This window comes from Pelophylax lessonae, assembly GCF_965119305.1.
Source record: "Pelophylax lessonae genome assembly, chromosome: 8".
In the NCBI taxonomy this organism is placed as follows: Eukaryota; Metazoa; Chordata; class Amphibia; order Anura; family Ranidae; genus Pelophylax; species Pelophylax lessonae.
Window position 1 is genome coordinate 89,295,942 of NC_138775.1, and position 144,179 is coordinate 89,440,120.

Here is a 144,179-nt window from a genome sequence, read left to right on the forward strand (position 1 = left end):
GGGCACTCTGACCGCAATATTAAAGGGGCACTCTGACGGGAATAATAAAGGGGCACTCTGACTGCAATATTAAAGGAACTCTGACCGCAATATTAAAGGGGAACTCTGACCGCAATATTAAAGGGGCACTCTGACGGGAATAATAAAGGGGAACTCTGACCACAATATTAAAGGGGCAGTCTGACCGCAATATTAAAGGGGCAGTCTGACTGCAATATTAAAGGGGCACTCTGACGGGAATAATAAAGGGGCACTCTGACGGGAATAATAAAGGGGAACTCTGAGCAGGACACATAAAGGGGCACTCTGATGGGGACACACTGGATGTAAAGGAGCACTCTGATGGGGACATGGATGTAAAGGAGGGACTCTGACAGGGACACACTGGATGTAAAGGAGGGCTCTGATGGGGACACGGACACAAGCTGAATGACGGCGGGGGATACGGGCTGCATGACAGCCTGGATGAGGGGGGACACAGGCTGGATGAGGGGGGACACAGGCTGTGTCCCTGTCAGAGTGCCCCTTTATGTGGGCTAATTTTTGGGGCCTATACTAGCCGACACTTACTTCTTTATCCTGTGAATGCCTAGTGTACCTTCTGCCACAGAATACTACGTTCTTAGCTGTCAGGTAAACCCATGTGGGCTAATTTTTGGGGCCAATACTGGCCGACACTTACTTCTGTAACCTGTGAATACCTTATGAACCTTAAGCCACAGAATACTACGTTCTTAGCTGTCAGGTAAACCCATGTGGGCTAATTTTTGGGGCCAATACTGGCCGACACTTACTTCTGTAACCTGTGAATACCTTATGAACCTTAAGCCACAGAATACTACGTTCTTAGCTGTCAGGTAAACGCATGTGAGCTAATTTTTGGGGCCTGGAATGGCCGACACTTACTTCTTTATCCTGTAAATGCCTAATTTTTCAGACTGGAATTGAAAATCAATGGGTCTGTAAAGGTTCCGCCAAATTGTGGAATGGATGCTGACCCATTTTACAGATGTGTGAATGGACCCTATATGTATTAGGCATGTATTTACCGGCTGCTGTCAGTTCTGGCTGATTTATGAAAATAAAATACATTTTTTTGCTGTAAAAAAAAAAAAAAAAAATTTAGGGCAACTTTTCCAATTGCAATACTTCTGTTATGACATTGTCCATGTGCTGGGACTATTTGTGCACAGCTAGTACGTCTGTTGTGGCTGCAAATATGACCTAAAGTTTTTTAAAGTTCGCCTCCCATTAAAGTCAATGGGGCCCGCCGCAAACTTGCGGTTCGCGGACTTTTGAGAAAATTTGCGGCTGACGTTCGCGAACTGCCCCGGCTGATGTTCGTCCATCACTACTGCTCACTGACTACCTTGCCAATACATACAGGGAGTGCAGAATTATCAGGCAAATGAGTATTTTGACCACATCATCCTCTTCATGCATGTTGTCTTACTCCAAGCTGTATAGGCTCGAAAGCCTACTACCAATTAAGCATATTAGGTGATGTGCATCTCTGTAATGAGAAGGGGTGTGGTCTAATGACATCAACACCCTATATCAGGTGTGCATAATTATTAGGCAACTTCCTATCCTTGGGCAAAATGGGTCAAAAGAAGGACTTGACAGGCTCAGAAAAGTCAAAAATAGTGATATATCTTGCAGAGGGATGCAGCACTCTTAAAATTGCAAAGCTTCTGAAGCGTGATCATCGAACAATCAAGCATTTCATTCAAAATAGTCAACAGGGTCGCAAGAAGCGTGTGGAAAAACCAAGGCGCAAAATAACAGCCCATAAACGGAGAAAAGTCAAGCGTGCAGCTGCCAAGATGCCACTTGCCACCAGTTTGGCCATATTTCAGAGCTGCAACATCACTGGAGTGCCCAAAAGCACAAGGTGTGCAATACTCAGAGACATGGCCAAGGTAAGAAAGGCTGAAAGACGACCACCACTGAACAAGACACACAAGCTGAAACGTCAAGACTGGGCCAAGAAATATCTCAAGACTGATTTTTCAAACGTTTTATGGACTGATGAAATGAGAGTGAGTCTTGATGGGCCAGATGGATGGGCCCGTGGCTTGATTGGTAAAGGGCAGAGAGCTCCAGTCCGACTCAGACGCCAGCAAGGTGGAGGTGGAGTACTGGTTTGGGCTGGTATCATCAAAGATGAGCTTGTGGGGCCTTTTCGGGTTGAGGATGGAGTCAAGCTCAACTCCCAGTCCTACTGCCAGTTTCTGGAAGACACCTTCTTCAAGCAGTGGTACAGGAAGAAGTCTGCATCCTTCAAGAAAAACATGATTTTCATGCAGGACAATGCTCCATCACACGCGTCCAAGTACTTCACAGCGTGGCTGGCAAGAAAGGGTATAAAAGAAGAAAAGCTAATGACATGGCCTCCTTGTTCACCTGATCTGAACCCCATTGAGAACCTGTGGTCCATCATCAAATGTGAGATTTACAAGGAGGGAAAACAGTACACCTCTCTGAACAGTGTCTGGGAGGCTGTGGTTGCTGCTGCACGCAATGTTGATGGTGAACAGATCAAAACACTGACAGAATCCATGGATGGCAGGCTTTTGAGTGTCCTTGCAAAGAAAGGTGGCTATATTGGTCACTGATTTGTTTTGTTTTTGAATGTCAGAAATGTATATTTGTGAATGTTGAGATGTTATATTGGTTTCACTGGTAAAAAAAATAATTGAAATGGGTACACTGTATATTTGATTTTTGTTAAGTTGCCTAATAATTATGCACAGTAATAGTCACCTGCACACACAGATATCCCCCTAAAATAGCTAAAATTAAAAACAAACTAAAAACTACTTCCAAAAATAGTCAGCTTTGATATTAATGAGTTTTTTGGGTTCATTGAGAACATGGTTGTTGTTCAATAATAAAATTAATCCTCAAAAATACTCATTTGCCTAATAATTCTGCACTCCCTGTACTGCTCCCTGACCTGTCACTACATACTGTTCACTGCTCTCGTGCTACAAGCTGTTCACTGACTGCCCTGCCACTACATACTGCTCACTGACTTCCCTGCTACTACATGCTGCCTTAGTCTGTCACTAAATACTGCTCACTGACCACCCTGCTAATGCATACAGCTCACTGATTGCCTTGTTACTACATACTGCTCATTGGTTGCCCTGTCATTACATACTGCTCACTGACCACCCTGCCACTGCATACAGCTCACTGACCACCCTACCACTACATACTGATCACTGGCTGCTCTGTCATTACATACTTCTTACTTACTGCCCTGCTGCTACATACCATAGGCTCCATAGCTCTGCCAATTCTTACTGCCCTGCACACTATTTTTGTTTACTTTTGTATTTCTTTAGCCCCATATCTATAGTTCTCCTATATATCCCTAAAGTGACTGTAAAGTCTCATTTTTTTTTCAATAAAAATAACAAACATGTTATACTTACCTGCGCTGTGTAGTTGGTTTTGCACAGAGCAGCCCGGATTCTCCTTTTCTCAGGTCCTTCTTTAGCTTTCCTGGCCCTTCCCTCTTTTTGAGTGCCCCCACAGCAAGCAGCTTGCTATGGGGGCACCCGAGCCAAGTTCAGACACGGAGCTTTTTCGCCCCCGCCCCTCTCTCTCCTCATTGGCTAACTGACTTTGATTGAAAATCCAATCAGGAAGGAAGTCTTGGGTGGCTGAGACATCGCTGGATCGATGTGGGGCTCAGGTAAGCATTAGAGGGGGGCTGAGGGGGGCTGCTGTACACAGCAGGTTTTTTATCCTAATACATAGAATGCATTAGGATAAAATAACTTCTGACTTCTGAATTTGCAACCCCCTAATTAAAATATGCCATTAGGTTAACAATATGCTTCTTGTAAAACGACGCTTAATGAAATTACATTTTCCACCTACAACAGCTTGCTGGACAAACAGTCAAAATATGTCTCTCTAATCTTTTATAAATGTTGGCAAGTAAGAAAAAGGTGCCTTTGTTGTAATTTATACAGCAAGGGCAAAATTATTTTTTTAAGAATACCACCACCCACTTACATAAACCCCCCACATTCCTTAAGTTTCAGACATGTGCTTTCTGTAAGTTTCTAGTGAGGTGGCCATTCCCGTTGTCATACAGAAGTGAAATCTGGCCATACCCCATTACCGTTTCAACTTGCAGCCAAGACTTCCTTTGCATAAAGCCTCCACCCCTCCTTAGCTTCCCACAGTGTTGATATATTCTTCCTACACATCCCACCCATATTTACACCTTCTCTTCACAATCCCTTCCCCTCCAACTCTCCCAGTGCAAATGGAACCCTTTTGCCCATTAAAAAAAAAAAAAAAAACATGAGCACAACTAGTTGCTGGTCCAACCAGATGCTGAACTTTTCCATGTCAATATACTATTCTCAGTATGTAGATTGGCAGGTTCCTGTTCTCACATTTTTGTTTCCTTTTTTTTTTTTTTATGTGTTCCTCTTTTTTAGAAAACCCCAGTCCTTACAGTGGTCTAAAGGCTGAAGGTTTCTTACCTTAAAGTATAACTAAAGGCAAACCTTTTTTTTCATTTTGGATAGAGTGGAGAGGGATTAGAATGCATTTCATTTTTTTTGCTGTCTGTGGAGATTCACCCTCTCTATTTGTCCTGTTTACCCTTATCATTGAAAGTGAAAGTAAAATAAAATCACAAATTTTGGGTTGTCCCCAGAAAAGTAATAGAGGGGAAATTTTCTAATGGGGACATTAGTTCTGGTGACCTGGGGATCCCCAAGAATTCCCTTAATTTGCAAGGATTTCTGTTTGACTATGGCACAGGAAGTAGAGGGAAATTTCCGCAACAGGACACAGATGATGAAAAAAAATTTGACAGACGTTATATCCCTCCCTCGCTCTATCCATAATGAAAAAAAAGTTCTGCCTATAGTTCCACTTTAATGCATCCCCTATATTAAAGAGGAAGTCCAGCCCCCCTTGAAAAAATATAAAAGTCAGCAGCTACAAATACTGTAGCTGTTGACTTTTAATATTAGGAAACAAAAAGAGAGCAGGACCTCATCCTGCATCAGGAAGACTTTACTGGCATAGACATGAGACTAACCAAACATATGAAAGTATCAGAAAATATTTATTTAAACATGCTAAAAACAAAATGCATCACATGACATCCAGTTTGCATATGAATACATGACTAAAATCATATAGAAAGAGACATAGCAAAACAAAGATATGACCCAAAACTAGCACCTCCCCCATACAGAGATAGATAAGAGGTGATAATTCCCAAATGGAGGTTTCTGTATGTAGGGGTCAACTCCGTGGGTCAATGCATTTCACTGTATTGCGTAGCTTCTTCAGGACCGAAAATGGAGGAATTTACATTCTGCTGAACATAATAACCATTAAATAGGTATATGTGAAAAATCACATTGAGATATATATACATATATTTAATTTCTTATATGAAATAAGATAGGATCTGTAAAGTCATCATCATATGTCTTTGGCACAAAATGAAAGAAAGGCTGGCGCTCTGATACACTAGGGTACAGCTAATGTAGAAGCAAGATGTCAGGCCAGTACATAGCAAAAAGATAAATGAATGAAGGCATTACCTACATAACGATATGTTAGGGTAAAGTCCGTAGAATGTAAAGAAGATGAGCTGTAGGATGAAAGTATGCACGAAGGGCCGGCTCAGCTACACAGGAGTCAATCTGTAGACGGGGTAAAGCAAAAAACAAGCGGAGCGCCTCTAAGTGCACTTAGAGGCGCTCCGCTTGTTTTTTGCTCATATGTCTTTGGGGCGGACATAGGGACTACAGGATATTCCATCTAATTAAGCCTCATTGTCTAGATATTGCCAAAAACCCTACAACAGATACATAGGTAGGGAGAAAACTAAGTTATTCATTCTCATCATGTTGCAAAGAGATATAGCAGCAATATAGATTCATGTAAAGTGGCATTGGCAATCAAACATATGATATCTGTCTGGTCTCTTTCACCACTTCCCACGAATCGACGTAACCCTACATCGGCTCAGAGAAGTGGTTGTACCAGGAAGATGCCTGCAGCTAGAGGCATCAACCTAATATAATTTTTTAGAGCCGTTTTAGAGGTTTCAGGTGATAACAGCTGATGCGGCTCGGGAGCCGCTAGGCCATTATGCCAGCGAGCGGGAGGGGGCGCCCCCCTGAGGAAGCATGCATTAGCACGCGAAACGCGTTGACGTTACACGCCAACGCTCCACCCACCCCCTCTCGCCCTTCGCTGCTGTGTGGACCCAGCCAAGTACGGTAGCCGTAGTTGCTACGTCACGATGGAGAAAGATACTTCCGGGTTCTGGAACCTAGTGTGGTGAGGCCAACAGGCGGGAGAATTCAACTGTCTCTGCGGAACAGGAGCCAACTAAGAGCGTGCAGCTAGCGGTACTGCGGGGAGCACACCAATTTCAGTGATTCACCGTCGGAGCGGTACATGGATCACAGCCTACAGGTAGGACTGGACCCGTTGAGGCACCGAGGAGGAATACTGGTAAGAATGATTACTTACCACTCAGTAGGACATTTTCAGGTCACCATCTTAGGGTGAGGAACTCTCCAGTTGTCCACTACCCCGGATATGGAAAGCCTCTAACCACGGTCCATCCCGATAGCCTGGATTTATGGGCCCCCCTGTACCCCAACCATCTTCTGCTTATTCTGCACTTGCTTCATCTCCCAGTAACCCACTGAGAACACTCGAGATTAAGATACCCTCCATGGCAAGTGACTTTACTTCCCAGCTGTCCAAGTAGACTACATCTTACACTTTGACACTCTGTGTGTTCTTTCCTATGCTAAAGTGCATCTTCACTCATCTAATGTGAACTACATGTTCTATGGACGTGCCATCAAGATCACACATCCATCTGAATGATATATGCAATATCCCTATGGTCTTTGACACTGGACTTGTAGCCAAGCACCGTTCAAGGCGTCTCTGTATAGTGGCCACACAACATACATGCCATCAACCCCACAGCTTATGAATTTAGGAATGCCTTTTGATTATTCATGAAATCCTAATTTCAACCTTTATGGCATGCCTGGCACCTATTTTTCAGTATAGGTAGGAGTGACATCTAGTCTCTCTGGTGACAGTTCACTCCCCATATCTGGAAACTGGACCATTAGGACTTTTGGAGGGGGTGGAGTGGGGGTGTGTATATTGCCGTCTTTTTCCATCCTGACACCCATCAGGGTCTTCAGGGTCATCAAGTTGCATCTGACAGCAACACACATTATTGTGTATTTTTATGACCTTTTTGATTTATTTTCAAGTTATCATCACCAATAAAATTTAGATTTTTGCACCGTGATACCTTTTGAGCCCATTGTTTTGCAACCTTTCTCAGATGGCCTCCACCACCTCATTTCTTTGATTGATTTCATTATATTTGGTTGCCCGGGGTTCCCGGTCCACACTAGACTGTAAGGTACTGATTACTCACTCTTCGCTTGCTGTGCATGCAAGGAGGAGAATTGGTTTCTCATACCAGGCTTTTAACGTTCTTGATCCGCCCCCCTCCCTCCCCTTCTGCAGCTCTGCCCGGGTCTCCCATCCCACCGGGAGACCCGAGCAACCAGCCGGCACGTGATGACATAATGGCCGGGTTACTCGGCGGTTAAAGGCGACTAATTTAAAAAACTGTCAGCATTCAAAAATGCAGATTTTGGCATTTTGAATACATTGAAATGCAGTGGAGGGGTCTAGGGTCTTTTAAACCCCCAATCCTTCCGTAAAGAGTACCTGTCAATGCCTATTACTGTCACAAGGGATGTTTACATTGCAATTTTATTTTTTTTTTTAAACTGTGCTAAAATGTAAAAATTAAATAAAATAAATAGAAAAAAAAATGTTAAAGCGCCCCCGTCGCCAAGAATTCGCGCACGAAAGAAAACGCATACGGAAGTTGTGCTTGCAAATGAAAGCGGTGTTCAAACCACACATGTGAGGTATCGCTGCGATCCCCAGAGCGAGAGCAATAATTGTAGAAAAAGAGCTGCTATGGAGATTTTTATGTACCATAGTTTGTCACCATTCCGCAGGTGTGTGCAATTTTAAACCATAACATGTTAGGTATCTCTTTACTCGACGTGACATCATCTTTCACAATATACAAACAAATGGGCTAACTTTACTGTTTAGTTTTTTTAAATGCAGTAAAATGTATTTTTCCCAAAAAATGTCGTTTGAAAGACCGCTGCGCAAATACCGCGTGACAAAAAATATTGCAACGACCGCCATTTTATTTTCCAGAGTCTTTGCTAAAAAAATATATATATATAATGTTTGGGGGTTCTACGTAATTTTCTAGCTAAAAATACAGATTTTAACTTGTAAAGAACATGTGTCAGAAATGGGCTGGGTCCAGAAGTGGTTAAGATAGCCCATTTGGGTCTACACTTGTATTTAAAAGGCACTGTCGTAAAAGTTTCTTGCAATCTAGTGTAGATTCATCCACTTATACTGACAGGTAGCTACAGCAAAGGGTAGGAGGATGATTCCTGTGTGCCATTAAAGCTATACAGCAAATACAGTAGTTACACAAGGCCACCAACTACAAGAAAAGCACATTCAAAGATTGGTTAGTGGGCTAATCAAATGGCAAGTACTGTATATAAAAAAAGTCTTTACCATTGCCATAGCTCAAGGGGTACATACCTGCAACAACCATCACATAATGTGCCTGTAGCCTCCCAGGGAGAAAGGACACTTAGAAGTCAAGGGGAATTCTATTTAAGTCCCCACTAGGCCATGCATCATACCCAGAATTTCCAGGTTCTGACGTCACGGCCCTGTGTGCGTTCCAGCCGCCGTGCATGCGCGAGATGGCATTTCCATTGTGGAAGAGGAAACCTCTTCCTGCTGTCCAGAGATGGCACTACTGAAAAGGGCAAGGATGTAGCAGATAGGAGGATAATGTTATCCCCATCAGAGCAACGGTCAGGAATAGAGTGTAATATTCATGATCGTGTGAAACACATATGCCCTCCCACAAAGACATCGACAACCCAGATCCATCAGTAATTCGTAATTCCAAAAACAAACTCGGCGGAAGGCGAAAAATAAAAGAAAGCAAAAGTACCTGAGACTGCGACGAATATGCTCTAGTGATGATGACCTTTTCACCCAAGCCAATGCCCTAAGAGACAGATTGCTACAATGGGGTTATTCTTGTAGCTGTTTAAAAAAGGTCTTCAATAAAATGAAAAAGTCCACTCGGGACGAGGAATTGTTTAAAAAGCATATGAGGACACCCCCAGATACGGTCAGATTAATTAGGGTGTGTACGACACAGTATCTATGGAGGTACGTTAGAGGAGGTTAGTAGTAGGTGACTTACTTACTACTAACCCCTGAACACTGTGTCACTTACCACTTACCCCAAACTGTATCACTTACTGTACTTGACCCCTGAACTCTTCATCACTTACTAATGACCTCTAAATCATTAGTAAAACTTGACCTCTGTGTTACTCCTGACCCTTGAACTCTGCGTTACCTATTGCTGACCTCTGAACTCTGCATCACTTACTACTGACCCCTGAATTTTGAGTCACTTACAACTGAATTCTGAATTCTTCGTCACTAACTACTGACCCCTGATCCATTACTGACCTCTGAACTATGCGTCACCTACTACTGACCTCTGAACTCTAAATCACTTACTACTGACCCCTGAATCCTGAGTAACTTACTACTGACCCCGGAACACTGCATCACTTACTACCAATCCCAAACTGCATCACTTACTATTGACCCCTGAACTCTGAGGCATTAGTAAAACTTGACCTGTGTGTTACTTACTCCTGACCCCATAACTCTGCATCACTTACTACTCTCCCCTAAATTCTGAGTCACATACAACTAACTTCTGAACTCTGCATCACTTACTACTGACCCACGATCCATACTGACCTCTGAACTCTGTATCACTTACTACTGACCCCCAAACTCTGAGCCACTTATTACTGACTCCTGAATTCTCAGTCACATACTACTGATCCTTGAATTCTGAGTCACTTTCTACCGACACCTGAACATTGCATCCCTTCCTTGTGATCCCTGAACTCTGCATTACTTACTACTGACCTTGGAGTCATTAGTAAAACTTGACCTCTGTGTTACTTACTCCTGACCCTTGAACTCTGCGTTACCTATTGGTGACCTCTGAACTCTGTGTCATTTACTACAGAGGTAAAGAGTTAAAAGTAAGTGATGCAGAGTTTAGAGGTCAGTAGTGACACACAGTAAAGAGTGAAGTGACCCTCTGTCTCAAAGTACAAACAGCCCTCCTATGCACTGCTTGCTTCTGTTCTCCATCTACCTGGACTCTTCACAGCTCCAGGTCTTCTCCCCTTCTCTTATTCCCTATTCCAGTAGGCAGGGCTAAGTTACATCTAATCCAGGCCAGTATACTTATAAGTGTGAAGAGTCCAGGGTGAAGGAGAACAGAGGTAAGCCAATCACAGTCAATCATAGCACTACACCCCAACTCCCCATGCCAGCCTTTAGCACATACCCCTCCGCAGCATAAGCAGTGTTTCTGCTGCAGCTGCCTGTGACAAGCAACACAAAAGAGGGGCAGAATGGCGTTTCCTCACATTTGTTGTGCGATATGTGAGGGCACCCTTGGGGTCCGTGTGCATCACACACATTGCCACTGCCTTTTCCTACAAGTAAGCTTAAAGCTAAACTGCAAGTAAACAGCAAATTATGCAGATGAAATGTACATTAGGGAATAGCTTACCCAGCACAGGATTTAAATTTCTGTCCATTTGGTATTTAGAAAGCTCTGTCATACAGCACGGCTCTATCAGGCAGGGCAGAAGATAAATAATACTTAATAAAGTATTCTGAGATCTGACTTTTCTCTGTTGCAGTTAAAAGAGAAGTAGGGCCAAAGCTTTTTTGGCCCTACTACTCTTACAGATCACAGGAGTCCAATTCCTTCTGCACTCCTGTGACCCGTTTTCAGCTAACAACAGACTAGTCTGCTGTCTGCTGACATCACTCTGAGTCAGCTCGCTCTTACCCCCTGCACAGTCTGACGATCTGAGCACTGGAGAGGCAGATCAGAGTGACTGACAGTTATTGATCTCTGCCCAGGACAGAGAGGAGAACTGAGCAATCAGGGGTGTGTGATTGCTCAGTTATGAGTGCAGAGGCAGCGGGGGACAGATGCATGAATATTTTTTGTTTGGAAGTACTTCTCTTTTAACCCGCAAATACATGTCTCCTACTTCCTCTGTCTCTTATTAGACAGTAAAAGGAGAAGCAGCAGACTGATAAGTTCAACTTTTTGTCACTCTACTCTCTCCTATCAGCATGTTCCTTGTTAGCACTTGAACATGCAACAGTCCGGTTACTTGTGTTGCTTCTGCTTCTCCCAGTCTGAGTTCAGCTGTAAAGGATATTGCAAGAGATTGATACAGAGTCAAATTCAGGTACTCACACTGCTTGCATTTAAGAAAACACAACATACATTTAATGATATATTAACCTCTTCCCTACCGGCATACAGGGAAATGATGCCGGTCCATCCGTCCGCCCATTCTCGCTGCTAGTGTGCGATCAGGGTCGAGCCGTATCGCTCGGACACAGCCTGTCCCTGATAAGGGTAAAGAGCCAATGAAAATGGCTCTTTACCATGTGACCGGCTGTGTCCAATCACAGCCGGTCACTAATGAGGTCATTTGCAGGGAAATGTTAATGCCGCTCGTGCGCGCCTACGGGGGCGCACAGCTTGGCGATCGGGGTCAAGGCTTGTCCACTGGACAAAGCCCATCCATGATCAGGGTAAAGAGCCAATAAAATTGGCTCTTTACCACGTGACCGGCTGTGTCCAATCACAGCTGGTCACAAATGTAAGCAAACCGGGTAACTGGCTGGATCGGTGTGTGAGGAGGAGATTGCCGAACAGTGAGTTATCATTTTAGAGTGTGTACTTCTGTGCCCAGATTGCCCCCATAAATATAGAGGACCTGTCATAAGTGCTTGTTACCAGCCCATCAGAGTACCTGTCACTACCCTTTCAGAGTACCTGTCATTAGCCAATCAGAGTACCCGAGTACCTGTCACTAGCCAATCAGAGTACCTAAGTACCTGTCACCAGCTAATCAGAGTACCTGTCACCAGCCGATCTGAATACCCAAGTACCTGTCATCAGCCAATCAGAGTACCCAAGTATCTGTCACCAGCCGATCAGAGTACCTGAGTACATGTCATCAACCAATCGGAGTACCTGAGTACCTGTCATCAACCAGAGTACCTGAGTACCTGTCATCAACCAGAGTACCTGTCATCAACCAACCGGAGTACCCGAGTACCTGTCATCAGCCAACCGGAGTACCCGAGTACCCGTCATCAGCCAATCGGAGTACCCGAGTACCTGCCATCAGCCAAGCAGAGTACCCGAATACCTGTCACCAGCCAGAGTACCCGAGTACCTGTCACCAGCCAATTGGAGTACCCAAGTACTTGTCACCAGCCAGTCAGAGTACCCGAGTACCTGTCACCAGCCAATCAGAGTTTTTACCACTAAAGAGGCATATCAAATTCTGAGCCTGACGAATGAGAGCAGCAGGGAGCTCTCACTGTCTGATTCCAGCTCTGATTCCGGTTCGGAATTAGAGTCCGTCGAAAGCAGTGAATCAGCGACCGAATCGGAGGAGGAAGCAGTTCGTCCAAAAAGAAGATGCTCCGACCAGGCAGCCACCAGCAGCGCCACACACCCCAATGGCCAATCGTCAAACCCCAACAGTGCTAGACCCCAGGAGGAAAGACCCAGTACAAGCACTGGAATTTTACGCCAGACACAAAGAATTAGGGCCCAAACCCATCTTTCGGATGCCTTAGCAAACCTTTTGTGGCTTCCTTCTAGCTCAGGGTCAGCTACAATCACCACTTTCACAGCACAGCCAGGTGTGCAGGCCAACACCGAAAATTTTTCTGAGATAGATTTTTTTAATTTAGTTTTCCCTGACGAGTTACTTACAGGCATCGTGGACCAAACTACCGTATTTATCGGCATATAACACGCACTTTTTCCTCCTAAAGATAGAGAAAAAAGCAACAGTGCGTGTTATACACCGAAATAAAAAAAAAGGCCAGGAAGCAGCGTTGAGAGGTAGAAGGAGGCAGGCCGGGCCGAGAAGAAGGAAGGACGAGCTGTCATCGGAAGTCCCGTCCTCCTATACCGAGTCGTGTGACCTCTATCATAGGCGCCGGGACTTCTGATGACAGCGATAGCGCATCCTCCCTTCTCCTCGGTCCGGCCTGCCCCCTTCTACCTCTAGGCGCTGCTTTCTGGCCTTTTTTAAAGTTGATTTGGATAGTGTCACTGGCACTGGCGAGGCTGCATTTAAGGACACTGCGCTGGAGAGGCTGCATTTAAGGACATTGCACTGGCGAGGCTACATTTAAGGACTATGCGCTGGCGAGGCTGCATTTATGGGCACTACGCTGGCGAGCTGCATTTAAGGACACTTCGCTGGCGAGGCTGCATTCATGGGCATTGCGCTGGTGAGGCTACATTGATAAACACTGCGCTGGCGAGGCTGCATTTATGGGCACTGCAATGGCGAGGCTGCATTCATGGGGACTGCACTGATGAGGCTGCAATCGTGTGCACTGGTGAGACTGTATTTGATGAAAAAAAATGTTCAAAGCTGTTTACTTAAAATTTCAACTTTTTTCCTGAAATTTCTCTCCTAAAATTTCGGTGTGTGTTATAAGTAGGGATGATCGAACGGTTCGGGTCGACCATCGGTTCGGCCCGAACATTGGGTGTTCGAGGTTCGGCCGAATTTAGAACTTTTTGCCCAAAAAGTTCGGAATTCGGCAACCAGAACCGCCCAAAATGCAATGCTTCAGGAAATGGGCTTTAAAAGCCCGTGATTGGACCAGAACCATTAGCAAAAGCCAATTGAGGGGGCAGGAGAATGCTAGGAATGTGATTGGAGTGACTAGGGGGTCCCTAGACCAATCATTAGTGAATACGCCCCCCAGTATATAAGATTGCCCCCGCCATATTCCTAGTATTGTTATACTGGACATGGAAGAGTGTGGAAGCAGTTCTGTTAATTTTACTTTAAAAGTGTCATTTAGCTATTTTTAGTGTGAGGAAAGGGATATCTAGTGTAGTTAGAGTGCTCCTTTACACTTAAGTTAGCTTAAAAAATTGAGTTTCTGTAGGGAAAGTGTTAAGTGTAAAGGGACCGTAGTGTAGTGTAGGGTTAACTGGCAGTAACTGCTATGGAAGGGTGACAAAACCTTTCCATAGCAGGGTGACCGCTATAGAGAAAAGATAATTTCTCTGAATAGCTTCGGCACACCCATATGGCTTCTCACCAGCCAAGCATTTTTTATGCTGCAGGGGCTGCCACTGCCAGTGCTTTTTTGAGGACATGTTTGATGTCAGACATGACATCTGAACATGTGTATAGGGGGTATATATAGACATATATGTCTGAATATATATCCCTAGACATATATAGGTGTGAAAGTAGCAGAAATAAATGCTTGCGCTAATGAAATCATTTACAGTAATATATTTCTGCTACTATCACACCTATATATGTCTAGGGGTATATATTCAGACATATATGTGTATATATACCCCCTATACACATGTTCAGATGTTTTGCCTGCCTCAAAAGAACCCCAAAAAAATGCCAAAAAAACGCTAGCGTCAAAAAAAAATGCCCAGGTGTGTTTTTGCTGGCATTTTTTGGGGGGTTTTGGAGGCAGGCAAAACATCTGAACTTGTGTATAGTGGTGTATATACACACATCCATATATTTATATACACACCTAGACATATATAGGTGTGATAGTAGCAGAAATAACAGAAAATTCCTATCATACTTACCATAATTTTCCTTTCCTGATAGTCTCCATGGCAGCCTACGTGTGGGTTAACCCCGCCTCCACTCCAAGGGTATAGGACCCCCCTCCCATAAATTTCAGCTCTCAGGTACAGCAGGTGTTCCATATCTTAGCCGAATCCAAGACAAGAGGGTGGGTACTCCGGCTGCCATGGAGACTATCAGGAAAGGAAAATTACGGTAAGTATGATAGGAATTTTCCGTTTTCCTGTTTGTCTCCATGGCAGCCTACGTGTGGGAAATAACTAGCTCACTCCACACGGGTGGGAATGCTTTAGCAAAGAAAATTTTAATTCATGCTATTTGCAGACAAAACAGTCAAACCAAAATTAACTGAGGACAGAGAAGCAGGCTCTACACAATAGTGGGTCATAAAAGTATTGACTGATGACCACGAAGCCGCTCTGCAAATCACATCTGGAGCCACGTGCCGCGAAGCCGCCCAGGAAGTAGAGATACTCCTTGTAGAGTGTGCCGTCACCGCCTCCGGAGGAGCCAGCCCCTCAGCTCTATAGGCCTGTTGGATAGCTGCCACTATCCATGAAGCGATAGTCCTAGATGAAGCAGGTTTACCTCTGTTCTTTCCCCAGAACAGGACAAAGAGGTTGTCAGACTGCCTGAATGGTGCAGTTGCTTGAAGATAGGCTTTTAAGGATTCTCCTACATCCAGCGGATGAGGATTGGACTCATTAGATGACCGGAAAGTAGGCAGGACAATCTCCTGATTCTGGTGAAACACCGAGGTGACTTTCGGATTTGAATTCAGCCTGGGTATTAGTACTACCCGATCCGGGAAAAAAGTCAAGAATGGTTCTTTACATCCGAGAGAACTTAATTCAGAGACCCTTTTAGCCGAAGTAATGGCTACCAGGAAGACAGTTCGGATGGTCAGGTCCTTGATAGAAGAAGAGGAATCTATGACCGATTTGGAGAGGGCATTTAGGACAAGAGGTAGATCCCATTTTGGGAACCTAGGTCTTCTCTGAGGATTGAGCCTGACTGCTCCTTTGAAGAATTGTTGAATTAGTGGGTGTTGGGCCCACATGACCCCGGAGAAGGCAGACAAGGCCGAAACTTGAACTCTAAGAGTTGCCACTGAAAGGGGCATATCCAGACCAGCCTGAAGAAAACTTAGTATTTCTTGAATCCCAGGGACTGAGGAAGACATACCTTCAGGATATGCAGATTCCATGAATCTTGCCCAGATTCTACGGTATACTTTATTAGTACTTGGTCGTCTAGCATTCATCAAGGTGGAAATGGCTGTAGATGGGCAGCCGAGCGATTCCAACCTTTCCCTCTCAAGAACCAGACCGTCAACCGGAGAATTGCAGGACAGGGGTGCACTGATGTTCCCTGAAGAAGCAAGTCTGGTCTGAGGGGAAGAGGGACCGGGTCCCTGTAACTCAGTTGTAGGAGTAGCGGAAACCATGGCCTGTTCGGCCAGAAAGGCGCCACCATCACTATCTCCACATCTTCCGCTTGAAGTCTTTGCAGGAATTTGAGAATGATGGGTACTGGAGGAAAGGCGTAAGCCCTGCTGAACTCCCACCTGTCGGTTAGTGCATCTGTCCCGTAAGCTTGAGGACACTTGCCTCTCGTGACATACTTCTCCAACTTGTGGTTGCAAGGGGAGGCGAACAGATCGACTTCGGGAGATACTCCCAACGACAGAATCCATTTGAACGACTCCACATGGAGAGACCATTCGTTGTGGTTCAACTGGACCCTGGACAGAAAATCCGCTTGAACATTCTGTGAACCTGGAATGTAAACTGCCGAGATGTTTACTAGGTGAGTCTGGGCCCAGGACATGATCGGGTCTAATTCTCGTAGCAGAGAGAGACTCCGTGTGCCACCTTGTCTCTTCACATAAGACACTGCCGTGGTGTTGTCCATCCGAATCATTACAGATTTCCCCTCTAGCAGGTGTTGGAAAGATCGAAGACCCTGGTAGGCTGCTCGGAGTTCCAGTATATTGGAGACTGGAGGGTGTCTCTGAAAAGACCATCTCCCCTGTGTCATCTCTGTCAGACAATGAGCCCCCCAACCTGAGTTGCTGGCGTCTGTTGTGATTATAGTCCATGAGACTGGAACCAGAGAATGACAGTTGAGCAGATTCCTGCGTTGCAGCCACCAAAGAAGACTGTATCTCATGCTGGAGGAGATATGAATGTACTGATCTTTCTCTTCTGTGTTCCATTGTTGTAGGAACCCTTTTTGGAAGGGCCTCATACGCCAGAGAGCCCATTTGACCATTGGAGCCGTGGACACCATGGTGCCAATGATTTTGAGGCACTGAGAGGCTTTCAGCCGAGGAGAGGAAAGAGCCGGAAGCATTCTCTCCCTCACTACCGGTATCTTCTCTAATGGGAGAGAGATTAAATTCTCGACGGTGTCGAATTGCGCCCCAAGATAGACTAGGCGCTGAGTGGGCTCCAGCTGACTCTTTTGTAGGTTTAGCAGCCAGCCAAACTCTTTGAGGGTCGATATGACCTGATGTCTGTGTGCCAATAACTGATCCTTTTCTTGAGACAGAAGCAGAAGATCGTCTAAGTAATGATGTAGACGTATACCTTTCAGTCTTATGAAGGCTACCACTGCTAGAAGAACTTTGGTGAATACTCTGGGTGAGGTAGACAGGCCGAAGGGTAGGCAAATGAATTGCAGATGCTGATTCTGAACACAGAAGCGAAGATATTTGTGGAAGTCGGTTGCCACAGGTACATGAAAGTACGCATCTTTCAAATCTATTGAGGCGAGCCAATCTCCCGGCAGTACTGCCCTTTGAATAGTTGAGAGTGTTTCCATCTTGAATTTTTCGTTCTTTATGAACTTGTTCAGGTATGTGAGATCTATAACAGGCCTCCAGGCCCCGTTCTTCTTCTGGACTAAGAAGAGGGGTGAGTAAACCCCTTGAAATTTTTCTTGTTCCGGAACCGGAGCTACCGCTCCTTGAGCCACCAAAGCGTCTACATAGGCGAGCAAGACTTCTCTTCTCTCTTCTAGACAGGGTAAATGAGTTGAGATGAATCTTGGAACTGGATCTGCCAGAAATGACCATCTGTGGCCTGTAGAGACCGTCCTGACGGTCCAAAAGTCCGTGATTGAGGCCGCCCAGACATGCTGAAAATGGAGAAGACGTGCCCCCACCTGACATGCCTGGACGGGCCCAATCTCAAAAAGATTTAGTGGAATCTTGTCCAGCAGGCGCTGGATTTTTTGATGACCTCCGAGTAGAGGATTGACCACCTCTCCAGTTTCTTCAGAAATCTCTATTAGGCTTGTAAGAGCGTGCATCTCTTGATCTCTCCGTGTATTGCCTCCTAGGTTGAGGCTTCTTCTGACCAAATAGTCATCTGTCTTGCGGGAGGAAACCTGACTTTCCGCCAGTAGCCTTGGCAATGGCGCTGTCTAGTTTGTTTCCAAAAAGGGAAGTACCCTCAAAAGGGATCTTACACCATGCCTGTTTAGAAGCTGGATCTGCAATCCACGGGCGAAGCCACAAGGCTCTCTTTGCTGTTACTGAGGATAGCATTGATCTGGACAGAAGACGCAGAACATCGATAGATGCTTCTCCTAAAAACACTGAAGCCAGCTTGAGTTCGTGAATAGGGGAACTTTCTACGGCTTCTTCCGAGAGACTTCCAAGTTTGGATTCTATATCGGAAACCCAGACTTCCATGGCTTTAGACATTGTTGCTAACATTGTTGCTGCATCACAGGTTTGCAGGCCGCGCCGGCCGTCACAAAGATCCTCTTTAGGTCCAGATCTATCTTCCTATCCAAAGGGTCTTTGAAAGAGACCGGTTCATCTAGTGGCAAAGTGACATGCTTTGCTAATCTTGTAACTGCCGCATCCACAAGAGGAGCAGATTCCAGACGGGCGACATCTTCAGGTTTAAAGGGATATAATTTCCCAAGTTTGGAGGATAAGGAAGACTTACTATCCCCTTTACTCCATTCTTCAGTAATCACCTCTTGTAATTCAGAGAGGGAAGGGAAGTTGATACGTTCCTTACCAAGGTGCTTGAAGAACTTCCGCTGCTTTTTCTGAGGAGACACAGGATCCTCCCATCTGAGAGCTTCTTTAATGGCTCTGATCAGGGGTGAAACTAGGGCGAACTCAAAGCCGCCTACAGCCCCTTCTTCTTCCGAATCACTGTCAGATGATTTTGCAGAAGTAATGCTCGGTTGAGAGGGGCCTTGATCTTCCTGCACTTCCGCTGGAGAACTAGATGTGGTGGGACCAGGTGGTGGGACTGTACCCCATTCTTTCAGGGACTGTTGTATTATTCTCTTCACTAGAGATTCCAATCCTTGATCCTTTTGCCCCCTCTCACCGGCTGCATGAGCAAAACATGGCTCACATAGGGACTTGTCCTCCGGGACATGCGCCCCACAACCCCAACAGGCTCTCTGGTATGTGCGGTGACTCTGGTATTGTGTATGGTGTCTGGGGGAGGAATTAGAGCGTTTCCCTTGCTGCCTACTCCCTGATGGAGATTCACAGCGTTTAGATCTGGAGGATGAACTCCCACGAGGTCTGACAGGGTCTCTTTCTTGTGATAAATCAGGCCTGGAAGAGCTGATGGAAAAAGAGAAAATCGGGGAGACACTGGATTTAGCCATGACCTAGGGACCAGCAAGCCCTCCCCGCCCCCCCCCTCTGAAAAATGCCAGCACCCACCTGTTGTGAGAGGGCTGGCCACAGGAGGGCGGTGACGCAGGATCCATACTTCAGGCCAAACAACCAGACTGATAAAGAAAGGTAATACATATCAGACACCATGTCAGTGATACATTGTGAGGTGACAACCCTCCGCCCCCCCCCCCCTCTGCAGTCAAGTCTCCATTGCACATACCTGTAGCAAGGAATCCAGAGACACTGGGAAGCTGCCGCAACGCCCACAGTACATTCCCAAAGTACAGGGGAATCGTCAGCTGTTTAAATCTTCCGCCGGAATGACGTCAGCGGTGATGCGGCCGCGATCGCTAATGCGCATGTGCGAACCAAGCCTCGACTTCGCTCGCGGCGCACTGCGCATGTGCAGGACCACGAAGCGTCTACCGATTGGACGCTAGAAGCAGAGGAGGAAGAGGAAGGGTTTGTTGGAAGGCAGGAAGGGTTTGCTGGAACGCAGGAAGCGTTCCAGCGCCATTGGGCCAAACAAACAAAATGTACAGTGATAGGAAAAGAGACAGACAAAGTGCACATAAATAACAAATACCGCTGCCATGAAGGGAAGCAATGCGAATCTTCAGACCCATGTCAGAGAATGCCGATCAAGCTTCAGTCAACCGCAGAGAGCAGGGGATTTTAAATGTCACTCACCCGCCCGTGGCTGGGCTCTGGACATGCAGACACCATCCAAAGTATCCTAAGGTAAGCTGGACGTAGTAAGACATCAGAAGTGTAGGTCCTTGGAGGAGGACAAAAAATGAACACCTGCTGTACCTGAGAGCTGAAATTTATGGGAGGGGGGTCCTATACCCTTGGAGTGGAGGCGGGGTTAACCCACACGTAGGCTGCCATGGAGACAAACAGGAAATATGCTTGCGCTAATGAAATCATTTACAGTAATATATTTCTGCTATTATCACACCTATATATGTCTAGATGTGTATATAAATATATGTATGTGTGTATATATACCACTATACACAAGTTCAGATGTTTTGCCTGCCTCAAAAGAACCCAAAAAAATGCCAAAAAAATGCTAGCGTCAAAAAAAAAATGCAATATATGCTTGCGCTAATGAAATAATTTACAGTAATATATTTCTGCTACTATCACACCTATATATGTCTAGGTGTGTGTATATAAATATATGTATGTGTGTATATATACCACTATACACAAGTTCAGATGTTTTGCCTGCCTCAAAAGAACCCCAAAAAATGCCAAAAAAAAACGCTAGCGCCAAAAAAAAATGCCCAGGTGTGTTTTTGCTGGCATTTTTGGGGGGTTTTTGGAGGCAGGCAAAACATCAGAACTTGTGCACAGTACCACTATACACAAGTTCAGATGTTTTTCCTGACTGCAAAGAACTCAAAAAAATGCCTTCTATTAAACCGTTTAAAACAAGGTGTTACAGCAGCGAAGCCAACCCCCTGTCAGAAAGTTTTCTAATACAAACTATCTTTTTTTTATGGTTCTGGACATGCTACAGAGCTGAAACTTCACATGTACACTTTTTAGACCCCCCCAGATCTGAAATCCAAAGTAAAAATCAAAAAATCTCTCTTTTTTTTTTTTTTTAATTTTTTCAATAATTGGCTTTTTTATCAAAAATGACAATTTTTAAGAACTTTTTTGTGTGATTTTGTGTCTGGGGGGTCTAAAAGGTGTACCTGTGAAGTTTCAGCTCTGTAGCATGTCCAGAACCAGAAAAAAAAAGGATTGTATGTATTAGAAAACTTTCAGCTCAGGGGGTTAGCTTCTCTCCACACCTTGCCGGTTTCAAAGCAGGCATTTTTATGGGTTCTTTGCAGTCAGGAAAAACATCTGAACTTGTGTATAGTGGTACTGTGCACAAGTTCAGATGTTTTGCCTGCCTCCAAAACCCCCCAAAAAATGCCAGCAAAAACACACCTGGGCATTTTGTTTTTTTGATGCTAGCGTTTTTTTGGCATTTTTTTAGGTTCTTTTGAGGCAGGCAAAACATCTGAACTTGTGTATAGTGGTATATATACACACATACATATATTTATATACACACCTAGACAAATATAGGTGTGATAGTAGCATGTCATTACATCATTAGCAGATAGTAGGCAGTCAGTACATCAGTAGAGATCAATCTTCAGTGATTGGTACCATAGCTTGTAGACTCCATAACTTTCACACAGGCTAAATAATGTACACTAATTTGAGTTATTTTTACCAAAGATATGTAGCAGTATAAATTTTGGCCCAATTTGTTTTCAAAATGTTTGCTTTTTTTCGCTTATATCACAAAAAATAAAAACCACAGTTGTGATCAAATACCACCAAAAGAAATATATATTTGTGTGGAAAAAATGGTAAAATTTTTCTTTGGGTACAGTGCAGTATGACTGGGCAATTGTCATTCAAAGTATGAGAGTGCTGAAAGCTGAAAATTGGTGTGGTCAGGAAGGGGGTGAAAGTGTCCTGTATTGAAGTGGTTAATGATTATAGAGCTGCATCTAGTTGATCTTTTTATATCTGCCTGACATTTAGCTGTAAAGGTAACATATGGTGGTTCTGTATATATTTACTTTCCTGTTATGTTCAGTAGAAATAGTCTATAGTCTAGGTTTGATTTGAACATCGCAAAAGTTTGGAGCCAAACAATGAATCCCATTAAAGTCTATGGGACTCAAACTATGGGCCCATTTTGAAGTCTTATATGCAAGTTATTGGGCATACAAAGGGTATGGGGGTCCTGGTTCTGCCCTGGGGGACATGTATCAATGCAAAAAAAATATTGAAAAATAAATAAATAATAATAATAAATGCATTATTAAAAATATAATTTTAACCACTTCCATACAGAGCAGTTACACCCCCTTCCTGCCTAGACCAATTTTCAGCTTTCAGCGCTCTCACACTTTGAATGATAATTACTCATACAACACTGTACCCAAACAAATTTATTTATCATTTTTTTCACACAAATAGAGCTTTATTTTGGTAGTATTTCATCACTGCTGGGGTTTTTTTTGCGATATAAGTGAAAAAAGAGCAAAAATTTTGAAAAAAAAAACATTTTGTTTTAGTTTCTATTATAAAATTTTGCAAATAAGTAATTTTTTTTCATAAATTTGGGCCAAAATTTATACTACTACATACCTTTGGTAAAAATAACCCAAATTAGTGGATATTATTTAGTCTATGTGAAGGTTATAAAGTCTACAAGCTATGGTGCCAATCATTGAAAATTGATCACACCTGATGTACCGATGGCCTATCTCATTTCTTGAGGCCCTGAAATGTCAGGACAGTACAAATACGCCCCAAATTACCCCTTTTTGGAAAGTAAACATTCCAGGGTATTTAGTAAGAGGCATGGTGAGTTTTTTGAAGTTGTAATTTTTTTCACACAATTCTTGTGAAAATAAAGAAATATTTTTTTTTTTTACACATAATTGTCATAATAACAAGTTATTTCTCACACACAGTATGTGCATACTTGCAATTACACCCCAAAATACATTCTGCTACTCCTTCTGAGTATGGCAATACCACATGTGTGAGACTTTTACACAGCCTGGCCACATACAGAGGCCCAACATCCAAGTAGCACCGTCAGGTGTTCTATGAGCATAAATTACACATATAATTTTCTGATGACCTATCACACTTTTGAAGGCCCTGGAGCACCAGGACAATGGAATTACCCGCAAAATGACCCCAGTTTGGAAAGCAAACACCCCAACGTATATTCTATGAGGCATAATGAGTCTTTTGAACATGTAATTTTTTTTCCACATGTTTTTGGAAAATGTGGAAAGAAAATGAAAACACAAAGTTGTAAATTTATGAGATATTTCTAACACATAGCATGTACATAGCAAAAATGGCACCCCAAAATACATTCTGCCATTCCTCCTGAGTATGGCGATACCACATATGTGAGACTTTTCCACAGCCTGACCACATACAGAGGCCTAACATGCAAGGAGCACCATCAGGTGTTCTAGGAGCATAAATTACACATATAATTTCATTACAACCTATCACACTTTTGAAGGCTCTGGAACACCAGGACAATGGAAACTCCCACAAAATGACCCCATTTTGGAAAGCAAACACCCCAAAACATAATCTAGGAGGCATGGGCTGCAGATAGGTACTCAGGTACTCTGATAGGCTGCAGACAGGTACTCAGGTACACTGATCGGCTTCAGAAAGGTACTCGGGTACTCTGATGAGCTTCAGAGAGGTACTTGGGTATTCTGATGGGCTAGAGACAGGTACTCAGGTAATCTGATGGGCTGCAGATAGGTACTCGGGCACTCTGGGTTGGAGATAGGTACTCGGGTACTCTAGACTGGAGACAGGTACTCGGGTACTCTGGGCTGGAGACAGGTACTCGGGGCTGGAGACAGGTACTTGGGTACTCTAATGGGCTACAGAGAGGTACTCGGGTACTCTAATGGGCTACAGAGAGGTACTGGGGTACTATGATGGGCTGCAGAGAGGTATTCGGGTACTCTAATGGGCTGGAGACAGGTACCTGGATACTTTGATGGGCAGAAGGCAGATAGTCAGGTACTCTATTGGGCTGCAGATAGGTACTCAGATACCCTGATGGGCTAGAGACAGGTACTCAGGTATTCTGATGGGCTGCAGATAGGTACTCTGAAGGGCTGGAGACAGGTACTCGGGTACTCTCATGACAGGTACTCGGGTATTCTGTTGGGCTGGTGACAGGTACTCGGGTACTCTGATAACAGGTACTTGGGTACTCTGATAGGCTGGTGACAGGTACTCGGATACTCTGATGACAGGTACTCTGATGGGTTAGTGACATGTACTTGGGTACGCTGATGACATGTTCTCGGGTACTCTGATGGGCTGCAGAGAGGTACTCGGGTACCCTGATGGGATACAGAGAGGTACTCAGGTACTCTGATGGGCTGGTGACAGGTACTAGGGTACCCTGATGGGCTGGTGACAGGTACTCGGGTACTCCAATGGCAGGTACTCGGGTACTCCGATGACAGGTACTCGGGTACTCTGATGACAGGTACTCGGGTACTCCAATGACGGGTACTCGGGTACTCGGATGACAGGTACTCGGGTACTCCGATGACAGGTACTCATTGTACCCGAGTACCTGTCACCAGAGTATCCGAGTATCTGTCACCGAAGTACCCAAGTACCTGTCACCAGAGTACCCGAATACCTGTCATCAGAGTACCTGAGTACCTGTAATCAGCCCATCGGAGTACCCGAGTACCTGTCACCAGCCCATCAGAGTACTCGAGTACCTGTCATCAGAGTACCTGATGGGCTGGTGACAGGTACTTTGATGGGTTATTGACATGTACTCTTTATTGGGGGGGAGCAATCAGTGTGCTTGGGGTGCACTATAATCGGTAACTAGCTGTTACCTCAATCTCCTGCTCACACAGGATCACTGTGTGAGGAGGAGAACACGGTGACAGCTAGTTACCGATTTCTCTGACATGTTGTGACCGGATGTGATTGAACACAGCCGGTCACGTGGTAAAAAGCCAATTTCATTGGCTCTTTACCTAGATCGGGGATGAGCTCTGTCCAAGCTACGAGCCTCGTCCCGATCACCGCGCTGTAGAGAGAACGAGTGGCTCGTGCTGGAGCCGCTCATGTGATCGGCTGTGATTGACACAGCCGATCACTTGATAAACAGCCAATTTCTATTGGCTTTTTACCTTAAACAAGGATGGGCTCTGTCCGAGGGACGATCCTCATCCCTGATCGCGGCGCTGCGCGCCCCCGGGGGTGCGCAGTAGCAGCTAGAACGGGCGGACGTCATATGACGGCCGCCCAGATGGAGAAAGCCTTCCTGTCGGCGTCATTTGACTATACGCCGGTATGGAAGTGGTTAAAATTGATCAGTGATTTATTGATGCTTAAAGTGAAACAATAAAAATGAAAAATGATTTTAAATATAGCGCCTGGGGGCTTCCTTAGTCTGCCTGTAAAGTGGCGCATCTGTACAGTGTATAGAACCTGCTGCAGCTAAAATTACATTTATCAAGAAAAATGCAAGCATTCTTTATTTTGTAAACAACGACTTGGGGAGCCAGTCTGTATGATGAGGCCACAATTTAATGCACTCGGAACAAGATTATGGATTTTTTGGATAAATTCTGGTGTCTGTTTTGCAGACTTTGAAGTTACAGGTGTGTAAAAATTGGGCTTTGGGTGTTGGTGGTGCCTTCACAATGTACCCCTCAATAGGTACTGTTTATGAAAGCAAGAATTGGACTTTCTGTAAAAAATTTAGTTTATATGCCCCAGTCAAACAGCGGTGGCAAAATTTGGCTTTAGGTGTTAGTGGTGCCTTTATACCGTGAACCTATAGAGGTACTCTTGATGAAAGCAAGAATTGGCTTTTTTGTAAAAATATGAATTATTTGCACCTGTCAAACAGGTGTGGAAACATTGGTCCTTTGGTGTTAATTGTGCTAGAGATCAACCAATTATCGGCAACACCGATATATCGGGGGCCGATATGCACTTTCCCTGATATATCAGAATCGGCCCCTGAGGTTACTGATATTGCCGATATTTAGGGAAAGTGCATATCCTGGGGTGATGCCTGCAGCTAGAGTCCATAGCCGACTGTCGGCTGACTTGTAATGACATTACAAGGTGCGGGAGGGGACGTCCCCCCTCCCACCACCTTCCACGGCTCACCCGGGTCCAATGACCAAAATATCGGTATCGGCACTAAAAAAACGATATCGGTCGATCACTAAATTGTGCCTATGAAATTATACCAAAAAATGTATTCCAGATAAAATCAGCACCTACAAAGCTAGACAGCCTAGACAGTCTTTCAGAGATTGCACATCCCAAAAACACGTAATCAGGGACATCAGCATCAGGGGCTTGATAGCTGCTGCTAATCCAGAAATTATTAATTTTGATAAATATCAGCCGGTCAATGGAGTCTGTGAACAGACATGCTATTTTATCTGTCAGAAAACCTCCAGGAGCACTGAATGCCATTTTGGAAAGCACGCTGGATGCAGAGCAGACCAGCAGCTCATACTGGGCAAGTTCTGGCCAGTGGTCTACAACCCAATTCCAAAAAAGTTAGGACACTGTACAAATTGTGAGTAAAAAAGGAATGGACTAATTTACAAATCTCATAAACCTATATTTTATTCACAATATAATATAGATAACATATCAAATGTTGAAAGTGAGATATTTTGAAATGTCCTGCCAAATATTGGCTCATTTGGGATTTCATGAGAGCTACACATTCCAAAAAAGTTGGGACAGGTAGCAATAAGAGAAAAAGTTAAATGTACATATAAGAAACAGCTGGAAGAGCAATTTTCAACTTATTAGGTCAATTGGCAACATAATTGGGTATTAAAAGAGCCTCGCAGAGTTGGCAGTGTCTCTTAGAAGTCAAGATGGGCAGAGGATCACCAATTCCCCCAATGCTGTGGCGAAAAATAGTTGAACAATTTCAGAAAGGAGTTTCTCAGAGAAAAATTTCAAAGAGTTTGAAGTTATCATCATCTACAGTGCATAATATCATCCAAAGATTCAGAGAATCTGGAACAATCTCTGTGTGTAATGGTCAAGGCCCGGAAAACCATACTGGATGCCCATGATCTTCGGGCCCTTAGACGGCACTGCATCACATACAGGAATGCTACTGTAATGGAAATCACAACATGGGCTCAGGAATACTTCCAGAAATCATTGTCGGTGAACACAATCCACCGTGTCATTCGCCGTTGCCAGTTAAAACTCTATAGGCCAAAAAAGAAGCCATATCTAAACATGTTCCAGAAGCGCAGGCATTTTCCTTGGGCCAAGGCTCATTTAAAATGGATTGTGGTAAAGTGGAAAACTGTTCTGTGGTCAGACAAATCAAAATTTGAAGTTCTTTTTGGAAAACTGGGACGCCATGTCATTCGGACTAAAGAGGACAAGGACAACCCAAGTTGTTATCAGCGCTCAGTTCAGAAGCCTGCATCTCTGATGGTATGGGGTTGCATGAGTGCGTGTGGCATGGGCAGCTTACATATCTGGAAAGGCACCATCAATGCTGAAAGGTATATCCAAGTTCTTGAACAACATATGCTCCCATCCAGACGTCGTCTCTTTCAGGGAAGACCTTGCATTTTCCAACATGACAATGCCAGACCACATACTGCATCAATTACAACATCATGGCTGCGTAGAAGAAGGATCCAGGTACTGAAATGGCCAACCTGCAGCCCAGATCTTTCACCCATAGAAAACATTTGGCGCATCATAAAGAGGAAGATGTGACAAAGAAGACCTAAGACAGTTGAGCAACTAGAAGCCTGTATTAGACAAGAATGGGACAACATTCCTATTCCTAAACTTGAGCAACTTGTCTCCTCAGTCCCCAGACTTTTGCAGACTGTTATAAAAAGAAGAGGGGATGCCACACAGTGGTAAACATGGCCTTGTCCCAACTTTTTTGAGATGTGTTGATGCCATGAAATTTAAATACAACTTATTTTTCCCTTAAATTTATAGATTTTCTCAGTTTAAACATTTGATATGTCATCTATGTTGTATTCTGAATAAAATGTTGAAATTTGAAACTTCTACATCAGTGTATTCTGTTTTTTCTTACAATTTGTACAGTGTCCCAACTTTTTTGGAATCGGGTTTGTATTCTCATGATACAGTAACCCAGTGGATTGTCGACTGGAAAGCTTGCTATGTCTGTTTTCGCCCATAGATAATCTCCCACCATATGATGCAGACGCTGCCGATGTGCAGGTGGGATGTGGAAGCTGACAGCCCTGGGTGCCGAGAACTAACAAATAATTTTGAAATGTAGCACTGAGGCGGCCCCTTTCTCCACCACTCCTCCTTTGACCAACAGAAGCCTCTAAACTAGCTTTTACATTAGACTGTAACCCACAAGAGTCTGGAAAGGCGTTACATAAACTCCTCTTTAAGGTGTCCTTAAGATATTTCATCCTCTGCTCCCTCTGTGGGGATGGAATGAGTTCTGAGACTTTCCCATTGTAATGGTGGTCAAGGAGGGTTGCCAACCAATAATAATCCTTCTCCTTGATGCCACAAATTCTCAGGTCTTTTTGCAAACTTTAAAGAAAAATGCTGCACCACCAATTGAGGACATGTGCCAGGCATGGCATATATGTCAACTTTCTGTGTCGAAGGGCGGAGAGGAGTTTAGTGCCATTATTGCACATCATCCTGGCTCAGGCTGGCATGGCATGAAACACCTCTGGACCTGCCCCTGCCGAGCTGAAAGAATCTCTGCTCCAGGGTGGCTCCTGTCCCCTAGATAGACCAGCTGAAGCACTGCATAGCATCTTTTAGCTTGACTCGTTGAACAGCCCCTTGAACGCTTTGGGGGTACTGGTGGTTCATAGGACAATTCAGCAGAGTAGGGCACGGAGGATGAGGGGGTGGAGTTGACAAATCTTGCATCATCACCACCAACTGTATGGAGACGTGGAGGCAAAACAATCTGCAGCACTGAGCCCTGTCCTGCATCCCTCCGACTTGCAAGCAGAGTTAACCAGTGTGCTGTGAACAAAATATATCTTCCCTGGCCATGCTTGCTGGACCACAAGTCAGCAGTAAGGTGGACCTTGGGGCTGACTGCCCAGCAATGCCACAACATTGCCTTCCATGTGATTGTACAGAGCAAGAATGTGGGTGGCAGTGACTTTAATTTTTTTTTTCCACTGCAGCAGCTGGGGCCGAGACATTTGCCTGCTATATACTACAGCTGGTTGTTTTCTGCAAGGACCTGTGACACCCTTCGCTATACCATTATCCCTGTCAGTGGAGGCTGCTGAGAGGTCATCATGAGATATAATGGGGCTAGACCTGAAAGGTAAGTGAGGAGCAAAATAATTGCGTTCCTTTTGTGTAGCTTTCAGGTGCCCTTGCCAATGGGCTGAGTGAGTGATTAGAGGTTAAATGTCTTGTCTAGCATGTGGTACCCAAATGGCTGGTGTTTTTGCCACGCTTGATCTGCTTGAGGCAAAGTTTTCAAATTACAACAGTGGGATCAGCTGCACATGTGCTAAAAAAGGTCACACTGCTGAGCTGTGGGAAGTGGGCCAGGAGATAACAGCTCCACAATATAATAGAATAGGGTGACTGCTCTCTACTCTTCCATGATGGCTGCCTCCGGAGGACATCCTGCCTCATAGGGGTTGTAAATACAACAAAAAAACCCTGCGCTTATGGATAAATAGATCAAAGTGCATAAATTGGTAAGCTGCTGCTAACATAAAGGTGACTGTGCCTTTAAATAATAAAATCAAAAGATGTCAGCACTGCTAAATATAAATGTGCATGCTGAGAAATGTGATAAAGTGCTACTGTGCAGTAAATATGCAATAAGGGGATTCAGTGCAATCCTGTAAACAATATAATCAAAATGCCAGTATGTTACAAATGTAATAGCACAAATAATACAAAGCACAAATTATTAAAGTCCATATAAAGTGCTCTTAGTGGTTAAAAAATCACTCCTTAAGGTGCTGTAATCAAGCTTGAAATGTGCTCCCCTGTAGTGTCCCCACTCACCGGAAAGACTTATTAATAAGCCTGTGCAATATTATGCTGCTCCTAGTCACATCTGGGTTGGTTGTTACAGATGGTGTTATATCTTGGTATTGGCTGTTATATGTTCTCCGTGACCCAAATGAAAAAAGGAATCTCCATGGTGAAAGTATGTAGCAATAGTTTATTGAAAATAAATATCCACTTACATTTAAAATCAAACTTTTCCTCCTAACTGTGCATGGTATGGTTGTTCCGGTGGCATTCCGGCGTGCGTTCCACCAACCAGAAGTGATGTTGTATGCTCTGGTATCATTAAACGCGTTTCACCCTCCCACAAAGCATCATCAATAGTTTAATTCAACCGGCCCCTCCCCCTTTGTACGCGTGTACCCTTTGTACTGAAAGGTTCCCGCTCACCAGAGAAAATCCATGCATCCATATAAAAGCGAACGCTGAGGAAGTCCCACCCAAAGGGGAGGGGCCAGTGATGTCATCAGCCATCCATCGCGGCCAGTGTTATTGTTGTATCGCTCTTCATTGTGCACTGCAATACAGTGCCTGTTAAGGTAATTTTATAGTATGTGAAGCATTAAAGTCGTTTTAAAAAGGTATAAGCACTATGTTTGGACCTTTCATTTTATTATGGATGCATGGATTTTCTCTGGTGAGCGGGAGCCTTTCAGTTTATATGAAGAGGTCTAGCTGCATTAAAGATTCATGGTCATCATTTCTGGGATTTCTTTGAGTGAGAGTCTTATGCCATGTTAGCCCATCTGGTAACACAGGGGCTAACCTTAAGGTGAGAAGATAGTGTGGCTGGGTGTCGGACGCACAGAGTGGAGCACAGATTTGAATACATGTGCATAATCACCTCATCTTCACATTGGGACATTTCTCTTGCTTTCCATTTACTTATTGTTAGCACTGCACTATTTGTTTGATATATGCTTGTATTGGGATTTGGTTTGTTGGCCCTCAGTGTACAGCAGCTTTCTTGCAATTTTATCCAGGTGCACTGACTTCATTCATTTAGTAAAACTGCACTGATGCATGTCAATATACTGCAATAAAACTGCACTGACACACTACAATATATTGCAGTAAAACTGTAATGATGCACTTCAATATACTACAGTAAAATTGCACCGATGCACCACAATATACTGCAGAAAAACTGCAGTGATGCACTACAATTTCTTGCAGTAAAACTGCACTGATGCACTTTAATATACTGCAGTAAAACTGCACTGATGCATTACAATATACTACAGTAAAATTGTGTGGACACACTACAATATATTGCAGTAAAACTGCACTGATGCACTACAATATACTGCAAAAAACTGCACTGATGCACCACAATATACTGCAGTAAAACTGCACTGAAGAACTATAATATACTGCAGTAAAACTGCACTGACACACTAAAATTTACTGCAGTAAAACTGCACTGACGCACATTAATATACTGCAGTAAAACTGCACTGACGCACTACAACATACTGCAAAAAACTGCACTGATGCACTACAATATACTGCAATAAAACTGCAATGACACACATCGATATACTACAGTAAAACTGAACTGACGCACTGTAATTTACTGCAGTAAAACTGCACTGACATACTTCAATATACTGCAGTAAAACTGCACTGACACACTATAATATACTGCAGTAAAACTGCACTGACCAACATCAATATACTAAAGTAAAACTGCACTGACACACTACAATATATTGCAGTAAAACTGCACTGACGTACTTCAGTATACTGCAGGAAAACTGTACTGACACACTACAATATACTGCAGTAAAACTGCCCTGAAACACTACACTGACACACTTCGATATACTGCAGTAAGACTGCCCTGACACACTACACTGACACACTTCAGTATACTGCAGTAAAACTGTACTGAAACACTACAATATACTGCAGTAAAACTGCCCTGACACACTTCAAAATACTGCAGTAAGACTGCCCTGACACACTACACTGACACACTTCACTATACTGCAGTTAAACTGCATAGATGCACTACACTGAAACTGACACTACAGTGAAACTGCACGGACACACTACACTGATGCTGCACTATCACTATATTCATACTACACTGACATTCCACACTCAAAATAAAATCACAATAGCACATTATAGCACACTAATTCACTAGTAGCAATGAACAAAGCCCTGTTCTATATATCTCCACTCCAATATCACACTGCAAATGGCTCCTCTGGGAAGGAATCTTTTTTAGTGTGGGGTGGGTCTATGAGCAATGAACCATGACTGACCTAATTGTCATCATGACTTTCTCCAATCATGGCTGTGGCAGTGTCCTGTGCCTTGATTGGGCAAAGCCTTCATTGCTTCAGCCAATCAGGGCTTAGAATGCACTGTGCGGCACGCAGTGCATTGTGAGGCATTTGGCGGGCCAAACAAATGGTCAAACGCCCTGCCAATTCGGGTGGTCACCAAACAGGTGACCAGCCAATGTTTGAGCTGAACTTATGCTCGAGTTGAACCGTTCGCCCAACACTAATGGTCAGGACTAAAATAAATACACTTCTGATTTTTTTGTTTACTGAAATACATATGAAATATTGCTTATGAATATGGCCATTTCTTACCAAAAGGTGGCGCTCTGGGTTTTCTTTTCAAGTGTTCACCTGTCTATTCATAGCTGCTTTGGTGTTTACTGAGCTCAATAGCCCAGGTTAATATTTACATACAAACCTGATAAACACTTTATATAGATCGCATATATACTGTAGATAGTAGGATACAGATATAAAAGTTTAAAAAAAATAAATGAAAGAAATGTAAAAATGTCCCAAATCACTTTAGTTTAATTTTAAAGGTTTATACACGTGGTCACTTAAATTATTTCATGACTTTAAAAAAAAAAAAAATCTGAGAGGGGTGATAACGGGCAGAAGCTTTTTTTACACAAATGTTTGTCCTGAATGCAAAGTACCAGGGCCACCATCAGGGGGATCAGCCCCCGGAATCATTTGGCCCAGCCCCCATGCTGCTGAGTCTGTGGCTGACTCAGCTGAGCTGTCAGAATGGAGCCGATGTTTCCAGTATAGTTCCGGCTCCTTTCTAATTGTCTGAATGAGTCACAGGCGGAGTGATATCAAATGTGAGGAGACTGGCTGGGATACAGGAAGCATCTTCCTCCAGGCGCCACTCAGGATTTCCCGCCAGCAGTACCCACAGCATTACCAGTCAGCAGTACCAGCCTGAGCCAGCAGTACCAGTCAGCAGTACCAGCCAACAGTACCTACAACAGTACCAGCCTGAGCCAGCAGTACCCACAGCAGTACCAGCCAGCAGTACCCACAGCAGTACCAGCCAGCAGTACCCATAGCAGTACCAGCCAGCAGTACCAGCTTGAGCCAGCAGTACCAGCCAGCAGTACCAGCTAGCAGTACCCACAGCAGTACCATTCAGCAGTACCAACCTGAGCCAACAGTACCAGCCAGCAGTACCAGCCATGAGTACCCACATCAGTACCAGCCATGAGTACCCACAGCAGTACCAACCTGAGCCAGCAGTACTCATAGCAGTACCAGCCAGCAGTACCCACAACAGTACCAGCCAGCAGTACCAGTCAGCAGTACCATCCTGAGCCAGCAGTACCAGCCAGCAGTTCCAGCCAGAGCCAGCAGTACCAGCCAGCAGTACCCACAGCACAATACAGTACAGTACCAGCCAGCAGCACCCACAGCAGTACCAGCCAACATTTCCCACCAGCAGTACCAGTCAGCTGTACCCACAAGCAGTATCAGCCAGCTGTGCCCACCAGCAGTACCAGCCAGCAGTAACCACCAGCAGTACCAGTCAGCTCTAACCACCAGTAGTACCAGCCAGCAGTAACCACCAGTAGTACCAGCCAGCTGTACCCACTAGCTGTACCAGCCAGCAGTACCAGCCAGCTGTATCCACCAGCAGTATCTCCCAGCAGTACCCACCAGCAGTGCCAGCCAGCAGTACCCACCAGCAGTACCAGCCAGCAGTTCTTTTTAAAACTTACCACCACAAAGAGTCGACTGCGCTACAGACTGACCGACGCAAACCTGGAAAACCAGTTGCGAATATCCAAACGGCCCTTGGCAGAAAAAAGGTTCCCCACCCCTGCCCGTGATTAATTTTACTGGAACCACCTCAACCCCCCCCCCCCCTGCTCGTTTGGCAACAGCAAAAGAGATGAGCCCGCAGGTGAACCTGACCAGCTCACTCCGCTTTGTTTCCTGCTGAAGCTGAGCCTGCTGCTGCAAGGATAGTTAATATTCATCTGATTGGGCAGCACTCGGGCAGAGGATGTGGTCAGCTGGCCAATGGGGGAAGTGGCCCCAGCCCTTGCAGGTGCATGGAGTAGATACAAGATAGCAGGGTAAGTCACTGATCAAATTTTGTGTGTGCAGCGATGTGCTGCTGCTGTGCCATTTGTGCTGTTGATTGGACTCAAGATGGGACAAGCTGGCATGATGGAGTTGCATTGTGAAAATGGAAGTGGATGATTCTGGGTGGGGATGAGAGTTACATTGTGGAGAGCCTCTTCACTCTGTAACTCACATCCCCACCCAGGATCATCCTCATCCATTTTCACAATGCAACTCCATCATCCTCATCCCCACCCTGGCCGGATTCATCCATCCCTCTCCACAATATATCGCATCCCCGCTCCGAATTATCCAAGCCTTTCCACAATGTATCCCCAGCCACGCGCAGAATTATCCATCCTTCTCTACAATGTTTCCCCATCCCCGCCCAGAATTATCCATCCCTTTCCACAACAATCCTCATTCCCGCCCAGAATTATCCACCACTCTCCAGGATTCTGAGCAGGGTTGGGGATACATTGTAGAGAGGGATAGATAAATCTGGACGGGGATGGGGATACTTTGTGGAAAGGGATGAATAATTCTGGGGCGGGGATGGGGATACATTGTAAAGAGGGATGGATGATTCTGGAGTGGGATGGGGATACATTGTGAAAAGGGATGGATATTTCTATGCAGGGATGGGGAATAATACACTTTTCATTTTCATATATTAAGTTTTAAGAGTGTAAAAATAAAAGTGGGTGTACCGATAGACTCTGTGGGATGGCCAAAAGGGAGATTTGGTGGGAGGGCCAGTGGGTGGGCCATGGGAATGTTGGTGGTCAGGCCCCGTAGGGCCCAGGCCTAAAGCTTTGTAAGAGGCCCCAAAATATCTTATGGCTACCCTGCAAAGTACAATTTATATGTAATATATAATTATCTTTGTTGCCCTATTTAAAAAACCTCCAGCAAATTTTGAATCTTGCTGTGCATTTTTCTGTTGCCCCTCTCAGTGTTTAAATATTAACTCTTAAAAGTAAACTGCAGAGCAGTGGGGGAGTCACAGGGGCTTCATGGTACTCTGTCTTTACATCAAAGGTGAAAGTAGTTTTTATACACATACGGATTCTAATATGTTTTTATACCAATATATATGTTTATAGACTATAGATTTTTGTATTACCTAATCATTATTTATCTCTGTAATATGTATGTATGTATGTATGTATATGTGCTGTTTAGATGAAGAAATATATATATATATATATATATATATATATATATATATATATAAAAGTAGATATGTATGTATATATATAGACATACTGTATATAGATATCTCTCTCTCTCTCTCTCTCTCTATATATATATATATATATAGAGAGAGAGAGAGAAAGAGAGAAAGAGAGAGAGAGAGACATATATGTAGCCTGAGGTGGGTCTGCCATCGTTACCGGTTACCTCTCCAGCCCATGTGAGCTGCGGCCCTGGGTGTGAGAACTGACAAAGTGACAACTCCGCAATCTTTGTTTGGTTGTTTTATTGTAGTTTTAGGGGATTGGGAGAAGGGAATGACTGGTATACTCCTTTGGCTCGACTATGTACAATTCCAGGACTTTATAGCAAAAATGCCTGTTAGCGCTGTCTTGACGCCAGCCGACGCTAGCCAATGCTTACTGGCGCTTTGAACACACTGTATCTCTGAAAGCTGTGCCGGAACTCCAACTTAAAGAGGTTGTAAACCCATGAAACCTTTTTTTTTTTGCAACCTGAAAGACAAAACACATAATGAGCTAGCTCATACTAGCTCATTATGAAATACTTACCTTAGAACGAGCCCCCGCCGTGCCACTCGCTTACCTGTATGACGGGCGACATATCCAGTCGCCCGTCTTCCGGGATCGCGGCACCTGGCCAACTGATTGGCCGGAGCCGCAGTGACGTCACTGCGGCTGCGCGCATGCGTGCGGGAGCCGACGGTTACGGCACGGGACTCTGAAGGAATGGCACCAGCGGCCGTTTCTTCAGAGCGCATGCACCAGTGACGTCACTGGCTGCATGTAAGGTAAATATCTCCTAAACTGTGCATGTTTAGGAGATATTTACAGTACCTATAGGGAAGCCTTAATATAGGCTTACCTATAGATACAAGTTGCAGAGGATGGTTTACTTCCTCTTTAAGTCCAAAAGATCCAGGACTGTAGAACATTGAACATCTGACACTGCTTGCACTGCAAAGTCACTGACTACTCCTTCCAGCCTTGCACTGGCTTGAGGTAGCTTGCTGTGGATTCCTGTATGGCTGCAACTCCCAACTGATGCACTACACACTGTGCTCTAACTCTTCAGGGCCCAAACTACAGGTACCCCCTTTATCACTTCAGGGTCCTCTGACCAGGCACCCCCTTTACAGCTAGCTGATACTTGGATCCTAGAACCTTCTCCGGAGTGGTCCCCTCTAACACTAGGCAGACCCCCAGGGGCAATCCTCAGTACTCATGACCTGTGTAGGCTTTCCTGGGACTGAACCCCTCTCGCTCTCCGCTGGTCCTCAGCACGCCGGATGCCCTTCAGCTCAACTCAGCACTCTCTGGATTCTCGGGCAACACCCAAGACATCGGTTTCCTCTGACAGGAGGAGAGACCGCCATACTCTCCCTCCTGGGACATTGCTTCCCACCAAAGACCACGAGTCACGCACGCCCCTCAGGCTTATACCCACTCCCAGAATCTGTTGCAGCAGAATCTGCCTTCTGGGGTAGTTACAAGCCTGAATGTGTCCCTGATTGGGATTCCTCCACTGCCCTATGAGAAGCCTCTCACAGAGCCAGTGACACTCTAACCAAAAAGCAATCATGGCCCTGCTGTTAGGAAGACAAAGCCCACTATGCATTTACCTAGCACCTACCTGTAGGGTGCTACATGTGTGTGTATATATATATATATATATATATATATATATATATATATATATGTATATATATATATATATGTACGGTATCTCACAAAAGTGAGTACACCCCTCACATTTTTGTAAATATTTTATTATATCTTTTCATGTGACAACACTGAAGAGATTATGCTTTGCTACAATGTAAAGTAGTGAGTGTACAGATTGTATAACAGTGTAAATTTGCTGTCCCATCAAAATAACTCAAAACACAGCCATTAATGTCTAAACCACTGGCAACAAAAGTGAGTATACCCCTAAGTGGAAATGTCCAAATTGGGCCCAATCAGCCATTTTCCCTCCCCGGTGTCATGTGACTCGTTAGTGTTACAAGGTCTCAGGTGTGAATAGGGAGCAGGTATGCTAAATTTGGTGTTATCACTCTCACTCTCTCATACTGGTCACTGGAAGTTCAACATGGCACCTCATGGCAAACAACTCTCTGAAGATCTGAAAAAAAGAATTGTTGCTCTACATAAATATGGCCTAGGCTATAAGAAGATTGCCAGGACCCTGAAACTGAGCTGCAGTACGGTGGCCAAGACAATACAGCGGTTTAACAGGACAGGTTCCACTCAGAACACGCCTCGCCATGGTCAACCAAAGAAGTTGAGTGCACATGCTCAGCATCATATCCAGATGTTGTCTTTGGTAAATAGAAGTATGAGTGCTGCCAGCATTGCTGTAGAGATTGAAGGGGTTGGGGGTTAGCCTGTTAGTGTTCAGACCATACACCGCACACTGCATCAAATTGGTCTGCATGGCTGTCTTCTCAGAAGGAAGCCTCTTCTAAAGATGATGCACAAAAAGCCCACAAATAGTTTGCTGAAGACAAGCAGACTAAGGACATGGATTACTGGAACTATGTCCTGTGGTCTGATGGGACCAAGATAAACTTATTTGGTTCAGATGGTGTCAACCAGGTGAGGAATACAAAGACAAGTGTGTCTTGCCTACAGTCAAGCATGGTGGTGGGATGGTGGGAGTGTCATGGTCTTGGGCTACATAAGTGCTGCCAGCACTGGGGAGCTACAGTTCATTGAGGGAACGATGAATGCCAACATGTACTGTGACATACTGAAGCAGAGCACGAACCCCTCCATTTGGAGAGCAGTATTCCAACATGATAACGACCCCAAACACACCTCGAAGATGACCACTGCCCTGCTAAAGAAGGTAAAAGTGATGGACTGGCCAAGCATGTCTCCAGACCTAAACCCTATTGAGCATCTGTGGGGCATCCTTAAATGGAAGGTGGAGGAGCACAAGGTCTCTAACATCCACCAGCTCCATGATGTAATCATGAAGGAGTGAAAGAGGACTCCAGTGGCAACCCTTTGAAGCTCTAGTGAACTCCATGCCCAAGGGGGTTAAGGCAGTGCTGGAAAATAATAGTGGCCACACAAAATATTGACACTGCAGCTCAGTTTCAGGATCTTGGCAATCTTCTTATAGCCTACGCCATATTTATGCCCAATTGGACATGTTCACTTAGGGGTGTACTCGCACCCGAGGCTCGCCATCGCTTGGTACCAGCGGCGAACTGCTACTACCGGGACCGGCCTCTGCACGCAGGTTATGCCTCATCTTTTATGACAAGCTTGCTTTGTTCTGTTAATTTGTAAGTGCATCAGCTACTGGGGGTATTCTTTTGGATAATAAAGCGGTGTTTTAGCCATGCAATATTGCCCTATGTGAGTTATTATCTCCACATGTACCACCCCTGTTTGATTGGAACCTTCTGTGGGTATACCACAAGAATTGATCTGATTGAGACGGTTCAAGTGCCGGCGCTCCTGGTTAATTCCTGAGGAGATCGTTTCTAAGCCTGTGATAGGCAGATGTTACAGGCGCTTGTTGACCAGATTTCTGGTGAGTGTTTCTGATTTGGGGGAGCACATTGGTGAGGTGGAGGGTCCGGTGTATTCACCAACATACTCACGACCTTGGATTGTCAGGAGAGAATATTCTGGGCACACTGCATGATCATATGAGCACATGGACTTTATCCCAGTGGACTGCATTTATATATATATTTTTTATGCTCTTAGCGCTGCTAGTGTGTTGTAGTATATCTTGTTTGTGATATTATTATATATGCACCTTTATTGTATGTCATTTCATTTATAGCAGCAGCTTTGTTAGATATACTGTTTGTATCAAACATTCATATATCTTTTATACAATAGATTTTAAGGTACTTGTATTTTAGCGCCGGTTGAGCAGGTGTTTATAGTCCCTCGTAGTGCCCCGCCTACTTGCTCCTTTTTTTGGATATTTGTTACTTTAAAACCTGGCTGCTATGGATGTAATATCCTTTTTAAAAAATAGGAACCTCAAAGAGGAAACTATTTTTTCTACCGAGTTCGTTGATGAACCATCACATGATCTAACCTCCAATCTCACCCTGTTAGGTAACTTACTTGAAAAACAAGTGAGAACATGGTGGGATATCTGTACCTTTAATCAATACATCAAAGAGGGCATCATAATGAGGAGTTTGAGGTGGGATGTTAGTCCCCAGGATGCCCTCAATGATGAGGTGTCAACAAAGGAATGGTTGGATTTCTTCAACAAAGCAGGCACTGAGTTGCAACAATTAGTATTAAAAAGGAAAAAACGTAAAATGGCTTTGCTCGAAAAGAGGATTGCCGAATTACAGGTAATCCTAGAGCCAGATAAAGATCTAGCTCAGGTTACTAAGTTCAATGTGGATGTAAAGAAGAAATTAGATAAAATAGACAGGGACACACATAAAAAGAAAATTAAGAAATATAAGAGGGACACACAGGACTTCAGGACTGGCAATGTATATGTTTGGCAAAATCCGCCTGGACAGTTCATTGCACAGTCCAGTGATTCTGTTCCCAGTACCCCGCTCCCATCCACTTCTAGTGGTGGGGGTGCGAGTTACTATGCCAATTCGGCACCACAGATCTCTAAAAAGGGAAAGAAAAAGGGAAAGACTAAATCCAATGGTAATAATTATCCACCTAACCATGATCAATGGCAACACGTTCCTTTTAGGAACGGTGGACAAGATGGATCTATTTATAGAGGAGGTCCTAATTCCCCCAAACCCCTCCCAACTTTTAACAGGTATGACGCATTGGGTGACACTAATGTGCCATTCACACCTGTACCCCCACCTCGCCCTTTTTTATGGAGTGGCGGTCGGGGCAGGGGAGGGAGACGGGGGGGCAGACCCTGGAGGGGGAGACCCATGGAATGGGGTCCCCCGAGTTATCCACCGAGGGCCGGTCCATCCTCCCAATATCCTCCTCGAGCGGAACACGCAAGCGAGGATGTCGAGCAGGGAGGAAGTACCAACAAAAAAAGAAGGCTGGTGGATTAACGGGTGTGTATAACTTGGCAGGCATTACTCTTACACAAAAAGAGACTAACATTCTTAATGCTGGTTTAAAGTGTGCCAAGCACAGACCCCTCAACAAATTTGATGTGTACGTCGATGTGCACAAGTATGTTAGGAAGATTAATCTAAAGAGACATTTTCTTAACCCTAACCGGGTCACCAATAACAATCGGTCTAATGATGTGATTACAACTGTGGGGGTGGATAGTGGTCTCAAAAACCGCTCCCTGTTTAATCCTCCACAGTCCTCTAACCATTGTGTTGATGTGTTCAAAAATCTGTTTCTGCAGGATGTGAGAGCCCTGCAGCCCAGAAAAGGGGTGAACCCTAGACACATCCAACAGGGTTTGGAGGCTCTGGAGGAAAGGAAAAATATCATTATCAGACCGGCTGATAAAGGGGGAGGGGTAGTGATCCTAAAGAAAGATTTCTATCTGAATCAACTTAGTAATATGCTTTCAGACACAGAAACCTACGAGGAGTTGAGAGGTGATCCAACCCTTGAGTATAGAAGGATTTTGAAAGATCTTATACAGTTTGGTTACTACTATCGGGTTTTGTCCGATAAAGAGCAGAGATACCTTATGCCAAGTTTTAATAGAGTTCCAACGATATATACTCTACCTAAAATACATAAGGATGCACAAAATCCCCCAGCAAGACCCATCGTCAATGGCATCAATTCAGTGACCGCGAGACTGGGTGAATACCTGGACTTCTTTCTACAGACTAGTGTGGTTAGTCTGAGGTCATACCTCAAAGACACCAAAGACTTCCTCCTTGCCTTGAAGGACGTCCAGATATCCCCAGACAAAGAAGTCTTTCTAGTAACAGCGGATGTGTCCTCGCTGTATACTATAATTCAGCATGAGGACGCATTATTGGCTCTGAATTGGGCCTTCTGTAATCGCACCGACCTCCCAGACCCCCAAAAGAGATTTTTAAAATGCTCACTTGAGTTTTGCTTAGCGCATAACTATTTCTGGTTCAATGGAACATTCTATAGCCAGAAAAGGGGCGTGGCGATGGGAGCCAAATTTGCTCCCAGCCTCGCCAATCTCTTTATGGGGGAATGGGAGGACAGGTTTATCTACGCTCTAGCTAAGAATGAGCTGAAGGTTTACAGAAGGTACATTGATGACCTATTTTTTATATGGGAAGGTTCGGAAAATACGTTACGAGACTTTGCTGACTCGCTTAACTCCAATGCTAATGGTGTTAAACTGGAGTTTAATTGGAGTCGTGAGTCCATCCATTTTTTGGATGTAGAGGTAATGATAAGAAATCAAACACTGGAGACTCGTGCGTACTTTAAACCTACTGACCGAAATGGGTATTTACCCATTTACAGTGGTCACCACTCCCGGTGGTTACAGAATATCCCTAAGGGGCAGTTCCTACGTGTGAGGAGGAACTGCTCCTTAGATACGGACTTTCTGACACAGGCACAAGTTCTCCGGCATCGTTTCCTGGAGAAGGGTTATGATGGGCGGAAGCTTGATAGTACCATCACTGAAGTTTTGGGTATTTCTCGGCAGGAATGCCTTGCAGATACAGTGAGACCAACCGAGAATAAGCAGGAGTGGAGTTTCCTTACGCAATACAATTCCCAATATAAAGAAGTGGAAGATATCATTAAGAAGCATTGGGGAGTTTTGAGTGTGGATAGGATCTTGGGTAATGTCATCCCGCCTACACCCACTTTTGTATACAAAAAAGCACGCACTTTTGGGGACCAACTGGTGTGTAAGGTCCTTGACCCCCCTACCAAGCCTTGCATGTTTTGGGATGACAGGACAGGTTTTTATGCCTGTCGTCGCTGCAAGACATGCAGACAGGTGCGGACCCACCTGCGGGGGTTTTCTTCTTTTAGTTCTTCCGCGAATGGTGAGACCTTTGACATCAAGGATCTCATCACTTGCCATACCACACATGTTGTTTATGGCCTGGAATGCCCTTGTGGCTTAATTTATATCGGTAGAACTAAAAGAACTATTGCAATACGTATTTCAGAACATATTGCAAACATTCAAAATGGTTATAAGGACCACAATGTCTCTCTACATTTTAAAAATCATCACAATCAAGATCCTAGTGAGTTGAAATTTTGGGGTATTGAAAATGTCAAACCTGTTTGGAGGGGCTCAAACAGAGTAAGAGAGTTATCCAAGCGCGAGACTCATTGGATATTTTTGACCAACTCTCTGCACCCCAAAGGGTTAAACGTTGACTTAGATATCAACTGTTTCATAAGCGACTATTGACATCATGTTCCCCTTTTCTAATATGCAATTCTCTTTTGAAGCCTAGGATTTGGTCTTTTACCTTATATCTTTCCCTGTTTTTGTAGTTCATTATGATTTCAATTTTAATTTGGATTTGTAATCATTTTTTCTTTTATGAATGGTTTTAGGATATTTTATCTATTTAAACATTGTATGTGTTTTATTAGCGATTATATATATCTAATGGTAATCGCAATTTTTATTATGATTATATTTGCAACATGTCGCTATTGAACTGTGTATTGTATATACCTACAAACGTATATACAGGCTATATGATCTGCTAATGACCTGACGAGTGCTTGTTCCGCTCGTCCCTAGGAGCGCTGTGTGGATCGGACAGCCTCGATCAGAGATGGCAGTGACGCTCTGTAAGGGCGGAAGCCAATGTTGTATGACATGACTTCCTGTGTGGGCGGAAGTGACGACAGGCTGGAAGAGCCAGCGTCATTGGGCTGAATTGTGCCTCCGCCCCTCTGGTACAGTCAAATAGCGGAGACCGTACACGCGTGACCACGCCCTCTGTCGAAGTTACTTGCTAACGAAACGCGTCAGGGCGTGGTCACGCGGTCACGAGGCAGACCGGCGTCCGATGCTGCACCCGAGGCTCGCCATCGCTTGGTACCAGCGGCGAACTGCTACTACCGGGACCGGCCTCTGCACGCAGGTTATGCCTCATCTTTTATGACAAGCTTGCTTTGTTCTGTTAATTTGTAAGTGCATTAGCTACTGGGGGTATTCTTTTGGATAATAAAGCGGTGTTTTAGCCATGCAATATTGTCCTATGTGAGTTATTATCTCCACATGTACCACCCCTGTTTGATTGGAACCTTCTGTGGGTATACCACAAGAATTGATCTGATTGAGACGGTTCAAGTGCCGGCGCTCCTGGTTAATTCCTGAGGAGATCGTTTCTAAGCCTGTGATAGGCAGATGTTACAGGCGCTTGTTGACCAGATTTCTGGTGAGTGTTTCTGATTTGGGGGAGCACATTGGTGAGGTGGAGGGTCCGGTGTATTCACCAACATACTCACGACCTTGGATTGTCAGGAGAGAATATTCTGGGCACACTGCATGATCATATGAGCACATGGACTGCATTTATATATATATTTTTTATGCTCTTAGCGCTGCTAGTGTGTTGTAGTATATCTTGTTTGTGATATTATTATATATGCACCTTTATTGTATATTAATGGCTGTGTGTTGAGTTATTTTAAGAGGACAACAAATTTACACTGTTATACAAGCTGTACACTCACTACTTTACATTGTAGCAAAGTGTAATTTCTTCAGTGTTGTCACATGAAAAGATATAATAAAATATTTACACAAATGTGAGGGGTGTACTCACTTTTGTGAGATATTGTGTGTGTGTGTATATATATATATATATATACCGATTTTTTTTTTTTTTTAAGCAAAGCTGCAAGTGACAGTGTTAGTATTTATGGTCACAGCTCCCCAAAATATACACATGTGGTGCTCCTCCTCCCCACAGTTTCCTGTGATAGTGAGCTAGGTTTAACTCTGACATTTATGACTGAGGTCCCTTAGTGAGGGGACAGACACATATAGAGAACACTGGACAATAAAAGACAACGTCACCAGCTGTGCGGGAACTGGTAAGGAAACTAAACGTGACTTCTGAGAACTTACAGAATTACAGGCACGGAAAGTCTATGCTGAATAGCAAGGGGAACGCTGAAATAAAATGATTTGTGACACGTACCGTAATAGACACCACAAAGCAGCCAGGCATATCACAGTGAGGAGGACTCAGATGTGAAATGGTTGTGAAATAGGTATTGTATATAACATAGAAAATTAGATCAAGAGATATAGAAGCTATTTAGTTTGAAGTGCAGTGTTAAATTTGTATATCATTAAACATTTTTTAAAAATTATGTTAAGAAATGCCTCTTGTTCAAAAATTTAAAAAATAAAAAAAAAATTAAAAAAGACACTATCACAATGGATATTTACCATTTATTCATCGTACTGATTTTTTGGCCAATTTTTAAAATATCCATTCAGCCCCAGAATGAATTTCTGTCCAAGCTTGGCTAGAAACTGCGGAAAAAATTAAAGAGGTTAGACTAGTGGGGGCTCAAAATCAAAGCTCAACTTTTGGTTTCCCAGCCTTGTGCTCTCTGGAGGAGTGGGGAACAACGGCAGCTGAACCCGGCATCATCCAGCTGGCAACATCAGTGGAATGCAGTGGTAAGTCCTTAATTCTGCTGCACTTTTCCTATTTTTGTATTATTTGATTTAAAAAGTGAACTTTTGAAAATTATTTTTAGAAGTACTTTAAATGAAAAAAAGCAAAAACATCTCTTGGTTTACAGACTGAGCCTTGATCAACCACTGACATGGATAATTCATGTGCGCCTGCTGGAATGTGTTAGCCCCTAGGCAGCTCACTATAATCTTTTGCACATGAAAAAAAATGGAGAAATAAAATTCATTAGCATCCACTATGGTAGGTTTGATGCTTCATTGTATGTACATCTGTGGCAGTACTGTTAGAGCCCAACCTTAGTCAAAAGTGTTTTCTTAATTTTGGATGGAGTGGGTAAGTGAAAATGTTTGTCATATATTTATTACTGACTGTATCCTTGTTAAAGTGATTTTGCCTCTTTTTCAGTCTTGATACAGCAAGTCAATGAGACAGGAATTGATGGAAATATGTGCAGTGGGAATATAGACAGTAAAGATAAACTTTTTTTAGAGTAGTAGTGAAGAGTTTGTCTTTTTATCGCAGTCTATGCCTTCCTGTCTCGGTGACTTTGGTTCCCCTATTTCTTGTGCTGGAGTCATAAGAATAAGAAAATTGATGGATAATCATCCCAACAGAATCAGAGACAACAATGCAAACTTGACAAAAGTTTTAACATTTCCAAAATGTGGGGCTTTAATCCTGGGATTCAGCATAGGAAAATGCATACATTTCAAGATTATTAGAGTTTGTCTCTAATATTAGCATTGCAGGTTCAATTAGTTCATCATATCATTCCAGATCCATCACATATGGCGATTACGAACCATGGATTTCAAATGGCGTGCTCTTCACAATCAATGGGCAGCTATTCCACTCACAGCCTCTTGAAATCCTTGGATGCCCAGATGCCAGGATTGACCACTACATGTTAGCATCCACAAGGAATCAACAAAAATAATATATAAGGGCAAAAAAGTGTGTAAACCCAAACGATGAACTTCTTTAATTTGTAACCTTTCTGTCTGATAAATATACCATTGAAAGTGTATTGTTATATCTGCTCAATAGGGGCAAAATAGTACCTATTGATCATCAACAGAATACAAAACAGCAAGGTTCCCCTTGGGTGGGACTTTTTAGGCACAAATTTTAAAAGGACACACAAAATATAAATGTATAAGTTTTATTGAAAAATGTTATACAAAATGGATAAAATTGTAGAGGCAAGCTAGATCATACATCACATTATACAGTAGAAGATGAACCACATGACCCCCGGGTATTCACCCGACGCGTTTCGGAGTAATAATGCAAACTCCTTCTTCAGGGGTGCCCTTGGAGGGTGGTAAAGTTCACTGTAATGTTTGAGAAAAGTCGCCTGCCTGTATACATTAAAAACAAGGAGTCAGTGTGCCGGTGTGAGCCACCTGGGATGCCGTGTAGTTGTCCTGGGTGTTGTATTAAGAATAGGATATGATTCTTGGATGTAGATTTGTCGAGATTGCTTGCTAGCCAGTCTCACAAGAGGCTGGGTGGGAACAGCTGAAACCCCAAATCAGCAATCCTTAGGGATCCGATCCATCCAAACAAAGATCCTTCAGTGGCATATGCAGGTGTTTTCAATAAAACTTATACATTTATATTTTGTGTGTCCTTTTAAAATTTGTGCCTAAAAAGTCCCACCCAAGGGGAACCTTGCTGTTTTGTATTCTACAATTTTGGGATGTGGCACACATGGGATCACTCCACATGAACAATTAAGTTTGTTGATCATCAACAGGTTTTTTTTTTATCCTTGCAGGATCTTCGTAGGGAAAAAACATGGGAAATATGCATGAAATGTACCACACATGCTTTTTTTGCCACATGCTTTTTATGTTAGATGTCACTAATAGATCTCATGCTTGGTAATGAACTAGGAGCCCTGCTAAAACCCAGTCATAGAATTATTACAGAGGTTTAGTAAATGTTTGGTGGTGAATGTTCTACCTTGTTTCCTGATCCATCCTTAAAAATGGAGAGAAAAGAGATGAATATGTTAAAGGAACTAAAATAAAAACCTCCAAGGGAATGCTAGAGGGACTAAATATCACCCACAGATCACAAGCTTAAAATTAATGATACAGATAAATGAAGTGTGCAGCCTGAATTATGGGTAGCAGAAACATTTTGTGATACATGTGGGAAGGGAAAAAAGTGAGGGGTGTAATATGATAAAAGATTATGAAAATAGATGAATAAGATAAGAGGTTAACCAAAAGACTCAACAGGAACATGATTTGTCTGATCACTGAAGTCACTCTTATGGGAAGGAGAAAGGTTGGTTTGGATGTAAAGCACTTAACAGCCATTGATCTGAGTCAGACCGAGAAATGTGAGATAGAAAGGTAGAGAGATGACTTGCAAGGAAGTATTTGTCTGCTTTATTCGAACAGCTAAATGATACACTGTGTTAATCTCTTTCCTATGTAATATTTTAAACTACATTTTTAAATAATAACCTTTTTTTTTACAGGATCCCCACATTGCAGGATGTCAGTTCCATCTCACGCTTGGGTACATTTCCTCATTCTCTTCCCACAGACTCTTATACTCGGTAAATATCCTATTTTCTACAGACACACATACATTTGTAACTCTAAACTAAACGAAAGAGATAGCTTTGATGGAATGTAAAATTAGACATAGACATAACATGGCAGTTAAAAAAAAAAACATACGATTATTATTTTAAACAGTTACTGTATATTGTTAAATATGGAAAATAATTTTGCCTTACTGGTATGTTTATACTCTAAGCCAAGGGTCTCTAAACTATGGCCATGGACCACATCAGGCACATTCAAAGATTTTATCCAACCCACAGCTAGGGTCAGAGTCGGCATACTCAGAGTCAGTGCACAGACTGACCATTCAGGTTAGTTGATCTCCACTTGTAATGGGGTCCCTAATGTGAGGGGGAACTCTGGTGGGGACCCTAACATATGGGAAAATTCTAAGAGGGACCTTGATGTAAGGGGGAGTTTGATATGTAAGAGTGTACTGTAAGAGGGGCTCCAAAGTGATGGGGAGGCTTCTGATGTGAAGGGGGGACTTCTGATGTGATGGGGGCTTCTGATAAGAAGCTAATTCTTGGAGCATATTTAAATTGTATTTCTTCTGCATTTTTCAGTCTTCAAAAATGTGTAAAATATAGAATGTGGCTCTCATTCCGAAAAGTTTGGGGACCCCTACTCTAAACAAACCCCTGGAACCAGTCATCCCAGAGTCACCCCAGTGGAGAGATGGATATTGGTCAGCCAATGCCAATGTGTCTGTCTGATGTCCTTTGTCTGATCAGAAGGTGCCTGATTAGGTGATATTTACCTAAAGTCTTTTTGTAGCATCTACTGGTCCCTTTAGTAAACTTGACATCATTTACCTATCTTGTAAATTAATTCTGCTAGATCCTTTGTTTATTCACTTGAATGTTACTTTCCTTTAACTACGGCAATTCCACAAAATTATTGGATATATACTGCGGTATAAGGAAAAACTCGTTATATCCCATTTGAGAGCGGGACTTTGAAAGTGACAGGATCACCATCATTCATTGGTTAAAAAACATCTTTTTATTAGTACATATTAGAAAAATACACATAAAAACTAGTGTCTATACATAGACATATAAAAGCATACATCATTCACTGTACAACCATATTGTTGTTGAGAATACATATGTTGTGTTGTCTCTGGTTCTCCCTACGCATTTCTGGTTTGAACACCTTTCTTCAGGTCCATTGACAAGGAGATAAATATTCGTTCAACACTCAAACAAAATATTGTAAAGTACAGAGGTTCAGGACCATCCTTTAAATTAAGTGCGGAGTGGGCAGGAAGGGACACCTCCACCGTCGGGTTCCCCGAGCCTCCACAGAGGACCCCAAGAAATAGCTGATGTGGGGTACCTAGGATATAAAGATCAAAGGATACTTCATAGGCATAAATATGTATTTTTCTTTAAGTGCATCCCATAGTCCATTAACCTTAATTAATTCATATCAAAAAGATCAATGTGCCCAAGTGTAAATAGATAAGTACCTTTATATTCCCAGAAATAGGTGCTACAGTCCACAAATATAATGAGATAGAGTGGTCCTATCGATCGAGTATGTCCCTAGATGGAATAAAAGAAAAATAAATATGTGCCTCGACTTAATTATCCCACATGTAGATGAATAAACAATGAGGAAAGAGATTTTGCAGGTATCTGGGTAAAATAAAGACGATGACCGTCTGTGTGGTGTCCTCCCGGCTGCAGCACTGCAAATGCCGGCTGTGGCCAGGTCTAAATATGGCTCCACACGTCTGCGCCGTGACCTCAGTGGCCCCACGCATGCGCTTGTGCGATTTAGAAACCAACTATTTCTGGAAATGGGGCAGCATAATGCGCTCCAAAAACATTGACGCACAGCATCCAACTTCTGGCTGGACACTCCCAACCAATCAGGAAGATGCCCGCCATGAACCTATGCCGCCCAAGTAAAGGGACCCTATGTCGGAAACTATATACCGCAGTATTGGGTAAAGACCATATTCTCAATGGAGTTTTTTCAACTTCAATAACCACTGTTTATGTACTGGAATGACTGTTACGGTTACATCAACATAAGACAGTGGTCATTCTTTAGAATTTAAAATGAGCATAATCACACCATTCAAGTGTTAATGTACTTGCCTTGAGTATTCACTGCCTCAAGAAAAAATCTTATATCAGAAGAGCAATAGAGAACAGCCAGAAAAATTCATGCTGGCTAATTGATTTTTCCTCTGAGAATGATCAGCCTAGAGGTATTTGAAAAGGTCTGGGGTAGACCAGAATAGTCTATAGAACATTTTGTTGGTTTCTTGTCTTCTGCTACTGGACTAATAAAGAATCCATTTTTATACAAGATACAGGTCATAGAAAGGGTTTGGAGGGTTGTCTGATGATCACAAAAATATACCCTATGTCAGTGATGGCGAACCTTGGCACCCCAGATGTTTTGGAACTACATTTCCCATGATGCTCATGCACTCTGCACCGTAGTTGAGTATTATGGGAAATGTAGTTCCAAAACATCGTGGGTGCCATGGTTAACCATCACTGCCCTATGTGGTTCTAATCAAAACAATGAACTAGTTCCCGTGTCAGGGACTTGCTCCTCAAGACAGTTTTTTTTTATGGCTTTTTTTCTTTCAACTTTACCAAAAGATACTGTTAATTATTAGGTTTAATTCACAAAGCCTCCACATCAGAAAAATAATTCATATTTTCAACATTCCAATGAGATCCAATGACCATTAAAGCGATTGTAAAGGTTTTTTTTTTTTAATAACATACATGTTATACTTACCTGCTCTGCGCAAGGGTTTTGCAAAGAGCAGCCCCGATCCTCCTCTTCTGGGGTACCCCAGCGTAGTTTCTGGCCCCTCCTCTTCATCGGGTGCCCCCACGGAGAGCCACTTTCCAGGGGGGCACCCGTGAGGGCGCGCTCCCGGGTCCTGCTGCTGCGTCCATTGACACAGACAGCATGACTCAGCCCTGCCCCTCGATCTCGCGTCACTGGATTTGATTGGCAGCAGAGGGAGCCAATGGCTCCTGCTGCTATAAATCTATTCAATGAAACAGGGGCTGGACCGGCTTGGCTCGTTGCCATCGCTGGAACGTTCGGGTTCAGGTAAGAATACCAGGGGGTCTGGGGGGCAGCTGCAAACAAGAAGGTTTTTCACCTTAATGCATAGAATGCATTTAGGGTAAAAACCTTGAGACTTTACAACTCCTTTAGGTCCAATGGGATTTTTAAAATCGCCATGTTACAATTTTGCGATTCATGTCTGTTAGTAGGTTTGAGATTTGACTTTTTCAAAAGACATACAGGTTATAAAACACATCACCTCTACAAACATTCAAGCATATTTATTGCAGCATTTAATACAAAAAAAAAAAAAAACCCTCAACAGGCACCCTCTGCTGACACATGATTATAGCATTACCTACTTACTTCTCCTTGTATGTGCAACTACAGCCCCCAAATATCAAATGCAAATGCCGATTCTCAGAAGGTGTGTGGCCAGTTTAATTCCTGAGTTGAAGATAAGAGTCATGAGTCATCAACTGGTCTTTCAGAGCTAGATTTTATTTTACATCTGTTAATAATCTATATATATTATATAATTAATATAATCTAAATATTCTATACCCTGCTAGTATATTAGGACTATGAAAGACAGGCAAAGGTGCATAAGGATTGGTCAATGGAAGGCAAGCTATGCATATAAGCATAGCAGTGCACACGGGACACTAATAAACAATCCAGAAGTTACATTTTGATATTTCTGTGTAACAAAACGGATAAGTACACATGACAAAATCAGGGTGATGGATCCGCATTTGACCTGGATTGCTCTGGTATTCTGTCTGGCAGAAAACAGTTCACTCATCTCCGCTGAGAAATTATAATGAGAGGAGACAATAAGTCTGATCTCGGCTAATTAGGATTTTTATTTGAGTTGCCTGGTTAGCTTGTTTGGGAATCAGCAGCACAGCCAGTTTTCAAAGTTCAGTCATAGCTGCATGTAGGTTACCTCCATGTTATTTCCATGTTGGAAAAGCACTAATGGTATATTTTCTTAATGAAGGACAGATACACCATATTACAAAAAGTATTGGGACGCCTGCCTTTACACGTACATGACTAGCAATGACATCCCAGTCTTAGTCTGTAGGGTTCAATACTTAGTTGGCCCACCCTTTCCAAGTATAACTTCAACTCTTCTGGGAAGGCTGTCCACAAGGTTTAGGAGCGTGTCTATTGGAATGTTTGACCATTCTTCCAGAAGTGCATTTCTGAGGTCAGGCACTGATGTTGGAGAGAAGGCCTGGCTTGAAGTCTCCGCTCTAATTCATCCCAAGGGTGTTCTATCAGGTTGAGGTCAGGACTCTGTGCAGGCCAGACAAATTCCTCCACCCCAAACTCACTCATCCATGTCTCAATAGACCTTGCTTAGTGCACTGGTCCCAATCTTTTGGTGGAGGGGGATTATGGTGTGGGTTTGTTTTTCAGGGGTTAGGCTTAGCCTCTTAGTTCCAGTGAAGGGAACTCCTATGGCGTCAGCATACTAAGAAATTTTGGACAATTTCATGCTCCCAACTTTGTGGGAACAGATTGGGATGGCCCTTCCTTTTCCAACATGACTACGCACCAGTGCACAAAGCAAGGTCCATAAAGACATGGATGAGCGAGTTTGGGGTGGAGGAACTTGACTGGCCTGCACCTCAACCTGATAGAAAACCTTTGGGATGAATTAGAGCGCAAGCTGCGATCCAGGCCTTCTTGTCCACATCAGTGCCTAGCCTCACAAATGCGCTTCTGGAAGAATGATCAAACATTCCCACAGACACACTCCTAAACCTTGTGGACAGCATTCCCAGAAGCTGTTATAGCTGCAAATGGTGGGCTCACTCAATATTGAGCCCTATGGACTAAGACTGGAATGCCATTAAAGTTTATGTGCGTAAAGGCAGGCGTCCCAATACTTTTGGTAATATAAAACAGGCGGTCCGTTCTCATCCGATTCCCCCATAGAGGACAGGGGGGATCTAAAAGCTCAGTTTCCGCACACAGAGCAGAGATGGAGCTGCCATCCGCCTGCTCAGCGAGGGATCGTTGGATCAATCCCCCACTGAGAAAAACGGAAACTGCTGATGGAGCGGACAGTGTGAAAGGGGCCTTATTCTCATTTTTTAAATTTTGGTCACCTTACCATATATGCTTGAAATCTCTTTTTTTTTGTCAGCTATAAATACAGATGCTGAAGGTTACATTTTGACCCTTCTTAGGGCAATACAGACCGGCAGTAATATTACTGTTTGTCTGTGGTAGTTATGCCAAACTGCATTACCTACAAAATTTGCAGTGGCAAGGTTGAATAGAACAAACTGCAAGAGGTTAACTGGGGGGCAAAAAAACAGCTTTACTCATCCAAACCTTTGCTCCCATGGATGTGCTCTCCTGTCCTCCCGCAGTGGACTTTCCCTTTGAGCCCTCAAGTCCACTGAAGAGAGAATTTAAATGCCATTTCCTAGGGAAAGAGTCTGTGGGAACTAATCAGGCAGCATGGAAGAGTCGGTGGGAGCAGAGAACAAGTAAAAGTGCATTTCCTGTCCCCTAGAGATAAAAAGAGACTGGTTTAGGTGCTCAGAGGTCAAAGGTCAAAGAGTTCATATAGATATAAGCTGAAACAATGGCAGATAAAAGTGTTGATGTACACAGGTGGGGCAAAAACAGTTCGCACAGGGGGGGGGGATTAATAGTCCATGTGCAAATTTCTGACAGTTCTTAGAAGCAATCCAAGGGTGGTCCGCAGCTAAGGGTCAGCTCATTCAAACAGAGTGAGGTCAACTCTAAACGGATAAAGGAGGAGGGAAGAGCGCCACTTGAGTGCAAGATTATGATTTATTATGACATAAATACGTAGTAACTTACATTAAAGTAAGGATAAAAGCGTCTGTCAGGTCCAAAACGGTTCCACAATGGTGAGAGGGGTCTGCAAAATCCAGGGTGCCTCAGGTACAGAGCGCCAGACCAGCTGGCTGTGTGCGTCCGGGCGATCGGGCAGATCAGAAAGATGCGGCTATGGAGGGAACCGGAAGGCGTCTGAAGTCAGCGGCAGGAAACTGGCAAGATGGCTGAGGGAGCTTCAAGACGCGTTTCGGAGTCTGAGCGAGGGCTCGGGCAGGGTATGCGTACTCCTTCTTCAGTTGAAGTGAAGATTCTTTAAGCTCCCTCAGCCATCTTGCCAGTTTCCTGCCGCTGACGTCAGACGCCTTCCGCTTCCCTCCATGGCCGCATCTTTCTGATCTGCCCGATCGCCCGGACGCACACAGCCAGCTGGTCTGGTGCTCTGTACCTGAGGCACCCTGGATTGTGCGGACCCCTCTCACCATCGTGGAACCGTTTTGGACCTGACAGACGCTTTTATCCATAGTTTAATGTAAGTTACTACGTATTTATGTCATAATAAATCATAATCTTGCACTCAAGTGGCGCTCTTCCCTCCTCCTAGAGATAAAAAGAGCAGTTAAAACTTGCAAGCCTGGGGCAGCATCGCTGCAAGGGAAAATGTTTACTTTTCTTGGGGTTCAGATTTGGGTCTTTTTTGTAACTTTTTTATTTTCCAAAGTTGCATTACATAATACAAAGAGGGCATAGAACAAAATAAAAGAATACAATGACTTGGGACCATCTGATAAAGACAATCAGTATGCAACATAGGAACCGTATAGATAGATCCAAAGAGCTTTAGGTCTTTACATAAGGAATAGGAAAGCTTTTTTTTTGTGTTGATTTTCTGCTGAAAATAGTGTCACCATAAACACTTTATTCGCCTCAGGAAGACCCATGGCAATAAAAATTGCTTAGTGATTGGGTCAAGGGCAAATATTATATCAGTAGATTCCTACTCACCACCCAGCACCCCAGGCTGACCATTTCTGACGGTCAAACCCATTATCTAGGATGGCTTCTAATATTTGCATTGTGTACTGTATTTTATACAACAATCATTGTGCTCAATGACCGTCCAGCACTCATATCTTCTAACAACAGCTATCATCATAGGCACCTTAACAGCAGCAAATGTAATCTGACAAACATGAAGCTTGCAGCTTTGCTCCTGTACAATGACTTGAATTTATAAATGTATTGCCTGAAAAATACTTTGGAGATTACCCTGGAACAGAAGAGGATTGAGCTATGGAAGAAGTTTACAGAATCATAAAGATGCATGCTGCCACCCAGTGGGGTCATGAATCTATCTACAGACGATTCATAAAACTGTACCTAGTGAGACAAATAGTACTAAAGGCATTATATCTACTTTAAAATGTATTTCCTATAAATATTCTATAAATACTAAACAACATAAAATATCCAAAGATCACAAAAAGCTCTTAGCTAAAGAAGGCTATTTTAAAGCCCAACTCTATAAATGTATTTTCCCATCTCTCCCTCCCACTCCACCCTACCAGCTGATAACCTTTCCCTACCTGATGAAGTCAGTTATACTCCTCTGATTTTCCCCATCCAGGTACCTCCCTGACAGCGTTTCCACCTGCGGGGACCCCTAGTCCATCGTCACATGTTAACCCTTCACTCTCCCCAGTCCACATCAACTTTCTTCTGGATCTTAAGAGAACCTCACTGATGTGGACACCCAGAGAAAGGAACCACCAGGAAATAAACTGTGGGGAGAAGGATTCAGAGCTGGGTGATCAAGTGATCGAGGATTCAGGTAAGTGAAAACAGAGATTTTGAGAGGTTTTTGTTTTTTGTTAACCCAGCGTTCAGTTAGAGAGGGGTGGGATGGGAGGTTATACCTAACAACTGAATAGCCAAACTTTAACTATGTTTCCTGCAGACAGATGCAGACCCATGTGAAGCAATCAAAGATTTTTTTGCAAATTAGAGCTTGCTGTTAAAAACAATACTCACAGCAATACCTCTTTAAGTTATTATATCCAGCTTATATCAATTCATGTGTTATCACAATACTACTTTAAATGCTACATCCAATACTATTACTCCTTCAAACATGCAGATATCATCATATACTGTAGATGTCGACTGATATTGATCGACTGATATAGTTTTTTTATTGGCGATACCGATATTTTGGTCATCGCATATTGGCCGATATTTTCGTACATTAAAAAAAATTTATATATTTTTTTTTTGACAGGTACTCTTGTGGAGGGTTCTGGGGGTGTAAAAGACCCCAAACCACTCCTCTGCACTTATAAGCATTCAAAACGCCAAGTTTGGCTGTTTTGAATGCTGTCAATTTTTTGGATTTGGTGTCGAGTACCCAGAAGTGATGTCATGACATCACTTCCGGGTTTTTAAATGGAGACCCAATCAGAGCTGAATGTGGCTTTGATCGGGTTTTCTCTTCGGTGGCCGTGCAGGCTAGTTGCCTCCCCTCTCACCGGGCGAGCCGTGGAAGGTGGCGGGGGGGGGGGGGGGGGAGGTAAGACATCCCCTCCAGCTCCTTGTAATGACAGCTGAGCGACTTCTCGGTTGTCATTACAAGACAGCCGCTCTAGCTGCAGGCATTACTCCGGTACAGAGATGTATAGTAACTAAGTAGAACTACTTCACTACTGTACTTAAGTACCAAAAGACTGTATCTGTACTTTCCTGGAGTATAATTTTTTTCTCCTACTTCCACTTTTACTTTTACGAAATTTTTTCAATGATTTCAATACTTCTACTCTGATATTTTTTTTTTTGTGCTGCATAGTTACTCGTTACAATTATAAAAATTACCACTGCCAGAACAGTAGATGGCAGGTTTCAGGAAGCTCAAAACATGTGTATTATCAGCGCATACGAAAATAAAAGCTACTGTATGTATAAATAAAAGCTGCATTTGAAATAATAAAAAACAATATGATGTTCAAACTTTTGACTTCTTTCTTTAATAACTACATAACACAGTACTTGTACTTTTACTTTCAGTACTTGAGTAGCATTTTTTTTTCAAAACTACTGGTACTTTTACTTTCTGTACTTGAGTAGCAAAATTAAAAAAAAAAACTACTTGCAATACTTAAGTACAAAAAATGTTGAATACTTTAGTACTTCTACTCAAGTCACTTTTTGATCGAGCACTTCCACTTCTACTCAAGTCACTTTTTGATCGAGCACTTCCACTTCTACTCAAGTCACTTTTTGATCGAGCACTTGTACTTTTACTCAAGTATGGGCTTCGAGTACTTTATACAACTCTGCTCCGGTACATGCACTTTCCCAAAATATCGGCAATATCGGTAACCTCAGGGGCCGATTCCGATATATCAGGGAAAGTGCATATCGGCCCCTAATATATCGGCTTTGCCGATAATCTGTCAATCCCTACTGTAGATGTACTGACAAATATAGTCAACCGTATTAATATGCAGTTCTCATAGTCCTTCCAATACTCAAAAAACCTGATGGATATTAGAGAATCATTCACACTAACTAAAGGCATAATCCTCAAACTACTGAAAAAAAGGACTCACAGTGCTACCCCTTTAAATTATTATGTCTAGCTTAAATCAATTCATGTTTTATCACTATAGTACTTTAAATGCTACATCCAATGCTATTACTCCTTCAAACATGCATATATCATATAGATGTAGTAACATACAGCATATAGTCCATAGTATTTTTAGGCAGTTCTCATAGTCCTTCCAATGCTGAAAAACCCCAATGGATATCAGTTATTCATTCTCACTAATTTTATCCATGTTAGTGTGCTAACACCCCTGCAGTCTCTTGTGCCAAAAAAAATAGACACAATTCTGTGCTCCCCTCTTGTGCCCACACTCACCAGAAGGTATAGACCCCATGCATATGCATGCAAGTCCGATGCACCTTATATGCTGATATATCCAGTCGTATTTCTTTTTCAGTGTACTTTCTTCCCCTCCCAGTCTCCTTCCTTTGTTGGTTCAGGTTGTTGGGAAGCCCCTGTGTCTCTCATACTGTATATACAGTATAAGGACAAGCAAGGGAATACTCCCATAGTGTAAATTCAATTTATTTAAAATAATTCCTAAAAACAGATTGCACTTACTTGTAAAAGGTCTTTTAAACACACAAAGTATAAACAACCTGTAAGTGCTGGCGTGCACCCGATGTGTGTGGTATGTTGTCACTGGTATAGACCCTGCCGTACACGTGTTGCCCCTCTCACAGGGCATCTTCAGAGGATGTGGATATTAGACATGTGCATGACCCAAAAATTTGTTTCATTTTGTTTTGTTTAGTTTTGTTAATCTAGTTCTTTAGGTTCGTTACATTTGTTTGATTAGTTCAATTCCTATTCAGGATTCATATTCAGAATTTGTTCTATGTATTTTTCACATTTTTCTCAAAATTACAGATTTTTTTTTCTCAAATCGAAACATTCAAATGGATAAATATCGAATTGGTGAAATCTAAAATTTTAGGTTTTTTTTTTTTTTATTCAAATGCGGCAGCCGAGTAACCAAATATCTGATTGCTATTTATACACATTGATCTTGTTTTTATTAATAATACATTTATTCAAACTGTGCAAAGTGTTCTATTTAACCACTTCTGGACCGGAAGGTTTTACCCCCTTAATGACAAGGCCATTTTTTGCGATTCAGCACTGCGTTAATTTAATGGACAATTGCGCAGTCGTGCGACGCTGTACCTAAATAACATCAATGTCCTTTTTTTCCCCACAAATAGAGCTTTCTTTTGGTGGTATTTGATCACCTGTGCAACTTTTTTTTTTTGCACTATAAATAAAAAAAGAGCGACAATTCTGAAAAAAAAAAAAAAAAAAACATTATTTTTCACATCCTGCTATATAACATTCCCAATAAAAAAATGTAAAAATCTAAATTCTTTTCATTATTTTAGGCCAATTTGTATTCTGCTACATATTTTTTGTAAAAAAAAAAAATCCCAATAAGCATATTTTGAATGGTTTGAGCAAAAGTTATTGCGTCTACAAACCAAAGGAAAGATTTATGCCATTTTTCTATATTTCATTTTTTTTTTTTTGTAGTAATGGCGGCAATCAGCGATTGTGATCGTGATCAGCGATCGATCTGTCCGCTGCAACATTGCAGTGAACAGATCGACCCCTGAAATTTTTGACATTTTTGGGGGGACCAGTGACATTACTACAGTAATCAGTGCTAAAAATGTGCACTGTTAATGTAATAATGACACTGGCAGGGAAGTGGTTAAGTCAGGGGCTATCAAAGGGTTAGGTGTATGCCTAGGGGGTGTTTTCTAACTGTGGGGGGGGGGCGGGCTTGTGGGATCAACACAGAGATCTGTGATCCCAAATAGAATAAATATGTGCTGATTCCTGAGAGAACAACAGTTTGCTGTGTTTTCAACAGCAGACCGCTGTTCTCTCTCCACGAGGGGTGCTGGCGCCCCCAGGATCGATCCCACGGATCAAGCCAGCCTGCCGCAGCATATCTGCGGCGGGCGGTCGGCAAGTGGTTAATACAATTAGTATTTCACTTTTAACATTTTACTATGTACAATATGTGCAGAAGCTTTAGTCAGCTGAGAAAAAATGTCAAGTACAAATGCTTTTAAATAATTATATTTTAATAGTTTCTTTTTAGCAATTTTACACTTGCAAAGTGAATGATCAAAAGAAAAATCTTCATCAAATGATTACAAGGACTCTTTAACCACTTCTGGACCGGGAGATTTTCGCCCTTAATGACCAGGCCATATTTTGCGATTCAGCACTGCGTTATTTCAACGGACAATTGCGCAGTCGTGCCACGCTGTACCCAAATAAAATTGACGTCCTTTTTCCCCACAAATAGAGCTTTCTTTTGGTGATATTTGATCACCTCTGCGACTTTTATTTTTTGCGCTATAAACAAAAAGAAATTCTGAAAAAGAAACAATATTTTTCACATTCTGCTATATAACATTCCCAAAAAAATGTAAAAATCAATTTTTTTTTAACATTTTAGGCCAATTTGTTTTCAGCTACATATTTTTGGTAAAAAAAAATTGCAATAAGCGTATTTTGATTGGTTTGCGCAAAAGTTATCCCGTCTACTAACTACGGGAAAGATTTATGTCATTTTTTTTGTTGGTTTTTTTTTTTTTTTACTAGTAGTGGCGGCCATCTGCCATTTTTTGCGGGACTGTGACATTGCGGCGGACAGATCGGACCCCTAACTGACATTTTTGACACATTTGGGGGGACCAGTGACATTACTACAGTAATCAGTGCTAAAAATATGCTCTGTTACTGTAATAATGACACTGGCAGGGAAGGGGGTTAACACTGTGGGTGATCAATGGGTTAAATATGAGCCTAGGGGAGTGACCTAACTGAATGGGGGCGTGGCTTATGGCATGACCATAGATTCCTGTATTCCTATATAGAAGGATCACAGTAGCTCTGTGATCATTCCAGAGAGAAGAACGGTCGGCTGTGTTTACAACAGCTGATCGTTCTCTCTCAGCAGGGAGTGATTTCGGGTGTCAGGCGGCAATCAGAGCTGTGCATCAGAGTCCCCGTTGCCGAGTGGGGACGGGAGCGTGCTGCCGGTGCGCGACCGACGTAGCCCTATGTGGGTTCGCACAGGAGGGCCAGCCTGCCACAGTGCCGGTGGTCGGTCCAGAACCAGTTTAATCACCTTTGGCTTAACAAGAACTGCATTTTTTGAAGTGGTACACTATTAAGACACTCACTCTTTGATTACAACAATATGTTTACAGTTCAAATTCGAATGGAATTCAATGTAAAAATTGAGTCGAATTTCAATTTGAATTTCAGAAATTCTGATGAATTTTGTTTCATTATTGATGTGTAATTCGGGGATTTGAATATATATCCGAATGATGAAAAATTCATCTGAATATTTATTTGGAATAAGCGAACCTCACATGTCTAGTGGATATAAGAGTGTGCTGTTGCTTTGTTAGGTTGGTGCTGAATGACCTATATTTGTATATGTGAACACGTTATTTGTACAGATTTTTTTACTAAGCATGCCCTGCAATAGCACACTATAGCAAACCTCATAGTTAAAGCTGAACTCCATGCACATAGCTAAACACATACCGTATATATGGAAACTCTTTTAGGGACAGATAGAAGAAGGACTGTATATCATATAGGTGAGCCACAAGATACCTCATGCCTCCTGATTGCTACAATAATCCATGATCCAAACCACTATTTGGACTTTAACATTACCATTTTGTGGACTGTAATTCTTTACTTCTAAACTAGGCAAGTAAAGAAAGTTTATGGCAAGATGATAGATCTGGCATCCATGTGAATATATAAGAGAGAGAAATGTCTATCATTACAGTCACTGCCTGGTTGGGGAAACAAGAGAAGTGAGTGTCAGTGCAGACATGGCTTCTGAGTCGTGGAAGCTGATGCTTAGATTTTATGTGTGATAACCAGGACTTTTTTTCTTAGAGAATAGGTGCAGGTACTCCCCCCTTCTGAGTCACCCCTTGTCTCCACCCACTACCCACCTCCGAGTGCTGCCCTTTGGATCCACCCTCTACCACCCACCAGTACCCCCCTTTTAGAGAATACAGAACCAAGTATCATGTTGTGGTTCTAGGTAATTTGTATGGAATTTGTAATGATAACTAGAAAAACAGTAAAATAGATACCCTGGAATCAGCAACAATAGACCCCTCCCCCTCAACAATAGATCCCCTCAGCAACAATAAATTTTCCCCTGCAACAATCGCCCCCCCAATAAATCCTCCCCTGCAACGATAGACCCTCCCCAACAACAATAGCCCCCCAGCAACAATAGTTCCCCAAGCAACAATAAATCCTCCACTGCAACAAGAGCCCCACCCACAACTAAATGCCCTCCAGCAACAATAGATCCACCCCAGCAACAATAGATCCCCCAGCAGCCAGCATCAATAGGCATTTCACCTCACCCCACTGGCCCAAGCACCCCTTTTTCATTGCATACATTCAGACTGGAGGTGCCGGAACTGCGTTCCCCCGCGTTCCCGCTGAAAAAAAGCCCTGGTGATAACTCCTGGAAATCAGGGACTTTATCTGGCCTCTGGCCACCATTCACGAACAGGATAGTACAGATTGGGTGAAGAATCTTAGGGGCTCTAGAACCTGTTAATTTTGGGGTAACCCAGCAGCTCGCGGCTGCCACATGTAAGTCAGTCTGAGTCCCGCCTACAAACCGCCTACAAACCCCATCTTTATTCGTTTTTTAGTAAAGAGGAAAAACCTTTATTCTCTGTGTGGACTTGAGTTAATCCACTCTACTGGGGGACATCTCCTGGAACATGGATCCTTGCAGGACAAGCAAACAGAGCATAGAGAGGAGCAGATGTGGGAAAAGAAAGTTTCTGCGCCCTGGCTATGTCGGGCTGGATTACCCTAAGTGTTTTTCAAACAGTATAATCTCCCTTTGTGCTGCTCTGTCTATGGGGGGACCCTGGGAGGGCCCCACTCTATGAAGGACTACAGGTTAACAAGTGTTGGCCTACAGTAGAGACTGATGGGTTATTGCTACTGCCCATGTGCCTTGTTACAATACAAGACATCAAATGCCATAAAAAGAAAATTGTGTTCTTGTTAGAGAGGAAGCGATGATACTTCATGCACTACAGAGCACTTTTCTAGTCCCACAGCACCTGTGGTTTGTGTGAAGGGATTTTATATATTGTACCAGATATTGATCACAGTACCACCGTGGTTATGGGGAAGCCACCAGCCCCCCTCCTGTTTGACCAGCAGGTGCCCAGGCAAGGCCTCCTTTAGAGGCTCTGGTCCCAGCTGCCAGTCCTTTTTATTAACCACCTACTTACCACCCGCCACCTATTTACTGCGGCAAGGTGGCTCTCCTGCGCAAACCGACGTAGGTCTACGGCAGCACAGGTCAGGCAGCTCTGATTGCTGCCTGCAACCCGTGATCATTCCCCGCTGAGAGAGAAGGACTGTCGGCTGTTGTAAACACAGCCAACCGTTCTTCTCCCTGAAATGATCACAGAGCTCATGTGATCCTTCTATATAGGATCACATGTCTCTATGGTCATTTCACAAGCCACGCCCCCCACAGTTAGAATCACTCCCCTAGGCTCACATTCAACCCATTGATCAACTATAGGGTTAACCCCTTCCCTGCCAGTGTCATTATTACAGTAACAGTGCATATTTTTAGCACCGATTTCTGTAGTAATGTCACTGGTACCCCCAAAAGTGTCAAAAATGTCTGTTAGGGGTCCGATCTGTCCGCCGCAATGTCGCAGTCCTGCAAAAAAATCGCAGATCGCCGCCATTACTAGTAAAAAAAAAAAAAAATTACATAAATCTTTCCTGTAGTTAGTAGATGCGATAACTTTTGCGCAAACCAATCAAACTACGCTTATTGCCATTTTTTTTTACAAAAATGTATCAGAAAACAAATTGGCCTAAAATGTTAAAAAATTTTGATTTTTACATTTTTTTTTTTTGGGAATGTTATATAGCAGAATGTGAAAAATATTTTTTTTTTTCAAAATTGTCTCTCTTTTTTTGTTTATAGCGCAAAAAATAAAAATTGCACAGGTGATCAAATATCACCAAGAGAAAGCTCTATTTGTGGGAAAAAAAGGACATCAATTTTATTTGGGTACAGCACCGCATGACTGCGCAATTGTCCGTTAAAGTAATGCAGTGCCGAATCGCATAGGGCCTGGTCATTAAGGGGGCAAATCCTTCCGGTCTTAAAGTGGTTAAACCTTGTAAAAAATGTTATTGTGTGACATCAAAATGGCCCAAGAACACCGTAATGTCCCCAAAGTTCACATTTTATAGAGGTTGGCAGTTTGATTATTGAATTAAGGACACAATTTACATCACTGTTTTCTGCTGGCCTGCAGTTGACTTCCTGGCTCCTGTCTGCTCACATTATTGCATAAAAGCCATATTGATGTTTTAAACCTAAACCTTACAGTATATAAAACATCTTTATGGAAAGCATTAATTCCACTGTATTTATTCATGGATAAGGAATATGTACATACTGAATCTTACTATTGATTTTCTGTTAAATCAGTATGGAAAAAAAATACAGCTTACTCCAAGAGCACCTTGCTATCCACAACAAAAAGCATAATAATAACATAATGCTATCCATTTGGAAAATATTTTTGAATGCTGAATTTGTCAGTAGAAACCTCTGGTTTGATTGATCCTAATATAAATGTATTACATAGCAGGTGTCTCCAATGGCACTAACAATGCTGGGTCATAGCTCAGACACCAGCCTCTTATCTGGAAATGATGAAGGTGAGGTTGTTACCAGTTTCGTTTTGAACTGGACACAACTGTTTTTGACCTCTCTGTAGGTTTTCACATCTTGGTCTTTATCTATTATATTCACAATCCTGGCTGATTGCAAAACTTGGGTATGTGCTCCCAGAACCCTCAAATTATGTGCAGAAATTTTCGAAGCCTACAGCATATATTAACCTATTAAACAGAGGGCACTGAAATATGTAATTAATATGCTTTTATGCACATATATTATGATTTAGGTTTTTAGCTTTCTTTTTTCTATTTTGATTTACTGCAAGAATACAATTATTGGAAAACCAGTGCAGCGTGTAGTGCAATTTGTAAATGGACAAGTACCGAAAGAAAACTTGACAGATGCTCAAGGGAAAAGAAAACATAACCAAATGTGAATTTATAAACATGTGTATATAGCACCCTCCTAGGTAGGTGCTAGGAAAACCATAAGGGAGGCCCTGTCTGTTCAGCTAGGCTGTCATGTGTTTCCAGGTGTGACTGTTGAGCTTGGGGAGTCTCCCCACTGTGTCCAATGAGGGCTCTAACTGGACAGTGGAGGAAACCTGGCCAAAATCACACCAGGGCCTGTATCTACCCCAGAGGGCAGAATCTGCCGCAGTGCATCCTGGGAGGAGATATAAATCTGAGGGGGGCACATGACAGGGTGTCTTTGGCGGGACGCAGGGTTGCAGGAGGAGGATGATGGCTGTCTCTCCTCCTGTCAGCATCAGGAAAGGTGTCCTTGGCAGTCGGCCTAGAGGACAGAAGGTTGAGCTGAGCTGTAGAGAGGGATCCAGTGTGCTGTGGACCGAGTGGAGCTGCTGGGGCGGAAGTTTCCAGGAAAGCAGTGTCGTGAGTACTATAAACTGCCCAGGGGTCTGCCTAGGATAAGGGACCACTCCAGAAGGTCAGAGGGATCCAGGAGCCAGCTAAACAGGAGGAAGCTTAGAAAGGGAGTGCCTGAGTCTAAGCCCTGAAGAGAAGTGTGTGTGTAAAGAGGGCACCGGTGCGGGCCCTGAAGTGTTAAGCGTTGCAGCAGATGTACAAGTAGCTACCTCAAAGGAAAGTGTTAAGGGAGCTTCTACAAGGACTTTGTGCCACAGGAAAGTGACAAGAGTCAGTTTAGTGCTAACAGACCGCAAGTCATCGTTCATTAGCGCCAACCGGCGTTGACCGGCATTCAGCCAGCGTCAAGTCAGCGTCAGCAGGCATTTTTTTTTCACTTTTCCCCCTAATATTGTGTATAGTTCAGCCAGAAGAGTATCCCACTCATCCCTTCTCCCTTCCAAGTTCTCAATAAACCAAAAAACCCAAAGATACTGGACTGATTCTTGTCTCAGTGCTCACACTTGGAGAATATGCCTAATTGAGCTGCTGTTGCTAGCAGTAACCCTGGCGGACCCATATCCAACAAAATGGCTGGGAATCCTGCTACATGTACATTCTCTGATGTGGTGGAGGGAGTAATAGGGTGGAGTATGTTTTCCGTTTGGCCCATTATGGTTATTGTAAACCACTGTAATTTGTGGGATCCAAGTGTCTCTTATTTGAAAAAATATATATAAAAAATATATAAATAAATAAATAAATATATATATATATATATATATATATATATATATATATATATATATAATATAAAAGAAAACCTTATAGGCAGATTTTATCTTAACTTAGATCATTACTCGAAAGTTAACTAAAAACCATAGGGAATATTTAATGTCATCAGGTTCATCTAAGCACGTTTGCCTGTCTAGATTAACCAACTATTCCCCAGCAAAAGTGGGTAATGAAAATGTGAATTTCGAAATATTTCTCTTACAAACTTGGGAAACAGAAATTGAGCAGATAATGAAGGAAGGAATAGAATTCAGCGAAAATGTGGACCAGAGATAGACGACGTTTGACAGATATCGCAGATATCGGTTTTGTAAATCAGTGAACTCATCATTTGCAGCTTAACAGTATGCTGCTACATAAATCTTGGTATGCATAAAAGGCTTAGTGGCTGAAATGATCTAATTTTCTTTACCAAGTAGTGGTCATGTGGCATTTACTGTTTACTGTAAAAGGCATCTGTCATATATGCAAAAGGTTTTAGAACGTATTGAAATAACATATACATTGTTTTTATTTTTAAAGTTTAAAGGACAACTGTACATCTGGTATAAGTTGTCCTTTAGGATATTGCCCTTTCCCCCTAAAGTCCACCTGGTCTGATACCCCTGCACTCATTATGTTGATCTTCTTTTTGGGGAAATCATCAGTCCATTTTTGCCTTGTGCATTTGCAGTGACTCTATTTTTTTTTTTTTATGGGCAGAGCTGTACTCTGCAGGACAGCAGGAGGTATGGCTTCCTATAGAAATGAATACAGCCATGCGTACACAAGATAAAGTGGACCCAGGGTGGACACAGGGAGACTTTATGGCCTCAAGCAGGAAAGCACCTTGAAGACCACTAGAATTGAAGCAGTTTCAGACCAAGTCAGCTGCACTCATGGAGTAGGACCATAGCTTAGAGGAAAACTTCTGGTTGACATCAAAGAAACTCTTTTTTAAAAAATCAGTATTGCAAAACTGCCAGTATGGTACCTTTTTTTTTTAGTCTCTCACTCAACCGAAGAAAACTGCACAGACTCAGGAAACAAAGATATTCAGGATTGCTATCCAGTCAATGATCAAGGAAACAGCTGTCTCTTTGACACTCCTCTTTAAACCTCTACCTACCATGCGTAGTAGTCAACACATGCTCAAAAATTGTGTGGCTTAGTGTTAAGGAGCCCTTACCTTAGACTTTTTCTGAAACAACATATACTGGTAATAATACTTATAAAATCCCATAAAAGCCATTACCTCTTTATACATGACATACACAACAAAACAATGTTTTATATGCTTTCAAAAGGTATCAGTGATTAAAAAAAAAAAAACTCTGTTATCTTGAATTGCAGACGCAGATCTGGACTGTTCATACAATACCAGAGGAGTTTTGTTCTGTTCATGGAATGCAGACAGCCAGTACAACACAGCCCCATGCAATGTGTCGGCCAAAGCTGAGGACAAAAGAAGGTAAATCAGCGCACAGTTTGCAAAAGGTTGCAGGGATGGTATACTCTCAACAGATGCCCATGCTTATCTTAGTGAACTAGAAGAAGGGCATCTCATGTTTTACATGTTATTAAAGAACTCCACAAAGGTCAGGTGGTTGAGTAAGGTAGGTTCTTAGGGTTAAATGTATGCCATGCTCCTGACTGATGTATTAAAACCGCGGATCTGTTGACCAAAGACACAGATGTATATGTTCACACACAGCTCTCATCTCCCTGAATCCATGTCTTCTATTATGCTATACGAATCTATGTTTTTTGTTAATATATCCATAAAGAATATTCTGCTTTATTCTCTCATGTATAAATATTTATCTTTACTTCCTCTTTTCCCTTGTTTTGGATTAGCTAGCGTTTCTTCCTTGGTGAAGGAGAGGTGAATATGCAAACAAAGGGTTAAACTTACTTCAACAGGGTACTGCCCAGAAAAAGAGCTCCCAAGGATAAAAGGCAAAATGGCCATTGTAATGAGCTAGTGCGGTGATGTCAGGCATTCCCATTTGTGCTAACTGCAGCTCATAGCATTCTAAAGAGAGAAATATTTGTTTCAGGCAATATACAAGTCATGCTGAGAACCATGAAAGCCCTTGTACATTGCCAACTGGCTACTCAACAGTAATAAATGTGATTGCAGTTGTAAGCTGGCCTATCTGTTTTCATACAAATTATTTTCTTATGGCCTACAACATGTTCCTCTTATTTGTCACCTGCCAAAGCTTTTGACATTATATGCTAGTGTAGCCAGATGCAGGGCTATAGCAACATGGAGAAGGAAATAAGGCCCCCTGTTGCTCCACTTTTTAATGTAGTGCTGATATTATGTTGTGTTATCCCATCCAACCAGCAGGGGGAGAGCAACGCAGAGACAGCCCATAGACTTCTATGCAGGGATCAGTGGTTAGAATGCCCAGGCGGAAAGAGAAAGAGATTGCCCTGTTGTACAAAACAGAGCTGTGCCATTGCCTCAGAGGGACTGGAGAGACTGGAGAGACTTCTTCCCCTCAGCTTCCCACAACAAGTTGTTGGAGGCACCAACTGCAATCATCCAGCAGGGACTGGTGTGAGGTCTCCTCCTCCTCCAATATTTGTCCTGTTAGCAGGACTGGAGTTTTTTGATGCAGGACAATAAGCAAATCACATCACATCTGTGCCTTACCTATTCTGCAGTTACTGAATATGGCCCCCCTTCCCTTTTAGATACTTCTTTTGTACCTTATCTGTTGCATCCTTACCATCTTACACCGCATGTTGGTTCATTGGGACTGCCAACAAGTGCGCACATGCTTCTTAAAGGGCCCCAAAGATAGACAGAAAAAGAACCACTTAAAGGACAGCTCCTCCCGTTGAATCACCCTATACATCCTTTATTTCCCTTTCCATTACTAATATTTTCACATGCACAGTGCTTATCAGTTAGTCTAGCAGAACCACAATTAATGCACTGTGGCACTATAGTGTGCAGTTTAAGCTCCATTAATGCCCACCTTACTCTTATACTTAGTCTTTTCCAGTCAACATTACGTATGCTAAGGGTGTTACCACCATTGCTGATCTAACTCTCTGTTTCCTGTTATCACCTTTGCTTAGTGACAGTAAATTAAGTTGCTTTACTGACTTGCCTAATGCCTGGTCCTTTGACAAAGTGAGTTTCTGTGTCATTTCATGTTCATACAGTGAACCCAGTGTGGCTTTTGAAGAGTTTGAGGCAACAAACAAGGGACCCATTCTTCAAGCTGCTTCTACGGGAGTAGTGCTATGCTAGGAATAGGAATGCAAGAAGGTGACCTTGAAATCTTTGCAGAGTAGAGTTTTTTTTTTGAGTAAGAGTCTTACAGTGGCCATGGACAAAGGAGTACACCACTGAGAATGAAATGGTGATAAGATATTTGCAAGCCCTATGAACGATGCGTGCAGTTTTATTGGTATGACCAAAGGCAAGATGAGGTGCTCAGGGTACCTCCATAAAATGCATGCATCAGGAGTTTCTTTGCAGGAGCTAATGATTTGGGATCCTCAGGTCTTTTAAAACCTCTCTAGAAGGACCATAACATTGCCCTCACATAGGCACCACAGTCAAAAGCAGGATGTAAGTTAAGTATGTTGTCTAATTTTCCTCAACAGGTGTCTATTTTACAGGTATAGTTAAGTGTTTTTAGATGGGGTAGGCAAGTATGTAAGGACTCTTGCACATGGGTGGCTGAGCCTATTCAACGTCAGCATATTTCCTCCACCCAAGCAGCCCAGGTGCAGCATGCAGCCTCTCACTGACATGAATGGCTGACATGAAAAGCATGCTGTACTTGTGTATACGGCGACTGTATTCTAATCATGAGTACAGCGTACATGTGTAGGTAAAAAATAGATTTTTTTATATTTTTGCCTATGCCCGTATACCCAATGAGGACCTTACATTTTGATCTGTTTTCTAACAAATTACAATTTCTTCCCACTGTCCTTTCAAAAAAGATTTCCTGGAACTCTCCTTTAAATATAAAGTTAATAATATAGCAATAGAACAACATTACATGAAAATCATTACCAGGCAAACTGTTCCATTTTTTCATATTTCTTCATATTCAAGCATGTAGCACAATCAATCTGCAAATGTGTTGAACATTCATAGAACACAACGTCATTCTGGATGATCCCTTGAGGAACCATTTCTGAGAAGTTAATTGTGAAGGCTTGTGTTACAACATGTCTTTTGTCGCTTTTGTTTAATTAAATGATTGAGCAGGTGCATTGCTTGGAGTTTAGATTATTTCCTATCTTCAGACAAGATCATTTCATTGCAAGCAAACTCACATATTCATGCAAGGCATGTGAGAATTTATGCAGTTGGTTTTCATTGGGTTTTATATATTTAATGTAAATGCAAATGTATTATAAATCTAAAGTACAAACAGAAAGTTTCTTTGCAGTAATCACTGTACAACAGATAATCTGGGCCCGTTCACACCAGAATGTGCAGCTAGAAAGATGCAATTGGTGCGCATTTCCAATATTGCATGTGACCGTGCTGCCCCTGCGAGACAGGCATGGGTACCAATAGTTGTTAATTGTACCTCAAATGCATCTAGCCAATGTAACATATTTGCCGCCACCAAACTGCATGGACCCGCAGTACCACGTGGTTTGACATGACATAATTTGCAAAAGAAGTGCTTGCACTACTTTTTGCATGGTTCCGTTCATTTAGGCAGTCCATTCAAATAAAGGACCTGTCAAAACTGGAACACTTGCCTGTGCCTAATTCAGAAAATCATCTACGACAGTTTGGATAACAGTACCGACAAGTGAAACAAAATAGGGTTCCACCACTTTAGGAACCTGTCACTATGACTGCAACAGATTCAAAAAGTTACCGCAAATATGCACGTTAGGAAACTTATGATAGTTAAGATCAACTCTCAGCTGGAGGCTTTCATGAATGTGGTTGCTAGGATGTCTGCAGCCACCGGCTGCCCAGCACCCAATGACTCATCTCCACCCTCATAAGGCTGCTGGCTGGGAGATTTCCTGGCCCACAGCTGAATGTAAACATTGGAGGTAGGAATACTAGCTGACACCGTTACCAAAATATGGCTATATGCATATGTCCATATTTGGACAATGATGAGTCACTCCAGAGTGGACCTGTCTCTGACTTTCCCATTAGCTTTAACCTACCCACTGCCATGCACTGTCAATCAAAAAGCAAGGTGGATCTGATGGGGAACTAGTATCTCAGGTCCCCAGCAGGTTTCACCTATCACACTACTAAACTTCCTGGCTATACATCTGTCTGTGTGATTGGCCCTGTAACGCTGAACTTGACTAATTGAAGTACAGGAATGTCCAGTATGGCCATCACCTAAGTTGTTTCATTTACCTGAAAGGTACATAAATCTGTTGCAAACATGGATAATTTTGGTGTGCAAGGGAATTCTAAAGAGTATCTATGACACTATGAATTTACTCCAATCTGTTTTTGGCGGCTCGGATGTTTTGGAGTATCCATTCTGAAGGTATGTGCTCAGTGCACAACTTCTCTGACTTAGTATAACAGTCATGCTGTATAATCTTTCTAAGGTAATTATTCTGATAATCAGCAATAATAAAAAAAATACTTTTCCATGACTACTATCACTTTTTTTTAAAGGGTGGTTGAGCAAGGGCCCATTTAGATCGATCTTGCCTAATGGAGTGCGTTGATTCACATTATGATGCAATACCACGTGCGCATTCTAGAGATGTATGAAATGTGGGAATGACTCCGCAACCAGAGATAAATTCCAGTATTGACAGGTCTATTCTGGCAAGCTCCAATCTATGCAAACCAAGACTTTGATGATTGGATTACTAGATTGCGAAATCAGTCTCCTTCTTTAGGTCAGCACATGTAAATTTCAAGTTTGCACAAAATTGTAATCAAGGAAATAACCACAAGCAATTAAACACTGAACTGGCAGCTGGGACGGGAACTTGAAATACCTATAATATGACCCTATAAAGAAATCTTCTATCTGTCTTATAGGGATATATCAGGATCCTGCACTCTTTCACTCAACGAAAACCCAAGACATTGTGCACTTCGTTTAACCTATAATGGCAAAAATGTAAGTATAAATGCTATTTCTTAAATCTTGGAATTCTTAAATAATTATCTTAAAGTATTTTTATAAATATGTAAAAAGTAACACGAGGCATGGTATAGTATTCTTTCAATGCATAGTTAAATATGGTGCCTTTGGATTTTGACCTGTACAGAAACTTCTGAGAACTTTAGTTCACCATACAGTAGTGTCATGCTTCTGTTAAATATATAACTCCCCCCTTCCCTACTGTGCAAGCAACATTTCAACTCCCCCCATGGATTCTGTTCCGCTGCTTGCAGTGGAAGCATGCAGTACAGGCGCAGTTCCCCAGGCCAGTTACTACACCTTAAGTGGTGGAAAGGTTTTTTACCAACCGTAATGCAGATAAAATCCTATCCTCAATATATCTCTGCATTTCCTAAGGCAAAACAGATAGAGATTCTCTCCCATTCCACTCCTTGAAGGAAAATATCCCTGTCTTTACAGAGGAGGACTGGGATGCGGGAATACAGCAGTATAATATAATGCATTTATAGAGCATTTTACACCCTCAATGTCTCTTCCGGATATATCCTGCATACCCAAAGACATGTCCTAAATGTCAGCAGGCAGTGGGGACATAATTTCATGTCATCTGGGAATGTCGGCTCATTCAGGATTTCTGAAAGGCAGTGGTACTGGATATTATGGCAGTCACCGATCTTTCTGTGACGCTAGATCCCAAAGTGCTCCTTTTAATTATCAGTTACTCAGTGGCTCAGTCTACTCATAAAAAGTTACTGCTATTTTATATTTCTATGCTAGAAAGGTACTTTTTCAAAACTTAAAGTTGTCTGTCCCCCCTACGCCCAGTTGCTCCTGTTAATTTACTTCATACTACCTCTATACAAACTACCTTACATGGGTCGTAAGTGTCCCCAAAAGTATGGGGAAATCTGGAATGCATGGGTTACGGCCAAATAACTTATTCTTTAATTTTATGTTCTTGACAGGAGGGCCAGGTGTTTCTCCCAGCTATTGGTGTATGCCTCCTGGAAATAGGGATGGGCATACTCTGGCTAGAACTCCCCTGGGTTGTAGGTCCTGAAGCTTTGGTTATACATCTATTGCTGTATTTTTCAGGAGTGGACCCCCCAGCTCCTGTTCCCCCCTATTTTGCCCCTTTTATATGCCCTTTTCCTCATCCACCCCCTCCCCCCTCTTCCCTATTTTTATTTTTTCCTCCCTCTTCCCCCCCCCCCCCATTATTCCCCCCTACCCCCTGGGATTGGTGATTAATCTGACTAGCAGTGGTTATTGTAGGTATGTTCACAAACTCTTTCAGTGCTTCGCTCAATGCATTCTAGACGATGATTAAGTGTATCCTCACATTTAACTCCGACAAGGTGTTCTGTGTGTGTTTTTTTTTTGGTCAATTCAATAATGGCGTCCAGAAATTTCTACTTTGTTTTCCTAAGATATGCTATCTTGGTGTATTGTATACCTCACTGTTTTGTGAATAGATTTTGTTCCTGCTTCATTCATAAATAAAACTTTTCTGTTAAAAGGGCCAGGAAGTGAACTGGTATGTGGTCCCTTTGACTATTTTACTAGTCCTAAGAGAAAATTATTTGGCTGATTTGCATATCTCTAGTCATATCTGAGCAAATTTGGAGCTGACTCCACTGTGATCTTCTAATATTGGTTCAACATATTGAAGTCAAAAGGATTCAGGCAACTAGCAGTTTTAAAAAGGGAAAGTATCAGCACAGATTTTCTTTAATAAAGTGAGAAAGAATAATAGTTCGCTATGGGGTTTTGGCATTGCACCTGACCTAAAAAACAAGAGAAGGGCGCATCCACCTAGTGCAATACCATAAAACGTTTATTGGAAATGGTAAAAACCACAACATGCATTATACTCACAAAAGTATGCTGTGTATAAGCATAGAACCAAAGGATTCCTTTGGCTATCTAGAGATTTCAGGACCATATTCCTTAATAGTAACAAGCAAACTTGAAAGTGTCCATATAGATAGGTCTAACGCGTTTCGAGGGAGGACCCTCTTCCTCAGAGCCATGAGGTTTTTAACCATTTCCAATAAACGTTTTATGATATTGCACTAGGTCGGTGCACCCTTCTCTTGTTTTTTATGCTTTAATTTATGTGGATACCCATCATCCTGAGAGGGCAGCAAGACTTTAGATGCCAATAATTTAGCCAGCGCCTTTTTGGTTTTCACGCAACATTTGAGCACAGGAGACATCTACTTGTCTTTATTGCACCTGACCTATTTGTTTATGTGCTGTCTTGTTTATTGGTTTTAGCATGACAAACCTTTGACAGTTGGACATTATGTAAACATGAATGTGGACTGTAGCGGTGCACATGCCAAGAAAAAGGTGACAAGTAAACGTTTTGCACCATATGATTATGGTAAGCAGTCACTCTTCCTCTTTATTGCACTGTATTCATGCTTTCTGTATTTCTTTCTTTTTTCAAATTTTTGTTTCATTGTCAAAACAATGAATTGTTTGTATTGCCCAGCTACAGCTAATCAGGTTTAAACCTTCATTCTACACATATTGTTTTCAAGGAAAGGTTTGAATGTGGTTGACACTTTTGATTTCAGAAACTATGATAAATGAATGGCCCTGATGTATGCAAGTGTCAGCACTAAGAAGTATGGTTATTACTCCACAACCGCCAAGCAGAAAGAAACGTTCAGATTCCAACTGTCATCTTCCGTATTGAATCTAACTGGTGGAGCATTAACATTTTTATAGGGAGTGTATAGTGTTTGAATTTTACAGGGAGTGTATAGTGTTTGAACATACTTTTTTTTGTTGTCTTTATTTAAAATTAATAGTTTTATAATTATGATTTAATTTTTGATCAAATAATTCTGACATATGGCAAATAAATGGTTCATTGAAAAACTATTTGTAGCCAGCAGGTGCCCATCTAGGCTCCATTTCACAAGTTTACTAAGCTAATCTTAACCACTTGCCGACTGCTCACAGTATATTTACTGCGGCAGTCAGCCCCTCACAGGCAGAGCGACGTAGGTCTACGTCGCTAGCCTGTGAGGGTCTCAGGAGCGAGCGCGCGCCACCGGAGGCGCGCTCCTGCGCGGTCAAGGACCCCCCGCGCGTGTGACCGGCGGACCCGATCGTCCGCCAGTCACTCGCCATCATCGGTAGAGAGGGAGAAAGTCAGACGGCTAGTGTAAACAAGCCGCCTGTCATTCTCCCCAGTGTATGAATGATGATCATACGGTTCTACTATGTAGAACCGTTGATCACTGTTCATACATCTCAAGCCACAGCCAATCACAGTTAGAATCACGCCCCTAGCCACACACATAGCCCCTCCCTCTCAAAAAAAGTTAACCCCTTCACTGCCAGTGTAATTTTACAGTAACAGTGCATATTTATAGCACTGGTTACTGTAGTAATGTCACTGGTAACCCAAAAAGTGTCAAAAATGTCAGTCAAGGGTCCGATCTGTCCGCCGCAATGTCGCAGTACCGCAAAAAAAATCGCAGATCGCCGCCATTACGCGTTAAAAAAAAAACAACAAAAATGACAAAAATCTTTCCCTTAGTTAGTAAACGCGATAACTTTTGCGCAAACCAATCAAAATACGCTTTTTGCGATTTTTTTTACCAAACATATGTAGCATAAAAAAAATTGGCCGAAAATGTTAAAAAATTTTGATTTTTACATTTTTTTGGGGAATTTCATATAAAAAATTAGAAAAATATTGTTATTTTTGCAAAATTGACGCTCTTTTTTTGTTTATAGCGCATGATCAAAAAATCGCACAGGTGATCAAATACCACCAAAAGAAAGCTCTGTTTGTGGGAAAAAAAGGACGCCAAATTCGTTTAGGTACAGCGTCGCACGACCGCCCAATTGTCCGTTAAAGTCACGCAGTGCCGAATCGCAAAATAGGCCCTGGTCAGGAAGGGGGTAAAATCTTCCGGGGCTTAAGTGGTTAACTGGTTTGCTGAAAAAAGCCAGTTTTTACAGAGTTTAATAGCTCAAGGTCTGGTTTTAACTACATTCTAGCTCCCAAGAATCACAAAAAGAATGACAAGTAATCATCAGAAACCAAGATATCTGTCATCCATGTGTTTGATTGACCACCAAATTTCGGTTTACTGTAAAGCAGAAACTAGGTAATAAACTTGACAGTTTCAATACAGTTTATTGAAAGATCAAATCAAAATCAGAAAAAGACCTAAGACAATTTCATTGAAATCAATCAGATTTTTTCTGCCAGGTTTAATTGGAGCAGTTTCTATTTATTTTCCTTGCAGTCAATCAAAACCATCATTTTATGTTTTAATTGCTTTGCAGTTTTGACAAATCAAACAACTCACCTTTCTGCCATCTCTCTCTTTCTCTTTTCAAAACAGATCCATACATAGTTTCATTTAGAGACAGACAGTGGGCAAGCAAACAACTAACTGCTGTTTGGGAAACATTTGATTTGTAAAATAACTATTTTAATTTAATCATAAAAACATATAAAACATCAGTTTAGAAATTAATGAACTTCAGCAAAAATAAAAAAGACCAGGAACCATTATAAAATCACTTTATTAATGTTGCTTTAAGATTTGAGGTACATTTATAAGTTATTGAATGCACATCAGTTTAGAAATTAATGAACTTCAGCAAAATAAAATAGACCAAAAACCATTCTAGAATCACTTTATTAATGTTGCTTTAATATTTGAGGTACATTTTTAAGTTATTGAATGCACATCAGTTTTGCAGCTTTACCAGGTTATGAAGTGCTTTATCGGACACTAAAGCTATACAAAATAGAATAATAATATAAAAAAAGGGAAAATAAGAAAATTAAGAATGCATTAATAAATAAATAAATAAATAAATATATTATCTCTGATATTAAAGTGAGAAAAAAATTATATCCTTATTCTAAAAAAAAAGTATCCATCCACATCCACTTCTTAATGGCCCTGTATCTTTTAAATTAAATTGTTCCTTACTGTATCTTTCTGCACCCCTGTAGCATCCTCTGTGAGTTCTTCAACCTCATCTGCACTGCTGCTCTATGCACACAACAAACCCCATAGTTCACAGTCCCCTAGTTCATCTCATGAACAAGTAAGAGAGGATGGCTACATTCCTACATAGAGTATGACCATGGAGATCAAATGTAGCCAGACCCCAATTTCAGGATGTCCGATCACAGCAACAATAAAAAATAATAATAATAATTTGGAGAAGGCTGAGGGCAATTGAATGTTTTTTTTTTTTTTTTTTTTTCTTTAAAGCGGAGCTCCAGCCCCCCCCCCCCCCCCCCACTGAAAAATTGAAAGTCAACAGCTACACATACTGTAGCTGCTGACATTTAATATTTGAAAACTTACCTAACCTGGAATCCAGTGATGTCGGCACCCCAGCCAATGTTTTCATTGGCTCTCAGGTGCTGCCTAGCCTGTAAGGTGAAATGGCAGTGAACCCTTGCGGCTTCACAGCGGATTTCCTACTGCGCATGCACGAAGGAGGAGGAGGCAGAACTTCTAACTTAACTCACTGTGGTGAGGTCCAATGGTTGTGGAAATGGGTACCTGTCAAAAACAGGTGCCCGCTCCCCCCAAAAGGTGACAAATGTGGCACCGGAGGAGGGAGGAGAAACAGATAAGTGGATCTTCCACTTTTGTGTGGCTCTCTGCTTTAAGACTACATGCTTGAATAAATTTCTTTCTTTTGTAGTGCCATTAAAAAAAAGACTCCTTATCTCAGTATGTATGTATGCATGAGGCAGGGATGACAGAGGTGCAGTTTAAGCTTTCTTTTCACATTGGGTCTTAAAAGGATGTTTGCAACTTTGTTTTCATATGACAAACAGTATAAACCTTATTATTTTTTACAGTGCGCCTGGATCCACCAGAGTCTCTAAATATTGAGATGATAAAAGATAGTTTATGGAATCTAACCTGGAACATTAGTTCAAATCATATATATCATACAAAGACTGAAGTCCTCTATAAACCTGTGGAGGCATCCTGGCAGGTAACCAAATTATGCATCTGTCTTAATCAAAACATCAATGGAAAATCTACACTGGCATCAAACTCCGAAGTGATTCAAAAGTGGTGTGCTTTTGAGTTGCTTTTAATTGTTTTTGTGTAGCTTTGAGCTGCACATGAGCTACTATTAGGTTGCATTGAGTTGTTTCTACATTCACTATGAGTTGTATGAGGAAAAACAGTAGATCAGATGCAAACAAACATCAATGTCCAGAAGCCCTAAAGGTAGCCAGTACTAAGGTAACATGTAGCTTTCCTATGCTAACCTCTCCTTCTAAAAATGGAGCTCTATTGCCTTCAAAACGTTTTGTGTCACTAACCTGGATGCATACCAGGAGCTGCTTGAAGTGTCTGTTTAGTACAAAAACATGCATTTTCAGTCAAAAAATTCTTGCATGTCTATGGAAAGCTCTTAAGTTGGCCATATTGCTGTTCAGTTTTTTTTTAATTTAGCCATTGGGCTGAACAACAACAACTGAACTTAATTCCCCATCTACACTTTTGAGGTGGATGGGGGAATCCTTCCCACTATGTTATTGTATTCTGACAGGGGGGAGACTCCACCGCTGTCACAATACACAGATCAGCATTGCAGCCACTGATCGAGTGACTTTTATCTAACAGGGTGGTTGAATAGAAGTTGATTGGTATATTGGCGTTTTTTTTAACTGAACTGGCAACATATGGTTTGAAGTTTGGCAAGTCCAAATTTTGATTCATGTATGGCCACCTTAATGTTATAATGATATTTTGGTAGTTGGATCTTCTGCCTGCTATCTTAATGGTAAATTGTACTACAAAATTAGAAGCCGAGAGCAAAATGTAATGGTCTTTGGAGGATCAGAGAACAGAAAGGACCACCATCAGGTTAAACTTGAAAAAACGCTGATCAGAGGAGTGTGAGATTTTTGTAGGTTTATTTGGACAGGAAAGTGGATGAACCAGACAAAGTTCTTGCTCCTGTATAATTACATCTTCCTAAAAGCATATGGAAATGGTATGTGGCAGTTTGTTACTAAATTCGTAATAACAAAAATGGCTTTATGCTAAGACAAAGCTTCAGCCATAGTTAAAATCTCCAGAACGTTTACAGTGTCATAAATAATTACAATGAGTCTTAAAATCAACCACACATCTTAAATTAATAATGATAGACAATGATACAATGACTGACTGAATCAATAATTGGTAGTGAAAGGAAGAGTGGTGTTGGCACGGATTGGGATGTAAAGAGTAGATGAGACAATAGACTGCACAACATATTTTTATTTTGTATTCTTCCTAATCAACTTCTAAAACATAGAGGAGAATGCCACATTAAAAAACACCACCTCCCTTCCTCCTCACATCTACCTAAATTCATACAGAAAATGTGGAGTCCCCACTTGGTATATTTGGGCACCACATCTCATCTTAGTTATAAATGGATATGTATTCTTGGAATATTCTTTTTTTATATAATGATTTAATATCACAAATTGTAAATACATTTCATGATTTCAGATATGTGTTGTTGATTATTTAGATTAACATTATATTGACAGTTCAAAAATGTTACATGCTATCAGTTCAACTTCAGAGGGACAACTCATATAATGTACAGTTAAACCTCTTAAATATCTAAAAGGTGCCTATCACTATTCCCTGACACCTTATACAGCCAGAGTTTCCATAAACATGAATACTCAGCTTAACGTAGCATTCAAATTCATAAGAACAGAGTTAACAAGAGTGGACTGATGCAAGCAAACATTATTGATGCCACCTTATAAGGAAACAAGATTTTCTAACCTGTTCAATAAGTGTTTTTAATGAGAACTGTTGTTTGTCTGAATACTTAGATAATGCCAATGAATAAATTCCAAAATGACCAAATGACCGACTTACCACTCTGGATAGCCTTACTAAGACACTTGTATTATAAAAAAATAATTGTTAATAGATGTGTTACAAATGCCTTCTGTGCAAAACCAGGAGTCATAACTTTCATTTTGCACTATTTTACAACAACTGTCCTGATTTTCAATCAAAAAGGTAGTGGGATTTGTCACATCCAAGTATTTTAAGATCTGTGGCAGACCGGCAGTATGATTTTAGGAATTATGTGGAATCAAGTACACTTTGTACTAATGGACCTGCATGTTGATAAATTGAGCATATCGACTTTTACAGAATACAGTTAAAATATTTACTTTTCTCAGGAAACAAACAATATCACACTTTGTGAAAAAGAGCTTTCCGTTTTACTGCGTGGTCTCAAACTTGACACTTTGTATGAAGCCAAGGTACGAGTAAAAGCAAGGAGAGATCTGCCAAAAGCCAAATGGAGTTACTGGAGCCAGTCTGTAAAATGGAGAACTCCTAGTGAAGGTACTGTGTGTTGTATGCATTGTTGTAATGGACGGTCATGGAGTACATACAGTAGCTGTGCTTTGTCTTTAAGAAACTTTACAATCTGTGTACCTATTTTCTGATCTTATTTCACATTTTTGGATACAAAAACACTCTAAATAGTACTTCACAGCCTGGGTGTAAATCATGCAGAGACCCTTCAAGTTCCAGAAAGATATATTGGTTAAAAAAAACATGTCAATCAAGTTTAACCAACAGAAGAAAATAACCTACATCCACAAAACCCTAAACCCACTGTTGACCCAGAGAAATACAAAAACACCCATATAAAGTGTTGTGTAATTTTCCCCATCCCGAAAAAGGTACTCCCTGAATCAACAATCTGCAGTTTTATTACTTAAATATTTATATAAAGAACAAAACTCATGCTCTGCCATAAAAATATAATGAAACTAAAGTGTTAATCTGACAGCTGCTGAGATCTTTGAATGTGTGTTCCTCACATATAATAACAATTAAATAAATAAAGAGTGCTGCGCTTCTGTGATGTACCAATGTGTGCAATAAAACATACTTTATATACATCACAAAAAGTGAATAGAAATTAACAATTTAAATACTTAGGTACTAATACTCATAAAAAAAAAAACTCCAATATTTTCCAGGGATTCTAAATAAGCACAATATCATCAGGGATCAACTGGATAAGGAGAGAGGAGATACCGAACGGTGTCTGAGCGGCAACTATCCTTAAAGGACACATCTGATTACCCCTGACATTGGGGAACAGTTTTTTCTAGACCTTGTCAGGACTATTGGGGCTAAAAAGGAGTCATATAAGGCCCATACATATTATTTTATACATATTGTTCTATTGGGCAGCCTAGCAGCCATTTTTGTCATGGGGTGAATGAAAGTTCATTGTCTTTGAGTTTCTTTACAGACAATTTTAAAGTCTCAGCAAAGACTGGTATAACATAGGTTTAGGCAACAGGTACAGGCCACTCTTATATTTTCACTAACTGGTGCAGCACGGGAGAAGATACAGCAAGCACTTACAGCCAGAGCTGGCCTAAGACATTGTGCTGCCCGGGTCCAAGAATGAAATGCTGCCCCGCCCCAAAAAAATAAAATAAAAAAATCAAGCCCACCAAAAGGCCCCCCACATCCCACATCCAACAATATTGTATATCATGGTAATTAAAACTAAAATAAAATGTATCAGAAAGTCAGATTTACATGCAACAGCACCTTGTCTATATGCAGAATTTTTAGGGGCTGCATTGTGTGTGTGTGTGTGGGGGGGGGGGGTTAAGGGGTTGCTTTGTGGGGTATAGAGATAATCATTTTATTAAATATAAAATTTAGAAAATATTAAATATCCTGTTATCTTCTTTCATACCTCACCACCGGACCGGTCCACCAAACACCCACTGTCTGTCCTTTATCACTCCTGTGTCCGCTGCCCTTGAAGATCCAGCCTGGCCTGCGTGAGATGCAGTGCGTTGATGTCTGACATCATTGCGCACATCACAATAACATGAGGGACATTCCCCGGTGGAGACGCTCCACCTCCTCATACTTATCAGTTTGCGCTACGGACGGCTTTATGAGATGGGGAAATGCTGCCCGTAATGCGCCACAAACTGATGACACACAAAACTGCTGGAAAAAACTTCTGGGCGTCAATTTGTTGCCCCTCTCAAAGTTCTGCTTTGGACCCAGCGGGACCCATGGTGGGGCCGGCCCTGCTTACAGCACTGGGATTTGGGTTTTAAAAAACAGTAGAATATCACAGGTGAAGGCTATACCTAATGGTGGAATTTACACCCATAAAAGAGACACAGCGAGTGGAATAATTAACTGGTTGAACCATTTTAAAACACTTTTACCTAATAGTGTTGTTTGGACTTTTCAGCACTGGACATTTATTGTGCTTATTTAGGATCACTGGAAAATATTGGAGTTTTTTTTAAATTTTTATGCGTATTAGTACTTTTTTTTAAACACATAATTTCTATTCACTTTTTTGGACATATAGTATTTTTTATTGCACACTTTGGTATATCACAGCAGTGCTGCACCCTTTATTTATATATTACTTAAAGGGGTTGAAAAGTCAGAAGGTTTTTTTTTTTTTTATCCTAATGCATTCTATGTATTATGATACAAAGCCTTCTGTGTGTAGCAGCCCCCCTTCAGCCCCCTAATACTCACCTGAGCTCACTCTCTATCCAGCGATATCCAAGAGTGCCTCAGCTGTCCGGGACTCTCTCTTCTCATTGGCTGAGACACAGCAGCGATGCCATTGGCTGTCAATCAAACTCAGTCAGCCAATCAGGAGAGAGAGGGGGTGGGGTCAAATGACAGCTTAATTTCTGAATTGATACACAGAGCTGCAGCTTGGCTAGGATGCCCTCATTGCAAGTTTCTTCTTGGGGGGGGCACTGAACAGGAGGGAGGGGCCAGGAGTGCCAAAGAGTGACCCAAGAAGATGGTGATCAGGGCTGCCCTGTGCAAAACCACTGCACAGAGCAGGTAAGTGTAATATTTTTTTTATTTTAATAGAAAAAAAAAACAAGACTTTACAATCACTTTAAATATTAACAGCCACTTATTTTATATACATTTAGAAATACAACTACTCTTTTTTAAAATAAACTACAGCGATGCCTAGAACTAGCTCGTGTGGAAGTCTATTCCATATTTTCCCAGCTTTTTAGTATAAAAGCCTTTCCATATGCAAATGAAAAACCTCTTTTTTCCTCAGATGTAAAAAGTTCCCTTGTCATTTGCAATGATCTTAAAGTGAACAATTTTGTTGTAGGTTTACTATATAAACTCTTTACTGTATGTATATATATACAAGATGATCATATCCCCCTTAAAGTGGTTCTTAAAGCTAAAGGTTTTTTACCTTAATGCATTATCTGCAAATAAGGTTAAAACTTTTTAGGTGCAGCTTCCCACCAGCCCCCTCTAAATACTTACCCAAACCCGATTTTGATCCAGAGCTGTACCCGAGAGCAGTGGCACTGCTCTCTTTCTCTCTCCCTCCTCACTGGACTCAGTGACCAGCTAAAGGGTGGCGAGGCCAAGCCACACTGTACGTGTCAGTAGATGCACAGTGCAGCTTGGGTTTGATCGGAAAGATTTCCTTCCTCCCAGCAAGTGGCTTGCTAAGGTGGGTACTCAAAAGGCAGGAGAAGCCAGGAGTACTGGGTGGGGGGGGGAAGAGAATCTGGGCTGCTGTGTGCAAAACAATTGCAGAGAGCAGGTAAGTAAGTTTGTTATTTAAGAAAACAAAAAAGATCCTTTTACAGTCACTTCTTTAAGTGTCTCCTCACAAAGGTAAATACATTTAGTCCCCATAGCCCAGATCCTCCATACCGCTTATTAGTGATGTCATCGACTAATATAGTTTTTTAATGCCGATACCGATATTTTGATCATCGGATATCGGTATCGGCCGATATTTTCGGACATGTAAAAAAAATATTTTTTTTTCTAAAGGTACTCCTTGTGGAGGGATCTGGGGGTCTAAAAGACCCCAAACCCCTCCTCAACACTGAAAAGAATTCAAAAGTTTGGCTGTTTTGAATGTTGTTTTGAATGCTGTTTTGAATGCTGTTTGAATTTGGCGCTGAGTACCCGGAGTACCCGGAAGTGATGGCGCTGAGTACCCGGAAGTGAAGTGGGACGGGAGACCCGGGTGAGCCGTGGAAGGCGGCGGGAGGGGGGGGACTTTCCATCCCACTCCTTGTAATGACAGCCGAGCGGCTTCTCAGCCGCATCGGTTGTCATTAAAAGTCAGCCGACCATCGGCTATGGACACCGGTACCGGGGTGATGCCTCTATCTGCAGGCATCACCCAGGACATGCACTTTCCCGGAATATCGGCAATATCGGTAACCTCCGGGGCCGATTCGGATATATCGGGGAAAGTGCATATCGGCCCCCGATATATCGGTGTTTGGCGATAATCGGTCGATCTCTAGTGCTGAGTCCTTTTTTCTCAATATGATTAAACTGCTTGCCCTGATGCTGCAATGGGTATTTTATTTTATCAGCATAAAAGGATATATTCTCTGGGTGTAAGCCTTTAGTGCTCAGACCTGCATTAATGAAACTGTTGCATTTCACATCTCAGCTCCCTGGTGAGAGAAAAGCTAAAAGAGAGTCCTTATTTTAGAAAACAGAATCTCCCCTTTTAGGTTCAGCTGCTTTAACACTAGCTGGCTGCGGCTGTGGATTTTCATGTGGGTTGCCCACAGTTTTTCATAGGCTTTCTATTATTTCCTGCATTTTTGGCGCACTTTCAGAAAACGCGCCAAAAACACAAGACGTAATAGAAAATCTATAGGAAACTGGGGGTAACCCTCACAAAAAACGCCTTTACATTGCGATTGCGGTGCACCCGGCCTTAGATCAATTATCTGGTTTATTCAAATGTAATAAACCATGTAATGACCATGTAGTGTCAAATCACGTATTAAGAATGCTTCACATAAAATAAAGTACTGTATATGTACATTTTGGAGGTTTAAAACCCCTGTCAGTTTTTTTTTTATTGCCATCTGTGTCCCGTTGGGGAGAGCTACCTACACTTTCTGTGCCATAACCAAAACAGAAAGTGAGAGAAATTCCCTGCAGATTAGAGGGATCCCTTGGGCCCCCCAGGCCACCAGAACTAGTTTTCCCTTCTTTTACTTTTCCCATCATTTTGAATTTTTTTTCTACTTTCAACGATAAGGGTAAACAGGGCAAATGGGGAGGGTAAATCTCCCTAACGGGGGCACATACAGCAATAAAAAAACACTCTATCCAAAACTAAAAAAAAGTTTTGCCTTTAGTTATACTTTAAGTATAAGTGGGAAAAGGACAAAAGGAGACTTGGTTAAAGTTAAAGGGATTTTAAACAATTGTCGATCACCTTGTAAAACAACCCATTCAATTAAAAAAATGTAAATGATAGGCAAAATATTTGTGATCACTTTTCCTCTGTTCTCAGCTGCATAAGAACTGGAGGGAAAAGAAGCAACAGCACACTGAACTTTCCAGTGAATGGCTATGTGGGAAAGGGGGGGGGGGGAGTTTGAAGGACAAGTCTGATTATTGGAGGAGAGCAAGCTAAATTCCCAGCATAACTAGAGAATTGACCATGGTGTGTTCTCCTGCTTAGTGTGGTCAGTGCCTAATAGGAAATCAGAGGGACTGGCAGAAACACCAGGGATTTCACACAAATGAAGCAATACAAAGAGAACAGGATAATTGTATATACAAGTACACGGTACAGCAGGCACATATCAGGAATATGAAATACTGGGGTAACAAACACGTTAATATACAGTAATGGCCAAAAATATTGCCACACCTGCATTTCTGTGGATAATGCACCACTTCGTCAAGAAAATTGTTGCAATTACAAATGTTTAGGCTTTCTCATGTTTATTTATTTTGTATGTATTGGTATGACACAAAAAAGCGGAGAAACAAAAAGCCAAATCTGACACTTTCCACACAAAACTCCAAAAATGGACTGGAAAAAATTATTGGCACCCTGAATTTAATATTTAGTAGCACACCTTTTGTAAAATATAACTGAAATCAATCGCTTCCCATAACCATTATTGAGTTTCTTACACACCTCTACTGGCATTTTGGACCACTCTTCTTTCCCCAACTGCTCCAGGTCTCTCAGATTGGAAGGGTTCCTTTTCCCAACTGCTGTTTTGAGATCCCTCCACAGTTGCTTTATGGGATTTAGATCTGGACTCATTGCTGGCCAGTTCAGTACTCTCCAGCGCTTTATCTTAAACCATTTCTGGGTGCTTTTTGACTTGTGCTTTGGGTCGTTGTCCTGCTGTAAGACCCATGACCTTTGAGGGAGACCCAACTTTCTGACACTGGGCCCTACATGGCACCCCAGAATTATTTGGTAGCCTTCTGATTTCATAATGCTATGCACACGGTAACGACATCCAGTGCCTGAAGCAGCAAAGCAACCCCAAAACATCAGTGGACCTCCACCATATTTGACTGTAGGGACTGTATTGTTTTTTTTAATTGCCTCATATCATTTTTCTGAAAACAGTATGGTGGAATGCAGAAGGATGGGCTTTACTAAAAAGCTGTAATTTTGTTTTGTCTGTCCACAGCACATTCTTCCAAAATGATTCTGGCTTCCTCAGGTAAGTTTTGGCAAACTCCTTATTCAAATTTTCTCTTTCGTCTGTGTCCAGGGAGATTAGCTACAGTGCCATGTAGACTTGTGCCATGTAAACTTCTTGACAACGTTGCGCACAACAGACACACAACAGAAAGGTTGAGTCAATTATTACCATATTAACTGGTTTCTGGAGTGATTTCTATATTGTCAGCCCCTGTTCATTGATACAGATGAGTTTATTTAGAAATTACAGGAGCATCACAAACTTGAAATGCAATTATTCTTTTACAATTTTGAGAAGGTGCCAATAATTTTGTCTAGTCCATTTTTGGAGGCTTGTGTGGAATGTGTCAGATTTGGCTTTTTGTTTCTCCATGTTTTGTGTCATACCAATACAAACAAAAGAAATAAACATGAGAATGCCTAAACATTTGAATTGCAACAATTTTCTGGGCGAAGTGGTGCATTATCTGACAGAAATGCAGGGGTGCCAATATTTTTGGCCATGACTGTATAGTACAAAGTTAATATACTTTACATATTACATAATGTTAGTTCATTTAAAACATTAAAATAAAACATGTGTCATCATCCTAAAGAACTAATTTTCATACTAACAATTGTATCCCGTGTATCACATTGCATTCGTGCATTAGTAACGAGTGCAAAATCAGTTCATTATTTTTTTAATTATTATAATATATTTAATATATTCATTACTATATTATATTTATTTTACGTTTCATATTTCTTTATATGTATTATATATTTATGTTATATATTACATATTTTTTTATAAATGTATAATTTTTCCTGAATAATATATAAGTATATTGTATATATGCATGATAACTTTTCTAAATTTTTATATCTTACAGACTCAAACATGACATCATTGATAGTGGCTATGGTCGTTGTGGCCTTGTTTATAGTAATGCTGATCATCGTCAATCACAATAGGTACATACCAAGACTTTGGCTTTTTCCTTTGTTTTTTCTTGAAAACGTAAATTACATCTTTGACTGCACAAAGATTGATATCTGTCAACTAACTTCAGTGTTCTCTAATCTCTAGAATAGCTAACTGATTCTCTTAAAAGCTAATACATATAAATGTCATAGTATTACACAAAGCTGCACTGTGAATTTGCATATATTAGAGAATGAGGATATTTAAAGGGTAACTCCACTTTCGTGATGAAAAAAAATAGCAAATAAAGAAAAATAATATAGTATATACAATTGCGACACAAGTCATATTTTAATTGAATGTTATTAAAAATTACCTTTCCTCTTCAATCTGCAGCTCTGTAATTTTCTGAAAATGCAAAGTAATATGGCTACCAGGAGGTGTTCTGTACATAGAATGTGTACAGAGCGCCCCCCAGAAAATCATTTCCTGCTTATGTGATTGGCTCACCAATTTTCCCAGAAATCTGCCCTAAGATACAAGTCATATTTCAGGCATCCCCTGCAACAAAAATGTCATTTGGTATACTATTAGTAGGAAATCACATCTAACCACTTAAGCCCCGGAAGATTTTACCCCCATTCCGACCAGGGGGTTTTTTGCGATTCGGCACTGCGTGACTTTAACGGACAATTGCGCGGTTGTGCGACGCTGTACCTAAACGAATTTGACGTCCTTTTTTTCCCACAAACAGAGCTTTCTTTTGGTGGTATTTGATCATGTGTGCGATTTTTACTTTTTGCGCTATAAACAAAAAAATTTTGCAAAAATAACAATATTTTTCACATTTTTTTATATGAAATTACCCCCAAAAAAATGTAAAAATCTAAATTTTTTAACATTTTCGGCCAATTTGTTTTATTCTACATATGTTTGGTAAAAAAAATTGCAAAAAGCGTATTTTGATTGGTTTGCGCAAATGTTATCGCATTTACTAACAAAGGGAAAGATTTTTGAGATTTTTGGTGTTTTTTTTTTAACGCGTAATGGCGGCGATCTGCGATTTTTTTTGCGGTACTGCGACATTGCGGACCCTTGACTGACATTTTTGACACTTTTGGGGTCACCAGTGACATTTCTACAGTAATCAGTGCTATATATATGCACTGTTACTGTAAAATTACACTGGCAGTGAAGGGGTTAACTTTTTTCAGAGGGAGGGGCTATGTGTGTCCCTAGGGGCGTGATTCTAACTGTGATTGGCTGTGGCTTGATGTGTAGGAACAATGATCAACGGTCCTACATAGTAGAACCGTATGATCACTGTTTCTACACAGGGGAGAATGACAGGCGGCTTGTTTACATTAGCCGCCTGCCTTTCTCCCGCTGTACCGACAATCGCCAAGTGATCGGTGGACATCGGGTCCACCGGTCACACGCGCGGGGGGTCCATGACCGCGCGGGAGCGGGAGCGCGCCTCCGGGGGCGCGCGCTCGCTCCCTAGACCCTCACAGGCTAGCGACGTAGACCTACGTCGCTCTGCCTGTGAGGGGCTGACCGCCGCAGTAAATAGTCGTGCGGCGGTCGGCAAGCGGCTAAAGGGATGCAGGCCCTGCAGATTTCCTCATTAGAGCCCTGCAGGTGCACAGCTGGTTGATAATTAAGAATCCACTCCCATTAGACTCACTTTCCCACATGGAAACAGACAAACACACAATGATTTCTTCAAAATAACAAATGGTAGGATATTGCAACAAAGTTTGTTAAAATCTCTGTAATGTACATATATCACCCAGAGGGGAATGTTTTTCTTCAACAAAAGTGGAGTTACGCTTAAAATGAAACTTCAGTTTTGCATAATGCCAATCTCCAGAAAAGCAGCAATATACAAAGTTCAATGTATATCTTTGGTCAAAATGTAAAATCATGTATTCATTTATATATTGTAATTCAATTATTTCTAGCCTACGCCTACTAATCTAATTGATCCTGAAGTTTGTAAACTTACCTTGTGAAGATCCCCACACATTTACTTCCTTGAATTCTGTGTCATGTATTCACTATGCTCTGTGAGTAGGCACTGCTGTGTTACACATATCACAGAGCCAGAGGTGTAACTAGAACCTTCAGGGCCCCGGTGCAAGAAACCATGAAGGACCCCCGGACCCCTGGCCTGGGCCCTTCCCTTCAAGCCTGGGGCTCTTCCCTCTAATCCTGGTGCCCTTTACTCTCATTGTGGGGCCTTTTATTACAGTCCCACAGTGGGACCCTTTCACAAGTTCTGCAATGGGCCCCCTTCCTGCCATCTTGGGGCCCCCCATGGTGGTGGAATGCCAGGGCTTGGTTGCAAGTGTGACCTTTGCGAAGTTCACCCACTGGTGTCAGTAGTTTTTATTTTTTGGTATTTTAATTGTATTATTTTTTATCATTTTATTTTATTTTTTTATGACTCTGTCCATTCAGAAAAGGAAGGAGCTGGTAAATTACATATTTACCGACCCCTTCCTGGTTCTCTATGGTGCAGCACCCGGCAGGAGAGGGGAGGGATCATAGTGGAGGGGGCAGCATAGTGGGGGGAGGGCCAGGGGAGCACACAGGGGCCCAGAGACAGCTGAACTCAAGTGAACTGGATAGGAAGTTTGGCGGGGGCAGCATACAGAGGAACCAATCTCTTCCATTTTCCTCCTGCAGCTACAGGAGGAAAAAGGGAAAAAGAAGGACAGTGATTTCTCTACATGCTGTCCCCCACCCCGCCCTTCCTATCCAGGTGTACAGGTGAGCCGCACAGGCCCCCTGGAGCATGTGGCCCAGTTGCAATTGCAACCCCTGTAGTTACACCCCTGCACAGAGCCTACCTTCTGAAATACAGAGGTACTGAGCGGAGGAGTTTCAGGAGGCGAAGTCAGTATGGAAATCATTGCTCATAGTCAACAAGGTACCATGGGATATGTAGTTCTTAGAAAGTGAAAGTAAACAGCAGAGGAGAAGCTGCAAATCATGCAGGGAATCCAGGAATTTGAGGAAAAAGAAGGCCAGCAGATAAGCAGGACTCAAAACATGAAAGAAGATTTTACAAGCAAGCATACATTGGATTGAATCTTTGCAGCTACTGAGGTGTAGTCACTCTTGACAGAAAACACAACCAGATCATCATAGCTTAGTCAAGAAAATTTGGTCAAAGCACAACTGATTGCTGATTTGACAGTAAAGAAGCAGGAGATTGATGAGGTCATAGCTCTGTTCACTTTGCTCTCTTCTCCTTCCGGCATAATCCCCTTTAGCACATGTGTATGTTGTCGAGCCTTATTGGCTGTAGAGTCTGGTGGGTCTTTATCAAGCCTTAAAAAAGGTCAGCGTTCCTGGATTTATAGAACACAAGCAATCTGATTGAAAAGCTAGTTTTTATATTGTTAAAAATTAGGGTAAAAATGGCCTTGTTATATGTACTTTTGCTGACAAGTCATAAAGGCCTGGAGTTTTTACATGTGGCTAAAAGTCAGTTATATCATCAACTTGAATCTATGACCAAAATTAAAAGGGCTTGTTCACACTAGTCTGCTCAGTAAAACACAGTGGCTGCTGGTGCTCCATGGGCCAGGGGGGGCGGCAGACGGACTGCACCATGCACGCCCCCAGCCCCCACCAGACCGCACACCGGGACCACACCAGGACCCCGCCCCCCCCAGACCCCCCCCATGGCTCACTCACCCCCAGCGTCGGTGGCGGCAGCTTCAGCTTCGGCTTCTTCCCCCTTAGTAGAAGCATCTCCTTCCCCATGCCCAATGGCATGGCTTCTACTTTCGGCCAATCAGGAAACAGGTCTCAGGACCTGCTTCCTGATTGGCCAGGAGGCGGATTCGGGAGACAATAGCGAATATTCATTCGCTATTGTCACACAACTGGGTGGGCACTGCGCCCAGAGCCCACCCTTTTTTATAGCCTGTGAGAGCCTCTGGCTCTAGTCACATGGTTAAAAAAAAAAGCCCCATTGAACTCCATGCGTCCGGCGCCCCGCATGTAGATTAGGGGGCCGGGCGCATGGATAGGGGGGGGCGGCGCCCCTGCACCCCCAATACACCAGCCGCGACTAGTAAAACATAGCATTTTACCGTTAGGACAGCTGTCAGGGTCATGTTGACAGGATGGAATGGTAGAGACATGACCTCAGTTGGAGAAGGCCTCATCTCTGTCCAATTACAGGCTGGGGATAGGGAGGTGGCTTAGTTGTTTTGTTCTAATTGCAGCCGGGAAAAGTCACATCACCAGCCTGACTTTGTCCCCTCTGGTATTCGCTGGACAGGAATCAAATATATTGGCAGGTTAAACAGCTACTACAGGATATACCTATATTCTATTGGAGTATTTATCAACTTATCCTGGACTTCAACTTTAAAAAAAATTTGCAAATAATAAAAAAGAAAATAATATATCATATACAATGGCGACACAATCCATATTGTAATTGAATGTTATTAAAAATTACCTTTCCTTTTCAATCTGCAGGGCTGTAATTTTCTGTAAAATACAATGCAGTATGGCTACCTGGAGGTGTTCTGTACACAAACGGTGTACAGAATGCCCTCCTGATATGACATTTCCTGCTTGTGTGATTGGCTCACTGATTTTCCCAGAAGTTTTTACTAAGATACAAATTTAATTTTGAGCATCCTCTGCAACAAAAATGGCATTTTTGGTGAAATGCCCCCTAAGGGTAATCACATCTAAAGTGATGCAGATTTTCCTCATTAGAGCCCTGCAGCAGCTGATTGATAATTATAAAACCACTCCCATACAGACTCACTCTGCATATAGACACAGACAAACAGCTATTTCTACAGGATAACAAAAGGTAGGAATCTGAAACAAAGTTTGTTAAAATCCTTGTATTGTACATACAGTATCTCACAAAAGTGAGTACACCCCTCACATTTTTGTAAATATTTTATTATATCTTTTCATGTGACAAGAAATTACACTTTGCTACAATGTACAAAGTAGTGAGTGTACAGCTTGTATAACAGTGTAAATTTGCTTTCCCCTCAAAATAACTCAACACACAGCAATCAATGTCAAAACCACTGGCAACAAAAGTGAGTACACCCCTAAGGGAAAATGTCCAAATTGGGCCCAATTAGCAATTTTCCCTTCCCTGTGTCATGTGACTCGTTAGTGTTACAAGGTCTCAGATGTGAATGGGGAGCAGGTGTGGTAAATTTGGTGTTATCGCTCTCACTCTCTCATACTGGTCACTGGAAGTTAAACATGGTACCTCATGGCAAAGAACTCTCTGAGGATCTGAAAAAAAAGAATTGTTGCTCTACATAAAGATGGACTAGGCTATAAGAAGATTTTCAAGACCCTGAATCTGAGCTGCTGCATGGTGGCCAAGACCATACAGCGGTTTAACAGGACAGGTTCCACTCAGAACAGGCCTAGCCATGGTCAACCTAAGAAGCTGGGTGCACGTGCTCAGCGTCATATCCAGAGGTTGTCTTTGAGAAATAGATGTATGAGTGCTGCCAGCAATGCTGCAGAGGTTGAAGGGGTGGGGGGTCAGTCTGTCAGTGTTCAGACCATAGGCTGCAAACTGCATCAAATCGGTCTGCATGTCTGTCGTCCCAGAAGGAAGCCTCTTTTAAAGATGATGCACACAAAAGCCCGCAAACAGTTGGCTGAAGACAAGCAGACTAAGGACATAGATTACTGGAACAATGTCCTGTGGTCTGACGAGACCAAAATAAACGTATTTTGTTCAGATGTGTCAAGCGTGTGTGGCGGCAACCAGGTGAGGAGATCAAAGACAAGAATGTCTTGCCTGCAGTCAAGCATGGTGTCATGGTCTGGGGCTGCATGAGTGCTGCTGGCACTAGGGAGCTACAGTTCATTGAGGGAACCATAAATGCCAACATGTACTGTGACATACTGAAGCAGAGCATGATCCCCTCCCTTTGGAGACTGAGCCGCAGGGCAGTATTCCAATATGATAACTTCCCCAAACACACCTCCAAGACGACCACTGCCTTGCTAAAAAAGCTGAGGGTAAAGGTGATGGACTGGCCAAGCATTTCTCCAGACCTAAACCCTATTGAGCATCTGTGGGGCATCTTCAAATGGAAGGTGGAAGATCGCAAGGTCTCTAACCTTCACCAGCTTTGTGATGTCATCATGGAGGAGTGGAAGAGGACTCCTGTGGCAACATGGTGAACTCCATGCCCAAGAGCGTTAAGGCAGTGCTCGAAAATAATAGTGGCCTCACAAAATATTGACACTTTGGACCCAATTTTGACATTTCCACTTAGAGGTTTACTCACTTTTGTTGCCAGCGGTTTAGACATTATTGGCTCTGTGTGTTGAGTTATTTTGAGGGGACCAAAAATTTATACTGCTATACAAGCTGTACACTCACTACTTTACATTGTAGCAAAGTGTCATTTCTTCAGTGATGTCACATGAAAAGATATAATAAAATATTTACAAAAATGTGAGGGGTGTACTCACTTTTGTGAGATATTGTATATCTAAAGCCAACTGGAAGTGAGAAATAATCTCTGCAAAAGGAGTAGATATCCCCTCTTGGAAAGCTATCACCATGACTCATCCCAATTGGAAAATATACTCTGTATTCCTGTACTAGTAACACTGAAAAGTTATGGATCCCATCATTTTTGTTCCAGTGTCAATAATCACCAGGACAAATAGAGAAGGTGAATTTCCCCAGTAGGTACACAGATTGCAACAACAGCCTTACAATAAAAATTTAGCTTTAGATACAGTTCATTTTGTACAGAATGCTGCTGAGTCTTTCTTTTTGAAAATATGTTTTATGTCTAACGTTCATTTCAGTTCGTAGCGTATGTTACATAGCAATCTTAACTCACATATATCATTATTCTTATCTTGCAGGGTTAAGAAAATCATTTGGATTGGTGTACCAAGTCCTTCTTCTTTTTTTGACCCTTTAATGTCTGAATACAAAGGAAACTTTCAGGTATTAAGTCAGTGTGGTACATTGCTTTCAGAACTGTACTGAGATGCTGGTAGCTTCAGTGTGGGGCTTCTGGTGCACAAGAAAAAAATATCCCTCCTGAAAGCCCTTTTCAACATAACCCGTTAACCATATACCATAACAATAATATAATTCTAGGGATGAGAATCACATTCAAGTCTACCATGGGTTCAAGGTGAAACCCTGCCTTTTTGCAGTTGGAAGACCCACCAAACCAATGCAGCAGTTCACTTGCCCAAATTCATATATTAAACGCACTGCAGGTCAGCTGGCTTAGAAGGACCAATAATGCATGGCAGGCTCTTGGTGCGCTTTCAGAAAGCACACCGAAATAGCAGGAAAAAGTGCAGTTAACCCACCTGAAATCTGCAGGTATACTACGCTGTACCCATGCTGCAGCCACACAGCAGCAGAGGCAGTGGGAAAGTGCCTTGAAAGAGGGGAGGAGTGCAAAGCAGCCATAGTGTTAGTTTTCGGAAGCTGTTGCAGGAAAAGGATATGGAAAGCTGACAAAATGAATAGGAGCATATAAAGATCAGTTAAGAAACAGTAATTTAACTTTGATTGCTAGCTCCTTGGGCTCCCAAACTACATGCCTGGATAAGGATCTGGTTAGAACATTAGGCCTACAGAAGTGGATATTAAGGGGAACCTTGCACTGTTTCTTGTTATGTTTTTCTTTTATTATTTGAATTAGTACATTCAAACTGAAATTAATCACATTTGTGGTGCCACTGCTATATGTAGATCAAGCTATTTATAAAACAAGAAACAATTCAAATGCAAATATATAAAGCTAGTGCATACTGTTCTATAAAACGATGTGCAGATATAAGGTATCCTACAAGTGTGGTATGTAAAGGATTTGCATATTTTCAATGTTGACCTTCCAGTGGCATGAAAAGACCCTCCCACCACTGTACCTTATTTTTACATTATTTTCCCCACGGCAGTTCCCAGCTACCCATACCCTTTTTTTGACAATAGCTTGCCTGGTACCTGCTTCCGGCCCACGAAGTACGGCTACAGCGCGGGCTCTAATTTCTGGGAGGCCGTCTTTATACGGCCTCCCAGAAACAGGCTCCCTGCGCGCTCCCGCGAGCGCGCATCGGGGAAAATCTGTGTCGGCCGTGTCCCTTGGACACAGCCAATCACAGATCGTGGTAAATTGCCAATCACAGCGGCCATTTACCACGTGATCGGCCCATGCAATGAGAGATGATCTCATATGTAAACATATGAGATCATCTCTCATCGCCAGCTCTCCTTCCTCACACAGAGACTGCAGTGTGAGGAAGGAGCAGAGCCGATCAGCCGTTCAGGGACACAGTAAAATGTAATCAGGGCACTGATCACCAGTGCCCTGATTACCACAGAGGTAAATAAAATACAATGTGCCCACCATCAGTGCCCACAGTGCCCTCCATCAGTGCCCCCCATCAGTGCCCACAATCAGTGCCCATAGTGCTGCCAGTCAGTGCACATCAGTGCCTGCTCATCTAGGCACTGATGAGCACTGACTGGCAGCACTATGGGCACTGAGTTTGGCACTGATGGTGCTGCCCATCAGTGCTCATCAGTGCCGCCCGTCAGTGCTCATCAGTGCCACCCGTCAGTGTCCATCAGTGCCACCCATCAGTGTCCAGCAGTGCCGCCTCTCAGTGCCCAGCAGTGCCACCTCTCAGTGCCCAGCAGTGCCACCTATCTGTGCCCATCAGTGCCGCCTATCAGTGCTCATCAGTGCCGCCTATCAGTGCTCATTAGTGTGGCATATTAGTACCTCCTCATCGGTGCCACCTCATCAGTGCCCATATGCCACCTCATCAGTGCCCATAAGTGCCACCTCATCAGTGCCCATCAGTGCAGCCTATCAGTGCCGCCTCATCAGCGCACATCAGTGAAGGAGAAAAATGAATTTATTTTCAAAATTTACTCGCAGAAAATAAGAAAAACTTTATTTTTTTTCAAAATTTTCAGTCTCTTTTCTTTTTTTTTGTAAGAAATAAAAAAACCAGAGGTGATTAAATACCACCAAAAGAAAGCTCTATTCGTGTGAAAAAAATGATACAAATTTCACATGGGTACAGTGTATTGTCATTCAAAGCGTGAGAGCGTTGAAAGCTGAAAATTGGCCTGGGCAGGAAGGGGGTGAAAGTGCCCGGTAGGCAAGTGGTTAAAAATGGGCAGAACAAAATAAGGTTCACCTCACACAAACTTCAGTGGGGTTCAACGCTATGTTTAGGGTTTTCAAACATCAGTCTGGGTTCTACCAACCTCCAGCAAAGTGACGCCAGATCCCTATCTAAGTCTTATCTTCACTCAGCACATTTTGCAGATACCTTGTGCTTCAACATCCAACAGTTACACTCTGAAAAACATAAAAAAAAAAAATAGTTTTGAGTTCTGGACGCTATGGTCGAAGCCAGAAAACTGTAATCTAACAAACTGCTGTGGGCAGTACAATAATTTTTCTTTCATTAGGAATTTGAATGATGAGCTAAATTTTTACCAAAACCAGAATAACATGGTGCAAACAGAGATAGCATGCAGTAATTACCAGCAACCAATCACAGAGCAGTGTCCAGTTTAACTATACTAAACTGTTAAAGTGTGCTGATTTCCCCTATGAGTTCACAAAGTATCATAATAAAGTGAACCTGTCAGCCATTTCTAACTTTTCAATGTTCTGTGAAAAAAGGATGCCACAATATTTCTCCTATCACCTATTCTAGTTATATGAGTCTTCCTCACTCATGTTTGCTAAAAGAACAAAGGTCTATGGGCTCCAGCAGAAACAGCCTCTAGTCAATGTCAGGAGAAATAACAATTGGCTCTGGTGCATATTTTCATTTGACTACTTTTATTTCTATGCTGTGGTGCATATTTTCATTTGACTACCTGTTTTCATTTAAACATCTATGCGTGGACAATTTAACTATTGTTTTACATGGAACCACATTTCAGCAAAATATCTTCAAGTACGCGCACTAAGCTTGCACACTTGACTCCTATTTTAAACCCATGAATAGTATTACAGACCCCTTCACCAACAGCTATGGTAGAGTGCACAGGTTGAATCAGGCAGTTATACTTGAAGAACTTTGTAAGGTTATTTTATGAAGTGCTAACATACTCATTTATCTTTTATGGTGCATCATGGCTTGCTTTGGTAAGCTCCATAATTGTGAAATTCTAATATATAAATGCATAATCTAGTTAGGGGTCTCCAAATTTTTCAGTATTAGGCCACATCACTTATTTTACATACATTCGCAGGCCAAAAAAAAAAACAGTGTTATAAATATTAAGCTCCCCTTTGCATTCAGGAGTGCTTAGCAGATTCCCTCCTTACCTCCAGGAATGCCCAACAGAGTCCCCCCTTACATCCAGGAGTGCCCAGCAGAGTCTCCTCTTACATCCTTGAGTGCCCATGAAATTCCCCCCTTACATCCACGAGTGCCCAGCAAAGTACCAATCATACCTTTCAGGTTGGAATTCCTAGCAAGCAACCAGAGAGAGGGGAGAATACATCCTGAGGGAGGGGCAGGTTTGGCAATGACAATGGATGTGTATTATAATTTTGAGACAGGCACATCCACTGCTAAGCAACTGGGGGTGCTGTGGGCCAGTTATATTACTGTAGCGGGTCAGATGTGGCCAGTGGGCTATAGTTTGGTGACCCCTGATCTAGCAAGCAGCAAAGATTGCAAATGAACATATATTATTTCATTCAGCTATTATAAAAATCTGTTCTTATCCTGTCTCTACAGAAATGGTTGTCCTCTCCTTTCCCATTCTCCTCATTTTCTCCGGACCCATGCCCTCCTGATATTTCTCCTGTGGCTGTTAACTGGAATAAGGAGGAACATCATCCAAAATCTTTATTTGATCTCACACATGAAACTGCAAAGAGCATACATTGTGGATCAAGTTTCTCCAACAGGGGGTACTTCGGCCCTAACTGTCTTACACATGACCATGTTGACCCCCCATGTTTTCAAACAGGTACACCTCATGTGCCTTTGTCGTCGCCAACTGAAGACATGCCACTTTTTCATGCTGACTACCTATGTGCCCCGTTATCTATGGCAGGTTTTGGCTTCCACAATAAGTCATTTGAGCTGGATTCACCACAAAGAAACTTGCAGTGGCCAATACTTGTTGAGGAAATGATGGACAATGAAGAAAATCATGATGAATGCTCATTAGACTTACCAGTAACTGAGGAACTGATTGAAGAAAATGAAGATTTGCTTGAGTCACCAGGTGCTTCCTCCACAGCTGCTTTGGTGTTTCATGATGTTCAACCGGCATCACAATTATCTGATAATTCAGCAGGGTACTTCTCCTTGAATGAGCTTCACCAGAAGCACGCTGTCCACTGGAAGTGATTGTCTCACCCAAGGATGGATTTCCATCACTGAAGCCTGTAGACACACCACCTTTTGCCATCCAAAATAGAATTCCCTATCATACCCTAATGATAAATCTAGCTAAGCAGCAAAAGAGGAATACTCATTACAGTAGGCTCGAATGGTTGGCACAGATGTTGATTGTCTCTGTGATTTGATACAGTGAGCCAAGGGAGAGCCACATTAAGGCATCCAGGGGAGATCTATTACTCTAGGAGTATGTTTCTATACAGTAAAGACAGAGAAGTTTTCTATACAGTAAAGACAAGAGGATAGACTTATGAATCACCAAATCTGGGCTATGGTATTTTCCTTCCAAGATGAAAGATGCAGCCAATACCAGTTTGTGAACAGCAATAGCAAATAAGCAGTGCACTCAAGAAAAAGAATGCAGTCACTCCTGTGCGAACACATTACAAGCAGGAATGGAATAACATTGAGGAGAAATACTGTTATGCACTAAACCTTGCCTTCTGAAAAATGTCTATTCTGTGCATTAACTCTGTAAAAAAATATTTTTCTATTACATAACTGTATTAGTGCTGCTAAATGGGAACTGCAAATATGATTTCCTTATTCATGTTTTATATCCCTCCTGCATACATCACATGAAAGTATATATCATGGTAAGTGCAGGAGATCATTACATTTTATGGAAAAAATGGGATCAACGTTTTATGTTAAGCCATGAATTTATTAATATACAGTATTTGCTATAACATTGTATTTTCAGGCAGTACAGCATTTTTCATGTACTCTAGAAAATAGAGTTTCTTCCTGTCTTTTGCCATTTTTTTTTTCATGCAAGTTGCTTTAGGCTGGAGCAAATAGGGAGCCTGGACAGGAATCCAATTAGCTTTGGTTATGAAAAAATGAATCAAGCTGAAGAATTTTCTATGACTAAATTTCAGAGGTTTCCATTTGTCTGTTAATCTTTAGCACCAAAATGTTCAACTTGAAAATTCACATTCAGGAGCATTTCAAATTGATCACTAAAGACTTAAAGACTTATTTTATTGGTTTAAAAAATGTATTTGCACCAAAACTGCATACAACATTATTGGTCAAGGTTTACTGTTGGATCCACACTTCTTGCACCTTTTTTTCTTGTTTCTATGATGACCAAATATTGTAAATTAGTGTTAATAGAAATCAGAAAGGATTAGAACCTCTGGGAGGTTTTCTTTTATCATCTATGCATTTTCTGACACCTTAATTTTTTTTTTCTGGTGTTACACGGATACAAACATGGGGTTAATTCTCCCCACTGGGAAATACAATAGTCTACTTTACACTATACACCTTAATCTAAAAAAGTCACTAATATGTGCTCTGTGCACCAAACAAATGGTACCATTGTATGTATCTAGGTAATGAGAACCAGCACCTCAGGAGAGTCTTTATTTTAACAAAGTTTTATTGCAAATGTAAAAACCAACACAACTGTTATAGGGAGTTGCTTTATCAATATTATTTATAAGTATGCCTACGCCTTGATGTGCGTACTCAAAGCTTTGTTTTATGTGCATGCAATAAAACTTCTGGACTATTTATTTGTATTCATATACTGCAAAAGCTTTGGAATTACTATATAGAACAGCTTTTCTCAACATTTTTATTATGCAGGAACCCTTTAAATAACTTTCTGGTCTCAGGGAACCCCTGCTAATAATGACTATGTTTACAGGTCAATGCACATTCGCGTGATGGACACTGGGAACAATGTTTCTTTCACTTGTAGTGGTAGGACACAATACCTCCTTACAGATAAATAAAATTGGTGGCAGCAGTTACTTATCTGAGAGGATAAAATTGCTCATTGCTCAAGGAATCTCTAGCAACCTCTGGAAGAACCCTAAGGTTCCATTGAACCCTTGTTGAGAAAGGCTGATATGGCTGTACACTGTGGTTCCTTGCTGTAGGAGTTAAATATATATATATATGCATGGGACATAATAAAAAAAAAAAAAAAAAAATATATATATATATATATATATATATATATATATATATATTTTTTTTTTTTTTATTATGTCCCATGTATATAACATATTCTTCTGTATACTATATTGGACTGTTGTATTCTATTTATCACATGCCATTATTTCAGAAGAGATCAGATTAAACACACACCGCTGATTTAACCAGGGGAGTGACTTAAGCTGGATACACACTATACAACTTTTGTTGTTAGATTTCCTTTAGATTTACCTTTACTAAGTAGTGCAAGGGCCTGCCATATTTCATACAAATTTAAAGTGTTTAGGTCTGACCTCCTATTATATGTATTTGGTAAATCTAAAGGAAAAAATCTAAAGACAATTGTATAGTGCGTATGACCCATTACTCACCTCCCTCTTTCCTAGTGGAATGGAATGGAACCATCTAAATTAATTACAAAGGCTACCAACACACTTCTTATGCTTTGCCAAACTATAATTTATGCACACACATTCTTTTTTACTTAAGGTTTTATTGATATAGTAAGAAAAAAAAATGCATTTGAGACAGTAGAAACAATAGGGCTCACAGATTTAGTAATCCTAATTGGGCAGAACCCCATGCTGTGCATTATGTACTAGTACCCAGTAAAATTCCTACAAATCAGATAACATATAATGTAGCAGTAGTGGCCACTAATGCACCGATAGCAATGCCCAGCAATAAAGCAAAGATGTAGCAATATCAAGTACTAAAACTGCTGATGCAAGCATCACATTTTAAAGTCAATCCCATTCATTCACATACTGAAGCAGCTTACTATGTTTCAGTTATGAATAGACAGGGTCAGTGATTGGTATAGATCACTGACTCTCCGTTCAGAAAAGGCTTCATCCTGACAGATCCCCTGCAGCAGCCAGTGGGAGAGGGGAGGGGGGAACCTTGCTGTGGGGACAAGGGGGGGGGGGCAGGAAAAAACACAGAGCACACTGGGGGGGGGGGCAGCAGAAAGAAGTTGCATAGGAGGAGCTCTGGGGGTATCTGCATATAAATGGAACCGATCACTTCATGCTCCCCCCCGCTTCTCCTCCTCTTCCACCCACAGGCATTCAGCGGCTTCAGGAGGAAAATGGAGAGATGGGTTCCTCTATGCTAATGTTTCTCCATCTTTTTCCAGTCAGGGCGCCCTTGAAAGTATTTTTAGGCTGGCGCCCCCCAGTCTGTCTAAGGCTTGGTTTACATTACTCTGTGTCAGGGAATACACAAAAAATTGCATGTGTTCCTGACAAGCAGACAAACATGCAGGCGTGTCATTCATTGTTGTTGGTACCCCTACACATTGGCAAACATGGTGCATTTTTGGTGAAGCACAATTAAAGAAACAAAAAGATAAGGGTTTTTTTTTTTATATTTTGTCGCTGTGGGGCAGCATTTCGGATACCGTCCTGCAGTTTCATCAGTTCTGTAGAGTACAAAGAAGAGGGCACACTGTTGGTAGATTGACAACAATAAGGGAGTCAAAGCGTACTCACCTTGTAAGTTGGCTGCATAGCACCCAATAGTGTATAGCAGCAAACAAAGCATATTTTCATTAGATGGGGGTACCAGGAGATTGTTTATAGTCCTGGTGCCCAACCTGCGGCCCGAAGGCCACATCAAGTCCTTTGGTATATGATGTGTTGCCCTCAGACGTAAGCAGTCTGTAGTGGGAACATTGATTAGGTGTAATAGCATTGATCTCTACTAGCCTCATGTACCATGCTCCCAGTTTCGTATTGTCTTCTGCAGCATATTCCAAGCCAAACATTTGGCATGTCACACTCAGTGACTCTCATTTACTTTAATAAGTCTGAAGTTTCTGACAGTCCCCTCAAGCATTATTTACTGTATTTTAAACATTACAGTGGGTATAGAAAAGAATTACTCCCCTTTAAAATAATCACATTTTGTTGCTTTGATGCCTGAAATAAAGACAGACACCCTTTTTGTTTTATCCAGCTGTATTTACTCAAGTGAAAGATATAACACCAACAAAAATAAAAAAAATAAAAAAACAGAATTGCTGAGTTGTAAAAAGGTTCACTCCCCCTCTCCTAAAAATGATTTGTAAACTCAATCAGGCGTAGCTAATCACCTTCTCAATGGCACACAGCCCCATTTGACTTTCAACTGTGATCAGCCATGGTCATTTTGATTAGCTCAGCATGAAAAGAGCTTTTCTGGAGAATTTCAGTCCCTGGTAGTGCAACTGACGCAAACAATCTGGATGGCAAGTCACTGTCAGAAGATCTCCGGGATAAAGTTGTGGACAGGCACAAGTCAGGAGATAGATACAAAAAAATGTCAAAGGCTTTATCATGCCTTAGAAGCACAGTGAAGTAAATTATTAAGAAGTAGAAGGTATTTGGTATAACGCAGACCCTCCCTGGATCAGGACGTCGCTCCAAACTGGATGAAAGAGCCAGGAGGAAACAGTTTAGAGAGGCTGCCAAGAGGCCTACATTAACTCTGAGTCAGTTTCAGTAATTTATGAGAAAGAGTAGTCATTGTGTGCATGTGACAACAATATCACAAATTCTTCACAAATGTTGCTTGGATGGGAGGGTTTCCAGAAAAAACACCACTCCTCAAGAATAAGGCCACATGCAGTCACAACTGAGTTTTCAAACTCCACCTTAAAGATTCTGAGACCACATGGAAAAAGTGTTACTGTCAGATGAGACCAAATTATTAATTATTTGCCCTCAACACCAAACAATATGTCTGGCAGAAATCCAATACAGCTCACTATCAAAATAACACCATTCCTACAGTAAAACATGGAGGTGGTACTATCATGTTATGTGGATGTTTCTCTGCAGCAGGGAATGGAGCACTTGTCAAGATGGAAGAAAAAATGGATGGGGCAAAATCCTATCAAATTCTTGAGAAAAATCTGCTGCCCTCTGCCAGAAAGTTGTCAATAGGAAGAAGGTTTACCTTCCCACATGACAATGACCCAAAGCAAAAATAACTTCACAGTGGTTGAAGGAGAAAAGGTGAATGTCCTTGCATGGCATAGTAAGAACCTAGACATAAACCCTGTTGAAAATCTGTGGAATTACTTGAGAACTGCAGTCCACAAACGGTCACCACAAACTTAAACTGAACTTGAGCAGTTCTGCAAAGAAGAGTGGGTAAATATTGCAAAGTCTAGATGTGCAAAGTTAGAGACATATCCCAACAGACTAAAGGCTTTAATTAAAGCAAAAGGTGGTTCAACAAAATACTGACACAAGGGGGTGATCCTTTTTACAACTCAGTGGGTCTGTTTTTGAATTTGTTTTATTTATTTTTTTTGTGACACGTTGGTGTATTATCTTTCACTTGAATGTTATGAGTTGCACTGAGTAAATACAGCTGGATAAAACAATAAATGTGCCTGTCTTTATTTCAGGCTGCAAAGCAACAACATGATTATTTTAAAGAGGAATGATTCTTTGCTATACCCATTGTACATGCAGCTTTTTGGTGATGTCAGGGGCCACATTTGAGGCTCCCTTTAGCTCATAAGTTGACAACCACTGGCTTAAGAGCATAAAAGTGTCTATATTTTTCTGCCAGAGGATATGCTGGTATAGCTTAGAGCAGTGATGGCGAATCTTGGCACCCCTGATGTTTTCAAACTACATTTCCCATGAGGCTCATGCACTGTAGTGTAGATGCGCATCATGGGAAATGTAGTTCCAAAACATCTGGGGTGCCAAGGTTTGCCATCACTGGCTTAGAGTTTAGAGCAGTTGGCAAGGTCACAAAAACCCCTCTGATCACCACACTCTGGAACATCAGTATACCAAAACTCTTTTACTAAAACTCTTTTATTGAAACTCAATGACCCATTATCCTTTTTCCTTACTGTAGCGTTGACCTACTGGCCTCAAAATTTTGAGTACCTAACCCAGAACAAGAAGAGTAAGAGCTAATATTCTGAATTAATGGATTGGTTTACTTGTTCTAGGCGAGAAGATAAAAAACAACCAAGGCCAGAGGGTCAACCAGGTAGCCAGGCAACTAGGATTTTCAAACTAAGGTCATGGACATATAGACATCTGCTTATCATTATTATAGGACTAATACAATTATATGGCAGTCGGAAAGGATTGTCTACAGGATACATTATTGGAGACAATTCAGACACAATACCATAGCATAACCATGCTCTGTCTGAGCAGTCTCCAATAAAGTTTATTGTGGATGATACCAGCGCTGGTGTTCGACCCTCCTTTTCAGACTTACATCATCTGCTACAGGAGCGGGAGTGGGCTCTGTGCTGGTTTGCGCCTGCCCTTCACAGCTTTAGTCTTAAGGTATTACTAAAACCAGCAATAATCAAATGCAGAGGCAATTATTTAATATGATAAAAACCATAATGTTGATGCAGCCCATGATCGGATCGGATAAGATTGGGTGCAAACGGACAGGCGGTCCATTTTCACCCAATTTCCCCAATGGAGAGAGCAGGACTCTGTCTGTCTCCGCTCTGCACAGTGAGTGGAGACAGACCTATGTTATCCACCTACTCAGCGGGGATCAGTAAGCGATCCCCCGCTGAGCAAAGAGGCATCCGCCAAGTGGACCGCCCATGTGAAAGGACCCAAATATTCCTGGACACAGACAGCAACATAAACACAAAAACCGACAGAGGTTCTAACTCTTCCTTACTTACTGTTGAAACAAGGCCTCCTAAACCCAGACATTTACAGGCATGCCAATGTTTTTGTGCATCAGTGTTTACCCACCCATGTGCATACCACATATTTCCTGAATATGGAAGTTTTGTGTTTGGGAAATACATTATATGAGTATGCTCTGGTAATCAGCAATGCACAGAGGCCTTTACATGAATACAGGGGCATACAGCCAATCACTTCTATGGCCTGTTCTACCCCTAACCTGCACTACCACAGGCACAGAAAAAATGTCAGTAATTTTATGCTATGCATATTTTATGCATGCAAATGTCCATGTGCATTAGGCCAGATAAAATAAAGTAAAGAAAGCCGGAAAAAAAAAAACAATTCAAATGCAGCCATCACATATAAGAATTGGTAAGCTGCAATAAAATAAATGCTTGCTTTTTGGTTTAATACTGCTTTAATTAGTTCATTACCCTATAAGCAACTCATGCATTAGAAAAAAACAAAAAAAAAAAAACATGGCTTTACATGAAATTACGTTTGCAAACTTTCTGCTTTGTATACGTTTCCATTATACTACAGTTCCGCATTGCTGGAAATGTTTCGGAACATGATTCCAAAGTTGATTTATAATGTACTCTGGAGGACACAAATTAGACATGACTGTGTTTCCCAAAATTGATATTAACAAAGAAATAATGATTTAAATCTCAAGCACTAAATCAATTATAAATAATTTAAAAAATCATGGTCCAAGGACAGAACCCTCGGGAATTCCACTTTAAGCTTATTAGAGCATTTAGAGTATGAAGAATTGATCATAGCTTCTTAGATGATGTAGATTAATAAATAGAAATAACTGCACTCGGCTCTGTAAGTACTCAAGGATGAAAACTTGGTCAGTTTGTTTTCTAATCAGATATCAGCCATATTAAAGGTAATGTGGAATGAAGTTAAAAAAAAAAAAAATGCTAGGAAATTGAGGATATATGACAGACGACACTTTGTATGTCTCTGCCAAAAAAACTTCACGCCTTTCCCAGCAAATATTTTGCTGAGCATGTGCAGTGCCAGTGCACGTGTCAGTCAAGCTGGGTGCCTGGGATAATAAAAGTTCAGCAAACATATGCAGGTGTTTTATGATCAGTTGCTGCCCAATGGCCAAAGTAAGAAGATGCTGGTCCAGTTGAAGTGTCAGAAAAAATGGTGTCAACTGGACAATGACAGTGAGCATATACAGTATCTGTCATCAGTGGATAAGAACAGGCTGATGGGTATGTCTGCCATAATATGCATAATTGAAAATGATAGAAAAGGTTTCCCTCCCAGCTGGCAAATTTATGTCTGTTTTAAGACACTGTGGTGGATTTTCCATTATGTCAGTATCAATACAACACTGTACTGTCTCCGTGTATGAGTTTTGTCATGCTCAGACTTTGTCTCTTCATTTTTTTTTTTTTTTATTTAGTCTAACTCTTTTTAGCAACCCACATTTCATTTTGATTTTTTGCCAACATGATTTCCTTTTTGCAGCACTTGCTGCTATCTTTTTTTTTTGCACTCTTGAAAGATAAAATGTTATTTTAACCTTATGTTCATATACGCCTTTCCAATTACATCTTGCTTTTATGGCAATAAATGTAGCTCACAAAGGCTTTGTTTTTAGCCTTTTAAACGTGTTGCCCATGTTAATAAACTCATGTAATGCTTTTAATACAATTCATTTTAACACTCCCATTTATGTTCTCTGTCTTTCGTTAAAACATTTGCACAGGGAACTGGCTCTTCTAAAAATTAAAACAAACTTTCCTATCAAGTGGTAAAAAATAGCTTGAAGGGGGAAAATAATAACTTAAAGTCTCTCCTGATATGTTTTACCCACCAGATATTTCACCATTTTTGTTGCCCATCTCTGGACGCACCCCCAAATCTTTTTTCCCTGTAGTTCTGGCCAAAATTGTACCACCAAAATTGTACTCTATCAAGGAATTCATTTTCCCTAGGTGCATTATTTTACATTTAGAAACATTGATCTGCAGTTTCCATGGCTTTGATCAATCCTCAAGCCATGGCAAATCATGTTCCATGTTACATACACCTCCAGGAATATCAATTATATTGCAGACCTTTGTATCATCAGCAAACATACATAATCTGCCCACCAAACCTTTAGTTATATAAATTACAAACAGATAAAATAGAGCAGGAACTAGTACAGAGCCTTGTGTTAAATCACTGGCACCTGGTCTCCATTCCAAATAAACTCCACTTACAACCACACTCAGATATATATACAGTATCTCTAAGCCAACGGCATATCGTTGAACCAACCAAGGGTTACAGCCTAGTTTGTACAACTTCTTATAAGATCATTATGTGGAACTGTACCAAATGTATTGATGAAATCAAGGCTGTGGCTACAGCCCCACCCTGGATCAAAACCTTTGCAATAAAGTCAAATAATTCAGTGAGATTAGTCTGACAGGATCTGCCCTCAGTAAAACCATGCTGCTTTGGGTCCAGCAAGATGTGTGTCTTTTAATCGGTCATTGATCCTTCTTTTTAGTGGTGATGATCTCAAAGTAAAATCCAAACACAAGTTCAGACTGAACTTTGGCGGATCGGGCATTCATCCAAACATCTAACTTTTTCTCATTAGGCAGGAGTCAAATGTAATGTACAGTATATTAGTAAAAAAAAATGCCACCACTATACATGACAGCTTTCTCATTGTCAATGGTTGCTAAGGAAGCAGTGGGTACTTTCACTCGGCACATCCATAGGTAACAGTGATGTCACCCGTTCTCATTAATTTGCTGGCTAGAAATCCCCAGCCATGTAAACAAAGTAGCAGGGTTGGCGTGATGCCACTTGGCCATTTTTTGGCAGTGACATTGCAATGACCTCACCCCTTTGTTTACTTCTACAACGGGGTTATGGGAGTTGCCAAAAGACAGAAGACATTGGCAGGATCTGATGTGTCCATTGGTCAGTAGGATTTTTTTTCTTGTTGGGCACCTTTCATTGTGTTTGATGTGGATCTGCTTTGTTGAATGATGTGATAAGCAATGGATTTACAAAATGGGGCTTTTTCTATGAATAGAGGACTTTATGAATATTGTGTGTGTTCATATATTTTTCTATTTTTTGTTGTGGGTAAGTAGGGGTTCTATGTACCCCTTCTTCATTCACATAAGATGGGATTATTTCTTGGGTCCACCTTACTGCTAAAAAAAGGCTTCCAGATTTCAGTAAACCCCCCCCAACCCCCCGAACGCAGATCCCCACAACCACTGAGCCAGAGTTGTGGGGAAGAGACCCTTTTCATAATCAACATAAGAACAAGGTGCTTTGCCAGGAAAGTTCCAACTTGCAAGGTACCACCCCCATCTTGAGGGCATGTGGTCTGGTATTCTTTGAGTGGGCACAAGCTTGTTTGCCCCTTTCATGGTCTGCCAGGCTGCATGCTTGGAACAAAGTCTGGTATGGATTTTTGAGGGGAACCCTGGCTTTTTTTGCATGGGATTACCCCTAAAACCCCCTTCGGTCTGGTATGGAATTTAAAGTTGACCCCATGCTGGTTTTTTTGGCTTTTTAGCATTGGGTTCCCCTTTACACCCATTTATAAGTGTAGCACTACTTCCAAGGGAGCTGCTGATGAAGAGTTCCCCTGGGTTACCATTAGCAACAGTAGAACTTTCTGACATGTTTCCAAGTGTTTTTACCTCAGACAAGGACCAGTCCAGTTTCTTTGGTTTTTAGGTTTTATTAGGAACTTGGATAGGAGTAGGGATGAGTGGGATACTCCAATCAAACTGAACTATGCACAATAGGCTGGGACGATATAGAAAATGCAGATTGACGCTGGTTAACGCTGACTGATGCTGGCTAACGCTGTTTGAGCTAGTCAAGGCTAGGCCGCTTAATTTACTTTGCCTTTAACTGTGAAAGAGTCCCTTTAGCTTCTTAAGGCGCTCCTTTCCAGAGGTAGTTGTCCTTTATAGTAGACTGCACTGCTGAGCAACTTCAGGGCCCTTCCTGGCACCCCCTTTACTCCCTTATCTTCAGAGCTAAACAACTTGGCACCCCCTTTACTGTATCACTCTGGGTTAGCTGACTTCTGGATCCCCTTGACCCCTCTGGAGTGGTCCCCTCTCTTAGGCAGACCCCTGAGCAGATTCTTGAGTACCCACGATACTGTTTTTCCAGAAGTATTCTGTCCAGCAGCTCCACTTGGTCAGCACACTGGATCATTCTGCAGCACAGCTCAACCCCTGGTCCCTAGGCCGACTGCCTGGACCACCTTTCTCACATCAGCAGGAGGAGAGACAGCCATCCACCTCCTCCTGGGACTTTGCTCCTGCCAAAAGACACCCTATCACATGCCCCCCTCCGGATTTATTCCCAATCCCAGGATGCATTGCAGCAATGCCCACCCACTGGGACAGTCATAAACCCTGATGTGCTATTGGCTAGGTTTCCTCCACTGTCCAACAAGGTCACTCATAGGATACAGTGGGGAGACTCCCCAGACTCAACAGGTCACACCTGGAAGCATGTGACATGCTAACTAACAGATCAGACCCTCCTGATAGGGTCACACATATGCTTTGCCTAGCACCTACCTGGGAGGGTGCTACATAAGGCTCTGGTATTTTTCCCAGGGCAGTTCCCAGCCCCCTGTGCCATTTGTTTGACAACCCCTTGCTTATTAGATTAGATTGGTTTTTACCATTCAGATCAAGTAGTTCGGATTCAGCACCTGAATATACTGTATAGATTATTTATTGTTTGTGAATAATGATATCTACATTCAGTATTTGTGTGTAAACACATCTAAATATGTGTGATCTATTATCATGGCCCCACATTTGTAGATGTAGCTACATTTTGACATCCACAACTATGTACCAATTTATGGTCTTGGTTGCACATTTTTATTTAGAGTACTTACATATTTCTATGCAGGAATTTTCTGTAGTTCGAGATTTCTCCTTGCTAGTTCGAGGTGACAGGTTGCAGACAGGCTGTCAGCATCACAGAACCAGGTGTTGATACAACGTTGTAAGTTTCCACAGAGGAAATGGAAACAAGCACATTGGCATTATTTCCGACATGTTACAGACCTGATTTCTGTCTGATATTCTGAGCAATAGTTGTGTTATATAAGATGAATATAACATTTATACTGACCACAATGACATGTTATGCAGGGTGATGAAAGGACTTCACAGTGAGCAGTGACATGATATACAGGCCAGGGGGGTCCGACTGTCAGACACTGAAGGCAGCAGTAATATAAGATGACAATAAGAAAGAAGAGGAAGGAGCATGGAGAGATACAGGAATTCAGATGATATTAGTGAAGAAATACAAGTTAAAAAATAAATAACATACGTGGCATTGACCAAGAAATAGGAAATCTAAAGGCAGCATAAAAAAAAAACATTTATATATATGCAACATTAAAGTGATTTTGTACTCTCAAGTAGAGACATTCAGCTTAGTTTGAAGCCAAATAGAAAAGGTTCCCTGACAGAAGCAGAATCATTTTTTCTGTGATATATAGAGGCAGCTCCAAGGCATCTAGAGCGCTGATGAGCATTTGTCAACTTAAAAGGATAGTCCACCTTTACAAAAACCATCTATGTAGGTAAGGGATGTTTGTAGATTAAACAAACTGTGCAGCTCTGACTAAAGATGAATAATCCCCTTAATATAGATGTAGGCCATTTACATACCTCCCAAAGCCTGCCTGGAATACTTCCAGGATGTTGCTAAGTACTCCCAGGACATAAGTGAGACCTAGTCCCCACTGCTCACCTCCACCATCACAGCAGTGAGCTCCTTCTCTGATTCAATAGCTCTGAGCTCAGCATTTGAGATCAGCACCATGATGGTGGAGGTCAGCAGGGATGTCTAGGCCTCACTTACCAATGTACTGGGAGTATTCCAGTCAGGCTTCATAATGTATGTACAGTGGGTACGGAAAGTATTCAGACCCCCTTAAATTTTTCACTCTTTGTTATATTGCAGCCATTTGCTAAAATCATTTAGGTTCATTCTTCTTCCTCATGAATGTACACATAGCACCCCATACTGACAGAAAAACACAGAATTGTTGACATTGTTGCAGATTTATTAAAAAAGAAAAACTGAAATATCACATGGTCGTAAGTATTCAGACCCTTTGCTGTGACACTCATATATTTAACTCAGGTGCTTTCCATTTCTTCTGATCATCCTTGAGATGGTTCTACACCTTCATTTGAGTCCAGCTGTGTTTGATTATACTGATTGGACTTGATTAGGAAAGCCACACACCTGTCTATATAAGACCTTCCAGATCACAATGCATGTCAGAGCAAATGAGAATCATGAGGTCAAAGGAACTGCCTGAAGAGCTCAGAGACAGAATTGTGGCAAGGCACAGATCTGGCCAAGGTTACAAAAAGATTTCTGCTGCACTTAAGGTTCCTAAGAGCACAGTGGCCTCCATAATCCTCAAATGGAAGACGTTTGGGACGACCAGAACCCTTCCTAGTGCTGGCCGTCCGGCCAAACTGAGCTATCGGGGGAGAAGAGCCTTGGTGAGAGAGGTAAAGAAGAACCCAAAGATCACTGTGGCTGAGCTCCAGAGATGCAGTCAGGAGATGGGAGAAAGTTGTAGAAAGTCAACCATCACTGCAGCCCTCCACCAGTCGGGGCGTTATCGCAGAGTGGCCCGACGGAAGCCTCTCCTCAGTGTAAGACACATGAAAGCCCGCATGGAGTTTGCTAAAAAAACACCTGAAGGACTCCAAGATGGTGAGAAATAAGATTCTCTGGTCTGATAAGACCAAAATAGAACTTTTTGGCCTTAATTCTAAGCGGTATGTGTGGAGAAAACCAGGCACTGCTCATCACCTGTCCAATACAGTCCCAACAGTGAAGCATGGTGGTGGCAGCATCATGCTGTGGGGGTGTTTTTCAGCTGCAGGGACAGGACGACTGGTTGCAATTGAGGGAAAGATGAATGCGGCCAAGTACAGGGATATCCTGGACAAAAACCTTCTCCAGAGTGCTCTGGACCTCAGACTGGGCTGAAGGTTTACCTTCCAACAAGACAATGACCCTAAGCACACAGCTAAAATAACGAAGGAGTGGCTTCACAACAACTCCGTGACTGTTCTTGAATGGCCCAGCCAGAGCCTTGACTTAAACCCAATTGAGCATCTCTGGAGAGACCTAAAAATGGCTGTCCACCAACGTTTACCATCCAACCTGACAGAACTGGAGAGGATCTGCAAGGAGGAATGGCAGAGGATCCCCAAATCCAGGTGTGAAAGACTTGTTGCATCTTTCCCAAAAAGACTCCTGGCTGTATTAGATCAAAAGGGGGCTTCTACTAAATACTGAGCAAAGGGTCTGAATACTTAGGACCATGTGATATTTCAGTTTTTCTTTTTTAATAAATCTGCAACAATGTCAACAATTCTGTGTTTTTCTGTCAGTATGGGGTGCTATGTGTACATTCATGAGGAAGAAGAATGAACTTAAATGATTTTAGCAAATGGCTGCAATATAACAAAGAGTGAAAAATTTAAGGGGGTCTGAATACTTTCCGTACCCACTGTAAATAGCCTACTCCTATAGCAAGGGCTTTATTGAACTTTAGTCAGAGCTGCACACTTTGCCTTTATCTACAGACTCCCCTTATCTGCATAGGCAGTTTTGTTGTAAAGGTGAACTATCCCTTTAAAGAGACCCTGAGACCAACTTAAATAATGCCGGTAAAAACTCAGACAAACCAAGTATTGTAAATGCTAACTTGTAGTAGCATTATATCTTTACATACACAATGTTATTATTGACTTGAAATTAGGCTCTGAATTTGACTACTGCAGAAAGAGTAAATTCCAAGCACAGCCCCCTTCTACTTTGAACATCCTAGCCCTAGCCTTTTGTGGGAGTACCTATTAACTCTCAGTGCTGACACAGCTCCTCCTCCCCTCCCATCACCTCTCTACATAACCTTTTATTTATCAGCCAGAGGAGGAGCAAAGCTAACTACTATGAAGTATCCCGCCCAGTGGCGGCTGGTGCTCCATGAGCTGGGGGGGCGGGAGATGGACCACACCATACCCCCCCCCCAAACCACACCAGTTCGCACACCATACAACCAACAACCCCCCCCCCCCCCCCATCGCCGACTCACTCACATTAAAGAGCGCTGACATGAGAATTAGAACAGGTCTCACAATAAGTTACTTGCATTGACTTCTGGATATCTGCCCTGGAACACTCTCAGGAATTGGTGGAATCCTGCCTGGCCCCATTAGAAGCCTCCCATCAGCTTCATCTCCGGCGGCGAATTCCCCTGCGTCTCTTCCCTCCTCCTTGGTCAAAAGCATGGCCTCTCCTTTCGGCCAATCGGGAAACGGGTCTCAAGATCCGCTTTCTAAATGGCTGGGAGGAGAAACAGTGTGGCAATAGTGAATATTCATTTGCTATTGTCACACAACTGGGTGGGCTCAGGGCGCAGTGCCTCTGGCTCTAATCACGTGCTTCAAAAAAAAAAAACCCATCGGAATGAATGCGTCCAGCGCACTGCATGTAGATTAAGGGGCCAGACGCATGGATGGGGGGGAGGCGCCCCTGCGCCCACAATGCACCAGCCGTCACTGATCACATCACTGACGGCTTGAGTCTTCAGTGGCTGCTGATATTACATTAAAAATGGTGGCATCCAGTGCCATCTTAAGAGCATTATAGACCTCCGGGCAATGCAGGTCTATAATGCAGGTCTATAATGCTGGGGTCCTGCCTACACAATCACCCATGGGAATAAAATGCAAATTATCGATAAGGCGATATTTATTGGTACCTGCAACAAAATCAGTGTTTAAACATGTGACAGAACCCACTGTCACTGTGTGTTTTGGAAGGGACTGTGCATGTGCCTCCTACTGACAGACTATGGGCCCGAAGAGACTGGAGACCTGGGTACATGCTGGTATTGAGTTAAGGGCTACAGCCCTTCTTCCCCCATCCCCCCCCCTCTTGTTGCTGTGTCTAATTGTGTTGATTCATGACACATAGACGACGGTCTGGACTGGAGACATCTCTCCGCAGGGGGTGTGTATTGAGAGACTGCCTGTTTACCATAATCTCATTAGGTTATCTGTAGCCTGTTTCAATGTACAAACGTTCAGTTCCCATTGGTTGTTCCTTGTCCCCTTCCCCTCTTTGGCAAGGCTAAGGGGATTGTCCCTAAGGCCCCTTTCACACAGGCGGACTGTTCAGATCCGCCTGTCTGTTTTTTTGGCGGATCTGAACGGTCCCCCCATGCATTCCTATGGGGCATCGGATGTCAGCGGAGACATGTCCGCTGACATCCGACCCGATCCGATCCGTCAAATCTGGACGGATGGAAACCCTATTTTCCATCCGTCCAGCGGATCGGATCAGATGGGATCGGGTGAGAACGGACTGACGGTCCGTTGACATCCGATTTCCCCCATAGAGATGCATGGGGAACTGTCAGCTGTGTCTCCGCACACAGCGCGGAGACACAGCTGTCCTCCTGCTGCTCAGCGGGGGATCGGCAGCTCGATCCCCCGCTGAGAAAAACGGACTCCGTCCAACGGACGAAGTGTGTGAAAGGAGCCTAACTGTGTGTAAAACTGTATGTCTTGGAATTTAATAAACAGTTTAAGCTCTGCATGTTTAACCCTCAACACCTGTGTGGATTGTCTCGTGATTAAGGGGTTACGGGCTGGGTATGGCTAATCGGCAGGCTGTGGGTGCGTTTGGAGGACAGGAGACACAGGTCTGGCGGATGTGCCCACCGGGGGTATCTAAGATCTGTCACAAAACATTAACACAACATTTGGACAATATAACACGAGCTTGAAAAACAAGAAATTACAGAGAGAAATGGCACAGTACGAAAGCACTATGAATTATTTATTACATTTGCCATATTTCTTTGTAGAGAATCCTTTTATAATTGGCTTGAAGTCATTGGTCTTCAGGATGTCATTTCCTATACACATGAGTGGAAGCCAGTTCACATGCTGCTGCCCCATTGTGCTGCAAAGCTAATTTTTTATTACACAGCCCCCCTCCCCACTGTGGACCCCTTTACATTACACAGCTCCCAACCCCAGACCTCTGAACCCCTTTACATTACACAGCCTCTCCCATGGACCCCTTTACATTACACAGCCCCCCATGGACCACTTTACATTACACAGCCCCCCATGGACCCCTTTACATTACACAGCTCCCCACCCCACACCTCTGGATCCCTTTACATTACACAGCCTCTCCCGTGGACCCCTTTACATTACACAGCTCCCCACTCCACACCTCTGGACCCCTTTACATTACACAGACTCTCCCATGGACCTCTTTACATTACACAGCCCCCATGGACCCTTTTAAATTACACAGCCCTCCATGGACCCCTTTACATTACACAGCCCCCCATGGACCCCTCTACATTACACAGCCCCCCATGGACCCTTTAATTACACAGTCCCCCATTAACCCCTTTACATTACGCAGACCCCCACAGACCCCTTTACATTACACAGCCCCCCATGAACCCCTGTACATTGCACAGCCCCCCTGTGAACCCCTTTATATTACACAGCCCCCCATGGACCCCTTTACATTACACAGCCCCCCATGGACCCCTTTACTTTACAAAGCCCCCCATGGACCCCTTTACATTACACAGCCCCCCCGTGGACCCCTTTACATTACACAACCCCCCTATGGACCCCTTTACATTACACAGCTCCTCCCAGCTCTACCCCTTCCTACCTTATTTGGGCATGCTGCATGAAGGGCGGGAGACACAGAAGAGTGGAGCAGGGAGCAGGAGGCACTAAGGCAGAACTAAACTGCAGCCCTGAACAGACAGCGCAAGCTGCCGGAGTTAACTTTCCAAGTTAACCGCAAGTTAACCGTAGGTGATTGGTTGCTAGGGGGTCCTAGAAACCAATCACCTGATTGTTAACTTAGAAAGTTAACTCTGGCAGCTCCCTCTGTCTGTTCAGTGCTGCTGTTTCTCTCTCTCCAATTCTGCCTCAGTGCCTCCTGCTCCGCTCTCCTGTGTTAGTAAGTAATGGAGGCATTCCGGTGACCAGCCCTGGGCCGTCCGGACTAATGCTTGGCTGGGGCTGGGTTGCTGGACAGGTGGGGCCCCCCGGGCAAGTGGGGCCCTTGGGCAACTTCCCAGCGTGCCCATGCAGTAAAAAGGCCCTGGTGGCAACTAGGGCTTTTGGGTGTCTACACAATGGAGACTTTTACAGTAAAATAACATGACAAAAATATATAGAAAATGCATATTTTCCTGATGGGAAATTGTTGTTAAATGCTCTGCTGACAAAGTCTTTTATTTCAGCCTTTTGCTCTGCATCTAAAAAGGGTTTGGCTAGATTTGGACCTAAAACAAATGCTTTATCTGACAAGCAACTAGTACAGTGAGAGTAACTTCAGATTAATACTGTAGTGGCATTAATTGATTGTAACCTGATTTCTGCTATTTATATTATCTACAGGCAGTGCAATCCTTTAGTCTAAAAGCCACAGGATAGAACAGCCTTTTTCAACCAGGGTGCCTTGAGGTTTCGTTGGGGGGGCCTGGCAAAATGCCTAAAAATTGCCCCAAAATTGTATACATATATACTGCTGAGTCCTGAAGTTACATTGGGGTCAGAGGAAGGAAGGATGCTGCAGTAGGGGGCTCAAGCATCCAACACTCCCAGAAATTTGAAGATAATGACAGAGACAGCAATGCTGTAATGCTGGGTGACCCCACTCCTTTCCTATATAAGAACTGTTAAAGCGTGGATCGGGCAGACGTCGGGATGCCTCCTAAGAGGTGGAAGCGTTTTTTCTATTTTTCGGGTCCAGCGGGTGGCGTGATTGATGATGGATTTACTTTGAGGGACACTATTTTTTATTTTTTAATAAAGTACTTGTCAAAAACTGTTTCCTGTGTTTCTTACTTTTTGACACTGTTTTGGGTTGAATGGGTAGGGGTACGATGTGCCCGATACCCATTCCCATGGGGGGCGAGATCTTCCAGATTTCGATAAGCCCTCCCCCTGCAGCCCTCGACATCCACAGCCCAGGGTTGTTGGTAAGAGGTCCTTGTCCCCATCAACATGGGGATAAAGTGCTTTGGGGGGGCACCTCGAAGCACCCTCCCCATATTGAGGGCAAGTGGCCTGCTATGGTTTAGGAGGGAGGGGGGCACGCACGTCCCCCCCCCCTTTCCTGGCCTGGCTACTCGGATAAGGGTCTGGTATGGATTTTGGTGGAGACCCCACACTGTTTTTTTTTTTTTGGCGTGGAGTTCCCCTTCAAATCTATACCAGACCCAAATGGCCTGCTATAGATTTAGAGGGGGGGACCCCATGCTGCTTTTTTTCTTAATTCTGTCATGGGGTTCCCCTTTAAAGCCATACCAGACTCAAAGGATCCCCCCAAGCTGTTTTTACCCACATTTTTTTAGTTTACATTTTTTTTTCACAATTATTTTTTTTTAAATTAAGCTCTCAGCAGGGAAGCCTTAACAACCTATGGACTGTGCGCTCGGTGGGGGAACATCCCGCTAAGTCCTGAGAAAGTTCAGGTGTTAGGCGAGTACCTGAATGGACGATGTTGAGGCCAACTTATGCTTGACTCAAAGCGTTCACCCATCCCCAGTGGTGCCTGAACACTGTAACCCCTCATGGTTACTCTTACTGGGTGCAGGAATGAAGCCTGCTGTTAAAAATTTGAAAAAAAATTGAAATTACATATACCTGTCAAACAGGTGCAGAAAAATTGGGTCTTGGGTGTTGGTGGTGCCTGAACACTGTAACCCCCCACAGTTACACTTGCTGGGTGCTGGAACATGCCCTGCTGTTAAAAATTCAAAAAAAAAATTGAAATTACATGCACCTGTCAAACAGGTGCAGAAAAATTGGGCCTTAGGTGTTGGTGGCTCCTAAACACTGCAACCCCTCACACTTACTCTTGCTGGGTGCTGGAACATGCCCTGCTGTTAAAAATTTGAAAAAAATATGAAATTACATGCACCTGTCAAACAGGTGCAGAAAAATTGGGCCTTAGGTGTTGGTGGCTCCTAAACACTATAACCCCTCACACTTACTCTTGCTGGGTGCATGAACGGGCCCTGTTGTAAAAAAATAGAAAAAAAATTGAAATTACATGCACCTGTCAAACAGGTGCAGAAAAATTGGGCCTTAGGTGTTGGTGGCTCCTAAACTCTGTAACCCCTCACAGTTACTCTTGCTGTAAAAAATTAGAAAAAAAAATTGAAATTACATGCACCAGTCAAACAGATGAAGATAAATTAAACATTTGGTGTTGGTGGTGCCTGAACACTGTAACCCCTCACAGTTACTCTTGCTGGGTGCAGAAATGGGCCCTGGTGTACAAAATAGGAAATAAAATTGAAATTACATGCACCTGTCTAACAGGTGCAGAAAAATTGGGCCCTGGGTGTTGGTGGTGCTCTAAACAAAAAAAAATGTGGGAAGCTAGCATAATTAAGATTCAGGAATAGGATAGGCAGCACAGGCAGTCTTTAAGGGATCCCAGATCCAGAGCAAATTTAGCCAGTTACATCAGCATCAGGGGTTTGATAGCTGCTTTTGATCCAGGACTGATTCATTTTGATAAATGTCAGCTGGCCAACGGAGTCTGTGGACAGACGCACTCTTTTATCCATCATAAAACTTCCAGCAGCATTGAATGTTTGTTAGGAAAGCACACTGGACTCCTACAGGCCAGTAACTCGAATTGCATATTGAGCAAGTTGTGACCAGTGGTCCATCCTCATGACCCAGTAACCCAGTGGATGCTCAGCTGGAAAGGTCTCCATGTCTGCTTCTGCCCCTAGATAAACCTGCACCATATGAGGCAGACACTGCCGATGGTTGCTTTAATCAACAGCCCTGGGCGCTGAGGACTAAAGAATTGTTTAAAGGCACCGGTCAGCCGGCTGCTTTTTCCACCCTTCTTCCTTTGACTGAAACAAAGCTTCAGAAACACGTTGTCTAGGAAATGGTAACTTCCCAGTGTCTGGAAAGATGTTACACAAAATTTTCTTCAAGGTGTCCTCAAGATGTTTCAGCCTCTGCTCCCTCTGCGAAGGTAGGATGAGCTCTGCAGCTTTACACTTGTAACGTGGATCAAGAAGGGTTGCCAACCATTAATGATCCCTCTACTTGATACCACGAATCCTTGGGTCCTTTGCTGGCTTTGCAGAATAAGAAAGCCCATGCAGCGTACGTTTGAGGAGGCATGGGATTCTGAGTCCTCTGGGTCACTAAGGATGACATTGTCATGAACTATCTCTCCCCAGTCACATACAACTCCTGGGCTTTCTGGGGAATGAAAACCATCCCTTGAAGACTGCTGTATGTTATCCTCTTCATCTTTGCTGCCACAATCCTCCTCCTCTTCCTCCTGTGTGTTCTGCGGCCCAGCAGGGATGGCATCTGCATAAAGGGGGCCTTGTGAGGAAAGGAAGTCCTCCTCTTCCTCCCGCTGTTCTGCCTCAAGTGCCCTGTCCATGATTCCACAAAGTATGTGCTCCAGCAGGAAGATTAGAGGAATAGTGTTACTGGTGCATGCATTGTCGCAGCTCATCATCCTTGTGGCCTCCTAAAATGGTGACAGGACAGTGCATGCATCCTTTGTCAGCAGACACTTGCGTGGCAAAAAGAAACCAAGCTCCCTGAGCCTGTCCTTGTGCCATACTCACACTGGTACTCATTGATGGCCCTCTGCTGCATGTGCAGCCCCTGCTGCATTGCCAATGTTGAGTTCCACCTGGTGGGAATGTCAGAAATTGGACTTTTCCATCCTGTCTCAGAAGATCTTGTAAGCTTGGATACCTGTTCAAGAAATGCTACACCACCAAATTCAGAACATGTGCCAGGCATTGGAACATGTGTCAAGTGTCCCTGTCAGAGGGCGGAGAGAAGGTTAGTGTCATGGTCACACACAACCACTCCTGGCTCAAGCTGCCATGGCGTCAACTACCTCTGAGCCTGCCCCTGCAGGAGGTGACAAAATATCTGCCCCAGTGTGGCTCCCGTCCCCTAGACAGACCAACTAAAGCACTGCATGGCATCTTTTAGCCTGACTGCTGGCGTAGCCCCATGAACACTTAAGGAGCACTGCTGGTTCAGAGGACAATTCAGCAGAAGAGGCCATAGAGACAGAAGAAGAGGAGGGGTGGAGCAGACAGATGTGGCAGAATCACCACCAGCTTTTTAGAGGCATGGTGTCGAACAAGCTCCAGCACTGAACCCTGTCCGGCATCCTTCTCAGCTGCCAGCAGTTACCCAGTGCACTGGAAAACAAATGTAATGTCCCTGACCATGCCTGCTGGACCACAAGCCAGCAGTATTGTACACCTTGCTGCTAACCGCTCCGTTCAACGAGGCTGAAACATTGCCTTCCAAATGATGGAATGGCCTTACATGAAAATAAATTTATTTTTGGAACCTGCCACTGTGGTACAGCACATTCCAAAAATTCACAAAAGGGGGCAGAGTCTACCAGAAGAAAAGGAATCAGTTGCAGTGCTAGCAATTTGGCCAAGCTAGCATTTAGATACCGAGCATGTGGATGGCCTGGACATTATTTTTTTACAGTTCAGCAACTGGAATAGCGAAATTTGCCTGGTGAAATCAACAGTTTGTGTACTCCTAGCAGATTGGGTGCAAGTACCTGTTGCACCCATTGCTATCCCATCATCCCTCTCAGTGCAGGTGTTTTAGAAGACTTGAGGTAGGGGTAGAGATCCCAGATGACGAGCAAGGAGAAGTCTGCATTTTTTTATGATGTGGGTCTTTCAGGGGCTGTTGCCAACAGACTGCATGGCAGGTCGTCATATGTCTTGTCAAGCATGTGGTGCCCAAGTGGCTGGTGTTCTGGCCACACTTGATCCGCTTCAGGCAGAGATTGCAAACAGCTATGCTGTGGTCTGCTGCACATGTGTTGAAAAAAGCCCACACCAATGAACTTTTGGAAGTCAGCAGGGAGTTAGCAGTACCCTGCACCTGTGGAGCTCTGTGGTGTGATGCAATAGGGTGGCTGCCCTTAAGCCAGCCCCTGGAGGATATCCTGCCTTTTAGGAGTTGTGCCTCCTCCTCACTTTCCTCCTCTGTTCTCTCACGCACCCAAGTACAGTCAGTGACATCATCATCCCCTCCCCCCTCGTCACTGGAGTAAACTGGGCAGTATGCTGCAGCTGGGGGAACATGACTGCTAGTTTCTTGTCTGTCATTGGCACCCCCTCTCTCTAGGCTCACATTACTCAACCTGGGAACCAACATCAGAGCATTCAAAGTGCTGCGCATCCTCCAGCAGCATGTAACCGACACTATGATCGAATAATTCAGGTGACTCCTCTGTGCATGATGGTGGGGCTATGGCAGGAGTAGCTGTGGACATGAAGCCTGTGCATTAGGACACTTTGGCAGCTGTGGTGGAAGGCAAATAGAGATGTCGCGAACATAAAATTTTATGTTCGCGAACGCGAACTTCCGCAAATGTTCGCGGACGGCGAACCGGGCGAACCGCCATAGACTTCAATAAGCAGGCGAATTTTAAAACCCACAGGGACTCTTTCTGGCCACAATAGTGATGGAAAAGTTGTTTCAAGGGGACTAACACCTGGACTGTGGCATGCCGGAGGGGGATCCATGGCAAAACTCCCATGGAAAATGACGTAGTTGACGCAGAGTTGGGTTTTAATCCATAAAGGGCATAAATCACCTAACATTCCTAAATTGTTTGGAATAACGTGCTTTAAAACATCCAGTGTGTGAATACGATCAGGTATGATGTTGTATTGATCAGGTAGTGTAAGGGTTACGCCCGCTTCACAGTGACAGACCAAACTCTGACAGACCAAACTCCCCGTTTAACGCACCGCAAACAACCGCAAACAGTCCATTTGCAGTGGGCACAGTACAGTCTGCTGGCCTGACACTCACTGGCAGGCAACTGCAATTATATTACAGCGAAAAAATTAAATGAATTTTTTATCTGCAAGGTGCTGTGCCACCCTAAATGAGTGGTGGGCATTGGCAGTGGGCACAGTTCAGTCAGTGGGCCTGACACACACTGGCAGGCAACTGCAATTATATTAAAGGGTAAAAATGAAATGACTTTTTTATCTGCAAGGTACTGTGCCACCCTATATGAGTGGTGTGCACACAGTACAGTCTGTATATATATAGAAAAAAATAAAATAAAAGCAGACTGATATACCAGCCCTAAAAAGGGCTTTTTGGGGTGCTGTCAGGACGCTGTCCTTACAGCAGGAGTGGACACAGAACACTGGCCTAGCTAATGATTTCCCTATAAATTCAGCAGCAGCAGCACTCTCCCTGCTCTCACTAACACTGCAGCTTTAGAATGAATCTAAGATGGATGCTGTCCTTGCTTTTTATAGGAGGTGGGAGGGTCTTGGAGGGAGGGTATGCTGATTGGCTGGAATGTGTCTGCTGACTGTGAGGTACAGGGTCAAAGTTTGCTCAATGATGATGTATAGGGGGCGGACCGAACATCGCATATGTTCGCCCGCCGAGGAGAACGCAAACAAGCGTTGTTCGCCGGGAACTGTTCGCCGGCGAATAGTTTGGGACATCTCTAAAGGCAAACTAGTATTAGCCTGGGTGACAGAGGATGGGGAGGATGAGGACGGCTTGGTTATCCACTCCACCAACTCTTCTGCATATTGTGGCTCAATAACACGGCCAGCACTGGAAAAAAAGGACAAGCCAGCCCTGCCTACAGAGTAAGAACCATGTCCGCGACCACCACTTTTTACTGTAGACACAGAGGCTGCTTGCCCTCTTTAAGTGGCCTGTGAGGGTCTGCCTCTCCTTGTTGGCCTTTCAGATATGAGAGGGATTTTTGGGGGGGATTTCTATAACTTTTTATTACAGAGTGTGGGATGAAAATATGGTGCTCAGGTGCAATACGTTTGTGCACTATAAACCGTTTTTTTAATGTTTTTTTTTTTCTGGGGATTTGTATAACTCTTTATTATAGAGTATGGGAAGGGAATATGGTGCTTGGGTGCAATAATCTTGTGCTTGATGCACTATAAACCGTTTTATTATAGTTTTTTTTTTTTTTCCTTTTATTAAGAAAAAAAATAATAAAGCCAGAAAAAAAAGGGAACCGCTGCTGACGCAGAGTAGGAATAACTACAATACAGAATGGAGGAACAGCAATTAAGCCCTAAATATATTTAGTGCAGCTGCGGAAAAAAAAAAGGAAACCACTGCTGACACAGAAAGAGGAACACCTGCGACACAGAAGAGGGACAGCAATTATGCCCTGAACATTATTGCTGCTACTGTGCCACAAAAAAAAGAAAACCACTGCTGGCGCAGAAGGAATAGTACCTGCGATGCAGAAGGGGGACAGCAATTATGCCCTAAATATCATTAGTGCTGCTTTGCCACAAAAAAACCCACTGCTGACACAGAAGGAATAGCACCTGAGATGCAGAAGGCGGGACAGCATTATGCCTTCAATATTATTAGTGCTGCTCGCCACAAAAAAACCCCACTGCTAAAGCGGAAGGAATAGCACCTGCGACGCAAAAGGGGGGACAGTAATGATGCAGAAGGAATGGCAACAGTGACGCAGAAGGGGGGGGACAACAATTATGCCCTAAATATTATTAGTGCTGCTGCGCCACAAAAAAGGAAAATTACTGCTGACGCAGAAGGAATAGCACCTGCAACACAGATGGGGGAGTACTAATAATGCAGCAACAGAACCAGATGCTGCTGCAAATAAAAATGGGATCAGTGGGGTGACACAGACGTGTTGTATATACCAACACTTCAGTAAAGCCACTACACATTTGTTACACAAGAATGACAGCACAGCACAGCACCACACTACACTGACTGCACTAAACTGGGCTGCTATGTAAGTAGCCCTATATAGTGTGAGGTGTGGACTTAGCCCCTGAGTCATGATTCGCCAAAGGCACCCTGCCTTTGGCCAATCATGGCTCTGACAGGACATTGTGCTGTGATTGGCCAAAGCCTACAGGTCAGGTGCATGCTTTGGCTAATCACCAGCAATTAATGCACTGCGAGAACACAGTGCTTTATAGGGCGAGCGGTTGTTGCCAGTGGTTTAGACATTAATGGTTGTGTGTTGAGTTATTTTGAGGGGACAGCAAATTTACACTGTTATACAAGCTGTACAATCACTACTTTACATTGTAGCAAAGTGTCTGTTCTTCAGTGTTGTCACATGAAAAGATATAATACATTTTTTATAAAAATGTGAGGGGGTGTACTCACTTTTGTGAGATACTGTACCTCTGGCACTTTCTCTGGACAAAGTAGGAAAGGTTGTATTGCTAACTTTTTGTCAAACAGACTGCCATAGACTTCAGAATCACTAAACTAGAGCAAGGATTGAGACTTAAAGCAGAACTATAGGCAAAACTTTTTTTTTTTTTCATTTTGGATAGGGTAAGGGAGGACTATAGCCCCTGCCAGATGTGTCCCATTGTAGAGATTTCTCTTCACTTCCAATTCCATAGCCAAACAGGAAGTGATAGGAAATCCTTACAATTTGTGGAAATCCCTTGGGGACCCCAGGTCACCAGAACTAGTGTCCCCATTGGAAGATTTCCCCTATATTTCTTTTCTGGGAACAACCCAAAATTTTGGGATTTCTTTTACTTTCACTTTCAATTATAATGGTAAACAGGGCAAATAGAGAGGGTAAATCTCCCTAACAGGGGGCACGGACTGCAATAAAAACTGACAGGGGGTCAAATTTTTCTCAACTCTGTCCAAAACTAAAAAAAAAAAAAAGATACGTTTTCCTTTAGTTATACTTTAAGCCTAGTACACACGATCAGAATATCGTACCAAGAAGTGATCGTACAATACAATCTGACCGTTAGTACACAGCTTTCATCCGAAATTATCCGAAACACAAAATATTTGTATGATTTTCGTTTAATAAGTATGGTTTTCGTCTGAAAATACAATACATTATCACTTCTGAATTTTATTCTGTCGTACATGAATCTTTGTAACCTATTAGTTTTTTGATATGGAGAATAGCATGCAAAAAAAAAAAAACAGACGATTGTTTGTTTGATAATTTCATCGTGTGCACTAGGCTTAAGAGCAGCATAACACCTATACATTATGGTATCATGTAAGATGCATGTCACATTTCTGATAGGCCTTATGAGCATACTTAAGCGTAGACCCATGTGAGGCCTGTGTTTTACCTGCACGGGATGCACAGGTGTTACATGCAGTGGTGTATTTAGGTTTTGTGCTGCCCTAGGCCGGACTAAACTTGTGCACCCCCTAATTTAACTACGACCCACCCCTTCCTGTCAAGACCACACCCCTTCCTGTTTCAGACCCGCCCTGTCATCTGTAAACCACACCCCTTCCTCTTTAGGTTCCACCTTTACCTCTTAGAGCTCCACCTCTTCCTCTCTGTACATTAAAAGTGGGTACAAAGTGCTTACTTGTATATTTTGTTGTTTTGTATGGGTACAACAGTTCACGGGAACGCTCCTGGGGGCGAGCGCGCGCTCCTGGGGGCCCCCACTAGGCAGCAGGGATGCCAATCCACGGGGCCGGTGGCCGCAATTGTCGCCAGGCATCCGCAATTTTTCCCCACTGAGAGAGAACGACGGTCTGCTGTTGTAAGCACAGCAGACCGTTGTTCTCTCTGAAAAGATCACAGAGCGCTTGTCAACCTTCTATATAGGATCACAGGTATCTATGTTCATTTCACAAGTCCCTCCCCCATACAGTTAGAAAATACTCCCCTAGGCTCACACTTAACCCTTTGATCACCCCTAGGTTAACCCCTTCCCTGCCAGCGTCATAAGTACAGTAACAGTGCATACTTTTAGCACTGATTTCTGTAGTGATGTCACTGGTCCCCACAAAAGTATTAAAAAATGTCAGTTAATGTCTGATCTGTCTGCCGCAATGTCCCGCTAAAAATCGCAAATCGCCATTACTAGTAAAATATAAAAAAAAAAAAAAAAAATGACATAAATCTTTCTCCTAGATTGTAGACGCGATAACTTTTGCGCAAACCAATCAAAATACGCTTATTGTGATTTTTTTTACCAAAAATATATAGCAAAATACAAATTGGCATAAAAGGACTAAAAATTTTAATTTTTTAATTTTTATTTGGGAATGTGATATACAGTGCCTTGCGAAAGTATTCGGCCCCCTTGAACTTTTCGACCTTTTGCCACATTTCAGGCTTCAAACATAAAGATATAAAACTGTATTTTTTTGTGAAGAATCAACAACAAGTGGGACACAATCATGAAGTGGAACGAAATTTATTGGATATTTCAAACTTTGTTAACAAATAAAAAACTGAAAAATTGGGCGTGCAAAATTATTCAGCCCCTTTACTTTCAGTGCAGCAAACTCTCTCCAGAAGTTCAGTGAGGATCTCTGAATGATCCAATGTTGACCTAAATGACTAATGATGATAAATAGAATCCACCTGTGTGTAATCAAGTCTCCGTATAAATGCACCTGCACTGTGATAGTCTCAGAGGTCCGTTTAAAGCGCAGAGAGCATCATGAAGAACAAGGAACACACCAGGCAGGTCCGAGATACTGTTGTGGAGAAGTTTAAAGCCGGATTTGGATACAAAAAGATTTCCCAAGCTTTAAACATCCCAAGGAGCACTATGCAAGCGATAATATTGAAATGGAAGGAGTATCAGACCACTGCAAATCTACAAAGACCTGGCCGTCCCTCTAAACTTTCAGCTCATACAAGGAGAAGACTGATCAGAGATGCAGCCAAGAGGCCCATGATCACTCTGGATGAACTGCAGAGATCTACAGCTGAGGTGGGAGACTCTGTCCATAGGACAACAATCAGTCGTATACTGTACAAATCTGGCCTTTATGGAAGAGTGGCAAGAAGAAAGCCATTTCTTAAAGATATCCATAAAAAGTGTCGTTTAAAGTTTGCCACAAGCCACCTGGGAGACACACCAAACATGTGCTCTGGTCAGATGAAACCAAAATCAAACTTTTTGGCAACAATGCAAAACGTTATGTTTGGCGTAAAAGCAACACAGCTCAATCACCCTGAACACACCATCCCCACTGTCAATACTTTCGCAAAGCACTGTAGCAGAATGTGAAAAAAAATTGTTGCTCTTTTTTTGTTTATAGCACAATAAATAAAAATCGCACGGGTGATAAAATACCACCAAAAGAAATCTCTATTTGTGGGAAAAAAAGGACATCAATTTTTTAGGGTACGGTGTCGCACGACCGCGCAATTTTCCGTTAAAATAATGCAGTCCTGAATTGCAAAAAATGGCCTGGTCATTAAGGGGGAAAATCTTCCAGTCCAGAAGTGGTTAAAGCATGGAGCAGTTTGCAGTACATGAACTTTCACTGCATGTGAACTGTTAAACATGTTTGCATTGGTTTCAGCATGCATGGAGCACTTTGCACATGCTGAAACCAATGCAAACTCATTTAACAGCTCACATGCAGTGAAAGTTCTACCAAAAAGTGTTTCTTAGTAGTGGTTAACAAAAAAAAAAAAAAAAAAACACTTGAGGGTTTAAATAATCATTTTTTTTTATAATACACATTTACAATTTTAACATACTTTTACTATTAGGTGTTCCTCGTTAGCATCTCAAAAAATTGGGAGGTATGACAGAACTACCCAAAAATATCCATACCTGAATTTCAGCTTTAGGCCTCATGCACACTGGACATTTTTAATAGTTCTCCAATGGGCTTCTAGCGTTTTTATTTCTGCCTCTTAATGCCCCAGTTTGTTTGTCTATTTGTCCATGCACACATAGGGGCTTAGGGGAGTTACAGGAAAAATATAAAAAAAAAAAACACTGCCTGTGCGTCCAGGAGCAGCAGCGTTTAGGCAGAAAAAAGGTTTGAAGCACCTAAACACACATTAAGGATTTAAGCATTCATTTCAATGGCCAGAATAAATTATTGTTCTGCCCAATCAAATTAATTGACACCCAAGTGCTTGAAGCGCCTAAACGTGTTACATGTATTTACACGTATTTTATTTTGTCAAAACGCCACTGCCAGAAAAAAAAGGCGTCCAGGAGAGTTGGGTAAAAACGCCCTGTGTGCGCGAGGCATTAAATGCAGCTGTAGGTTTCTTAGCGATATCTTCTGGCAATGTATCCCCTTTATTTATTGCAATCACCTTATTAATCTTTGCAGCCATTGATTACAGATCAGGATTTCCATAGCTTTATGTTCTAATTTGTTCCTGTGATTTTTCAATGCATGTCCTGGTATCTTGGTGACCTCTGTTCCCTGTCCAGCTGTACCTGTTTTGCACACTGATTATGGTGATCCGAGTGTGTGTGTTTTGTACATTGATCACAGCCTGTTGCACAGTGTGACTTCATGCCCCTTGGGAACCCTGCTCTTTTCCAAAACAGCCAGAGGGGCGAAGAATGACGAATCTGTGGGGAGTTCGGGGATGTGTCAACAGCAGCCTGCTGTGTGTGAGCTGAGTATGACTGGCACAGCATGTCCCTGCATCTGAGAGGTGAGCCGTATGTCCAGGTGAATTGGAGGAGTGTTAAATATGTCTGGATTTCAGCCCCCTCCTGATCCCCCACCATTCCCAGAGGAGAAACCCCCCAAAGAGCTGAGTCCGGTAAGTCACACTGTTTATGTAGGTTGTAAGTAAAAGATTTTGAACAAAGATTGTAACAGTGATAGTCTCTATAGATTAATTCTGGCCATGTACTACATGATATTTGCTTGTTAGGCAACTTGATTTTGCTATAGAAATTGGTGGATCGATTACCAATTCAGCGATTTGTTGGTGGATGTAATACACAACAAATATCCATCATAAAGTACTTTTAAAACGAAGACCTTTTTTATGTTATGGATAGGGCATGGAAGTATTAATCTGGCCATACACTAATAGAAATCAAACAGTTATCTCCATCTGCTCTAAACAGGATGGACGAATCCCTCTGCTGGGATATTATAATCCGAATTCCCAAGCAGCGGTTGCATCTGCTCAAATGCAGCCGGTGTTTGGCTGAACATTTTCCAGTGGGTTCCTTCAATAAAAGTTGATTGAGCAATCGATTTTTGGCACATGGTGACCCACTGTGAAAATTTGAGCCAATTCATCAGGAATTGGCCGAAATTTGCTCAGTGCATAGCCAGCTTAAGACCGCATTCACACTGAAGCGGCACGACTTCGGGGGCGACCTGTGAAGTCGCGTGCACCGCGACTTCGCCGCAACTTGAACACGACTTGCACGGACTTCATATAATGAATGTCTATGCAAGTCGCTCCAAGTCGCCCCGGAGTAGTACAGGACCCTTTTTCAAGACTTGTGTCGCTCCTATTAGAATGGGTCCTGTAGCACTGCATGGACGGCGATGGACCGCGACTTGTCAGGCTGACAAGTCGCCTGACAAGTCGCGGTAGTGTGAATGGAGACTTAGGCCCCCAATTAGGGGTGAAAATGACAGTGGCAGGAATCTTCTGTAAATAGCAGCAGCATGAAATTGCTTGTGTGAATGAAGCCTTTTAGGTCACATTCAATGGGCGATACTGCTCTCTGGACGTGACAGCAGGGATAAATTTTGCTTCCCCACATATAGTCCCCCCTCTCTGTTGCATTTGCAGCCACCCCTTAAAATGTTCCAAAACAATACGGTGATACCACCTCTCTCCTGCGCTTAGAATCCAAGCTCCCCGACCACACTTCCCATATGGCGTCTCGGATGGCTAGAGTCTTGCTGCCCAAAAAGGACTGGGGTAGCCCAACAGTACTACAGGTAAAAAGAAACAAAAAAGGGCGCACCGACCTAGCGCATTATCCTCAATAGTAGGCTTTATTAATACAACATGTAAAATGGCTACTCACAAACAAAGGTAGAAAATAGTCATATCTAGCTCAATCCCTCCAATGTTAGGAATAGTCCATGCATTAGTCCATAATCCTGTTGAGATGACGGCTGACGCGTTTCGAGGCTCATCCTCTTCCTCAGAGCCACCTATTGCCTATTGCTTGAAAAAGTACAATACTTCTTTTCAGGCAGGTTTGGGTGTTTTTGGCCCCAAAGGCATCAATGGGAGTGCCTAAAAATAACATTTAAAGGACTATGGAGTTAAAAACATGCAATCCTGTCCCAAAGAAGCTCCTGTATGACACACTGCTCCTAAACTCACAAGAAAAGGCATAAAAACCTTGAAAATGCCATAAAATACTAACATTTTGGTGTGAATGGAGCCCTAGATCTATTAAGATCTATATAGTATGAGGATCTCATTGACTGAATAAAAAATGATTGCATAGTTTATGTAAATCTAAAGTTGATTGCACGGTTAGATTGTAAGGTGTATGGTGAACTTAAGAAGGGATTCACATTTACTTTGCAAAAATTTCAACTCCTGTTCTTCTAAAATCGTTTGGCTCTAGATACTGTATATTTTACGCCTGCGCCAAATGGTTAAATTCATGGATTATGCAAATTTAGGTTTCTGAGAATTACGATTTTTTTTTTTCAGTAAATCTGATTTGTGTATTTTGAAGCAGACTGACAGACTGTGAATTTCATTTGCACCTGTCCCAGGGAAATCTAAGCAGCTTGTGTTTTCCATTTTAAATTGCACTGCAGGACTGAGATATGAACAAGCGTGATTGATTTATAAGACACGGTTATGTTCGCTATCGTTGTTCTCTGGTAGCTGACGTTATTGTACCTCTGGGAACAGCTTATCTGCGAATATTGCCTTAAGGGAAGAATCTTTTCAGCTACAAGTCCCGGCAGATCCTTTAAACCTTTTCTACTGCAGCTAGTGTGCAAGTGGTATTTTACCATTCCCAGTAGGCTGATATGACACCACTTTGAACACTGATGTGCTTTATGTTGCTTATGTGGTTATACCTGGGGTTACAAATGATTTTCTTTTAAGATCTGATCATATTAAACTTTACAGAAAAAGTCAATTGATTCACATGTTCAATATTGAACCTTCCATTCCTAGGGGTTGTCTACATTTTGCTGCTTTTTATCTCCCATTATTATCACCACCTTGGGTAACGTCAGTTTTGTAACATGACTTTGTGCTTCATGTGCAAGGCTTTAGTCATATGGTCCCATTCACACTTGCAAGTGGGTCCATTTGCGATTAGCTGTGGGAGACCCAGCTGGGGGTTCTCTGGGATTAGCAGCGGGCAGGAAGCCCTGTTGATAGCAAAGGGATGCCTAATGCCCCATACACACGTGCAGATTATCTGCAGACTTTTGTCTGCAGACTTACCAAAACCATATAATATGAGGTCAAACCTAAACACTTTCAATTTGTATGCAATCCGGCAGGCCCTTGCACTACATAGAAAAGGTAAGTCTGCAGACAAAAGTCTGCAGATAATCTGCACGTGTGTATGGGGCATAACAACTCTTGCAGCTTTTCAATCGCATATACTCACTCATGCAGGGATAACCTGTGAATGATCATCCCAGGATGATCAACCACAGGCAATCCCTGCATGAGTGATTACATGCAATTGGGCATGAGGAGCTCAGGGAGCCAACAACCTCCTATTGCTTTCAACAGTCTTCCTGCCTGCAGCTAATCCCAAGGAACCCCCTCTGGGTCTTCCGCAGCTAATTGCAAATGGCCCCACTCGCAAGTATGACTGGGGCCTTAAAGAACTTCACTCCCCCTTTAGAATTTTTTTTTTAGCTCCTTACTGTGTCCACTTGGTTGTAAACAAAAACATAAGTATGTACCTATAGTTAGGCTAGGCCATATCTATAGTACAGTAATCCCCCGCTACATCGCGGTTCAGTTTTTGCGGTCCCGGTAATTCGCGGTTTTTTTTGTAATGTTATTTTACTATATAAATCATTAAAAATGAAAGATTTTTGTGTTTTCCATAGCTCTTGCTATGTCTCTTAGTATCTTTTATGTGTTTAAATGAGTTTCTATTGTTTTAAAAGTGTGTTTAAAGACCTTAAAATGCTTCTACACGTAGAGTGACAGTAAAAAAACATGCCTACAATGCATTTTAATAGGGTTTTTCTATTTCGCGGAATTTCACTTTTCGCGGCTGGGTCCGGAACGTAACCCCCGCAATGGAGGGGGGTTTACTGTAACCCCTTTTTTTCAAGGTTACTAACTGCCTGACCATGTGCTTGCTTATTCTCATGTGTAAAAGCTATATCAAGTGTTTTACTGTATTGTATTCATGGGAACATTTTCCAATAAAATTTTTTCCAATAAAAATTACATTAAAAAAAGAAAAAAAAAATAATCAATTTATCTCAGCACTCCGGATCCTGTACTGTCCACTTCTCATTAGATGTTCCTGCAGCCTGATGACACGGTGGGGTTGATTTACTAATACTGGAGAACTCAGAATCTGGTGCAGCTGTACATGGTAGCCAATCAGCTTCTAACTCCAGCTTGTTCAATTAAGCTTTGGCAATAAAACCTGGACACTGATAGGTTTCAATACAGAGCTGCACCAGTTTTAGTAAATCTCCTCCAGAGTGCATACAGTGCGGTGGAGATTGCCCAACAAATTCAAAGGACAGTGGGGAATGCTCCAAAACCTCCTTGAAATGTGTGACATCGGTATCCCAGGAGGCCTCTATCCAGGGTGTGTGTGCGTGGAGGGGTGACATCATTCTTGGCAAGTGATGAAGAGGGTGAAGGTATGAATTAGGTATCTCTAAATAAATTAAACTCATATAAGGAATTCCTCTAGCCTGACTTTGCTTTGTGGTGACTTTTGGGAAAAGCAGTGAACCAGTAATTAAAGTTACATAGTTACTCTGGCTTGAAAAAGACACAAATCCATCTAGTTCAACCATTAGAAGGGAAAAAAAAAAAATATATATATATATATATACAATCCTATACCCACAGTTGATCCAGAGGAAGGCAAAAAAAAAAAAAAAAAAACCCCAATAAATCTCTTTTTCTCAACACGTAAAGAGTGCCCCTTGTCCTCTGTGATAACCTTAAAGTCAATAACTCAACACCAAGTTCACTATATGGACCACTTATGTATTTATACATGTTGATCATATTCCCCCTTAATCTCCTCTTCTCTAGAGAGAATACATTCAGTTCAGCTAATTGTTTCTAATGAGCTCCCCCATACCTCATATCTGTTTGAATGCTCCAAATCCTCAATATCTTTTTTATAAGCTAGTGCCCAAAACTGAACTGCATTTTATAGATGAGGTCTTACTAATGATTTGTACAGGGGCAAAATACTATCTCTCTTTCTGTAGTCCATGCCTCTCTTAATACAAGAAAGATCTACCAGAACACCCAGATCCTTCTCCACCATTGACTCCCCTAGTTGTACTCCGCCTAGTATGTATGATGCATGCGTATTCTTAGCCCCCAAGTGCTTAACTTTACATTTATCAATATTAAACCTAATTTGTCACACAGTTGCCCAATGAAATGGCACTTTTAATCCCAGACCCTATATAATTTATAAATAAAAAGTAAGGGTCCCAACACTGAACCTTTGGGTACACCAATAATAACCTTAGACAATTCCGAGTAAGAATAATTAACCACTACTCTCTGAATTCGGTCTTTTAGCCAGTTTTCTATCCATTTACAAACTGATTTTTCCAAGCCTGTAGACTTTACCTTACACATTAGCCGTGTGTGGGGAACTGTGTTAAACGCTTTGACAAAATCTAAATATACTACATCCAAAGTCACTCCTTTGTCCAAGGTTTTACTTACCTCCTCCTCATAAAAAAACAGTTCTGGAGTTGATCTGTTCACAAACCATGTATAGAAAGCCCTCAAATTTTGCATAATTCAAGGAAGTAACATTGTAGACTAGTAGCATAAGTTACAATATAACTTGTTTAGCAACGAGCAATTCTGCTGGCCAGTACCTGGAGAATGTACTCCGTGAATAAACAGGCATGGTCAGCAAATAAACCTGTACATGTTTATAACACAATATTTCTACCAAACCACCATATGGTGTCTGATCTTCTGTTCATTAGTTCACATCTATGACTGCTCATACCTTCAGGAAGATGGCTTACATGGAAAGGTCCAGAGTTCTTTTCAGATTCAAAATTGAATTATATAATTTTATAATTTTTTTCTGCTATAAGAAGGTAGCCCCTGTATAGATTGCCCAAGGTCTTGTGAGTTTTAAAGGGAAAAAAGGCCTAACTCCGGCCATAGATTATGCAATTTTCTTTCCTTCAACCACGGGTTGAAGGGAAAAAAATTGCTCCATCCCCTCATCTACACAATCAGTGTTGATGGGGGAATCCCTGCCATCAGAATACAATGATTACAGTTGCCAGTTGCAGCAGTCGTACGAAAAAAAATGACAGGCTGGTGGTACTAAAGTCAGTCAATATATTGACTTCAGTACAACCAGTCTGCCCATAAATAGATCTAAATTTGTCTGGTTCCTGCTGAAATGGCCGAATTTCAATCCGTCTATGGCTGACTTTAGTCTGTTCTTAAAAATGTCCTCTCACCCTCCTCCTACATACCCTGCCTGACCTATATAAAAGTCTGGTCACATTATCCTGTAGCTTGGGTTCAGGCAGCGCTCGGGATAGGCTGGGAATTTCGGGAGCTGTGACATCACCCATATGCTCCCATGGCCCAGCTGAAGTCGGCACTCCCTACTTTTCCCTGGACCTATGGGATCAAGTGACCAGAATAGAGCAGAATAAAAATAGGTAAGTATACAGATTAGGCAAGATAAGTAGGAGGAAGGGGAGGGAACATTTGTAAAGAATAATTAGTCTAAGACTTTTCTTCCACTTTAAATTGTCTATACATTGAGCAAATTTCAGTTGGATTCTGATTAATTGACCAATATTCACTTTGTGGCTCAACTGGCACCCTCCCGCCCAACATCCTTCAATTGAAATATCATGTTTTCTGGTGTGGCACAGATTTCTAAGCCATATTAAGAGAAAATGCCTCGCTGGTGCCTCAATTATACCAGGACAAAGTCCAGTCACAGGGTAAAATTGTATCACAGTACTGGCACAGTTGTTTGACAATTCAACAGTAATGACTGGCAGCCAAAAAGGACATTTGTACTGGGGCCAAGAAAAAAAGAGATTCAGTTGAGGCGATTGGATAAATACACAAAATAAAAATGGGCATAGTATAAACCTCATCCAATAAAAATGCTTAAAGCATAGCACCACTTTTATTTGAGAAAAAAAAACATTCCCCTCTAGGTGATCTATGCGCATTACAAGGATTTTAACAAACTTTTTTTGCAGAGCCCTATCTTTTGTTGTGAAAAAACCCCTGTGTTTGTCTGTATCCATGTGGGAAAGTAAATCTAATGGGAGTGGTTGTATAATCATTAATCAGCTGTGCACCTGCAGGGCTCTAATGAGGAAAGCTGCTGGGCCTGCATCCCTTTAGACGTAATTTCCCTTAGGAGGAATTTCAACAAACATTTTTGTTGCAGGGGATGCTCAAAATTGAATATGTATCTTAGTACAGACAGTACAGAACAGTACAGGGATTTCCTACTGGGAGTATCTCACCAAAAATGGCATTTTTGTTGCAGGGGATGCCTGAGATCTGACTTGTGTCTCAGGGCAGACTTCTGGGAAAATTGGTGAGCCAATCACACAAATGGGAAATTATGTTTCGGGGGGGGGGGGGGGGGGGCGATCTGTACACAGACCTCCAGGTAATTATATTGAATTGCATTTTCAGAAAATCACAGAGCTGCAGATTGGAAAGGAAAGGTAATCTTTAATAACATTTAATTACAATATGACTTGTGTCGCAATTGTATACACTACGCGTTATCCTTTAAGTGATACTAAAGTCTCTTTTTTTTTTTTTTTAATAACAAACATGTTATACTTACCTGTGTTTTGTACAGAACAGCTCAGATCCTTCTCTTCTCGGGTCCCTCACGCCTTCTCCCTCCTGCTGAGTGCCCCCACAGCAAGCAGCTTGCTATAGGGGCACCCAAGCTGAGCCACTGCTCTGTGTGTCCATTCAGGAATGGAGCCGTGGCTTGCCGCTACCTCCTCTCACTCCTTATTGGCTCACTGAAATTGATTGACAGCAATCAGGAGGGAGAGTCCCAGACAGGCACTTCTCTCATGCAACATCAATGGATCGAGATGGGCTCAGGTAAGTATTAGGGGGCTGCTGCACACTGAAGGTGTTTTTTTATCCTAATATACTGCAAATTACTAGACCTTAGATGCAGTTGCTGCCTTGATTTTTATTTCCCACCCTTTGTCCTTTATGTTTACCTGCAAATCTTGCAAAAACACACTTCCTGTCCTTGGGTGGCTACACTTACTCCTCCACTGTATCCATGGGCCATAGTTGCAACCCAGGCTGAACTTCAGACATTTCTGCTTTTGTTTATCTCCATTATATGGAGAATGATGGGGATGGTAGTTTACACAATAAATATACCATTGTTTTTTCCATCACATAGGAAAATACAAGGGAACTACATTTCTGATAAGCTCAATGTGTATTTCCTGTATTTGCTTTTTTAGCCTGAAAAAAACTAGTACAACCACACCATCTAAGAAGTGGTGAGCTGCAATAAATAAAATGTTTGCTCTAAACCAAGCCCTAATACTAAGCCCTAATACTAATAAAGCACTATTCTGCTGTATGCTAACCCCATTCTGTGCCAGAAGCCCCTACTGTATGTCAATGCTTTGTCTTTTTTTGGGCTCAGAAATGATGCAGAATGTCCCAGCCACTTGTCTTTCTGAGCAAGCGTAGTTATGTTGTATATAAGAACTTTTACTATAAAGCAGGGATCTCCAAATTATGGCCCAGGGGCCAAATCCAGCCTTCTGCAAGATTTTATCTGGCCATCTTGTAAGGATAGATTTTGATAGGGACTGTGACGGTGTTCACCGTCACTGGAATTTAAGGACAGATGGGTGATGGTTTGGATTGCTTCATATTTGTCAGCAAGGTCTCCATGTAGAAATATTGAGATTTGTTCCCATTTGCCATGAAGTCTCTGACCAGGAAGTACAACTCCTAATATGGTCATTCCAGGAAGTTCAATGAGGAGACTGACTGTCTAACAATGTTGCTTTTGTCTGAGGTGGCTTTCCACTCACCTATTGTCGGGTGTGCTAATGAACCCACCTGTTGTCTGCTAAGGGATGTATTGATACTCAAAGTAATGTGTATTGGGGGCTCGTTATGGAACCATTGTTCTGTGTCTGGCTATTGTGTACATTGATTGTCCCCTGGGGCTTCTGTCTCATTACACATAACAGTCCTTCTAATCAAGCTATCCGACCAATCCCTGCTGACTCATTTTCAAGTCCTCATTTGCATGGCTAAGGAGGACCTGAAGGAGAATGGCATGTACTTTGCAATTGACCAATGGAAAAGCGGTTGTGTAAGATTCTGGTACCTCTGGTACCCTTAATTTCCATTTCCTTTCAATATGCGTCCCACCTTTCTAATTAGGTGGTACGCATACACCTTTAAGACGGGTGACGTCATCGCCGAGCGCCGCTCTGAGCGGCTATTTCAACCGCCGGTGTTCTCTCTCACGTTGTTCGTTCAATGTGCCTGTGCCTGTGCCTGTGCTTATGTGCCTGTGTGTCTACATTGTTACAAGCTTGTCTCGCTGCCGAAACCTCCAGCTATTTGCTTTTACCTGGAACAGACCGGAACCTCGCTACTGATCCCTGTATCTCGCTACCGGATCACTCCCTCACTACTGGACCCCTCTACTACTAACCTTACTAGTGATAAGTACCCCACAGGGGAATCCTCCATAACCTAACTTACACTACCTACCTCTGCACATTAAGGACTGTTACTATCTATGCATACTAATTCTATCATCTGCACTGTTACATAGATTGCTAGCTCTTGAGTCTACTACCATCTATCCTTGCACTGGGTTAGCCTATCCTGTATTTGTCATCTGCTGTCCTTACCACCTGTTACCATACTCGATTACTAACCTATCTGCATTCTACCTAAATACCATCTAATACTCTCCTGAACATTTCTATCAAGTGCTTACCATCTCTGTCACTGTTCACACCTGTCCCTTCAGCACATCACCTTCATACTATCATATACATCCTATCACTCCAGGAACATCTTATTGAGTGTGTGTATATCTGTATGCTGAAGCTGACGGGCCCACAGTGATGAGTCTCGAGAGTTGGATCTGGTTATTCAACACATCTCTACATGACTACTGAGTGGAGATTCTGCAGCTGCAAATCCAGCCTACTACAAAAACGCAGGAGCGTTACAGGTTGTTGGGGGCAGGATGTTCCAAATTCTGTATAAAAGTGTGTTGTGTACTTCCAATAAATGTCTTCCTGTTTGAACTTACATACAGCCTGCCTGGTGTTTGTTCTAATGGATTCCGAACGGCACATAGCTGTAGTTCGGATCCCGGAGCCTTGGTTGACCAAACCATCAGACGTTGCGATCTGCAAGCTGACTCACTAGAAGCAGAGGAGTGTCGGGAGAGCGGAAGCGAGCGAGCAAGGGTCTCGTCACAAGGACCATGATGTAAGGGAGACTCTGATGGGGACCCCATTGTAAGATGTCCATTTGATGGGGACTCTCATGTGGGGGGGAATCTGATGGAGACCCTAATGTGGACTCTGATGTAAGATGTCATTCTAATGGGGACTCTGATGTAATAGGGACTTGCAGGGAACTTTGATATAAGTGGTGAGTTGATTTGGAACTTTTTTGCTTTGTTTACTGAAATGTTTTCTCAGTTGTTCTGTCTGGTTACATAAAAAACTCCAAGCAAAATGTATTCATTCATTTAAGTTTGATTCTTTGATTTAAAAAAAAACACATATTGTTTTATTTGACCTGTGAACATTTGAAATGTTTACAATGTGGCCCCAGTACTGTAAAATGTGGGGACCTTTGCTATAAAGAATATATATCTACACAGGAGATGTGTAGGTATACTGTACACAGCAATTGTTCATAAAGTTCACCCAATTTACATTAAAGCTCTTTTCCAGGAAGGAGAGAATTCCCTTTACCTTTGCTTTCCCCTGCCCCCACCCCTTCCTTTATAGTTACCGTAGAACTATAGACAAAACGTTTTTTTTTTTTTTTCATTTTGGACAGAGCAGGGGAGGGTTATAACCCCTGGCAGATTTTTTTTTTTCACCATCTTTGTCCCATTTCAGAGATTTTCCTTTACTTCCTGCCCCATAGCCAAACAAGAAGTGATGGAAAACCCCTACAAATTAGGGAAATCTCTTAGGGACCCCCAGCTCACCAGAACTATAGGACCCCCCAGTGGTGTTCCCATTTATCCAAGGGTGATAGGATCCCCATTGATGTTATAACCAGAGGAACCAAGTGATGACCATTGAGGGATATAGGAGCCACATCCAATTTGGAATATAGGCGTTTTAGCCCTGTAGGGGTTCCTCCTTCTAGTAAGTGCGGTCCTGGGAGTGAGGGGAGCACTTTGACCCATCACACCGGCCACACTTGAAGAGTCACTGGAAATACACAAGTCACCCCCGCTGTGAAGTTGCACCAATTTAAAATTCTGCACTGGAGCACTTTGCCATGCCATTTGGGACTATTGTATTAGCAATATAGTTGCACCGATCTAAAATCCTGCACTGGAGCACTTTTGTTGTGCGATTAGGACTATTATAAATATATTGTTTTGAAGTATTATACCTCACTTTATTGTATATATTCTGCTGGAATCTTTCACATTTTTTTGCAACGTATGCGATTTGTAATCGCATTTAATTTCACTATTATCTATCACTCCTTTTTTAAATACACTTGTTGAATCAGTTTGGATACTGAGTTGTATCCATTTACACCCACCCCTTTCTGTGGGATGTGCTCTGTTAGACTTAGTGTATATACACATATAGTTACGGTAGCACTTTATATCTGCACCTTGATTGCTATTTTGCACTTCTTTCAGTTTACCATTGATCTTTGTTAATTTATATCACTAAGACACGGGCAGTCACCTTAGTTCATGCACTTTATTTCTACAAGGGTCTCTTCCCTTTATCACCATTTATCACTTATTTGGATATTAATTTAATATCTATTAATTTATGTCTATTTTTTTATATTAACCAGCACATTACGGATAAGGACTCACTTGATGTTTATTTTAAGCAATATTCGAACACACATCAAGTTCTTACACTGCTGACATATATGTACATGTTTTGTCCTCTTATATTTATATCTGGCAGCGCCACTTACCTCCTTACCATTCCTTCACTTCCTTAAACCTGACAGTCCATCTCTCATAAAAATTAAGTAAATGAACAAAAGAGAAATCCAAATCAAATCAATATTTGGTGTGACCACCGTTTGCCTTCAAAACCGCATCAATTCTTCTAGCTACACGTGCACACAGTTTATGAAGGAACTTGTCAGGTAGGTTGCTCCAAACATCTTGGAGAACTAACCATAAATCTTCCATCAATGTAGGCTGCCTCAAATCGTTCTGTCTCTTCAAATAATCACAAACAGATTCTATGATGTTGAGATCAGAGCTCTTCTGAGGCCAAACCATAATTTCCAGGACTCCTTGTTCTTCTTTATGCTGAAGATAGTTTTTATTGACATTGGATGTACTGTATGTTTGGGGTTGTTGTCCTGCTGCAGAATAAGTTTGGGGCCAATCATATGCCTCCCTGATGGTATGGCATAATAGACAAGAATCTGCCTGTATTTCTCAGCATTGAGGACATCACTGATGTCCTTCTGATGTCGAAGAGAAGTATGCATGATGTGTTTCATCTGCTGAATTAGGTTTCCTTGGCCGACCACTGCATCTACAGTCCATAATGTTGCCCATTTCTTTGCACTACTTCCAAAGAGCTTGAAACCCTAGTCTGCTTTGAAATCTCTGCCTGTTGCTGTTGCAGTATATCTAAATTGTGTCTTGTTGTTGTGCTCAGTCTTGCCATGGTGTATGACCTGTGACATGAAACTGTATTCCATGACCACACCTTAGTAACAGAGCTTGGCTGTTCCTCACCCTTTTTTTTACGCCTCCTACACAACTGTTTCTGTTTCAGTTAATAACTGTGTTTCAACTTACATACAAAATTAATGATCATTAGCAATTGCTTGCTATAATTGGTTAATCATACGCCTGACTCTCATCTTGCAAGGTTACTGACTTTGTAAAAGTGTAGGAAAATATATGTACTGAGAGTGCTGCGTTGCTGTCTTCTAAAAATCAGTTATTCTACCAACTGTGCAAATTGTACAAAAGCATCAATAAACAAACTTTTTAATCTACCTATCAATACTAGTAAAAAGTTATTCACTATAAGATGAATCACAATTCAGTAGCGTATGTTGCAATAATCATTAGCAAATAAACACAAATACAAAATGTCTTTCAATAATATTGTACAGTTCATGTCCTGTTTGCTGCTCCTTAACTTCTCTCTTTAAAACCTGTCAATCCCCACACCAGTGATGAGTAGCACCCTCTAGTGTAGAGTGCTAAGTATGTACATAGGCTTCTGTAGTGTAGGTCAATTGTTTGGCATGGCTGGCAGCCAAGCCTGTGTTAAATCTGGGTCAGGGTGAGTGACTCAGGGAGGCTGGATGATTCATCTGGCAGCCCCTCTGGTATCTCCCCCTACTTGCTGGAACTTTGCCGAAACTTCCAGAAGAATGGGAGAGATGTTAGGAGTAGCTACCTGGAGCATGGATGAGGGTCCAAACCAACCCCTGGCCAAATAGTTTGGCAGGGGGAGGGCACCTCTTAAATACTCTAGGTCAGGCCAGCAGGGGCAGAGTGGAGTTCATGTGGAAGCTAGAGATGGAGTGGGGAGGAGGCTGCCGGAGGCCCTTGAGGGTAGCCCCCTAGTCTGGGGGGGGGGTGGCCTTGGGCCTGGGACTCGGGTGTTCGAGAGATCCTCTGAAAAAACAAGGAGGAGTCCTGTCCAGAGGCATGGGAGCAGGAGTGAGGACAGCAGGAGCAAGCGTGCACATCCAGGAGATCTCCAGGGAGAAGACAGCTGGGTGGCTGGTGAGTAAGACAGTTGGGAAGTACTGAGAGACAGCCTGGAAGGACTGATGAGTGGCAGTATGGGATGGCTATACAGTCAGTCTGGGAGAACTGTGGAAGATTAGCCAGGAGGGCTATTGAAAGGGGCAGCTGCAGCCAGGTGGGCTGGCAGTGCCTGAAGAGGTGGTGCTGGGATCAGTAGCCACAAGAAGGTAACTGGACACTTGGAATTTTTTACACACCAAAGGGTCCCATGATCCCTGTCTGTAATGGGCTTTTGCTGAATCTGACAGAGTGCCCTGTCAGATCCCACCTAAACACTGTTCCAGCTAGGTCTGTGTGATTTTTCTGCAAGCAAGTGATGTGCTGGAGGTACATAGTAAGTGTATGTAGTTGTAGTGTCCCTGAAGAGATTTTGTTCCAGTCAAGTGGGCATCTCATGTTACCCCTATCCCCACCCAAGTTATTAACCCTTAAATAAAAAAAGAAAACAAAGCTTCATGGACTGTTTCCTGTCTCAGTGCGCCTGTGGAAAATTCAGTGTGCCTGGTTGTGCAGGGTGGGGGATCCCTATTCACTAGCCTCTTCTACAGGGATGCGCTACAGATACAAATCAAAAAGTGTGCCTAGTAACAGGTGAAACTTGTTTTACCACAGTGCTCACAGAACTCTAACCTTCATTTAATGACCCACATACAATGCAAAGTCAGAAACACTTGTATTCATAGCCATCAGAGTATCCTACGTCCTTATGGTGGGAGTTTGAGGCCTCTTATCCACTGGGGTCTCTGTTGGTGCAATCGCATACACATCCAGGAAGCACAGGGGTGAGGGTCCCTTTAAAGCCTAGTACACACGCAACGAATTTCCGCTGACCGGTCGTCCGTCTTTTGTCCAGAGTGGTGTCTGTTGGTTGGAATGTGCTCTAGACTGCACACGAATTTCCCCGCACGACAGAATTCTACTTCAGAAGTGATGTCATGTGTTGGATTGCTTTGTATGCGTTTTTTCATCTCTGAGCATGCCTAGTCTTGCTCATAAGATTTTTCCCTGTCAAAATCTGTACTGACTGCACGAAAATCGGACGTATTTTGACGGTGGACAAAAATTTTATAGCCTGCACACCAGAATTTTTTCGCCCGAAAAGTCGGAGTCGGTTGTCGAGAGCACCATACTAACAAGCCGAAAATCGGCAGATCGGTCGTCGGACGAAAATTTCCAGCCGAATTTCGACTCATGTGTACGGGCCTTAAGTCTGTATACTTGTTGTGTACATGTGACTAGGGATGATCGAACTTTTGAAAAGTTCGGTTCGACCAGAACACCCGAACTTCACGAAAGTTCGGTTCGGATTTCAGAACCCCATTGAAATCAATGGGACCCGAACTTCTGTAATCAAAAAACACCATTTTTAAGCCCTAAAACCCAATAAATGCCCCTAAAAAGTGCCTAGGGTTCTGGGTCATGCCCCAGGGACTATTAATCACACAAAAAAAAGTTCTTAAAAATTGTCGTTTTTGATAGATAGCCAATTATTGAAAAAATTAAAAAAAAAAAAAAAAAAAGAGATTTCTTTGGATTTAGTGTCTGGGGGGTCTAAAAGTTGTACCTGTGAAGTTTCAGCTCTGTAGCATGTCCAGAACCAGAATTACAGCATACCAAACCTTCAAAAATGACTTTTTTGCTTAACCGCACCTTTC

General features: G+C 42.4%; 2 protein-coding genes across 2 annotated transcripts in view; both read left to right on the forward strand.

Moving 5' to 3' along the window:
- Nucleotides 1–45,286: 45,286 nt before the first annotated feature.
- Nucleotides 45,287–99,083, forward strand: IL2RB (interleukin 2 receptor subunit beta). Its single transcript, XM_082265212.1, has 11 exons — nt 45,287–45,311; nt 47,825–47,905; nt 55,495–55,623; nt 67,126–67,243; nt 71,798–71,879; nt 74,166–74,274; nt 77,752–77,891; nt 80,110–80,278; nt 87,308–87,389; nt 94,243–94,327; nt 98,116–99,083. Exons 2-11 carry the CDS (start codon nt 47,842–47,844, stop codon nt 98,734–98,736), a joined length of 1,599 nt encoding a protein of 532 aa, XP_082121338.1. The 5' UTR covers nt 45,287–45,311; nt 47,825–47,841; the 3' UTR covers nt 98,737–99,083.
- Nucleotides 99,084–128,782: 29,699 nt separating this feature from the next.
- TMPRSS6 (transmembrane serine protease 6) overlaps nt 128,783–144,179 on the forward strand; it is a 320,000-nt gene continuing 304,603 nt past the window's right edge. The window contains exon 1 of the mRNA XM_082265211.1: nt 128,783–129,110. Coding sequence (XP_082121337.1) covers nt 129,039–129,110 — 72 coding nt within the window. The 5' untranslated portion in view covers nt 128,783–129,038. The remainder of the gene's footprint in view (nt 129,111–144,179) is intronic.

Bases quoted from the DNA above. Each gene is read 5' to 3' on its own strand.
- IL2RB (XM_082265212.1), top strand. From the start codon at position 47,842: ATGTCAGTTCCATCTCACGCTTGGGTACATTTCCTCATTCTCTTCCCA. The intron at 47,906-55,494 runs GTAAATATCCTA...CACTCTCCCCAG, and splicing joins CCCACAGACTCTTATACTCG to TCCACATCAACTTTCTTCTG. The intron at 55,624-67,125 runs GTAAGTGAAAAC...CTTGAATTGCAG, and splicing joins TCAAGTGATCGAGGATTCAG to ACGCAGATCTGGACTGTTCA.